Source organism: Ranitomeya variabilis, chromosome 3 (assembly GCF_051348905.1).
Source record: "Ranitomeya variabilis isolate aRanVar5 chromosome 3, aRanVar5.hap1, whole genome shotgun sequence".
Classification (NCBI taxonomy): Eukaryota; Metazoa; Chordata; class Amphibia; order Anura; family Dendrobatidae; genus Ranitomeya; species Ranitomeya variabilis.
The window spans coordinates 342,139,580-342,283,758 of NC_135234.1; the positions used below are offsets into that span (position 1 = coordinate 342,139,580).

The 144,179-nt window shown below is 44.3% G+C and overlaps 1 protein-coding gene across 1 annotated transcript; it reads left to right on the forward strand.

Annotated features, from left to right (window-relative positions):
• The first annotated feature begins 25,570 nt into the window (after positions 1-25,570).
• STK40 (serine/threonine kinase 40) lies at positions 25,571-80,958 on the forward strand. The gene is made up of 11 exons (XM_077295860.1): positions 25,571-25,753; positions 41,818-41,936; positions 42,906-42,991; positions 50,927-51,070; positions 55,256-55,483; positions 55,677-55,729; positions 63,599-63,714; positions 69,039-69,183; positions 72,143-72,262; positions 73,478-73,559; positions 76,936-80,958. The coding sequence occupies exons 2-11, from the start codon at positions 41,825-41,827 to the stop codon at positions 77,179-77,181; spliced, it is 1,332 nt and encodes a 443-aa protein (XP_077151975.1). The 5' UTR covers positions 25,571-25,753; positions 41,818-41,824; the 3' UTR covers positions 77,182-80,958.
• Positions 80,959-144,179: the final 63,221 nt, after the last annotated feature.

Consider the following 144,179-nt stretch of genomic DNA (forward strand, 5'->3'; position numbering starts at 1 on the left):
TCACGGAACATGTCATTCACAAATTCTTGGAATACCGCAGGGGCATTGCAAAGGCCGAAGGGCATGACCAAGTACTCATAGTGACCATCTCTGGTATTAAAAGTGGTTTTCCATTCATCTCCGTGACGTATTCGGATTAAATTGTAGGCGCCACGAAGATCCAGTTTAGTAAAGATTCGTGCTCCCCGTAGCCGATCAAAAAGTTCTGGGATGAGAGGAAGCGGATATTTGTTCTTAATCGTGATACTGTTAAGACCCCTGTAGTCGATACAGGGGCGGAGAGATCCATCCTTCTTCTTGACAAAAAAGAAACCTGCACCAGCTGGAGAAGAGGACTTCCGGATGAAACCCCTGGCCAAATTCTCCTGGATATAGTCAGTCATGGCTTGAGACTCGAGAGGATTTAAAGGGTAAATTCTACCTCTAGGTGGGGTTGAACCTGAGATGAGGTCGATAGGGCAGTCGTAAGGACGATGTGGTGGCAAGCTCTCCGCTTTCTTGTTGAAGACGTCTGCAAAGGAACAATAGGCCGGAGGTAGATCAGCAAGCACAGAAGTAGACCGGGAAGAAGTTAAAGGCTGGACGGCGAGCAGGCATGTAGACTGGCTTGAATGCCCCCAACGTGGGACATCACCAGAACGCCAATCCAAGACAGGTTCATGAATTCTTAACCACGGAAGGCCCAGAAGAAACTTATAGGACAACGATGGCAACACGTAGAAGGCGATCCTTTCCCGGTGCTAGGCGCCGATCTGTAGTTCCAACTCTTTGGTAACCAAGGTAACGGTCTCCCGCAAGGGTCTGCCGTCAACTGAAGCAATCTGCCGAGGAGACTCCAAGGACTTGACAGGCATTTGAAACCTTTTAAACGCTTCAAGCTGAATAAAATTCCACGCTGCTCCAGAGTTAATATATGCCACCTCAGAATAATGACTGGACCCTAAATTCAACAAAACAGAGAGAGAAAAGGGTTGAGAGGTATCACTGACACCTAGGGAGGCCTCTCTCACCTGTACTAGGCGGAGGCGTTTCCCGGCCTAACCGGACAAGAACGCAGAAGATGGGTAGCTCTGCCACAATAGAAGCAGAGACCCTGTGCGAGTCTCTCCTTGCGACGTAGTTCCGCTGGCTTGATTTGGTCCACTTGCATGGGCTCAGGAGCCGAAGCCGAAGAAGACGAGACATGTAACGGACGAGGAGGACTGCGAGTGGTAGAAGCTTGACGAGGAAGTTTTTTCTCTCTGGCAGATTCACAGATGTGCTCCTGGAAGCGCAAATCTATGCCAAAGTTGCCAAAGAAATAAGATCCTCCAAGGACGTTGGAGTATCTTGGCCCGCCAGCTCATCTTTGATGCGACCAGACAATCCACGTCAAAAAGCTCCTACTAAGGCCTCGTTGTTCCAACCTAATTCGGAGGACAACATACGGAAACGGACAGCGTACTGACCGACAGTAAGCGAGCCCTGATGAAGATTAAAAAGGGACTCGGTGGTAGAGGTGAGTCACCCAGGCTCATCGAAGACCCTCCGAAAGGTCTCTAGGAAAGTGGAAAGTCGGGAGATAAGGGGATCATCCCATTCCCAGAGAGGGTTAACCCAGGCTAGAGCCTCTCCCTCCAAATGAGACACCACAAAGGCCACCTTAGCTCAGTCTGTGGGATATTGGAGTGGCAGTAATTCGAAATGTAACTGACACTGATTCAGGAATCGCCGACAGCTTGGGATCACCAGCATAGCGCGGAGGTTTAGCCAGACGAGGCGGAGGGTGCAGAGTCGGAGTAGAGGCAGACGATTGCAGAGAAAGGAGACGATTATCCACCAAAGCCATATAATTAAGGATATGGCCCTGAGTATCGCATTGCTGGGCGAGTTCCTGCTGGAGGCCAGCCAACTGGGAGGCGTTCCCAGGGTCAGAAGGCTGAAGCACAGATATACGGGACTCCATAGATTTTAGGAAAGCCTTGATCCTGGTTTCATTCTCCCATAGGAACGCCAGTTCCTTTTGTGTGGAGGCTGAGGTACCAGCGGGGTCCATGGCCTGATTATACTGTTATACTGTTAGGACTGGAAAAGACTCCAAAGGATGAACCCACAGGACCGTGACAGTGAACCTCCCCAGGGCGAGTAGACCAGGTAGACCACCCCCAACACAGGGAGCTTTAGGAGCAGGCCTAGGGGAGACTACTGCTACGGCAGCTGGTACCCAAGAAAGGAAGAATGGTAAAGTGGAGAGACAAACCGTAATGCTAAGCGAGGATGCTGGAACATGGACGAGGTAAGACAGCGGACTGGAATGGCAGGAACTCAGATACACTGGAGGAACGGAGGTAATGGGTGACCAGGACGGAATGCTAGGCAAAAATACAGGAACACGGACGAGGGTAAAACAGCAGACTGGAACGGCAGGAACTCATGTATACTGGAGGGACGGAGGTAATGGATGACCAGGACTAAAAGAAAAACCAGAAGAGGGACATGGGTGAGGCACAAGACAATCCACAAGGTAGAACGGAGGGAAGACAGGAGAGTATGCTGGGAGACGAGAGGGCCAGAGACACTTGCAATGTACAAATGATAATCAGGCACCGCCAAGCAGAAGAGGCGGCCTGATAAGCAGAGCGGCAGCATACCTTCCGGATCAGAGTCCTCCAGGGGAATAGAGCAGAGCGGCATAAATCAAAGAGATGAGGGTGCGCGTGCGCCGTGAAATCCAGTGTGCGTGCGCACCCGACCAGAAGCAGAGGCCGGCTGCGCGAGCAGAAGAGAAGACGCCGAAGAAGGAGCGAGACCGCACCGGGGCGCCAGTGATGGTGTAACAATACGTCTCTGGCCCTCGCCCTGGCTCGCCTCCTCCTCTCTTCGGACCAGCCCAGGCCCTTGTGGAGATCAGACTGAAAGAATCCATTGTGTCTTTCTCCTGAGACATCTGGCTTATTTCAAGAAACTTAAGCAAAGTTGACATTTCCTTTTATGGACGCATTCCTTCTTGACTATTGTAACCTTTTACCTACATACCAGAAACTGAACCTTATCTCTAGTATAGACTGTTTTTGTAAAAGGATGTGAAATATGAGCGCTTGTGCGCATGTCTGTAAAATGTTTAACTTTTTGCTATAAAAAGGAGGGGGTAGAGCCCAGTGAGTCAGACGTGCTCCTGGGCTTCCCCTGTATATGATCACACAACCTTTTGTGCTGCGTGTCATTTCACTCGGATCCCTACCTCTAGTAAGCCAGGGACTGAGAAGGACTTAACACCCTGCAGATCAATCACTAGCGGCTGGATCCTGGCTCTTCCATCCTCTATCCTCAGGAACCCCAGTGGTGAAGGCCATGGCCTGCATTTGGGCCTAGGTGGCTCTGTCAAGTCAGCTGGTTCTGGACCACAGGCTCCTGCTCCCTCTGCTGCTGGTGTGAACAGCTCTGGTTCTCCCACTCCTTCGGTCGCACCCTCGGTGGTCTCGCTCAACTCCACTGTGGTCTCAGCCTGTCGTTCTCTTGCCGGTTCACTACTCATGAATGACATAGTCTCTTCCGGCATCTGGGGCCTATCATGGTTCCACCCTTTCTGGGGTGGAGCTACTACGTTCTCCATTGACTTGCTGCAGCGGGCGTGATTTCTTTTTCTTTTGTCACGCCCATTGTTAGCGGGTACTGTTCACCATGGGCTGGCCTCTATTGACAATCCTCTTCCTAGGCTGGATGGACTTTTGTGTGGTTCTTCTTCATGTACAACCATAATCGGTGGCTCCATCTACGCATTTCGCACCACTCACCACCATCTTGTCGTCGGTGTTCAGCGCCATCTTCGTTTTAGCTGTATATTTCCTCGCATCTTTCAAGTTTTCTTGATGCATGGACCGATTCTACCAACTACACCAAATGTAAAGCGATGCAGAGCGGTAGTTGTGACCGAGCTGCTGTCCGGTTGTGCTCTGGCACTTTACAGACAAGGGGTGTCCCAGTACCAGTGTGCTGTAGGGTGTAGGGTACATCAGACTCACATTTGGTCCATGCTACCCCTAACAACCCACCCCACCTGAACTCTCCTCCACACTTCATGGGTTGACACTGAACTCCGTCTAACCAGCACTAGTGCCCTCACACTGAGCTAATCCTAACCTTAAAGAAGTTGTCCACTACAATAAAAAAAATGTTTTATTAATAAATCTTTCTATTATGTGCCACTGAAAACATCCACTGTGTTTATTTTAGCAATATTACCTTTTATCATGCTGTAGCAGCACACCTTCAGTGCTGGATCCAGCTCTCATGGGGTTAGTCGACAACTTCCTTTCTCCTGAGTTATTTTGCTCTAATACTACAAGTTCCATGATGCATTGCACTGGCCACTAAGCCCGAACCTACCACACCCACTCCAAAACACACCCCAACCCCTCCCTCCTCTCCCCCCTCTATCTTCAAAAAGATTTGTGATGTCTTTTCTGTCCAACCTCCTCTTTTACATTTGTCCAACCCACACTCCATTACACTCAGATAGATGGATAGATAGATAGATAGATAGATAGATAGATAGATAGATAGATAGATAGATAGATAGATATCCATGTTTCTAAACCCCTTCACCCCTGGAGCTTTTTTCATTTATCGCTCCCCTTCTTTCCAGAGCCATAATTTTTCCGTCAATATGGCCATGTGAGGGCTTATCTTTTGCAGGACAAGTTCTACTTTTGAAGGACACCATTGGTTTTACCATGTCGTGTAGCAGAAAATGTGAAAAAAATGCAAAGTGCGATGAAATTGCAAAAAAAGTGCAATCCCACACTTGTTTTTTGCTTGGCTTTTTTCCTAGGTTCACTAAATGCTAAGGCTGTGTGCACACGTTGCGGATTTGATTGCAGATCCGCAGGGTTTTTTTGCTGCACAGAATTGCATCAAATCCGCAGTGTAGTGCACAACCAATGTAAGTCTATGGGAGCCGCAGACTTGTTGTGCACATGCTGCGGAAAAAGCCGCACTGAAACGCAGCTTTTTTTTTTCCACAGCATGTCACTTCTTTTGTGCTGAACTGCAGCGTTTCTGCACCCTTAGACTTTCATTGAGTCGGGCACATCCGCAGCAGAACCGCAGATGTAAAATAGATCTGTTTTGCTGCGGATGTGGGTCCAAGAAACGCTGCAGTTCGGGAGGGAAGTGTGTGGGCAGTGTGTGCGTGCATGTGTGTGCGGGGTCTGCGGGCTGTTCGGATGTGTGCGGCGCTGTGCGGGACTGTTCAGGTGTGTGCGCGGTCTGCGGGCTGTTCGGATGTGTGCGGGTGTGTGCGGGACTGTTCGGATGTGTTGCGGCGCTGTGCGGGACTGTTCGGGTGTGTGCGGGACTGTTTGGGTGTGTGTGGGGCTGTGCGGGTGTGTGCCTGGCTGTTCGAGTGTGTGCGGGGCTGTGCGGGTGTGTGCCTGGCTGTACGGGTGTGTGCGGGGCTGTGCGGGTGTGTGCCTGGCTGTTCGGGTGTGTGCGGGACTGTTCGGATGTGTGCGGCACTGTGCGGGGCTGTTCGGGTGTGTGCGGGACTGTTCGGGTGTGTGCGGGGGGTCTTTTGAGGTGTGTGCAGGCATCATCCGATGGGACTACAAGTACGCAGCATCCAATCTGCAGCTAATTCGGATGTAATCCGGACAGTGGACACGCAACCTACACTATCCATACATCTATCAATAGATATATCTTTCCAGATATATCTATAAATAGATATATGAATAGATAGATGTATGCATCTATATGAATAGATAGATGTATGCATCTATACACTATGTTCCAAATTATTATGCAAATGACATTATTCTCTGATTTTCCTAAATGGTTGGTGCAAATGACAGTCAGTCTAATGAAAGTAATCACCCGTTAGAGTATACATCGAATTTTATTGAATAAACCTCCCAATGATAACAGTATAATCTCCAAAATGAATAAAAACTTAAAATGCACTGTTCCAAATTATTAGGCACAGTAGAATTTCTAAACATTTGATATGTTTTAAAGAACTGAAAATGCTCATTTGTGGAATTTGCAGCATTAGGAGGTCACATTCACTGAACAAAAAGCTATTTAACTCCAAAACATCCTAACAGGCCAAGTTACATGTTACCATAGGAACCCTTCTTTGATATCACCTTCACAATTCCTGCATCCATTGAGTTTCTGCTTGTATTTCTTTGCATGAAGTCAGAATAGCCTCCCAGAGCTGCTGTTTTGATGTGAACTGCCTCCCACCCTCATAGATCTTTTTCTTGATGATACTCCAAAGGTTCTCTATAGGGTTGAGGTCAGGGGAAGATGGTGGCCACACCATGAGTTTATCTCCTTTTATGCCCATAGCAGCCAATGACTTAGAGGTTTTCTTTGCAGCATGAGATGGTGCATTGTCATGCATGAAGATGATTTTGCTCCTGAAGGCACGTTTCTGCTTTTTATACCATGGAGGAAAGTTGTCAGTCAGAAACTCTATATACTTTGCAGAGGTCATTTTCACACCTTCAGGAACCTTAAAGGGCACTATCAGCTGTTTCTCCATGATTCCGGCCCAAAACATGACTCCTCCACCTCCTTGCTGTTGTTGCAGCCTTGTTGGGACATGGTGGCCATACACCAACCATCCACTACTCCATCCATTTGGACCATCCAGGGTTGCTCAACACTTATCAGTAAACAAGAATGTTTGGAAATTAGTCTTCATGTATGTGTGGGCCCAATGCAACCATTTCTGCTTGTGAACACTGTTTAATGGTGGCCGAATAGTAGGTTTATGCACCACAGCAAGCCTTTGAAGGAGCCTACATCTTGAGGTTTGAGGGACTCCAGAGGCACCAGCAGCTTCAAATATCTGTTTGCTGCTTTGTAATGGCTTTTTAGCAGCTGCTCTCTTAGGGTACCGTTACACTAAACGATTTACCAACGATCACGACCAGCGATACAACCTGGCCGTGATCGTTGGTAAGTCGTTGTGTGGTCGCTGGGGAGCTGTCACACAGACAGCTCTTCAGCGACCAACGATGCCGAAGTCCCCGGGTAACCAGGGTAAACATTGGGTTACTAAGCGCAGGGCCGCGCTTAGTAACCCGATGTTTACCCTGGTTACCATCGTAAATGTAAAAAAAACAAACAGTACATACTCACATTCCAGTGTCCGTCAGGTCCCTCGCCGTCTGCTTCCCGCACTGACTGTGAGTGCCGGCCGTAAAGTAAAAGCAGAGCACAGTGGTGACGTCACCGCTGTGCCCTGCTTTTTACTAAGCGTTACTAACCCGATGTTTACCCTGGTTACAAGCGAATGCATCGCTGGATCGGTGTCACACACACCGATCCAGCGATGACAGCGGGAGATCCAGCGACTAAATAAAGTTCCAAATGATCTGCTACGACGTACGGTTCTCAGCGGGGTCCCTGATCGCTGCTGCGTGTCAGACACAGCGATATCGCATGGATATCACTGGAACGTCACGGATCGTGCCATCGTAGCGACCAAAGTGCCACTGTGAGACGGTACCCTTAATCTGATGAACTTGCCTGGCAGAAATCTTCCTCATTATGCCTTTATCAGCACAAACACATCTGTGCTCAGATACAGCCACAAATCTCTTAACAGCATGATGATCACGCTTAAGTTTTCGGGAAATTTCTAATGTTTTCATCCCTTCACCAAGGCATTGCACTATTTGATGCTTTTCAGCAGCAGAGAGATCCTTTTAATTTCCCATGTTACTTGAAAACTGTGACCTGCTTAATAATGTGGAACATAATTTTTAAGTAGTTTTCCTTTAATTAGAATCACCTGGAAAACCAATTATCACGTGTTTAAGATTGATTTCAGTGATCCATTGAGCCCTGAGATACAATACCATCCACGAGTTTATTTGAAAAACAAAACAATTAAATCTTTATCACACTTAAATCCAATTTGCATAATAATTTGGAACACAGTGTAGATCTATCTATATGTAGATCTGTCTATCCATTTCATCTATCATCTATAAGTCTATCTGTGTGTAATTGAGTGTGGGTTGGACAAATGTAATAGAGGAGGTTGGACAATAATGACATGACAAATCTTTTTCTTTTTGTTCAATAATACAACTTTATTTAGCTTACAAAAACACACAAAAACCGCACCCAAAAAAAATGCATCAAAACCGCGCAACAAATGCACCAAAAACGCATTAAAACTGCATCAAAACGCATCAAAACTGCACCAAAAACTGCATCAAAACCGCAGCAAAAACTGCATTAAAAATGCATGAAAACCACACCAAAAACTGCATCAAAACCGCACCAAAAACTGCATCAAAACTGCACTGAAAACGCATCAAAACTACATCAAAAACTGCATAAAAACGCATGAAAACCGCACCAAAAACTGCATCAAAACCGCACCAAGAACTGCATCAAAAACTGCATCAAACCCGCCCAAAAAGCTGCATCAAAACTGCACCAAAAACTGCATCAAAACCGCACCAAATACTGCATCAAAACCACACCAAAAATGCATCAAAACTGCAACAAAAACTGTATCAAAACTTCACCAAAAATTGCCTAAATAAGCATAAAAAACCTGAATCAAAACCACGCAAAAAAACGCACCACATACTGCAGCAAAAACTGAATAAAAACCGCGTAAAAAATGCATCAAAAACCGCAGAACTGCATCAAAATTGCACAAAAAACCCGCATCAAAACCACGCAAAAACCATGAAAAAATGCATAAAAAAACGCAGCTGCGTTTTTTGCAAGGAGATGCAGATTTTGTGCAGAAAATTCTGCACCCAAATCTGCAACGTGTGCACACAGCATAAAACTGACCTATCATTATGATTCTCCAGGTCATTACGAGTTCATAGACACCAAACACGTCTAGGTTATTTTTTAATCTAAGTGGTGAAAAAAAATTCCAAACTTTGCTAAAAAGAAATAAAATAATTGCGCCATTTTCCGATACGCGTAGCATCTATATTTTCTGAGATATTGGGTCGGGTGAGGGCTAATTTTATGCGTGCTGAGCTGACGTTTTTAATTATATCACTTTTGGGCAGATACGTTCTTTTGATCGCCCGTTATTGCATTTTAATGCAATGTTGCGGCGACCAAAAAAACATAATTTTGGCTTTTGATTTTTTTTTCTCGCTAAGCCGTTTAGCGATCATGTAAATTTTTTTTGTTGTATTGAAAACAGCTGATATGTTGCGGCTTTGAAGTTGGCTCACCACCAAAGCCCACCTCAAAGCGGGGGATACTGCTAGCTGACGTACTATTCCGTCAGCTGGCAGAAAGGGGTTAATGAACAATATGTTTCAGCTTAAAAAAATGAAAAAAAAAAAATGGTGTGGGCTCCCGTGCAATTTTCTGCGCCAGAGGGGAAAGCTGACATCCAGGGGGCCAATATTTGTAGCCTGGGAAGGGGGTAATACCCATGGCCCCTCCAAAGCTATGAATATCAGCCCGCAGCTGTCTGCGTAGCCTTTACTGGCTATTAAAATAGGGGGACCACCCCAAAAAATGACGTGGAGTCCCCATGGATATTGGCCCCCCTGGCTACAAATACCAGTCCGCAGCCGCCCCAGAAATGGCGCATCTGTGAGATGCGCCAATTCCGGCACTTAGCCCCTTTCTTCCCACTCCCGAGTAGTGGTGGGATATGGGGTAATAAGGGGTTAATGTCACCTTGCTATTGTAAGGTGACATTAAGCCGGGTTAATAATGGAGAGGCGTCAATATGACACCTATCCATTATTAATCCTACAGTAGTGAAAGAGTTAAAAAAATAAAAGACACAGCCAGAAAAAAGTATTTTAATATTCTTAATTTAACCATACTTACCATACTTCAGCGCCTGCAAAAAACGTAAAATAATAAACCGTATACTCACTTTCCGCCGTAGTCCAATTAATAACGAGGGTCCCACAACGATCTCCCCATAAAACAGTGACATCGGGTGATGTCACTGCTCTATAGGACCTTCAGTGACACACTGACAGGAGACAATGGCTCCTGCAGTGCATCACTGAGAGGTTACTATAGTTCACTGGTCTCACTATATGGCATTTGCTGCGTGGGAACTTTCTCACACAGCAATACCAAAAGTGAGACTAGGGACTATTTTCTGCGGATCAGGGAGTGTAGTGTTTGTTTATTATTTTAATATTTTTTACAGGTGACACTGGCTTCAGGGATCAAAGTGACAAGTGATGGTGAGTATGTAATCCATGTTATATGTACTGTATATCTATATGTATGTTGTATGTATGTACTGTATGTATGTACTGTATGTGGCATGTTGCATGTCGTATGATGCATGTCGCATGCTGCATGTCGCATGTCGTCGCATGTTGTCACATGTCGCATGCTGCATGTCGCATGTCATCACATGTCGTCACATGTTCCATGTCGCATGCTGTTGCATGTTGTCACTTTTTATGCTGCATGTCGCATGTCATCGCATATCACATGTTGCCGCATGTTGTCACATGTCGCATGTTGCACGTTGCATGTCACCACATGTCGCATGCTGCATGTCGCATGCTGCATGACATCGCATGTTGTCACGTCGCATGTTGTCACATGTCGCATGCTGCATGTCGTATGTCATCGCATGTCGTCGCATGTTGTCACATATTGCATGTCACATGTTGCATGTCGCATTTTGTCACATGTCGCATGCTGCATGTCATCGCATGTTGCATGTCGTCACATGTCGCATGCTGCATGTCACATGTTGCATGTCGCATGATGTCACATGTTGCATGCTGCATGTCGCATGCTGTCACATGTTGCATGTCGTCACATGTTGCATGTCGCATGTTACATGTAACATGGTGTATGTTGTATGTCTGTATGTACTGTATATGTGTTTTGTTTTATTTTACATTCAACACATTAGCCGGATAATGGGACTACTACTGTCCCATCATTGGCTAATGTGTCACTCACTCTCACTGTAGCAGGCATAGCTCGATGGGACTTGTAGTCCCATCGGACGATGCCTGCACACAGAGACACACACACACACCAATGACCCCCCCCCCCGCAGCAGACCCCAGCACGGTGAGCAGACCCACCGCACACACCCGCAGACCCCAGCACCGCCCGCACATCTCGGCGCCGGCACGCAGACACCCGGCAGAGAACACGGAGACCCCCAACACCGGCACATCCCGGCGCGGGCACACAGACCCCCGGCGCCCGCACATTCCGGCGCCAGCACGCAGACCCCCAGCTCCTGCACATCCCGGCACCAGCACGCAGACCCCCGGCGCTCGCACATCCCGGCGCCGGCACGCGGACCCCTGCGCCCGCCCATCCCAGCCCTGCCCACAGCCCCCAGCGCTGCCCACAGCCCAGTCACTCTTGATGAGTGACCGCTGTCTGTGGCGGCTGGTCACGCCTGCTCATGACGTCACGTCAATTTCCAGAGTCTGGAAGTTGACGTGATGACGGCGGAAATTAGCGGCAGCTGCAGCCTGGGGGTCACGTGACCCGGACTCAGCCGCCAGCATAGCGCCGCTCACAGACGAAAACGGCAACGGAAGGTATTTACACAATTCATTAGGGGCCCCGGGGAGATACATTGTGGGGTTAATTGAAAGTAGTGGACAACCCCTTTAACTATTTCTTATCTACATGCTATACCTGATCTATATCCTATGATGTCCTAATCTTATCCTTATGCTAAATTCACATTTTGCTCTAACACCTTATATACTGTACATCATCATAATACAGTATATCACATTACATTAGACACGCTATTTCACATATAAAACCACACAACGTATTCACACAGTGTGTCTGTTGTCTTCAAAGGCAGGAACAGGTTAAGACAGTCTGCATCCCTACATTGGCATACAGTGGTGTAAGTTGCCCATAGCTCTGCACCTCTATAAAACAGGTTATCCATGACTATATTAATTATTTACTGTGGGCCTCAGAACTAACAAGCAGTTAGTTGCTACCTACAGTGGTATGTAAAAGTTTGGGCACCCCTGGTCAAAATTACTGTTATTGTGAACAGTTAAGCAAGTTGAAAATGAACTGATCTCTAAAAGTCCTACAGTTAAAGATGACACATTTCCTTTGTATTTTAGATAAAAAATATATATATATATTTTCATCTTTTACATTTTAAAAATACAAAAAGGAAAATGGGCCAATGCAAAAGTTTGGGCACCCTGCATGGTTAGTACCTAGATATAAACATATACCTAATTGCATAAGAAATGTGGATAGTGCCACTGTCTATGGTCAGAGAAAATACTTCTTGTCATGCACCTTCAATACCGTGAACTACGTTCCTGTATTGAGGCCTGTGATTCAGAGACCAATTCACCACACCAGTGAGTAAAGCACGCTACTCAGTGCCATTCTCTTTCTCTTTTTTTAGTTTATGTACTGGTTCCTTGTTCGATATACGCCTGATCCGTAAACAGGTTTATATCGGACCAGAAACTAGCCCCAGTGGTGTGTAATTAGGCCGAGAAATGGATGTGTGGATTCATAGATCGAGATAAAAGAGCATCCCAAGGTTAAATTATATACTTAATTGCCTTGTAAAATTGTAAAAAGCCATTACCCTACAGATTTGAGGTTACTCTTTATTACTGACCTCGCACTGACCGACAACCGGATCACCATTAGAACCGTATCTTAGTCATATTTGGGGTTACTCTTTATTGCTGAGCTGGCACTGACTGACAACCTGATCACCATTAGAACCATATCTTAGTCAGATTTGGGGTTACTCTTTATTACTGAACTGGCACTGACTGACAGCTGGCTCACCATTAGAGCTGGCTGTTAGTCAGTGCTGGGGGTGCGGTTACAGCAACCAATCACTATTCATTGAGCGGTGACTCAAGGCACACCCCCTGCATCCTTATAACTGAAAGCCCAACCCTCCCGGGAGGAATAAAGATAATTTCCTCCAAGCAGTGGAGCTCTAAGTGCAGGCGCTGGGCAGCTTGAGAACATATTAATGGGGGTTAATCTGCAGGTTAATAGTGTATTTTTTATATGACAGGTACCCTTTAATCACCTGCGTGTCAACTGCGTATCCAGTGGAGAAGGAATGGCACACTAGGTGAGGGATCTCCGCTGGAAGAAATATGAGACTAAAATGGGGGTAGGTTACTTAGTGATTACTATTCAGTGGTTTTCAAGAAAAAAAACAATAGTATTATATTTCCAATTTACCAATATAAACAGAACCTGACTTCCAGCAGTATTTAATTCCACCCTGTGATTCATTTTGGGGTGGGAAGCACAATAAACTCTGCATAGTAATCATTTTATCTAGGACAACACAGATTTCATAATAGGCAGCTTTCTAATAAGAATATTGTATATCATTTCTAAGTTCTCTGTGATTCCCTCTATGTGCTACATAAAGATTATTATCACTTACCTGGCTTGCATATTATATGACCCCTTCATTGCTGATTTTTTGAAGGTTGCAACAACATATGGAACAAGTACACAAGGGTAAAAAGTAGACCCCTGAAGAACACCTCAGACTAAGGCCGGACTGGAAAAAAAGCAGCTCTGGCACACAAACATCAACATAATATAGCACCACCCATCGAGGCGCATGCAAGGTTCAGCGAATTTTGCTTTACTTGGTCATGTCCCTCCCCACTCCGGTAAACAGGTTGACTCAAATTTGGAAGTTTTTTGGTGAGGGTCCCAGCAGTCAGAACCTCTATGATAGGGAAGTTATCGCCTAGTCAAAGGATAGGGGATAACTTCCAAATTTGCAATAACCCCTTTAAATAGGTTGTATAGGATTAGATTAATTTTTATTTGTCCAGAGGCTTGATAATTTCTTGCTCAAAAACTGTTAACTAAGAGCCTTATGTTTTTTATGTTGTGAGGGGTTGACACGCTTAGCTGCTCCTCGGAGGTAGACACAGGCACACATGTGGTTAAAGTCTCTGGGTGGTTTATTGCATCATAAACCAAATAAAACCAAAATGGTAACAGAAAATCAGCCTTTCCGGGTCTAATGAAAATAAACAGTTCATACACCGTCCTGCCCAGGTCCTCTGGGACAACACATATGGCAGCTCTCGCAGGAGCTAGCAGTCAGGAGGCTTGCTTTCCTCCACACACATAGACACAGGAAATACAATTCAATGGACATTTAACTCCCTCCAGCCACACCCTGGAGGTGCAGATATGGTGGGTAGATGCCCCACCCATCTCTAACCTACCCACCAAAAAAGCCATGCCAGTGGCGTATCCAGGGGGGGGGGGCAGCCGGGGCATGTGCCCCGGGCGCAGCCGACAGGGGGGCACCAGCGGGCCGCCTGATGATGCGGCGGTCCAAGGAGGCTCCTCGTCGAGTCATACCCAGGGGTCGGGAGGGGGAGCGGGGGCTGTCTAATTATACTCACCTACTCCTGGCGCGGTCCCTGCAGGTCCCTGGCTTCCCTGGCGCCCCAGCTTCTTCCTGTACTGAGCGGTCACATGGTACCACTCATTACAGTAATGAATATGCGGCTCCACCTCCCATAGGGGTGGAGCCACATATTCCTTACTGTAATGAGCGGTAACGGTGACCGCTCAGTACAGGAAGAAGCTGCTGGGGAAGCAGGGACTGCACCGCTCCAGGAGCAGGTGAGTATAACGGGGAGGGGAGCGCAGCGCGATATTCACCTGCTCCTCGTTCCAGCCGCCGCTCTGTCTTCAGCGTCTTCTGCAGTGACGCTGAGGTCAGAGGGCGCGGTGATGTAATTAGTACGCGCCCTCTGCCTGAAAGTCAGTGCAGAAGACGCTGAAGATGGAGCAGCGGCTGGAACGAGGAGCAGGTGAATATAGAAAGTGCTGGGGGCCTGAGCGACGGAGAGGTGCGTATGTGAGTATGCAGCAACAGCAAATGGGGCAAGTGTCTGTATGGGGCATCTTATGGGACCATAACGTTTGTGCATCACTATAATGGGGCAAGTGTCTGTATAGAGCATCTTATGGGGCCATAACGTTTGTGCAGCACTATAATGGGGCAAGTGTCTGTATGGAGCATCTTATGGGGCCATAACGTTTGTGCAGCACTATATGGGGCAAGTGTCTGTATAGAGCATCTTATGGGGCCATAACGTTTGTGCAGCACTATATGGGGCAAGTGTCTGTATAGAGCATCTTATGGGGCCATAACGTTTGTGCAGCACTATAACTGGGCAAGTGTCTGTATGGAGCATCTTATGGGGCCATAACGTTTGTGCAGCACTATAATGGGGCAAGTGTCTGTATAGAGCATCTTATGGGGCCATAACGTTTGTGCAGCACTATAATGGGGCAAGTGTCTGTATGGAGCATCTTATGGGGCCATAACGTTTGTGCAGCACTATAACTGGGCAAGTGTCTGTATGGAGCATCTTATGGGGCCATAACGTTTGTGCAGCACTATAACTGGGCAAGTGTCTGTATAGAGCATCTTATGGGGCCATAACGTTTGTGCAGCACTATAATGGGGCAAGTGTCTGTATGGAGCATCTTATGGGGCCATAACGTTTGTGCAGCACTATATGGGGCAAGTGTCTGTATAGAGCATCTTATGGGGCCATAACGTTTGTGCAGCACTATATGGGGCAAGTGTCTGTATAGAGCATCTTATGGGGCCATAACGTTTGTGCAGCACTATAACTGGGCAAGTGTCTGTATGGAGCATCTTATGGGGCCATAACGTTTGTGCAGCACTATATGGGGCAAGTGTCTGTATGGGGCCATAATCAACGTTTGTGCAGCACTCTATGGGGCAAGTGTCTGTATGGAGTATCTTATGGGGCCATAATGTTTGTGCAGCATTATATGGGGCAAATATGTGCATGGAGCATCTTATGGGGCCATAATTAACGTATGTGCAGCACTATATGGGGCAAGTGTCTATATGGAGCATCTTATGGGGCCATAATTAACGTTTGTGCAGCACTATATGGGGCAAATATCTTTATGGAGCATCTTATGGGGCCATAATCAACGTTTCTGCAGCACTATATTGGGCAAATGTGTCTATGGAGCATCTTATAGGGCCATTATTAACCTTTATGCAGGTGTATATGGGGCTCCTGATTGAATATGGAAATTCAAAAGCACAACCTACTGATGTCTCAATTAATTTTACTTATATTGGTTTCTATTTTAACATTATGGGGATTCAGGAATGTACCTTGGCTTGGTCATACAGTTTCAATAGAGTTAAGGTTCAAATGGGGGAGGTTTGGGGGGGGGGGGGCAAACTGATCCTTTGCCCCGGGTGCAGGAAAGGCTAGATACATCTCTGAGCCATGCCCATATTGAATTGGATTGCTCTCGGCACATATCATGCTGCAGAAAACACTTATGGCTTTTACATCACACAGTAAAGCAGTCTTTGCGACACATATCTCCCCTAATATACGACACGAGTGACCCTGTCACAATGTGTATAACAATATTGGCGTTCATGCATTCATTAATCGCAGTTAGGTGACGCACAGTGTATTTACTAAATTCACTTATAAAGCTTTACAACCATCACAGTGTACGTACTGCATGTAACAACTCTGCTGGCATCACGGCATGGCCTCTCATCTCTCACACTCTTACCTACTGCTCCAGGTTCATGTTATGGTTTCCGTTTCTTGCCAGCTCTATATTCTGTGCCTCTGCTCTCTGCATGCTTCCTGGCTGTGTATAGGGGGGCGGCGCCTGAACTCTCTGGTTCTTATAGGAATCAGGTGCACCTGTCTAATCTGTTCCTGACCAATTGCCAAGAGGCCTCCAGTATTTAGTGCAGCTCCACCCAGTGGACTGGTCCTGTGCAGTGTGTTAACTCAGTGTTTTGCTTCTGAGCTGCCAGGCCTTGATCAGTGTTCCTCCTTCTCTGGAGGCTCTACTCTTAGCCTTGCCTTGATCTTGTTTGCCCTCCAGGAGGCTGTATATCCTGGTTTCAGTGTCTGTGTCCTTGCTTTGCCTTGTTTTGGTATGTCTGCCCTCCAGGAGGCAGAATATCCTGGTCCCTGTGTCTTTGTTCTGGTACCTTGTCTTGTCCCATTACCTTGTCTGAACTTTGTCCTACCTCTATCTCCTTGTATGTGGCTTTTTTCTCTGCTATGTCTTTCCTTGTGTCCTCTGTTTGCTTATGCTCCGCACTCTTGCAGGTCTTGTGGCTTTGCCTGTGCTCCGCTCTCTTGCAGCTTTACCTCTGCTCCACACTCCTGCGGTTCTACTCTGCTCTGCTCCAGTAATCTCTTGCTGCAGCTACTCTCCGCATTCCTTGCGGTTCCACTCTGCTTAGCTTTTGTTGCTGCGCTATCTCTTGCTGCTCTACCGCTCCTATCTGCAGCCTTGCAGTTCTCTTCCTGTGTGAACAGGTCCCAACCTGTTCCTTCATTCGCCTTTCCTTCTGGCTTGTTTCCGTACCTGCATCTCCTGTGTGAACAGGTCCCAACCTGTTCCTTCATACTTCATATCCGTACCTGCACCTCCTGTGTGAACAGGTCCCTACCTATTCCTTCATACACGACACCAACCTGCCCTGTCTCTGCCGTTCCTGCCAGCCCTGTGTCTCTGCCGTTCCTGCCAGCCCTGTGTCTCTGCCATTCCTGCCAGCCCTGTCTGCCGTTCCTGCCAGCCCTGTGTCTCTGCTGTTCCTGCCAGCCCTGTCTCTGTCTTGCCTGCCAGCCCTGTCTCAGCCGTGCCAGCCTACTCGTCGGAGTTTCATCCATGCTCATCTGCTAGTCCTGCCTGATGCCCGCACCTGTCCTGGTTTTCCTGTTCTCCAAGTGGGATCAGCAGCCACATCCAGACACCACCCTGGAGTAGCACCTGGCAGCTGCCTGCCGCACAAGCCTGACCTCACCATCAGAGGCTCCAGTGAAGACCAAGGCAGCTGTCATAGTCATGCCCCTTCCAGGGTAATCTGGTTCATGGCAGAGTGGGGCCACAACCCCCTTGGCTCACGCCCATCAGTTGGGGCGTGAGCGTGACACTGCATATGTTTGTATATTGGCACCAGTGTATTTGTGCACCTGTACATTTATTTTAAACTAAAGGTGTGCCAGCCCTTTTCATGTTTTTTTTTTTTACACAGAGACTCTGCTGTATAAATCACTGAGGATGCACTGAGACTCTACTGTATGCATCACAGAGGAAGCACTGAGAATCTGCTGTATACATCACAGGATGCACTGAAACTCTGCTGTATACATCACAGAACATGCACTAAAACTCTGCTATATACATCCGAGGATGCACTGAAACTGCTGTATACATCACAGATGATGCACTGAAACTGTTTTATACATCACAGAGGATGCACTGACTGCTGTACACATCACAGAGGATGAACTGACACCCTGCTGTATACATTACAAAGGTTGCACTGAAACTGCTGTATACATCACAAAGGTTGCACTGAAACTCTGCTGTACACATCAGAGGATGCACTGAGACTGCTATACACATCACAGAGGATGCAATGAAACTCTGCTGTATACATCTCAAAAAATGCACTGAAACTCTGCTGTATACATCAGAGGATACACTGAATCTCTTCCTTATACAGTACATAACAGAGGAAGCACTGAAAATCTGCTGTATATGTCACAGAGGACGGACTGAAACTCTGCTGTATACGTCACAGAGGACGCACTGAAACTCTGCTGTATACATCAGAGGATGCACTGAAACTCTGCTGTATAAGTCACAGAGGATGCACTAAAACTGCTGTATACATCACAGATACACAAACTCTGCTGTATACATAAAAGAACATGCACTGAAACTCTGCTCTATACATCACAGAACATGCACTGAAACGCTGCTATATATATCACATATGCACTGAAACTGCTGTATACATCGCAGATGATGCACTGAAACTCTGCTATATACACCGTGTTCCAAATTATTATGCAAATTGGATTTAAGTGTCATAAAGATTTAATTGTTTTGTTTTTCAAATAAACTCATGGATGGTATTGTGTCTCAGGGCTCAATGGATCACTGAAATCAATCTTAAATGCATGTGATAATTAGATAATTCGTTTTCCAGGTGATTCTAATTAAAGGGAACCTGTCACCCCCAAAATCGAAGGTGAGATAAGCCCACCAGCATCAGGGGCTTATCTACAGCATTCTGTAATACTGTAGATAAGCCCCCGATGTAACCTGAAAGATGAGAAAAAGAGGTTAGATTATACTCACCTGGGCGGGCGGTCCGATCCGATGGGCGTCGCGGTCCGGTCTGGGGCCTCCCATCTTCTTACGATGACGTCCTCTTCTTGTCTTCACGCTGCAGCTCTGGCGTACTTTGTCTGCCCTGTTGAGGGCAAAGTACTACAGTGCGCAGTTGCCGGGCCTCTGACCTTTCCTGGCACCTGTGCACTGCAGTACTTTGCTCTGCCCTCAACAGGGCAAACAAAGTATGCCTGCGCCGGAGCCGCAGCGTGAAGACAAGAAGAGGACGTAATCGTAAGAAGATGGGAGGCGCTGGACCGGACCGAGGTGGGACCGCCCCTGGGTGAGTATAATCTAACCTCTTTTTCTCATTTTTCAGGATACATCGGGGGCTTATCTACAGAATTCCATCTACAGCTGGCCGGTGAGCTTAGCTCACCTTTGATTTTGGGAGGTGACAGGTGTCCTTTAAAGGAAAACTGCTTAAAAATGATGTTCCACATTATTAAGCAGGCCACAGGTTTCAAGCAATATAGGAAATAAAAAGGATCTCTCTGCTGCTGAAAAGCTTTAAATACTTCAATGCCTTGGTCAAGGTATGAAAACATTAGATATTTCACAAAATCTTAAGAGTGATCATCATTCTGTGAAGAGATTTGTGACTGAAACAGAGCACAGAGTTCATGCAGATAAAGGCATAATGAGGACAGTTTCTGCCATATTCATTGTATTAAGAGAGCAGCTGCCAAAATACCATTACAAAGCAGCAGTTATTTGAAGCTGCTGGTGCCTCTGGAGTCCCTCGAATCTCAAGGTGTAGGATCCTTCAAAGGCTTGCTGTGGTTTATAAACCTACTATTCGGTCACCCCTAAACAGTATTCACAAGCAGAAACGGTTGCAATGGGCCCACACATACAAGAAGACTAATTTTCAAACAGTCTTGTTTATGAGTGTCGAGCAAACCTGGATGGTCCAGATGGATGGAGTAGTGGATGGTTGGCGGATGGCAACCATGTCCCAACAAGGCTGCGACGTCAGCAAGGATGTGGAGGAGTCATGTTTTGGGCCGGAATCATGGGGAAACAGCTGGTAGGGCCCTTTAAGGTTCCTGAAGGTGTGAAAATGACCTCTGCAAAGAATATAGAGTTTCTGACTGACAACTTTCTTCCATGGTATAAAAAGCAGAAACGTGCGTTCAGGAGCAAAATCATCTTCATGCATGACAATGCACCATCTCATGCTGCAAAGAAAACCTCTGAGTCATTGGCTGCTATGGGCATAAAAGGAGATAAACTCATGGTGTGGCCACCATCTTCCCCTGACCTCAACCCTATAGAGAACCTTTGGAGTATCATCAAGCAAAAGATCTATGAGGGTAGGAGGCCGTTCACATCAAAACAGCAGCTCTGGGAGGCTATTCTGACTTCATGCAAAGAAATACAAGCAGAAACTCTCCAAAAACTCACAAGTTCAGTGGATGCAGGAATTGTGAAGGTGATATCAATGAAGGGCTCCTATGTTAACATGTAACTTGGCCTGTTAGGATGTTTTGGAGTTAAATAGCTTTTTTGTTCAGTGAATGTGACCTCCTAATGCTGCAAATTCCACAAATGAGCATTTTCAGTTCTTTAAAACATATCAAATGTTTAGAAATTCTACTGTGCCTAATAATTTGGAACAGTGCATTTTGAGTGTTTATTCATTTTGGAGATTATACTGTTATCATTGGAAGGTTTCTTCAATAAAATTCGATGTATACTCTATCGGGTGATGACTTTTATTAGACTGACTGTCATTTGCACCGACCATTTAGGAAAATCCGAGAAACATATTACAGTATTTGCATAATAATTTGGTACATGATGTACATCACAGAGGATGCACTGAGTCTCTGCTGTATACATCACAGACAAAGCACTGAAACTCTGCTGTGTACAGCAGAGGATGCACAGAAACTGCTGTACACATAATAATATTTTTTATTTATATAGCGCCAACATATTCCGCAGCGCTTTACAAATTATAGAGGGGACTTGTACAGACAATAGACATTACAGCATAACAGAGATCACAGTTCAAAATAGATACCAGTAGGAATGAGGGCCCTGCTCGCAAGCTTACAAACTATGCGGAAAAGGGGAGACACGAGAGGTGGATGGTAACAATACACAGTATACCGTACAAATTGTCTTCTGTCACAACCAAGCACCTACTAACGGTTTTCTGCACCCCACTTTTGAAGTTGTCATGCACAGTTGAGTTCCTTGACTGTTTCCATGTCAATGGTATTGTTTTTTGGCACAAATTCTTCCATGAAGACCTCTTCTGGCCAGACTTCTCCAAACAATAAATGGGTGTAGCTGGATCCCACTAGTTGCTGCCAGTTCTGAGCTGATCACACTTCTGAACATTTTCCAATGTCTATGGCAAATTTTATCTGCTGCACTGATTTCAGTTCAGACTGATTGGCTAAAAATATACAATAGCGGTATGGGAGAGCATAGCGTGCTAACTGCCTACAAAGAACATCCTAACACTTGCATTGGCTAGTGTCAGATTTCAAGGAAAGTAGGATCAACCCATCTAAGCCATCTATATGGGCATGTAGATTATAGGAAGTTGAATAAAGTGATACCTTTAGGCTATGTGCACACGTTCAGGATTTTTGGTGTTTTTTTTCGGCCGTTTTCCGCGGAAAAAAAACGCTTAAATGCATACATAAGCATCCCATTTTTAATCCATGCTGCAATTTTTGTACACATGATGCGTTTTCCTCCGCGAAAAAAAACGCATTGTGGTAAAAAACGCAGCATGTTCATTCATTTTGCAGATTTTTTTGCCGCTATTTAATGCATTGGGAAACTCCGGAAAAAAACCGCACAAAAAAGCGCAAAAACCGCGAGAAAAACGCATGCGGCTTTCTTGCAGAAAATGTCCGGTTTTGTTGAGGAAATTTCTGCAAGAAATCCTGACGTGTACACATAGCCTTATATCTGCAGTCCATTTCATTCACGCCTAATTCACACATCAGTTTTTCTGGTCAGTCCTGGCATTTGAAATCACACAGGCCCATGCTGTCCCCGTCCCATGCTGTCCCCGTCCCAAGCACCAGATATTACCCTGGATGGAGGAAAGCAAGATTTACAAAAGACCAATATTTCTAATAATACCTGAGGCCTGCTGGAGTAAGTGATGGAGACAGCAACTTTGTGCTCCATCACAACTCTTAGGCTACGTTCACATTCGCGTTGTTGGGCGCAGTGTCGGCGACGCAACGCAAAACGCATGCACAACGCAGTGTTTTGTGACGCATGCGTCCGTTACATGAAATTGACACTTTTTTTTTTATCAAAAGACGCATGCGTCGAACAACGCAGGACGACGCAGGCACTTGCGCCCTATGCGTTTTCCATAGACCCTAATGGTTTTTTTTGGCGCATTTACGACGCAAGTGCGACACATGCGTTTTTAAAAAAAATTAGGACGCAGGAAAACTGCAACATGTAGCGTCCCCTGCGCCCTGTCTTGTGCGTCTGTGAACGTAGCCTTAAAAGTATGGGTGTCTTGAGAACACCGATTCTGTTAACAACGTAGCAGAGAAGGTGGCCCATGACCAGACAGGCCCTTCTGGCATTTGCCAGATGGCCAGTCCGGCCCTGCTGGTCAGTGTTTCATCAGTATTTTAAAGTGAAAACCAGGTGTTGCTTCAAAACACAAAACAGGTCAGGTCATATTCTTTCAACTATAGTTTTGTTTATTTTTCTCATAAGGTACCTTCACACGAAACGACATCGCTAGCGATCCGTGACGTTGCAGCGTCCTCGCTAGCGATATCGTTTCGTTTGACACGCAGCAGCGATCAGGATCCTGCTGTGATGTCGCTGGTCGCTGAATAAAGTCCAGAACTTTATTTGGTCGTCCAATCGCTGTGTATCGTTGTGTTTGAAAGCAAAAGCAACGATACCAGCGATGTTTTACACTGGTAACCAGGGTAAACATCGGGTTACCAAGCGCAGGGCCGCGCTTAGTAACCCGATGTTTACCCTGGTTACCAGCGTAAAAGTAAAAAAAACAAACAGCACATACTCACCTGCGCGTCCCCCAGCCTCTGCTTCCTGACACTTACTGAGCGCCGGCCCGAAAGTGAAAGCACAGCGGTGACGTCACCGCTGTGCTGTTAGGGCCGGAGCTCAGTCAGTGTCAGGAAGCAGACGCTGGGGGACGCGCAGGTGAGCATGTACTGTTTGTTTTTTTTACTTTTACGCTGGTAACCAGGGTAAACATCGGGTTACTAAGCGCGGCCCTGCGCTTAGCAACCCGATGTTTACCCTGGTTACCCGGGGGCCTCGGCATCGTTGGTCGCTGGAGAGCTGTCTGTGTGACAGCTCTCCAGCGATCAAACAGCGACGCTGCAGCGATCGGCATCGTTGTCGCTATCGCTGCAGCTTCGCTTCGTGTGAAGGTACCTTTAGGCTCTATTCCTGATTTTTGTTTACAAACACTGATGAAACCCTGACCAAAGTTAGGGCCGGACATAATCTCAACAGCTCATGTACAAATAAGAAAAATGTGAACTTCTCTGGAACACGATATTGTGTAATTCAGCTTCCTATGACCTACATGCCCATATAGATGGCTTAGGAGGGCTGATCCCACTGACATATTCCCTATAATTCGGCCTGGTGAGTGCCATGTTCACGGGTGAACGATGCATGTGTGTGTGCGCAGTGCTTAGTTGCATGAGAAGACCAGGTGCCCATTGGGTAAATAGCCAGTCTGCTGACAGTCTCCCTGCTAGCTGACCCTGGGGCACTTGCCCAGAACTTAGTTATGTCCCTGCTTTAACCTATTTTGTGTACAAAAGTGAATAATAATAATGGCAACTAATGGCCTCAGGAATATGCAGTTCCCCTCCATGCAGCCCCCACCATACAGCTCCCTCCGTGCAGCTTCCTCCATACACCTCCACCATACAGCTCCCTCCATGCAACCACCACCATACAGCTTCCCTCCATGAAGCCACCACCATACAACTCCCTCCATTCAGCTTCCTTCCATGCAGCTTCCCTCCATACAGCTCCCCTCAATGCAGCCCCCACCATGCAGCTCCCCTCCATACAGCCCTCCACTATACAGCTCCCTCCATGAAAGCCCCACCATACAGCTTCCCTCCATGCAGCCGCCACCGTACAGTTCCCCACCATGCAGCCCCCCTCCATACAGCCCCCACCGTACAGTTACCCACCATACAGCTGCCCTCCATGCAGCCCCCACTACACAGATCCCCTCCATGCTGCTCCCCTCCATACAGCTCCCTCCATGAAACCCCCACCATACAGCCCCTTCCTTGCAGCTCCCCTCTATACAGCCCCCACCATACAGCCCCCACCATGCAGCGCCCACCATGCAGCCCCCACCATACAGCCCCCACCATACAGCCCCCCTCCATGAAACCCCCGCTATACAGCTTCCCTCCATGCAGCCCCCACCATACAGCTTCCCTCCATGCAGCCCCCACCATACAGCTCCCTTCCAGGCAGCCCTCTCCATGCAGTCCCACCATACAACTTCCCTCCATTCAGCCCCCCACTATACAGCTTCCCTCCATGCAGCCCTCACCATACAGCTCCCCTCCATGCAGCCCCCCACTATACAGCTTCCCTCCATGCAGCCCCCACCATAAAGCTCCCCTCCATGCAGCCCCCATCATACAGCTCCCTCCATGAAACCCCGCCATAGAGCTTCCCTCCATGCAGCCTCCACCATACAGCTTCCCTCCATACAGCCCCTTCATTGCAGCTCCCTCCATACAGTTCCCCTCTATACAGCCCCCACCATACAGCTTCACTCTATGCAGCCCCCACCATACAGCACTCCTCTTTGCAGCTCCCCTCCATGCAGCCCCACCATACAACTTCCCTCCATGCAGCTCGCCTTCATACAGCCCCTTCCTTGTACTCCCTCCATGCAGCTCACACCATACAGCTTCACTCCATGCAGCCCGCCTCCACCATACAGCCCCTTCCTTGCAGCTCCCTTCATACAGCCTCCACCATACAACTCCCTCCATACAGCCCAAACCATTCAGCTCCCTACAGCTCCCCTCCATGCAGCCCCCATCATACAACTTCCCACCATACAACTCCCTCCATGCAGCCCGCCTCCACACAGCCCCTTCCTTGCACTCCCTCCATGCAGCTCACACCACACAGTTCCCCTTCATGCAGCCCCCTCTTTGCAGCTCTATACAGCTGCAGTAATAGTATGAGTTGTCAGCAGCCAATCACCGCCGCCTCCATTACAACGCCGCTACACGATGACGTCATCACACTGGAGAGTGTGTAGGTGTGTCTTACATTGGCAACAAACGGAATGCTTGTAACCAATAGGAGAAACTGTCCCTTGGCTATCCAGCTGACTGGAAGATCACACACTCAACGTGATTGGTTGGAGATAGGTGTGCGTCATTTCCGTTGTCAAGTGCGCAGCGATGGAAAGCCGGGCTTAATGGTCGGCGGCGGAGGCCTGCCTGTGTGTCGCTTTCTGTGCGAATCACTGGGCATGAGTCCGGAGTGAGGTGGGCCGAGTGCTGTGTACCAGGTGAGGGCAGAACGGTGCACACCACGTTTGGGCGGGGGTAACAGCGGCAGAGGAGCGCTGTGCCCCGGGTGTCCTACGCTCCAGCCTTGTGCATAGCAGTGCACGTCTGCGGAGCGCCAGGCAGCCAGGGCTGCAGTCAGTACTGTGCGCTGCCCGGAGCAGGGGGATTGCACAAATGGGCTCCTCACCTGCTGCCGGGGATCAGACATGTTGCATTTCGGCATGCCCAGTCTTTTGTTCCCACAACCGTCCCCCATGTTGTTTTCCCCTTCTGAAATACACATGCATGCCAAGCCAATGGCGGGTCTGCTGGGCACCTGCCACCTCTGTGCCAGCAGCCATCAGTGTGGCACATCACTAGGGTATGCCAGGTCAGGCAGACGCTGCAGAGCAGGGGCCCTCAGACGTGGCCCCTGTAGGGTTTTGCCCCCCACCCGCTGATCATTGATCCTCTGCATTGGTTGGTGTTTGCCCTAATCTTATACTGTAGTAATGGCCGCTGTGCAGCGCTGGGGTCCTGGGTCAGATCCCACCAAGGACAACATCTGCAAGGAGTTCATGTTCCTCCCACACTCCAGACCCAGTGAGGACTGTGCTAATATCTGTGGGATATGATGGTGGTAATAGAGGGGTCCTCCTGCTCAGGCTAGAACAAAGAGCCTGTCCCGCTGTGGGGGCTCGGGCTGCTCCTCATGTTACACTGCCATTAGCTGATTTTCGGAGCAGTTGTCTAGCATTGGGGGCTGCGTGAGTCACACAGTGTCTGCAGTGCTGGAGCAGTGAGTGCGGAGACCATGGGTCATATGGCCGCAGTGTCTGTGGTGCCAGTGTGCTGGAGCAGTGAGTGCGGAGACCATGGGTCATATGGCCGCAGTGTCTGTGATGCCAGTGTACTGGAGCAGTGAGTGCAGAGACCATGGGCCATATGGCCGCAGTGTCTGTGATGCCAGTGTGCTGGAGCAGTGAGTGCGGAGACCATGGGTCATATGGCCGCAGTGTCTGTGATGCCAGTGTGCTGGAGCAGTGAGTGCGGAGACCATGGGTCATATGGCCGCAGTGTCTGTGGTGCCAGTGTGCTGGAGCAGTGAGTGCGGAGACCATGGGTCATATGGCCACAGTGTCTGTGATGCCAGTGTGCTGGAGCAGTGAGTGCAGAGACCATGGGTCATATGGCCGCAGTGTCTGTGATGCCAGTGTGCTGGAGCAGTGAGTGCGGAGACCATGGGCCATATGGCCGCAGTGTCTGTGATGCCAGTGTGCTGGAGCAGTGAGTGCAGAGACCATGGGTCATATGGCCGCAGTGTCTGTGGTGCCAGTGTGCTGGAGCAGTGAGAGCAGAGACCATGGGTCATATGGCCGCAGTGTCTGTGGTGCCAGTGTGCTGGAGCAGTGAGTGCGGAGACCATGGGTCATATGGCCGCAGTGTCTGTGATGCCAGTGTGCTGGAGCAGTGAGAGCAGAGACCATGGGTCATATGGCCGCAGTGTCTGTGATGCCAGTGTGCTGGAGCAGTGAGTGCGGAGACCATGGGTCATATGGCCGCAGTGTCTGTGATGCCAGTGTGCTGGAGCAGTGAGAGCGGAGACCATGGGTCATATGGCCGCAGTGTCTGTGGTGCCAGTGTGCTGGAGCAGTGAGTGCGGAGACCATGGGTCATATGGCCACAGTGTCTGTGATGCCAGTGTGCTGGAGCAGTGAGAGCGGAGACCATGGGTCATATGGCCGCAGTGTCTGTGATGCCAGTGTGCTGGAGCAGTGAGAGCGGAGACCATGGGTCATATGGCCGCAGTGTCTGTGATGCCAGTGTGCTGGAGCAGTGAGTGCGGAGACCATGGGTCATATGGCCGCAGTGTCTGTGATGCCAGTGTGCTGGAGCAGTGAGAGCGGAGACCATGGGTCATATGGCCGCAGTGTCTGTGGTGCCAGTGTGCTGGAGCAGTGAGTGCGGAGACCATGGGTCATATGGCCACAGTGTCTGTGATGCCAGTGTGCTGGAGCAGTGAGAGCGGAGACCATGGGTCATATGGCCGCAGTGTCTGTGATGCCAGTGTGCTGCGGAATGCCCTACTAATAAGAAATAAGAAGCTTTTTATTTATAGAAAAATTGCAGAAATCCTATTTATCAGTTATTTCTCCTCATTGGAAAGTATGACGATATTGGTATTATAGTGTGGCTAACAACATCCCAAATACACGCGCACAGTTATGCAAATGGCATTACTCCCTGCAACCACAAGTGGCGCTGTTATACAATGTAAGTGTGGGCTATGAGCATCCTCATTAAAGGGAGGTCTTCTGTGTAAACCGCCTCTGTTCATTAGTTCTTTGCCTGTATTTGCAAATGGACATTATAGACGAGATCTCTTGACTTTGACCTGCTCCATCATCACAGCTTTTAACTACAGCTCGCTGCATTTCCTCCTGATGCCTAGTTTTGGAGAACCTGGACCTGCAGGGATCAGCAGATCACTACGTCAGGTTCATGTAATTATCTATAAGTGTTAAAGCCCAATGTACTCATATAGTGCAGAGCCTTCAATAAGGAGATCCATCTAGGATTGTGATTGTGAAGCCCCTGTTTGCGCTCTTCTGGTCCATGCAATGTGTGCACCCTGCCTCCATGCTAGGTGCTTTAGGGGGGATGGAATTGCTGCAGTAGGTTGCTCTCTAGATGCCCAGCTGTTCACCAGAGACAGTGCGGTTCTTGTGTCCTTGTACAGTGCTGTTTCCTCCATATAGTCATCTTCTGCATTTGGCTTTATACTGTTTGTTAAGCTTTATTTTTTTTTTTTTCATCTGAAGGATGTTCTTATATGTTTGAGAGCTTGAAAAAGTCGAATGATAGTCGTTGGGATTAACAGGGTTAACTTTGAGTAAACCATTCCTGCTCCTCTAGTTGTTAGTGAAGCTTTTGTGGAGACTCGTGATAATAATAATGGCTTATATGGGTTCAGGGTAGCTTGATGGGCAGCAGTGAGAGCTGTCACGGGCAACTTCATGCCGCCATGGCCTTTCATTTCAGCTGTCGGTGCATGTGGCTAGGAGCAGTGAAATGATCTGCCAGTGATGGCGCCTTAATCCTGTCTCCTACAGGGAACACCGGCCAAGGTAGCAGAGGAAATGCAGAAGGGCTTCACAAACTACATGAGTCGGTATCTTGGCAAAGAAGCGAGGGCTCCAGATCTTCATTACACAGACCTTGCCAGATCTGATATGTCTGCTTCAGTCATCCTCAGTGATGTTCTATTAGTGTGTAATTGCACAGTTGTGATGTCCATTCCTGGCATACATGCGCTGGTGTATGGAGGCTGCAGTGAGCTGCTACGGTATATAGTGGCAAGGGCATGTTTGCATATTAGGCTCGCGCTTGGGAAGCCACTGGCAAGGAATAGAAGTCATGAGAAGGGCTGTACTATAGACACCTGAAATCTGAGTAACCGTTTTCCATGTAGATTTGGAGCAGGTTTCACCTCTTTGCATTCTGAAGTCACTACTGTTCCCATGTCACACGAGCATATAAAATATCGTAGTTTCTTCCAGAAAAGTGGAGTTTTTTTTTTTAACCGTTTCTAGGACCAGTTACAGTGTTGTTACATAATTACAATGTATCTGTAAAAAATTGATGCTACACTGTGGTTTTGTATGGCATCCAATTTTCTTTTTCTCCTGCGTACACCCATAAATCTGGGCGCATTTCTTTTGATATTAAAGATACGCAGATTCAGTCAGTGTAATAATTCTCTCATCTGCACTGCCTCTTTGATTAACATTGGTCCAAGTCCGGTTTTTTTTTCGTGGACAGCGCATGGACCTAAAATACGTTTGAGAACGAGTCCTCACTATGACTGTGGGGTCTCAGAAACCTTGCGGAGTACATGCGTGACCAACAGTTTCCTTATGTGTATGCATGGCCTTATAATTACTTCACCTTTTAGACTAGGGCCACAAACCTACGGTGCGGTCTGCTCAGCCCTACATGGGGATTACAGTGTTATGCTCCGATGTAGCTATTCACTGTTATCAGATTGATGGAGACCCCCTGGACAGTTTGGCAGGGTTGGGGTTTTAGGGGTTTCTGCTAGAATCCCTTATGTGATTCTCCGCAGAGAGCACTGTATGTGGGTGACCCTAGACCCATATATATCTGATGACTGAGCCATTGTTACTAGTTGTGAACAGCTTCACTATATTGTGTAGTGAGGATCTGTGATGGCAATGGTGGCCGTCTGGGGGGAGGCACATGCATCCTTACGGCTGGGCAGTACCCTGTTTCTGTAGGGTAAGATTAGTGTCTGGGGGCATTGCAGTGTAACCAATCCGAGTATGTGATGAGTTGATCTGTACACAGTTTATTCTCATGGAAATCCATGACACATGTATTTATTAGTTGCTGACTTGGCTTGTGGTGACAGTCCAGCTTCCTATGTTTACTCATGGGTGCCATAAATATCGTGCTCTTAGTTTCGGTTTTACTCCAGAGCCCGTGGGAGTAGTAGGCCTGGCTCATGATCCGTTTGTCTTTTTATTTTTCTCTTCAACCTGCAAAATGAGAAATGTTTTATCAAGCTGCCAGTGTATTACGATATGTGGTAATCTGCTTGCATTGGTAGTAGTTTTATCTGCACTTACACATCTTGGGTATTTATATACTATAGCTATTTGTTTGTTTAAAAAAATAAAAAATCAGTCATGGGGCTGCAAAAACCAATCTGTAGAGGTTTAGTACCTGATTGAAAAGTGAACTCAAAGCTGTCTGGCTGCTCACGTGGACATACCGTGCACGGAAATAATCTGCACACAGCTGCAGTGCGGGAGTAAAGCACGAAAGCGAGGAAACCCAATCTGTTCTCAGTGTGGATCTGTTGCAAATGAGTGATGGCTTAAGGCTTCCTTCACACTTCCGTCTTGAGACTGCCGCCATGATGCGTCGGTGCGACACATTGACGGATGTCGGGAAAAGATTGGGAAACAGATGTAATGTGACTGATGCATCGGATGTGGTAGGATTTGAAATTCAATGCATAAAATTCTGGAGAGGGAGAGACTTTTTTTCCCTGACTTGAAAATACTTTTCAGGCATGCTCAGAGTGAAAAAACAGGATCCGTTGCTGGATTCCAGTGTGTGACGGTCAGCGACGGATCCTGCGTCCATAGGCTTCCATTATAGCCAACGACGGACAGCGCAGGACCCGTCGCTGAGCAATTTTCCGACGTGCAGAAAAAATGTTCCTCTGATCGTTTTCTACGCACGACGGACCGCTATTTTCCGACGGATCCAGTGCACGACGGATGAAACAGATGGCCATCCATCACGATCCGTCACTAATACAAGTCTATGGGAAAATACAGGATCCTGCAGAAAAATTTGCAGGATCCTGCATTCTCAAAACTCGACGGATTTCGACGTTGCATTTTCCCATAGACTTGTATTAGCGACGGATTGTGACAGATGGTCATCCATTTCATCCGTTGTGCACTGGATGCGTCGTGTCTTGGCGGACCGTCTGCACGAAAAAACATTCAAGGGAACGTTTTTTCGTATATCGGGTCCGCCATTTCCTACCGCGCATGCGCTGCCGGAACTCCGCCCCCTCCTCCCCGGGACTTTACAATGGGCAGCGGATGCGTTGAAAAACTGTATCCACTGCCCACGTTGTGCCAAATTTTCACAACGTGCGTCGGTACGTCGCGCCAACGCTTAGCGATGGACCCGTACCGACGCAAGTGTGAAAGTGGCCTAAGTGGTCACCTGTCCTTTCAGCAGAACACCATCGCTGTGGCTGCAGGCACAACCTGACTGGGGAGGGAGATGCTGCCACACACACCTCTGCTGCTTCCGACTGCATTTAACTCGACACTGTTTTTCCAAATAATATATAAAATGCCCATTCATATAGCTAATCAGTCAGACATTTGTAATATCGCTGATCTGTCTTTGGAAATCATAACTCTGTTCATAAAGCTGTACTTAAAGTGGTTGTGCAGTCACTTCAGGTGACTGCAGACTTGTGAATCCTCCCAGCGCAGGCTCTGTGAAGGAGTCGCCGGGAATGGCCGTCATGCATGCAATATGCGTACTCCCATACATTGGGTGCGACCTCCACACTCGCCAGACCCTGTGTGCGCTGGGAGGATTCACAAGTCTGCAGTCACACACACAGTGACTGCAGACTTTTCATTTTTGACAGATAAGAGCAGCGCTGGGCGACACTGGAGGAAGCCATTTTGGGGGAGTATGTTAATGTGCTCACTACCTTACTTGCGTGTACACAGTAACTGAATAAAAATTAGTGGGAGTGTTTCTTTAAAAATGTACAATTTTTTTTTTTTTTTTTTTCAAAGATGTGGTTATTTACTATAATTTTTTTATTTAGTGAAAATTAAACGGAACGTTCAGGAACCAAAAATGCGTTTTACCTGCCGATATAGTGTAATTCTGCAGGAAACCAACATGCAAATCCTGTGTACTTGGCTTACTTGAGCCGCAGCTACATTGACATAATGAAGTTTTCTTCTTCCTGCAGCCATGCAATGCCTATCCCTGTGGGCGGCACTTACATAGTCCTGGGCAGCCCACCTAATCTAATGTCATTGCTAGGCTATGTGTGGCTGGCAGCCTGTGCAAGCCTTACCTGTGAGCGTTTCTAACACTAGGCAACCGCCCCCTCCACAGATTGGTAGGTGCGTGAGGGGTTGCTTCCCCCTAGATCAAAGGAGCTGCTGCATCCTGTGGTGCATTAGTATTTTGACCTGTGTAGGTAAATACAGCCCATTTTTCTTGTTTTTTTAATTACCGGTAGATATTTTTTTTCTATAGTGAGCTATGACTGAAATCGTGCAATGCACACCAAATGAATCAAGGATATAAGTGCGTTTCCTCCCGGCAGCCGTGCTTTCAGTAATGCCATGTACCTGCAGATTTGACTGTGTGCTGGTAAATAGCATTTTCTCATTGTACTGGCTATACAGGATTTAAAAGCAATTTACCTGTAGCTTCTATCTGCGGGTAAATAACGTTTCTGGATTTGACATGTTGCCTTTAATTTGCAAAAAAAAAAAAAGCATGTGTCCAATTACCACATCTTTAAAATGTGAAGTGACTTTTGCAATTGCATTTTTTATATTTTTTTTCCAGCAAGCATTCTGCATGTTGTCCGCACCCTGTGAACCTAGGGGATTATGTTCTACTAATGTTTGTACCTGGGCTGTGGGGTCAGTAAGACAAACCTTCGACCCCACAGCCCTGCCTCACTACTGAGCATGTACGGTACATAAGGTGCAGCACCAGCCCAGCCTCACTACTGAGCATGTACAGTTGTGGCCAAAAGTATTGACACCCCTGCAATTCTGTCAGATAATACTCAGTTTCTTCCTGAAAATGATTGCAAACACAAATTCTTTGTTATTATTATCTTTGTTATTATTATTCTTTGTTATTATTATTAAGTTTAAAGCCCATGGCATTGTGGCTAACCTCCCTAGATGTGGACGGAAAAGAAAAATTGACAAGAGATTTCAACGCAAGATTGTGCGGATGTTGGATAAAGAACCTCGACTAACATCCAAACAAGTTCAAGCTGCCCTGCAGTCCGAGGGTACAGCAGTGTCAACCCGTACTATCCGTCGTCGTCTGAATGAAAAGGGACTGTATGGTAAAAGACCCAGGAAGACCCCACTTCTTACCCCGAGACATAAAAAAGCCAGGCTGGAGTTTGCCAAAACTTTCCTGAAAAAGCCTAAAATGTTTTGGAAGATTGTTCTCTGGTCAGATGAGACAAAAGTAGAGCTTTTTGGGCAAAGGCATCAACATAGAGTTTACAGGAGAAAAAAAGAGGCATTCAAAGAAAAGAACACTGTCCCTACAGTCAAACATGGCGGAGGTTCCCTGATGTTTTGGGGTTGCTTTGCTGCCTCTGGCACTGGACTGCTTGACCGTGTGCATGGCATTATGAGGTCTGAAGACTACCAACAAATTTTACAGCATAATGTAGGGCCCAGTGTGAGAAAGCTGGGTCTCCCTCAGAGGTCAAGGGTCTTCCAGCAGGACAATGACCCAAAACACACTTCAAAAAGCACTAGAAAATGGTTTAAGAGAAAGCTCTGGAGACTTCTAAGGTGGCCAGCAATGAGTCCAGACCTGAATCCCATAGAACACCTGTGGAGAGATCTAAAAATGGCAGTTTGGAGAAGGCACCCTTCAAATATCAGGGACCTGGAGCAGTTTGCCAAAGAAGAATGGTCTAAAATTCCAGCAGAGCATTGTAAGAAACTCATTGATGGTTTCCGGAAGCGGTTGGTCGCAGTTATTTTGGCTAAAGTTTGTGCAACCAAGTATTAGGCTGAGGGTGCCACTACTTTTGTCTGGCCCATTTTTGGAGTTTTGTGTTAAATGATCAATGTTTTGCTTTTTGCTTCATTCTCTTTTGTGTTTTTTCATTTAAGACAAATTAAATGAAGATAATAATACCAAAGAATTTGTGATTGCAATCATTTTCAGGAAGAAACTGAGTATTATCTGACAGAATTGCAGGGGTGTCAATACTTTTGGGCACACAACTGTACATAAAGTGCAGCACCAGCCCTGCCTCACTACTGAGCATGTACATAAGGTGCAGCACCAGCCCTGCCTCACTACTGAGCATGTATATAAAGTGCAGCACCAGCACTGCCTCACTACTGAGCATGTACATACAGTGCAGCACCAGCCCTGCCTCACTACTGAGCATGTACATAAGGTGCAGCACCAGCCCTGCCTCACTACTGAGCATGTATATTAAGTGCAGCACCAGCACTGCCTCACTACTGAGCATGTACATACAGTGCAGCACCAGCCCTGCCTCACTACTGAGCATGTACATAAGGTGCAGCACCAGGCCTGCCTCACTACTGAGCATGTACATAAGGTGCAGCACCAGCCCTGCCTCACTACTGAGCATGTACATACAGTGCAGCACCAGCTCTGCCTCACTACTGAGCATGTACATAAGGTGCAGCACCAGGCCTGCCTCACTACTGAGCATGTACATAAGGTGCAGCACTAGCCCTGCCTCACTACTGAGCATGTACATACAGTGCAGCACCAGCCCTGCCTCACTACTGAGCATGTACATACAGTGCAGCACCAGCCCTGCCTCACTACTGAGCCTGTACATAAGGTGCAGCACCAGGCCTGCCTCACTACTGAGCATGTACATAAGGTGCAGCACTAGCCCTGCCTCACTACTGAGCATGTACATACAGGGCAGCACCAGCCCTGCCTCACTACTGAGCATGTACATACAGTGCAGCACCAGCCCTGCCTCACTACTGAGCCTGTACATAAGGTGCAGCACCAGCCCTGCCTCACTACTGAGTATGTACATACAGTGCAGCACCAGCCTTGCCTCACTACTGAGCATGTACATAAAGAGCAGCACCAGCACTGCCTCACTACTGAGCATGTACATACAGTGCAGCACCAGCACTGCCTCACTACTGAGCATGTACATACAGTGCAGCACCAGCACTGCCTCACTACTGAGCATGTACATACAGTGCAGCACCAGCCCTGCCTCACTACTGAGTATGTACATACAGTGCAGCACCAGCCCTGCCTCACTACTGAGCATGTACATAAAGAGCAGCACCAGCACTGCCTCACTACTGAGCATGTACATACAGTGCAGCACCAGCACTGCCTCACTACTGAGCATGTACATACAGTGCAGCACCAGCACTGCCTCACTACTGAGCATGTACATACAGTGCAGCACCAGCACTGCCTCACTACTGAGCATGTACATACAGTGCAGCACCAGCCCTGCCTCACTACTGAGTATGTACATACAGTGCAGCACCAGCCCTGCCTCACTACTGAGCATGTACATAAGGTGCAGCACCAGCACTGCCTCACTACTGAGCATGTACATAAAGAGCAGCACCAGTCCTGCCTCACTACTGAGCATGTACATACAGTGCAGCACCAGCACTGCCTCACTACTGAGCATGTACATACAGTGCAGCACCAGCCCTGCCTCACTACTGAGCATGTACATAAGGTGCAGCACCAGCACTGCCTCACTACTGAGCATGTACATACAGTGCAGGACCGCTCCTGGCACATGGACCGCTCCTGGCACATTAATCCCGGAGCACTGCAATCAAACATGCTGCGTTCCGGCGGCATAGGGAAGCATCGCTCACAGATGCGTCGTGTTTTGGCGGACCGTCGGCACAAAAAACCGGTACATGTAACGTTTTTTTGTGCGTCGTGTCCGCCATTTCCGACTGCGCATGCGCGGCCGGAACTCCGCCCCCTCCTTCCCGGACATTACAATGGGACAGCGGATGCGTTGAAAAACTGCATCCGCTGCCCCCGTTGTGCTTTTATTTCACAGCATGCGCCTGTACGTCGGCCCGACGCACTGCGACGGGCCCGTACTGACGCTAGTGTGAAAGTAGCCTTACAGGGTTAATGGCAGCGTTAACGGACTGGGTTACACCGCATTATGCCACAGTGTAACGCAGTCTGTTTAACGGACTGCTAAAACGCTATGTGGGCGCTGACTGGAGGGGAGTAGGGAGGGGCCAATTGGCAGCCGGACTGTGCCTGTCGCTGATTGGTCGCGCCCAGCCGGCCGTGACCAATCAGCGACACGGGATTTCTGTGACAGTCAAATACAGACATACAGACGAAAGTGGACCTTAGACGAATATATATATATATATATATATATATATATATATATATATATATCTATATATCTATCACAGTCTGTGTTAATGTCTCTCTTATATCTTATGTCTGTCCATAGGTCTCTGATTATTTAAAGTCTTTTTAACCAGACACGTACTTTTAGATCTTTAGTGTGCAACATAGATTAGGAAAGTATTGTGGGCAGGCGGTTGAGTAATGGGAAAATCTGAGCCAGCTTTAGTGCGGTGTAGTCCTTTTGAAATTACCCTGTATCGTTTTTTTTTTTGTTTGTTTTTTTGATTAATGGGATTCTCTGATAAGATTCACCTTGACTTAACATAAACCCCCCCCCCCCCATAGAATTGTATCTATATTACTTATTGTGTTTTTTTATTTTACTTGCCACTCTGTGCATTTTAAAACTTCGGCCAATGGGTCATAGATCAGGATTTTCTTTTTTTATTGTTTTTTGCTCCTTACGCAAGCCAGCCCCCCCCCCCCCCCCGGGTTCAGCCTAACAGTTACAAAAAGTTCGGGTACCAGAACAGTACCCGAACCCCATTCAATTGAATGGGGGTCCAGAACATCCAGTGTTTGCCACGCTATCATGCAAACACGGCTTCTGATCGGCGGTGAAATCATTTCCAACTGGATAGAGACGCAGGTCCTACGCTGTCAAAAGACAACTTGAGCGCTGACACCAGTGACAGGAGGTAAACTTAATACCTCCGATCACAGCTCCTGTCACTGGTGTCAGCGGATGGGACTACAACTCCCATCAGCCGACACCTGCTGCCGCTAATAACAGCAAGAGCAGGAGCGGCGGATGGGATTATTCATCAGCTGCTCCTGTGCTGTAAATTAATTATAAAAAAAAACAAAAAACCTGCGTGGGTTCCCCGGTAGTTTTGATAACCAACAAGGCAAAACTCACAGCTGGGGGCTGCAACCCTCGGCTGTCAGCTTCAGCAAATCTGGTTATCAAGAATAGAGGGGTCCCCACACCGTATTTTTTAATTATTTAAATACATAATTTAAAAAAGCGGCATGGGGTCTCCCTCATTTTTTACAACCAGTCTTGCTAAATCAGACAGGTGGGGGCTGGTATTCTCAGGCTGGTAAGGGGCCATGGATATTGCTCCCCCCAGCCTAAAAATAGCATCCCACAGCTGCCCAGAAAAGGCACATCTATTAGATGCGCCAATTCTGGCACTTTGTCTGACCCTTCCCACTTGCCCTGTAACAGCAAGTGGGATTCATATTTATGGGGTTGATGTCACCTTTGTATTGTCAGGTGACATCAAGCCCATGGCTTAGTAATGGAGAGGCGTCTATAAGACACCTATCCATTATTTACCACATAAATATAGGATTAGTAAAGACATGAAATACTTTATTCTGGTTGTTTGAAATAAAACAAAACACACTTTTCCATTTTTACTTAAAAACAACAAATAAAATTATATTCACCTAACGCCTAATTCCACTGAATCCCTCGTCTCCTGTAATAAAATCAGAATAAAAAAAACCAATACCTTCACCTCTCCATCGTTCTGTCCCATGCCGTAATCCATGTCTGGGGGATAAATAGTTTTCCAGCTGGAGAGTGCCAAGATGCGACTGTCCAGGTTGAGAACCACTGGTGACTGAACTGCTGCGAGCGCCGTATCGGTGACCGGCGGTGACATCATCGTGGTTACCTCTGGCCACTGAGGCTGCATTGTAAGCCGAGCTGAACTGCCGTGACCTCGGTGAGATCCCTTCTAGCACCGTCAGAAAAACTCGGGATCCTTGAGATCCCAGCAATTGGGACATGAACGATTAGCAAATTAAACCCCATTCTTGGGGTAGGAGATGCATCTACTATGAAAAGTAGAATAGGCAGTATGTGTTTACACAGTAGCAGGTGTTCAAACAAAACAAAATGCACATTGGTACTGCCCAGTTTTTGGATTGCTCTCTGTAAAGTGAAGACTGCATGCTGTCCCTACACCAATCGCTTATATGCTCATCCATACACTTCTACATGAAGTAGAGATTGATGCCGTGTCTCGTTTTCCAAGAGTCCAGGATTTTCACTGTGCGTTTAGGTAGTGGATCTTCGGTGTATGTGGCTAGAAAATCAAGCACAACTATCTGAAGGACCAGATTTCTAAATACGCTAGATTTACCCCTTTATGTGTGTGCACACACTGCAATATTATATGTACATATAGACATGTAATTATATATGAGTGTTTGAAAAAATGGAAACAACATTCTCAAATCGTCTTGATTTGTTCAACATCAAGTTTGAGCGCAATGCGCAGAAATACACACTTGCTTACCTTGACATGTTATTAATGAATGTGTGAGGAATATTTTTGCACTTGGGAGTGGACAGCAGTGGATCTTGATGATTAGTATGCCCATGTGCAATTGTGAAACAATGATGTCCAGGAATGCTGCATATCATGGTAGCATGTTTAGACCATGCAAGCTGCTCACAGAAGCACAAGCAAAATACAAAGTTCTCATTTCTGAGAAACGGCTCCTTAGACACTTTGTAGAAATAGCCATACCACTGGTTCTACCACCAAAATCAAAGTAAGCTCGAACTATTAGTGTGCCTAGAATAAGAACTAGAGTGGTATGGCTACCATACATTATGCCACCCTGCACCATAATCCTGGGAGTAGGACCGTTATGACTTATCGCGTGAAGCCCTTGTCATGGCATTGGCCATGTGGTCTTATCAGATTTGAAGAATGACGTAAGGTGATTCTGTGCTACAAGTGAAATATCTCATACTAAGCCTAATGTGTAAGAGTGTCTACACAAACAGATGGTGATTGGGCTGTGAGCCAGGCGTCCAGCAGTAGGTGTTCTATTGACCTCACTCCACCGCTTTCAAAGACTATGGTGAAAAGCGAGACTTGTAATGGAGGTCTCTTCTCTTTAGCAATGAGTCCTGCTTTTGTGTTGGATTTGTAGACAGGCAGGGATTGGTCTGGAGACCACGTGGGCATTGCCATCACAAAGGAGCATGACCATGTCCCAGGAGCCATTTTTCAACACGACAACGCCAGGCTTCATGGTGCTTGTGCTTCCAACACCAGACCTCACATTACTTGTAAGCAGCCTATGCGGCCTCAATGTTCTGCTATGGACTGCAGTGTTTCCAGCCTGGTTCCCAAATGAGCACGTCTGGGATGTCATTGGTTTTCAATTACAAAGTGAGCTGCTAGCAACTGATTTTGATGACTTGCATGCCAAAGTACATTTAGCATGGCCGCACATTCCTCAGACCGCCATAAGTAATCTCATTTATGGTATGCCATGGTGTGTACGTGCGGGGAGTTTGGTTTGTGATGATCATACTAAGTACTGAATAAATTGTTTCCATATTATGAACATGTCTTATCAATCCTGTGATTTTTATAATTCCCTGACTTTTACTTCCTGGTGTTGCAATTTCATTGTAGAGGTGGGTGTAGTAAGCATTTAACACCACCAATATTCTGCGTATATATGTTTCTAACTGTGTTATTGGCATGAAATTCTCACCAGACGTCGGTAACAACCCATCCAATCCACACAGGGAATGAAATCAAACCACAGATGTCCATAAATTAATTTGTGTAATAAAGAGAAATGACCCAGGGAAAAAGTGTGGGACACACGAAGAAGAGAGGCGCAAAATCCACAGAAAAGTCATGACACCAGCTGAAATCTCTCAGTAATTAGCAAGCAATCCTGCCACCTAGTGACAAATATCAGCGGGTACAACTTCAACAGAAGAGAGGACAATGACTGGGTGAAGCATTTAATGCAGAGTCTGTCAGTAGGATCAACTCTCCTAAACAGTCTCTACGGGCATGCAAGTCATGGGAAGTTAAATAGAATGATGCCTTTATTTCTGCAATCTGATGTCTTATTCCAGAGAAGTCTTTTTTTTTTTTATATGTAAATTAGCTGTTAAGATCTATGGGCGGGACAGAGATCTGAGATTAGCTTATTTTGAGTAAACAGGGTCATTACCAGTGTGAGACTGACTAAGGTGCAGCTAGTGCCATAAACTTGTCAGAGATGTTTTCAACCACTAGAATATGGATTTTAATGTTATAACCAATAGGAATAAAGCTTGAAGATTACGGTATATTGTTTTTTTTTGTTGTTGTTGTTATTGTACCTATCCTTTTCTTATCTAGCAACATATAATGGCCGACTGTCTACTCTCCTTATCTACATGTCTCATACTGGTAATGTCCCCTTTCATTGAAAATAAGCTCTGGGGGTATATTCTTTAGGAAATCTATGTCCCACCCATAGCTTGTAGCAGCTCATTTACATATTAACTAAAAATGTGGGTTTCTCTGGCATAGGAGAACGGATCGCACATATCAATATATATTTTTTTTCAACTTTCTATTGACCTGCATGCTCAGGAGGGTTGATCCTGACAGAATCCCTTTACCATGATGACATGTTGTTTTCTCTGTTACCAGCTTGATGAGCAGCCTCGGGCCTCTTTCAGGTAGCATAAGAAAAGCAGATCTTAGCATGTAAATAACATCCCCGGCCTGATCCTGTGCCTTCAGACTGGAGCGAACACCATCTTAGATCCCTGTGACATCGTTAGTTCATTGTGAAACCCGAGGCTGGGCCTAGACTTGTGGCTGGACCTCAAATATTACAATGCCCATACATTGAAGCCATGAGGCCTTACAACAGGATGCCGTCATTTGTCTTTTTCATCTTTTGTAATCATGTCTAGAGTTACAGAATCTTGCTGTCTCCACTTGCCCAGAATAGAAGAAAGCCTTTGGGGACATGTAAGAATGTAGAAATGTCAGTTTCTCACTATTTGGTGTACTGCTCCTATGATGCAACCTGTGGGACCTGTGCTCCATCCTCTCGGTAACCTGATGATTTGCTGCGTTATGTAATGGTGTCATCATTTTCGCTGATGGGACGAGCATTTCTACTCTGCAGCATGGTCTGTAGTGATATTCAGCATCTACATGAAGATGATGGGGAAATGCGGCGAGTCCCCCACTGCAGTGTGTGTGTGTATGTATATTATAGGTTTCTACAGGGATGCTTTCCATTTTCAGGGAAGTGGCTAGTGAGGTTGTGACTTGGTTGCCCTGTGCAGTTCATTCATGAAGAATATTGCTAGCCAGATTTCGATGTCCCTGTTATTCTATTTGACCTATTTTATGTTTGTAGAAGTGGCTGACCTGTTCTTTTCTCAGTCTGTGAAGGCAGATGGAGATTTGTCTGCTCAGGAACTGACTGTAAAGTCAGTAGGTGGAGAAGCTCTGCAGGGAAAAAGGCATGCATATGAGTAAGTGAGCCAGCAGCCGTTCACCCCAGACATCCATCTCTTCACGCTTTTCTTCTGCAGATAGAGGATGAAGAGAAGGGCATCTGAAAGGGATTCTGGGGAGACCTCTGCCCGATCCAAGGCACTTTGCAGCAGTATCTCTGGAAGTAATGCCAAGAGGGCTGGGCCATTCATCCTGGGTGAGTACCAATGACTTTGGGCTTTAGAGCTTTCATGTATTTGGATGTATTTTGTAATCCAAGCAGTGTGATTCATGAATGGTTTTCTGAATGTATAGCATTTTACAAAATACTAAAGACATAATGTATAGTCAGGAGTAAAACTTTTCTCCCTGACAGGCTTTCATAAAGTTTTCTGCTTCAGTGTTTTTAAATCTTTTAGTCAGAAGTTTCTATGGTTACAGAACTACAATTATGAACTTTTCATGCATTTTAACAAGCTGACAGATACATCAATTTTATGTATAGACTCCATATTGACAAGTCTTGTGAAATTCGCTCTGGCAGCTGGGTATCGGCTTCTGGGCCAAGTCCTGACCGACGTCTCATTCTGGTCTAATCGGTGAGGTTTTGTTTCTCCACCCGCTTATTGAGGATTGACCAGAAGTTCTCAAAGGGATTGAGAACTAGGGAGTTTCCAGGTCATGGATCCAACATGTCAATAGTTTGTTCACCAAGGTTTTTAGCTCTCACTTCTGCCGTGTTTGTCACAAGTGCCCTATCTTGCTGGATAAAGCATTGTTCACCACCATGTTGCTCTTGGAGGATGTTTAGATACCACTCTTAATTCATTGCCTCATTAGTTCTTCTACAATCAATATTTTGCCTTTCAGTGTGTGCCTTCAGCACACTCACAGGCAGCGAATATGTCCCTTACTGTTTTTTTTTTTTTGTCCAACCTCAGGAATTCTTAACAGAAACATTGTTAAGAAAAAAAAAAACAAGTACTGTTGTTTATATACCGTTAAAGCGTAAAGAGAAGACCATATACGTGAAGCATATGGAAAATGAAAGACAATCCATCACATAAGTAAATTCACTTATAGATCAAGGTGGTCTTGTGTAGAGATTTTTTTCAATAAGTTATGAATATAATCAGCTTTATTTTATCCATTCCCTTTTATTTACTTTAATTTTATGTATATTAAGGTCCACGATTGGGCAACTCTCCTGTGCCCAGCATTGTGCAGTGCTTGGCACGGAAGGATGGCACAGATGATTTCTATCAGCTTAAGGTGAGTGCTTATTCCACTTTTGTTGGTACTTCTGCCCACCTTCTGAAATATCAAAATGGTTAACAAACTGATTGCTTGTGGTTACTTCCTGTTGTTCATACTTCACTGACATACTCCATAGCGATGTACGCAGATTGCCATGAATTCACATCAATCTAAAACCATGTTGATGCCTCTCTCTGCCAAAAATGCACATTAGGGCCTTCCATGGGAAGCCAAATAGCTTCACAATCACAATGGGTTTATTCGCAAACTGTACAAACTTTTTCTGCTGTTTGCAATAAACCAAATGAGCAATTTTTAGGTAACACAACTAATATAAGAAGTGACTTCTCCAAATTCATTGTAAAATTCACCTTTAGTGTCTCCTACTGCCTAAAATTTACCCCCCCCCCCCCCCTTAATGACGAACATCAGTAGTTAGTAGAGCTCCCTGTGGCTGTTATAACCTGCTGCTCTATGTCCTGCATAGGTGGACACCAGTTTCTGGCATGGTTCCCTGCATAGTTACACCAGTTTCTGGCATGGTTCCCTGCATAGTTACACCAGTTTCTGGCATGGTTCCCTGCATGGTTACACCAGTTTCTGGCATGGTTCCCTGCATGGTTACACCAGTTTCTGGCATGGTTCCCTGCATAGGTGGACACCAGTTTCTGGCATGGTTCCCTGCATAGGTGGACACCAGTTTCTGGCATGGTTCCCTGCATAGGTGGACACCAGTTTCTGGCATGGTTCCCTGCATAGTTACACCAGTTTCTGGCATGGTTCCCTGCATAGGTGGACACCAGTTTCTGGCATGGTTCCCTGCATAGTTACACCAGTTTCTGGCATGGTTCCCTGCATAGGTGGACACCAGTTTCTGGCATGGTTCCCTGCATGGTTACACCAGTTTCTGGCATGGTTCCCTGCATAGGTGGACACCAGTTTCTGGCATGGTTCCCTGCATAGGTGGACACCAGTTTCTGGCATGGTTCCCTGCATAGGTGGACACCAGTTTCTGGCATGGTTCCCTGCATAGTTACACCAGTTTCTGGCATGGTTCCCTGCATAGTTACACCAGTTTCTGGCATGGTTCCCTGCATAAGTGGACACCAGTTTCTGGCATGGTTCCCTGCATAAGTGGACACCAGTTTCTGGCATGGTTCCCTGCATAGGTGGACACCAGTTTCTGGCATGGTTCCCTGCATAGGTGGACACCAGTTTCTGGCATGGTTCCCTGCATAGGTGGACACCAGTTTCTGGCATGGTTCCCTGCATAGGTGGACACCAGTTTCTGGCATGGTTCCCTGCATAGGTGGACACCAGTTTCTGGCATGGTTCCCTGCATAGGTGGACACCAGTTTCTGGCATGGTTCCCTGCATAGGTGGACACCAGTTTCTGGCATGGTTCCCTGCATAGGTGGACACCAGTTTCTGGCATGGTTCCCTGCATAGGTGGACACCAGTTTCTGGCATGGTTCCCTGCATAGGTGGACACCAGTTTCTGGCATGGTTCCCTGCATAGGTGGACACCAGTTTCTGGCATGGTTCCCTGCATAGGTGGACACCAGTTTCTGGCATGGTTCCCTGCATAGGTGGACACCAGTTTCTGGCATGGTTCCCTGCATAGGTGGACACCAGTTTCTGGCAGTGGTCCTGTGGAATCTTGGCCCATTCCTCATAGGGAATGGCATTCAGTTTGCTAATATTTTGGATTTGCATGCTGCAACCGGTCTCATCTGACTGGATATGGAATATCCAATCAGATCTCAGACAGCGGGATTCCCCAAACCTACGTCACAGTGGGCGCAGCTCGCGAAACCAATAGCAAACCAGAGAGTGCGGTAGGATCACAATGAGCCCTCCTTTAAGAGTATGTTCTCCCAATTTACTTACCAAGTGGGAGAAAGAGGCTTTTGGAGGAAGGAAAAGAGTGAATGTCCTTTGTGAATAGAAGGGACACGCTAATACTGCTACTTGTGCATAAATATTGTTTTTATGGGCTTTAGTCTCCTTTCTAGTGGGATTATTCCAGTGTCTCCTTATGAGTTGTTATTAAGGCTATGTGCCCACGTTGCGGATTGTATGCGTTTTTGCCGCATTTTTTCGCCGTGAAAACGCATACACAAGACACCCCATTGAATTCAATGGGATTCCGCAATGCTGTGCTAATGCTGCGTATTTTTCCACAGCGGAATCGCATCGCGGAAAAATACGTAGCATGCTCATTCTTTGTGCGGAATCGCGGCGGTTCCACACACATAGGAATGCATTGATCCGCTTACTTCCCACATGGGGCTATGCCCACCATGTGCAAAGTTAAGTGGATCATGCGTGGATGGTACCCAGGGTGGAGGAGAGGAGACTCTCTCCTCCAGGCTCTTAAAAAATTAAAATTAAAAATAGTTGTATACTCACCTTCTGGCGGCCCCCGGACCCAGCCCAGGCCTTAGCGATGCTCCCGGCAGCTCCTGTTCCCAGGGATGCCTGGCGACAATGACCTTTGATGACGTAGAGGTCTCGCGTGATGCTACGTCATCTGGGGTCATTGTCGTGAGGCATCGCTGGGAGCGGGAACCAGAAGGTGAGAATATCACGATTATTTATTTATTTTTATTATTCTTAACATTATATCTTTTTACTATTGATGCTTCATAAGCGTTTTACAGGGAGTTGTGGAATTGATGCGGAAGTTTCCGCGGCAATTCAGCAACATGTGCACATAGCCTAAAGCGTTCAGATGAGATGGAGAGAGATTATATATGTGATGGGAAGAATTATCACATTAGGCTACTTTCACACATCAGGTTTTTGCCGTCAGGCACAATCCGGCTAGTTTTGAAAAAAACTGATCCTTTTTTTTTTCCGCTGGGTCCATGTTTTTTCTCATAGAGTTGTATTAGCGCCTGATGGCCACGCGTTTCATCCGTTTTTTGCCAGATCTGTCTAAAAACATTTTTCCGGCGGCCTGAGAAAACGTTCATAGGAACGTTTTTTCTGTCCGGCGAAAAAGCGCCAAGCGACGCTTCCAGCGATAAACGAATGAAAGTGAAATGATGAATCCTGCCTCCGAATCCGGTTTTCTATGCATTCTCCATACAATCATGCAAAATTTCTCGCCCTCTCTCGTTGGAGCCGACGTTTCTTGTGATTTGGGGTAGTAGAGGTGTGTATCTTGTAGGTCTTTTGCAGTCATTCAAGGGTTTTTGACCACCAGCCTCCTCCGGAATGTGCTCCCAGTATCTATGAACATTGAATGCCTATGCTAGCTTTTTGTACCCTCTTCCTTTTTGCCAAAAGCTGGGGTCTAGCAATCATGTTTGCAATAGGCTTCAACAGAAGTTGGGTTCTCTACTACTGGCTAAAGACACTTGTCATGAAGGGGTTGAATGATTCTGAGACTGAAGTAGTCATTAAAAATGACAATTTGTGTTGAATTTTGAGAAACCACTTATTTTAGTTTTCATAAGGTATTTATATTGCTATTGTTAGGTGGATTGGGAACAGCAGAAAGTTTGCTGATTAAAAATAACCTGCAATGGGGGAAATAGTTTTGATTGAAGTTGTGGAGTACTTGTAGGAAATAACACAAACTCCATCCAGAAGATATGTTACAGGGAATCTAGCTGTTGATTCATGCTGCATGGTGGCTGGCTCTTGCGTTTCTTACATGGATGTTTTGCTTTGTGCTGTTTGTATTTATGTATTGCTTATATAGCGCCATCATATTCCGCAGTGCTTTACAGACATTATCTTCACTGTCGTCAATGGGGCCCACAATTTAAATTCCCTATCAGTATGTCTTTGGAAGTTTAGGAAGGACAACCCATAGGAAACCCTCGCAAACACGGAGAGAACATATAAACTCTGTGCAGGTGGTGTTCTTGGTGAGATTTGAACCCAGGACCCGAGCACTGCCCATTTAGTTGTTTTACAAGATCACAGCTTCAGATAATTCAGCTCTATTGCAGAGACGTCGGGAGAATTTGAGCATATTTTGTGTATAGAGACTGATTGGAGAGAGCCGTGTGACTAGTACACCTTATTTCTAGCTTGGCAACCTGGACCTGTTGTACACCCATCTGGTTGTAGTGGCACATGTTGCCTATTTCTTGGAAGTTCTTGAACTTGTATATGATGTGTCAGAGTATTTGCAGTCTTATTCAGTGTTATATGTGACTAGCGTATCCTGGATTTGGTTTAATAGTTGAAAAAAACAAATTCTCCTTTAAAAGTTCTCCAACTTTTAAATCCCCACATCACAGTATAATTCCTAGAACAATGAGGGCTTTTGTGTGTCCCCGTTCAGCAGGTTTTTATAAAGTTTCCTTAAAAGAATTGACATGGATAGCTGACAATTTGAAGAAAAAAAAAACATACCGTTTTTTTTTTGACTATAAGACACAGCGGACCATAAGACTCACCTAGGTTTTAGAGGAGGAAATTAGAAAAAAAAACCTGAAGCAAAAAATGTGGTCAATTCTGTACTTAATATCCCCTGTCCTGGTAAATATTGTCCCCTCATCCCTATCCTGGTATGCATGGCTCCCTCATACCAATCCTGATATGCATGGCCTCCTCATCCCTATCCTGATATGCATGGCACATCATCCCTATCCTGATACGCATGGCCCTCATCGCCATCCTGGTATGCATGGCCCCCTCATCCCTATCCTGGTATGCATGGCCCCCTTATCCCTATGCTGGTATGCATGGCCCCCTCATCCCTATCCTGGTATGCATGGCCCCCTCATCCCTATCCTGGTATGCATGGCTCCCTCATCCCTTTCCTGATATGCATGGCTGCCTCATCCCTATCCTGATATTCATGGCCACTCATCCCTATCCTGATATGCATGGCCCCTAGTCCCTATCCTGATATGCATGGCCCCTAGTCCCTATCCTGATATGCATGACCACTCATCCATATGCTGATATGCATGGCCATTCATCCCTATCCTGATATGCATGGCCACTCATCCCTATGCTGATATGCATGGCCACTCATCCCTATGCTGATATGCATGGCCACTCATCCCTATGCTGATATGCATGACCACTCATCCCTATCCTGATATGCATGGCCCCTAGTCCCTATCCTGATATGCATGGCCCCTAGTCCCTATCCTGATATGCATGACCACTCATCCATATGCTGATATGCATGGCCACTCATCCCTATCCTGATATGCATGGCCACTCATCCCTATCCTGATATGCATGGCCACTCATCCCTATCCTGATATTCATGGCCCCTCGTCCCCTATCCTGATATGCATGGCCCCTAGTCCCTATCCTGATATGCATGACCACTCATCCATATGCTGATATGCATGGCCACTCATCCCTATCCTGATATTCATGGCCACTCATCCCTATCCTGATATGCATGGCCCCTCATCCCTATCCTGATATGCATGGCCCCTCATCCCTATCCTGATATGCATGGCCCCTCATCCCTATCCTGATATGCATGGCCACTCATCCCTATCCTGATATGCATGGCCACTCATCCCTATCCTGATATGCATGGCCACTCATCCCTATCCTGATATGCATGGCCACTCATCCCTATCCTGATATGCATGGCCACTCATCCCTATCCTGATATGCATGGCCACTCATCCCTATCCTGATATGCATGGCCACTCATCCCTATCCTGATATGCATGGCCACTCATCCCTATCCTGATATGCATGGCCACTCATCCCTATCCTGATATGCATGGCCACTCATCCCTATCCTGATATGCATGGCCTCCTCATCCCTATCCTGATATGCATGGCCTCCTCATCCCTATCCTGATATGCATGGCCTCCTCATCCCTATCCTGATATGCATGGCCTCCTCATCCCTATCCTGATATGCATGGCCTCCTCATCCCTATCCTGATATGCATGGCCTCCTCATCCCTATCCTGATATGCATGGCCTCCTCATCCCTATCCTGATATGCATGGCCTCCTCATCCCTATCCTGATATGCATGGCCTCCTCATCCCTATCCTGATATGCATGGCCTCCTCATCCCTATCCTGATATGCATGGCCTCCTCATCCCTATCCTGATATGCATGGCCTCCTCATCCCTATCCTGATATGCATGGCCTCCTCATCCCTATCCTGATATGCATGGCCTCCTCATCCCTATCCTGATATGCATGGCCTCCTCATCCCTACCCTGATATGCATGGCCTCCTCATCCCTATCCTGATATGCATGGCCTCCTCATCCCTATCCTGATATGCATGGCCTCCTCATCCCTATCCTGATATGCATGGCCTCCTCATCCCTATCCTGATATGCATGGCCTCCTCATCCCTATCCTGATATGCATGGCCACTCATCCCTATCCTGGCAGAAATGATTGCCCTCATCCTTATACTAGTATGCAGGGGCCCCGTACCAGTCCTGGTATGCATGGCCCCATCCTTATTCTGGTATTATTGGCCCCATCCCGGTCCTGGTATGCATGGCCCCATCCTTATTCTGGTATTATTGGCCCCATCCCGGTCCTGGTATGCATGGCCCTATCAGAAAAGATTAAAAAACCCAAACCATTACTTGCCTTCCTTCGCCTCCCTCGCACTGTCCTGCTCCGGTGCCAGCAGCTGCTTAATGCTTGTAAGCAGCGCATGACAGGGATGTAATTTGCTGCTCACAAGCAGAGGACAGCTGCCAGAATACTCACCGGGACTGTTCATCGCAGAGAGCAGTGAGTATTCGTTGCTCTTCAGTAGTGCGCACTGTCAGCCGCCTGCTTCCTGCTGCTGCCAGCAGTCACGTGTGCTGATACTTAAGAGAAATGACTAATCTGAATATTCATTTCTCTTAAGTATCGGCACACATGACCGCCATTAGCAGCAGCATGCCGGTACGTAAAAGCAATTCCTCAATAATCCAGTGTAAAGGCGCTGGCAATTCCCACCCTGTGTTTGGTTGCAGTGGTCACATGAGTCGCTTCTAAGCTGCCATCTCTAGCATCATGGCTTCCATTTTTGAGCGTTTGTAATATTATGTCTTCTGACCACTCAGACTTCTACACATTGGCTGTACAGTAATCATATACTTGTAAAAACAAACCAGGGAGACTGTGGGAGGGTCTGACTTTGCAAAGCATTGTCTTGTTTGTTTGTTTTTTTTTATAGCTAGAATAAAATTCAGGTAACCTCTTAGGCCATGTTCACACTTTGCGGCGTCCCTCTGCGGGTTCTCCCGCAGCAGATTTGATAAATCTGCAGGGCAAAACCGCTGCGGTTATCCCTGCAGATTTATTGCGGTTTGTTCCGCGGTTTCCGCTGCGGGAGAACCCGCCTATACTATTGATGCTGCATATGCAGCAATATGCAGCATCAATAGTAATGTTAAAAATTGGTTATACTCACCCTCTGATGTCCGGATCTCCTCGGCACTGCACGCGGCGGTCCGGTTCCAAAGATGCTGAGCGAGAAGGACCCTGTTCGCACAGCAACTCTGGCCGGCCGGCCGCGTGCAGCGCTGAGAGGTGAGTATAACATGATTTTTTTAATTTTTATTCTTTTTTTTTTTTTACCCCAAATATGGTTCCCAGGGCCTGGAGGAGAGTCTCCTCTCCTCCACCCCGGGTACCACCCGCACATTAGCCGCTTACTTCCCGCAACGTGGGCACGGCCCCATGCGGGAAGTAAGCGGATCAATGCATTCCTATGGGTGGAGAATCGCAGCGATTCTGCACAAAGAAGTGACATGCTGCGGGTTTTAAACCGCTGCGTTTCTGCACGGTTTTTCCCGCAGCATGTGCACAGCGGTTTGCGGTTTCCATAGGGTTTACATGTAAATGGAAACGCTATGGAAACTGCTGCGGACCCGCAGCATCAAAATCGCGGCGGTTCCGCGGTAAAAACCGCAAAGTGTGAACATGGCCTTATTATTGTCTTTCGACTTCTTCCCCCTTAAGTTCTATTTTTTGCATCATATAGATACTGAGTTTGGAAGAAAGACCGGACAAATCGGGAGAGACTCAGGAGGAGAGACAAGGCAAAATGTTACTACATACTGAATATTCCCTGCTATCTCTCCTGCACAACCAGGATGGAGTGGTCCATCACCATGGCCTCTTTCAGGTACTATAAATGAGAATAATGCTTTCCCTATTAATGTCGCCTGCTGATCAGCTGTGGCTCTTTTTTTCAGAAGAGACAACCCCTTCAGCCTTAAGTTGTAGAGTGGAAAAGATGCGCTTTTACTGTTCTGCCAAACTTGGTTGATAAACAGAAGACTTTATCATGCAACATAATTTCATGTCGGTCTGTGTTGCTTTAATCTTTTCCTGCAAAAGAAGACAAAATCTCCAGCAATACTCGGGTAAACTCCTGCTGGGACTGGAACTAGCTTCCATCACAGCCCTAAAACTCCTCATATGCCGATGCCAATATTGACAGACAGAGGGAGCTGTTAGCTCATTGCTCCCCCACAATGTGATAAGGATGCTGTTGGCTGCAGTCTAAGGCTATGTGCACAAGGTACACTTTTGCAGTGGGTTTTGCGCGCAGAAATGAGCCAAAACCGCTATGGAATCCTTATGCAAGCTAATTCGATGACAATCCTGAAGTGTTGTGCACATGAGCTGTAATTTTCCTCTTCGTGTTTGCAGTGCGTTTTTTTCTGCAGCATGTCAATTCTTTGTGCAAATTTGTTGCGTTTTACACACATTGACTTCAATTGAGTCCGCCAAATCCTCAGCAAAAACACAGGTATAAAAATGTTTGCGTATTTGCTGAGTTTCTGTTTGCAGTTTTACAGTCTTCCCATGGCGTTTCCCATGCTGTCACTGGCACGGTGGTTCTTATCGGCTGTAACGCTACCGCCGGTAAGACTGTCGGTCAGAGCGCTGCAGGGTCATGCTGTCAGATGTCAGTGTGACCCTGCAGCTGTAACTGTGACCCACAGTAAAATGCTTACCACAGGTCAGCAGGTGTGGGCTGATGAGAGACTACTCCTCCCATCAGCCTACGTCTGCTGTCACTGAGAACCGTGATGACAAGAGCCGCTAAAGGGAGACAACATCTCTCGTCAGCCGGCGCCTGTGCTCACACAAAAATAACGCTTAAAATAATGGCATACATATTAAAATATACACATTATACTCACCTAACACCCGACACCCTTGTATCCTAGAAAAAATGTAACCTAAAAAACAAACTCACCTTAACGCCCAATTCCTGATGCCCTTGTGTCCTATAAAAAAAAATAATAATAATAAACCACCATATACTCGCCTGTCCGCCATAGTCCACGTAATCCCGAGTGGCCCACGGCGATCTCGCGTGTAGCACAGTCACATCGGGAGATGTGACTGCTCTACTTTGCTGTTGGCGATATACTGACAGGAGGTAATCGCTCCTGCAGTGTATCACTGAGCTGCCGTGAGAGAGTTCACCGGAGTTCATCAGCTTATCAGCTCCGGTGCTCTCACTTACGGTACCACCGGTGCGTGAGAACTTTTGAGGTTAATGTAGAACTCTTTGGCTACAATGATGAAAGGTATGTGTGGAGAAAAAAGGGCACAGAATTTCAGGAAAAGAACGTTTCGCCAACCATTAAGCATGGGGGTAGCTCAATCATGATTTGGGGTTCAGTTGCAGCCAATGGCACAGGGAACATCGGTGGAGGGAAAAATGGATTCAATGAAATTTCAACACATTCTTGATGCAAACAGCACCGTGTGTGGTAAAAAGAAAAAAAAGCTAAAGTTGAAAGGAGGATGGCTTCTACAAATGGATAATGATTCTAAATACACGTCGTAATCCACAATAGACTACCTCAAAAGGCACAAGCTGAAGGTTTTACAATGGCCCTCACAGTCCCCTGATCTGAACATCATTGAAAATCTTTTGCTAGACCTCAAAATAGCGGTGCATGCAAGACGACCCAGGAATCTCACAGAAGTAGAAGAATTTTCCTAAGGAGAATGGATGACAATCTCTGAAACAAGAATTTAGACACTTGTCTGGCTTCAAAAAGCATTTACAAGCTGTAATGCTTTCAAAAGGGACTGCTACTAGGTGCTACCCATATAGGGTGCCCAAACGTTTGCATCAGCCCATTTTCCGTTTTGTAATTTTTAAAATGTAAAAGATGAAGAAAAAAATATATATTTTTTTTGCCTAGAATACAAAGGAAATGTGTCATCTTTAACTTTAGGCCTTTTAGAGATCATTTCAGCTTTAGCTTGTTTACCCCTTATTGAAGCCACTGACCAATACAACTCACCCCCCCCCCCCCCCCGAAAAAAAAAAAAAGCAAAAATCCCCCACATGACTGTAGAAGAAAAACTATGTGAAAGGTTATGATTCCTTGAATGTCACACTAAAGAGAAAAAAAAAAAGGAAAAATGTCTTGCTTTAAAACAAATAGACAAAGAGAGAACCAGCACATCTCAGCTAGTTTGAATAGGCACCAGCCAAAGAAAGCATATTCGTCAAAAAGATTAAGGTTTGCACCATAACTTACCAAGAATGATTACTCTAGAACCTAGTAACAAGAAAAAATTGAAAAAAGCGCTATATAGTGTATATATGAAATATGCATCTGCAAAGATTGCTATAAAAAAAGGAAAGTTCTTTGTGCATACATTGGCCAATATATGTGTGCCCAGTTGCCACGTCAAGGCGTCTTTCGGAAATTGGGTCCCTATCCTTTAAAAGCCAAAACCGGCTCTCAGTAAGTTAAAGTAGTAGGGTTTTATGCCTGAAAATGGGGGGGAAAAACGGAATATGTGTAGAGATATATAGATGGGCCTTTCTTGAATTACAAGATGTGATGCCAGGAAGCTGGATGCATGACATCACTTTTTCAGAAGGTTTAGAAACAAATCCGCAAATCCGTTACAATTGGCATTACCTAATAACCACAGCCCTCTTTCTGCTCATTCCACAGAGTGCAATTACAGCGCTCCTGGGGAAGCGACAAAATCCCCTGCCTAGTGGTGTCTACGCGGCCATGTCTCCTGAATTGGAAAATGGAGCTTGGGTGTTTCTTCTGTACTTGCTTGTACTGTGGTTTTAAGAGCTTTTCCCTTTGGAGCATTGTGGCACTAATAGTAGTCCTTAGCACAGTCTGCCATTCATTGCAGTCAGGCTCCTGGAAACCAGTGAGCTGAACAAAACAGCAAGGTTTTTAGCCCTAGAGCTGATGCAGAAGCATCCTACAATCATTGACCCACTTCTGCCAAATGGTTTTGTGTGTGTATATACAGTATACGTGTGTGTGTACGTGTATGTGTGTGTAATACCCTTTTAATCGCTTAATAGATGGTGGGGTTAGTCACTCCCTCCGTAACAACCTTATCAGTGAGTGATCACAAGACCCCTCTCGGCACATTTCACCATTTTATAGGTATAGTTTATGTGCACTCTGTCTCGAAATGAGTGTAATGATTTGTGTAGTATCTGGGACTGTTGGGAAGTGTGTGCAGTTTGCTGCTGTCCTAATATATCATTGTACCCCTGATACCCAGTTATCGGCCAAGCTTGGTTGTGATGTGTTAAGTTGTGTCCGACATGTCAGTTAGTACAAAGTCTGTGCTCTAAAAATGGAGTTTACAGGATGATTAAAAATGGATGGTGGGAAAGTTGAGCCTCGGTATTCATAATGGAAAGAACATGATACACATTTTTAACATGGAAGGACATGTTATCCAAGTTTCATGTATGCACTCCAAATATTCAAAGTGGTTTTCGTTGCAGACACCACAGATGAATAGGTGGTACTCTAGATCTGTACAGACCTCTGCCATATCCTCAGACTCCTGTTTCAGTGGTCTCACCAGTGTTTCCCTGGCCTTCAGAATCACCAGATCTTGCACCCTGCGACTTCTTTCTGTGGTTCTACATCAAGGACTCGGTGAATCTGTCCCCTTAACCTTCGCGTCTGAACGACCTGAGACAATATATCACTGAAACTGTGGAATCTGGGGATATGCTGGCCATTGCCTGGACAACACTGGACTACTAGTCGCCGGTCATGTCACCAATGGAAATCACTTTGAACATTTGTTGTGCATAGATAAAGCTTGGATATACAGATGATGTTTCTTTAGGTTGGTGCATTTGTGTTCTGTTTTCTCGATTATGAATACAGTCGCTACAATTTTGCACCATCCTATTTGAATCGCTTGTATTTTATTTGGTGGTTCTCACGTGAGGTTACCATTTTGGGGGACAATGCAGAAACCATACTTTCTTAGATCTGAATCCAGTCAAGTAGTCACAATATACTTCACTATCTTTGCACATTTCTCTCCATAGGATCGAACATGTGAAATTGCTGAAGACATGGATGCCAACAAGCTAGTAAGGAAGATGCGGAAGCGAATATGCCTTGTCCTCGATTGTCTTTGTGCCCACGATTTTAGCGACAAGACTGCGGACTTAATTAATTTACAGCATTACGTAATTAAGGAGAAAAGGCTGGGGGAGAGAGAAACTGTTGTCATATTCTACGATGTTGTCCGAGTCGTGGAGGCTTTGCACAAGGTATGTTTGACCTGAGACCATTTTGCATAAATGTCTGATTTTCTTCTGACTTTAAATTTCCAGACTTGAGGAGGAGTAATAGTAGTAGCAGTAAAGTCCCCACGTTTATGCCAGCCATGTCACTTGTGTGGCTGTATTCTGTACAATTTTATGTCTTGTGGGCAATAACCAAAAGAATCTTTTACTTCTGCAGAAGAACATTGTGCACAGAGACTTAAAGCTGGGTAACATGGTGCTGAACAAAAGGTAAGACTGGACAACAAGAAAACTGTATTGATCTTTTTCAGAAAAAGGCTTTATTTATTTTTTTAAACTTGATAACCAGATACTTTCTTTGTTATACCCTATGCCCATCTCTAATGTAAAAGGTCTGTATATGCGGGAGCTTATGGGCAGTTAAAGAAATATATATACAGTACAGACCAAAAATTTGGACACACCTTCTCATTTAAAGATTTTTCTGTATTTTCATGACTATGAAAATTTGTAAATTCACACTGAAGGCATCAAAACTATGATGTGAAACAACTGAAACTATGTCTTATATTCTAGGTTCTTCAAAGTAGCCACCTTTTGCTTTGATGACTGCTTTGCACACTCTTGGCATTCTCTTGATGAGCTTCAAGAGGTACTTTTTTGTTAAGTATATAATTCCACATGTGTTTATTCATAGTTTTGATGCCTTCAGTGTGAATGTACAATTTTCATGGTCATGAAAATACAGAAAAATCTTTAAATGAGAAGGTGTGTCCAAACTTTTGGTCTGTACTGTATATTACTCGGTAACCTTCTATATTAATCAAAACGTTTTTTAGGATTAAAAAAAGCGCTTTTGCTATCTTATGTATATTTTGTTTAATAAAAAAGCCTACTGAGGAATATATATAATGCTTTGGACATTTGTTGTCTCCGGCTCTGCAGCTCCCACTGTTATAGACTATGTTCTCATCTACCTTTATGCCCTCTTTTAGGGAATCCAATAATCTTAAAAGAGCTTTCTGTTCTTTAAACATTGGAAGTATAAAGGGATTCTTATGAAAAGGGGGGAAAAAAAAGAGCATGCCTTCTTACCCCCCCAAAAACACTCTCCACTTCAGCACTGGTGATAGTCATGACGACCCCTGACCAATTACGCCACGGATTGGTGGCCATGTCGTCATCTTTTGCAACCCTGCGAAGACTGTTGGGGCCGCAGCACTCGGGAGGCAAGGGACTTACTGGCAAAATGGTGGAGGGTTGCTCCAAGGCTTCACGAAGCTGAAACAGTGGTGCACAGGAATCTTCTACAGAAGGAGACACTTATACTGATAGTCTTAGTAACTGTTTTATCTTAAGCCTATGACCTCATTTAGACTTTTGCGACTAACTTGTTTTGTGTTTTTCGTTGCCCATTTTAGTCTATGGGACTTAGTTTTTTTTGTTTTTGGTTTTTTAACGGAGTCACGGATTAAAATGACCCATACAAGTCTAGGGGTTCATGAAAATCAGACAGCCACAGTGTGATTTTTCTAGTGCTGTACATGCTTTTTCATAGCAAAGAATAGGAGAAGCTTTAAAACGTACCAAATTTACCCTATTTTTGGACTATAAGACGCACTTGACCATAAGATGCAGTTATGTTTTTGCTGGAAGAAAAATTATTATTTTTTAACTGAATGGTATGCTACAATGCTTGATAGTGGCTGACTCACTATAATGGGAGATCTGTGCATGATACATTGGTATGGAAACCTGAAGCTTGCATGCTATTATTGGGGGATCTATGTATGATGCCCTGTTATGGCAGGGTATGTGGATGACCTTGGTATGGGCTGACATGCTAAGAGTATATTCATATTACGGAGGCATGGGGAAGAGGATATTTCTACTTCAATAGAATAAGACACCTTTTCTCTCCTGATATGTAGCTTACCTGTCTAATAATAATAAATAATAATTGTACTGTAATGTTTTATCCATTGTTATTTAGACAGGCAGGGTGACCAGTTAGAGAAAGTGGTGGTGGAAGAACAGTGTAAGGTGTTTTTCCCGTCTCCCATGACAGCACACCTGAGAGAGAGGGATCCGCCCAGTCAGGACAGGAAACCTACTGAAATAAAAGGGCGGTACCTCTCCCTCGCTTCAGTTGGGTTTCTTGTCCTGATGGGAACCCCTTGTGCTGAAGAACGGCGGTTCATTTCTGTTGATAGAAGATCCACTTACCCGCTCCTGTCCCGGCACTGGAAGCACAGGCAGGGCGCCTGTATGTCGGCCTTCAGGAGCGGTAGCGCCGTTCGCAGATCCCATAGGGCTCTTGCGCACGTGCGGGCGTCGGTTCGGCACAGTCCGGACTCCTGGGGCCGGTCTCTGTCCGCCACGCCGCTCTCTCCCCCTCGGGTAATCTGCCCTCGGCTTCTAAAAGACGGTACCCCTTTGAGGAAAAAGATTCAGAGACTTGGGATAAAGTGCCTAAAATTGATGGCGCAGTAGCAAAATCTTCTAAAAAGCTATCCCTTCCCTTAGAGGACTCTGGGGTATTAAGGAACCCCTTAGATAAAAAGGCGGACGGGTTCTTAAGACACACTTGGGAAGCAACCGCAGGCGCTCTGAAACCTGCAATTGCAGGAACCTGTGTGTCTCGTTCCCTTATTGTTTGGTTACAGCAAATAGAGGAGCAGTTGACATCTAAAGCTCCAAGAGACGAAATTTTATCTAATGTGACTATGGCTAAAGGGGCGGCCGCCTTTATAGCAGACTCATCAGCAGATTCCGTAAGGCTGGCGGCCAGAGCTGCAGGTTTATCCAATGCAGCTAGGCGTGCTCTCTGGTTAAAGGGGTGCCCGGGAGACCTGCCCTCAAAAAATAGACTCTGTTCTATACCATGTGATGGCCATTTCCTCTTCGGTAAAAAGTTGGAGGACATTCTGGAAAAAGCCGGTGACAGGAAAAAGGGTTTTCCTCGCTTTCCAGTGGACTTTAGAAGGCCTTATTTTCGGAGGGGCAAATTTAGTAGGGGCCGCCCCCCGGGAGACAGAAGGGGCTGGGACTCCAGAGACAAAAGGGGATCTGGATATATGTTTAAAGGTCCCTCAACTTCAACTAAAAAGCCCTCCCAATGACGCCAGGCCAGTAGGGGGGAGGCTTTCATCTTTTTTCCCAGCCTGGGTAAACATCTCCCCCTCTCATTGGGCTCTGATGGTGGTCAAAGACGGCCTAAAAATAGATTTTGTTTATCTACCGCGACGGACTTTTATTTCAACACCCCAAAGAAAAACCCCGGAAGAGCAGCTAACCTTGGAAACAGAGGTACTAGAGCTGGTTTCAAAACGTGTTTTGATAGAAGTCCCGCGGAAGGAGCAGGGAAAAGGTTTTTATTCCCCTCTTTTTTTGATAAGAAAACCAGACGGGTCACTAAGAACTATCGTCAATCTAAAAAACCTCAATCAATCGGTGGTAAACTGTTCCTTCAAAATGGAGTCTGTAAATACAGCGATAAAACTCTTATTCCCACAGTGCTTCATGGCAGCTATCGATTTAAAAGACGCCTATTATCACGTCCCAATTCATCAAGATTTTCAAAAATTCCTAAGGGTAGCGGTTTATGTCCAAGGTTGTCTCAGGCACTATCAGTACGCTGCCCTCCCGTTCGGCCTGTCAATAGCGCCAAGAATTTTTACCAAGCTGATGTCAGAGGTCATGTCCTTCCTCCGCTCACGGGACGTGGTAATAGTTCCATATCTGGACGACTTCCTGATAATAGGGAACTCAGCGGCACACTGCCTGTCACAAATAGAAGAGGTTATGACGACACTAGAATTGCTGGGGTGGAAAATAAATCTTGCCAAATCAAGGTTGACGCCGGAGCCGGTTCAGTCCTTTCTAGGCCTGGTTCTGGACTCCGGGCGTCAGCTTTGTCTCCTACCAGAAAACAAGCTGGTCAAAATCCAAAATCTTGTGGAAACAGCAATTCAACACCCTGTAATGACTTTGAGAAAAGCAATGTCCTTGCTGGGCTCTCTGACGTCCTGTATACCCGCAGTAAGATGGGCTCAGTTCCATCTAAGATTGTTGCAGTGGGAGGTCCTGTCGGCGCAAAAACTGTTAAAAGGGCGTTTAGAGGGCAAGCTGTGTCTTTCATTGGGGGTAACGGATTCCCTAAAATGGTGGACCATAAGAAATCATTTAACATCTGGGGTCCAGTGGGTAACTCCGATAGAACAGGTCATCACCACAGACGCAAGCGGTACAGGATGGGGAGCTCATTTAGGGACTCTCTCAGTTCAGGGATCTTGGTCCCATATGCAGTCACAACAGGCGTCAAATTTAAGGGAATTATGGGCCGTAGAAAGAGCTGTGAAACACTTCCTTCCCATCATTCAGGGCCACCATACCAGGGTCATGTCGGACAATCGCGCAGTGGTGGCATATATCAACCACCAAGGGGGGACGAGATCCCCTTCCCTAATGAAGTCAGCTTCTGTCCTCCTACAAATAGCAGAGCACCACCTGCTATCCCTCTCTGCTCTTCACATAAGGGGAATCGAGAATTCGAGAGCAGACTACCTAAGTCGCAAGACACTAAGGCAGGGGGAGTGGTCTTTAAATCCCCGGGTCTTTCAAAAGATAGTGCAGGCCTGGGGCTTACCTGTGATAGATTTGTTTGCCACTCTAACCAACAGGAAAGTAGACAGGTTCTGTTCACTAGACCCGAGGGAGAATCCCTTCGCAGTAGATGCCCTGCAGATTCATTGGGATTTCAGTCTCGCTTATGTGTTTCCACCAATAGCAATGATTCCAGCAGTAGTGAGGAAAATCAGAATGGAACAAGCGAGAGTAATCTTAATTGCTCCATTTTGGCCGAAAAGACCTTGGTTCTCCCTCCTGAGACAAATGTCTATAACCGATCCGTGGATCCTACCAGAGATTCCGGACCTACTAACCCAGGGCCCAGTATGCCACTCTCAGGTGAAGGGCTTCCATCTTGCAGCCTGGAATTTGAGAGGGCATTACTGAGTAGGCGGGGGTTTTCGCCGGGGTTAGTTTCCACCTTATTAAAAAGTAGAAAACCAGTAACATCTAGAATTTATGGTAGAACGTGGAAAAAGTTTCTGGATTTTTCGGGGCAACCTTTGGGGGACAAGGCTCCTGTGGGTACCATCTTAGAATTTTTACAAGCGGGTTTACAACTGGGGTTGGCAACCAATACACTCAAGGTCCAGGTGTCGGCATTAGGTGCTTTATATAATTGCAATCTTGCCTCCAATAGATGGGTATCCCGCTTTATTAAATCCTGTAGTAGGTCTAGACCGATAAAAATTCAGAGACTTCCCCCGTGGGATTTAAATCTGGTTTTAAATGCTCTAACCAATAGTCCATTTGAACCCCTGCAGGAATCATCATTAAAGATACTCACTCTTAAAACGGTACTCCTGGTTGCGTTAACATCAGCCCGTAGGGTGAGTGACTTACAGGCCCTGTCCGTCTCCCCTCCTTACACGCAAATTTTTGATGACAGGGTAGTACTCAGACCAGATCCGGCATACCTTCCAAAAGTTGTACTTAAATTTCATAGAAGTCAAGAGATTGTGTTGCCCTCCTTTTGTAATAATCCTAGGAACCCAGGGGAGGCAAAATTTCATACACTGGATGTGAGGAGGGCTATTGTGCAGTACATATCCTTGACTAATCAGTGGAGAAAAGATCAATCCCTTTTCGTAGCCTTCCAGGGTAGTAGGAAAGGATATGGGGTATCCAAGGGAACTATTGCTAGGTGGATTAGGGAGGCTATTTCATTATCCTATGCTTCCTGTGGCGCCCCGATCCCTGATGGCATCAAGGCTCACTCCACCAGGGCCGTGTCTACTTCCTGGGCTGAAAAAGCAGAGGTATCGATAGATCAAATTTGTAAAGCCGCTACCTGGTCCTCTCCGTCTACCTTCTTTAGACACTACCGGCTAGATCTATCCTCCTCGTCTGACCTTACCTTTGGTAGAAGGGTGCTACAAGCGGTGGTCCCTCCCTAAGGTGGTTCTTTCTCCAAAAATCTCTCAGGTGTGCTGTCATGGGAGACGGGAAAACACCAAGGTTACTTACCGGTAGCCGGTTTTTCCGGAGCCCATGACAGCACCTGTATATTCCCTCCCTTCTCTTTTTCACCCTTTGGTGCGCACTTTTTAGCTGGGTGTATTTTGTTATATTTATAATGTGGTGATGGATTACCATGTACTAACCAAAAGGGCCTCTCATGCTCTGAAAACCAACTGAAGCGAGGGAGAGGTACCGCCCTTTTATTTCAGTAGGTTTCCTGTCCTGACTGGGCGGATCCCTCTCTCTCAGGTGTGCTGTCATGGGCTCCGGAAAAACCGGCTACCGGTAAGTAACCTTGGTGTTTCTTGACAAAAGCAGAGCTTCTCTCCACCTACTGCACAGTAAGCTTCCTGAACCGCAGTGTCCCATCCCAGGCAGTCCTCTCACTCCAAGGCACGGTGGTGATGGTTCCTGTCCCCACTACTCCCCCTGCCTTCTTGCTGCCGGGAGACTGTAGAAGTGTGTGGCAGCTGATTTCAACCCGACTGACTAAAAACTCTTTGATGTTGTAAATCTCCTGCACTTTGTGAAACTCATCCAGCAGCCTTACAAAAAAAACAAACGCTATGTTAATACACACTGAAATTTTAGCCTCTTTTTCTGCATCTAAAAAAGTGTGTTGGAGTCACAAAAATATGGTCTTTATAAAAAATTAAGCACAATATTTTTCTGACTACAAGACACTTTTTTAGATCCAGAAAATGAGGCTAAAATTTCAGTGATTTTTACTGATCAAAAAAACATTCCATCGGTGAAAATCGCTGACATAGCATTGGTGGTGAAAACGGACTAAATGCTGATGAAACTGTGATCCAAAATACTGATGAAGAATGATCCATGTTTTTACTAGTCAGACAAATTGTGGACGTGTGAATGAGACCTAATGCTGTATTTACAGCTACACTGCTCAGTTTTGCTGAATGTCCATGCTTCTTCTCAGTGTTGGGAACATTATCTTCTCTGGTCTGTCTGCTGTGTATGAAACCCCACTTGTTATTATGGGGCAAGCCTTACTTGGCACCCACAAAGCTTATCTTTTGCCTGTGCTGTAGAAGTTTCTTTTTATCTGCCCTTGTTGAGTGACATGCTTTTTCCTCAATGTGTTTTCTTTAATGCTCAGTATTTTTTTATATTTTTCACTTGAAGTGGAAATCTGAAAAGCATTGAAAAAGAGCGTGTTTGTGGCACAGTGATGTGTTCTCCCCCCGCGTAGATTAGCGTGGGCTTATGTATAAAACGATCAGGCTAATGAGGATGATTCATCTCCGAGAGTACAGCCTGTTCAGTCTCAGATAATAGAGATTCCTGTGTGTATAGAATACACAGTCCGGTACATCACCCCCATATATGTACACAGAAGGGTTCAGTAAAAATGCATTTAGCAGAATCGCGTTCAATAATATTTCTGCCAGCTTTATTCTTGTGGCTTCAACGTCATGTAATAGAAATATCATATATTGATACGATTAGCAGTCACCGGAACGCTGCAGGGATTATCAGTGTACATTGCTTTGTTACTAGCCATCTGGGCACTAAATTCTATTAGCTATGGAAAACTCACTGCACAGAATCTGAGGATGCAGTACAGCCAAATAAAGGAAAACTAAAGGTGCACTTTAATCAAATATTTTGTGTAGCTTCATAAAAAATCTCCCTCCTTTCCTTTTGCCTGGCCGTGAGACAACTGGCTGCAGCGTGATCCTCCCCCATTGCTCATAAATGGTGAACTATACTCTCCAGATCAGCAGATTAGCTCCTGTATGCTATGGAAGCGAGCTTATGTGCTTACTTCTCTAATTTCTATAGCGACTTGGCAATAATATGCAGTCAGATGTGCATATGTGGGAGAAGCCACCTTTATACCGTATACATTTTCTTGAAGATGGCTGTGTGTTTTGGCTACTCTGCTTTGTGCGGATTGTTTCAATCAAACAATTCAACTTTGTCAGTTTCAATCCGCTAATTTGACAGAGCTGTGGTTTCGGTCTTCAGCGCTATTTGTTTGTTCATCTGTTGTCTACATTCATGCTCTGCATTTCTCTTTTACAGGACACACAGAATAACAATCACCAACTTTTGCCTGGGTAAGCACTTAGTGAGTGAAGATGATTTGTTGAAGGATCAGCGAGGAAGTCCAGCTTATATCAGTCCTGATGTTCTTAGTGGTGAGTGGGCAATATTTTCTGGGGAAACTGCAGGGATACACACCACTCTTGATTTTCCAATACAAGCAGCATACAAACTAATGAGGCTGGTGTGCTCACGTTGAAAATCCATGTCATCTTTCTTGCAGCAGGAGTCGAGTAGTTTCAGTTGAAGGGCCCGATTGGTCATTCTTGGATTTTCAAGTTCCTTTTCCTCTTGTCTTGTGTTATTCATTGACCTTTCATGCTAAGTTATTCAAAATGTCATGAATTTTTAAGCAAAATAAATGTTTGTTTATTTTTGGTTAACCTAAGTCACATGCACCATTACAATGTCACACGCAGCTCTAGCAATTGCGCAAAAACTTCCTTTACACACACACACTTTTTTTTTTTTTGTAAATAGCAATCTGTGAAACTGAAATAAAAAATCACACCCACAATAGTGAACATTAAAAAAAAAATAAAATGCAGACACGCATAAAACAGACTGGCTAACACGGTACCAAAATATATTTCTTTCCTGTACTTAAAAAGAAAAAATTAAAAGCACTTGGTGCAAATCAAAAATGGTCTTAAATGGAATCTGTCAGGCAATTCATGCTGCCCAAACTGTGGGCAGCATGACACAGCCTGGCTACACAATTGCAGACAGGTATTTTATTTTCTGAAATTCTCCGGTATTTCAGAGATAATATACTCTCAAAATCTGCCTGGTGACCATAGCTGTAGCCCAGACCAATTCCCTGCCAGCTCTTCCTAGCACTGCTAGAAGTGAGAATCATGCTGCCCGTGGTTAGGGCAGCACACGTTGCCTGAAAGGTTCCCCTTAACACTTGATAAAAATCAGGCGCAAACATAATATCGCATCAGACCCTAACTATGTATGCATGAGTTAGACTTAAACTAGCATCTTCTGACCTGAACCAACATTTTCAATTATGCCGGTGAAGCAGTAATGTTGGGTCAGGTTAGTCCCTACCAATCATGCCACTTATTATGATCTGAGTGCAGACTGTATATCATGAACGTGTTACGCCGGCCTTGGTGTGCTCCTGCCATACTATCTGGACTCCTCACAAGGCAGGCAAACGTTCAAAAAAGGATTATCAGCTGTTCTGACTTGGATTTTCAGTGAAAGTATGCTGGCCTCATAACCTCCAAGAGATCTATTTAATAATGTATACAGTTATTGTGAAATCTTCTGACTGATCCGCCTTAACCTGGCCATATGAGTAATTTAAATGTCATTCACAAAGCTGATTTGTAATGGAAAACAGTCATTTATTATGCCTACTAAGCACCGATCTCGCTGCATAGATCCATGGTGACTGCAATAGTCTTCATCCCGGCGCACATTTCTCAAATCTGACTAGAAATATTAGCATATACATCTGACCTTTCATGTAAATCAGTGATTGCCAAGCTCCAGTCCTCATGGCGCCCAACAGATCATGTTTTCTGGATTTCCTTAGTATTGCACAGATGAGAGAACTTGCGACAATTTCTGATGCTTTTGATTAAAATTCAATCACCTGTACAATACTAGGGAAATTCTGAAAACCTGATCTATTATGGGCCGTGAGGACTGGAGCTTGGGAAACACTAATATGCCATATATACTCGATTATAAGTCGAACCGAGTATAAGCCGAGGCACCTAATTTTACCACAAAAAACTGGGAAAACGTATTGACTCGTGTATAAGCCGGGTATGCATTGTCCCCCCCATTGCATTCATGGCTCTTCACCTCTATCCTTGCATTCATGGCTCTTCATCCCTATCCTTAGCATGCATGGCTTTTCATCCCTATCCTTAGCATGCATGGCTCTTCATCCCTATCCTTAGCATGCATGGCTCTTCATCCCTATCCTTAGCATGCATGGCTCTTCATCCCTATCCTTAGCATGCATGGTACTTCATCCCTATCCTTAGCATGCATGGCTTTTCATCCCTATCCTTAGCATGCATGGCTCTTCATCCCTATCCTTAGCATGCATGGCTCTTCATCCCTATCCTTAGCATGCATGGCTCTTCATCCCTATCCTTAGCATGCATGGCTCTTCATCCCTATCCTTAGCATGCATGGCTCTTCATCCCTATCCTTAGCATGCATGGCTCTTCATCCCTATCCTTAGCATGCATGGCTCTTCATCCCTATCCTTAGCATGCATGGCTCTTCATCCCTATCCTTAGCATGCATGGCTCTTCATCCCTATCCTTAGCATGCATGGCTCTTCATCCCTATCCTTAGCATGCATGGCTCTTCATCCCTATCCTTAGCATGCATGGCTCTTTATCCCTTTCCTTAGCATGCATGGCTCTTTATCCCTTTCCTTAGCATGCATGGCTCTTCATTCCTTTCCTTAGCATGCATGGCTCTTCATCCCTTTCCTTAGCATGCATGGCTCTTCATCCCTTTCCTTAGCATGCATGGCTCTTCATCCCTTTCCTTAGCATGCATGGCTTTTCATCCCTATCCTTAGCATGCATGGCTCTTCATCCCTATCCTTGTATGCATGGCCCCAATAGAAAAACATAAAAAAATCCTACTTATAGGCCCTGCGTTTCCTCGCAGTGTCATGTGCCAGCAGCTGATTTATGCTTGTAAGCAGCGCATGGCAGTGACGTCATGCGCTACTTAAAAGCAGAGGACAGCTGCTGGAATACTCGCTGCTCGCCACGCCGGGACGATGTGCGCGGAGAGCAGTGAGCATTCATTGCTATTTAGTAGAGCGTATAGTGTCAGCCGCAGCGGCCGGTCTTTCATGCTTGCTTCTACTAAAGGGAATGCATATTCATTGCCCTCCATACCCATGGGAGTGGAGAGCAGTGAGTATTCATTTCTCTTAAATAGAGGGCGCACGTGATCTCCCGGCTGCTGCAGGAAGCCTGCGGCTGCGACCACTGTGCCTGCTATTACAGAGAAATGAATATTCACTGCGAGTGCAGTGAATATTCATTTCTCTTTAGCAGCGGGCACAGACTTCAGCCACAGCAGCCGGTTCCTGCCTCCTGTGACCCGCTGCTCCACCGCTGCCGATCCCCTTCCATCTCCTGGGACCCTCACTCTACTATAAGCTAAGGAGGGTCTTTTCAGCACAAAGAAAGTACTGAAAACCTCATCTTATACTCAAGTATATACAGTAAATGAAATTTGAACAGGTCTTTTTGAATATTTAAAGGGAGGAATATTGTAAATGGCAATATGTAATGTAAAGTTCTCATTTCTAAGTGGTTACAGTGGTTGTCCATCAAAACCTAGAAGTCTGCAGTCACTGGGTGACTGTAGACTTATGAATCCCCCCCGCACAGTCAAGTATATGGAGAGCAAGGCCTCGCCCAGTGGCCAGGAGTATGTATAATGCATACATACCCACCGATCCTGGGTCTGAAAAAAAGTGATTGCAGACTTATCAGTTTTGACCCGACAACCCCTTTAAGGTCACTTTCACAGATGTATTTGCATTAGCTGTCGATCTGTCTATTATAATTGTCTTCATTTTCAACTACTGCAAAGTACAGACCAAAACCTGATAGTGTGAGAATGACGTAAAGATGACCTGTCATGACGGATACCACTGTTAACTTGAAGATATAGGGTCATTCTTCAGGTTCATAGTGTTAAAAAGGCGCGGCTGCTGTACTGAGAGTGCTGCTACTTAAAGGAAATTAACTTTATTCCTCTCTGGGAGCTGCCAGCTTTCTATCATGCAGGCATGCCAGAAGGACTACAGTCACCGGACAGCACATGGCAAGCTGCGGCTGAAAGCACGCCCCAGCACTTTAACAGACAACCGGCTCTGCACAGATGCACCTTAAAGCCGGCTATTATGCTAGCTTCACACTAGCGTCGGGAGGGCTGCGGATGGCAGCCTTCTTCCTCCGTGAAGCCCCGCCCACTGCTCCTCCTCTTCCTTCAGCTCCGCCTACGTCTGCATGTATTCTGCGTACCCTATGTTTAACATTGGGTGCGTAGGCCATGCGGATGCCTCCGCATGCGTCAACATTGAAGCTGCGCCGACCGCAAAAAAATCCTAACATGTTGAGTTTGATTTAGGTCAGCGCAGCATCAAGACGACGCATGCGGAGGCATCCGCATGGCTTTCATCCGCAGCCCTGCCGAACGCTAGTGTGAAGCCTGCCTTAGTCAGTGCCGTGAGGGGTGACTAGCTGATCCGGGTACGTCTGTATGTCTGAAAACCAGTGGCATCCCGAAGGAGAAACTTTGTTAATTTCCTCCCAGTAGCCATGCTTCTAGGGCAGTGACCGGCATCTTTCTAGCACTTAATTTCCTCCCAGTAGCCATGCTTCTAGGACAGTGACCGGCACCTTTCTAGCACTTAATTTCCTCCCAGTAGCCATGCTTCTAGGGCAGTGACCGGCATCTTTCTAGCACTTAATTTCCTCCCAGTAGCCATGCTTCTAGGACAGTGACCGGCACCTTTCTAGCACTTAATTTCCTCCCAGTAGCCATGCTTCTAGGACAGTGACCGGCACCTTTCTAGCACTTAATTTCCTCCCAGTAGCCATGCTTCTAGGACAGTGACCGGCACCTTTCTAGCACTTAATTTCCTCCCAGTAGCCATGCTTCTAGGACAGTGACCGGCATCTTTCTAGCACTTAATTTCCTCCCAGTAGCCATGCTTCTAGGGCAGTGACCGGCATCTTTCTAGCACTTAATTTCCTCCCAGTAGCCATGCTTCTAGGACAGTGACCGGCACCTTTCTAGCACTTAATTTCCTCCCAGTAGCCATGCTTCTAGGACAGTGACCGGCATCTTTCTAGCACTTAATTTCCTCCCAGTAGCCATGCTTCTAGGACAGTGACTGGCATCTTTCTAGCACTTAATTTCCTCCCAGTAGCCAAGCTTCTAGGACAGTGACTGGCACCTTTCTAGCACTTAATTTCCTCCCAGTAGCCATGCTTCTAGGACAGTGACTGGCACCTTTCTAGCACTTAATTTCCTCCCAGTAGCCATGCTTCTAGGACAGTGACCGGCATCTTTCTAGCACTTAATTTCCTCCCAGTAGCCAAGCTTCTAGGACAGTGACTGGCATCTTTCTAGCACTTAATTTCCTCCCAGTAGCCAAGCTTCTAGGACAGTGACTGGCACCTTTCTAGCACTTAATTTCCTCCCAGTAGCCATGCTTCTAGGACAGTGACTGGCATCTTTCTAGCGCTTAACCTGCAGATTAACCCTATATCTTCAAGTCAATAGCGTTTTCTAACAAGAGGTTTCCTTTGAATCAACAAATTTTCCAAGCCTCTGAGTGTGCTAGACCTGAAGAGTTCGATCTGCAATTCTGTACTTCAATGTAACTGCTCTTTCCACTTCTATGAAGGTCGTCCTTACCGTGGAAAACCAAGTGACATGTGGGCTCTTGGGGTGGTTCTTTTTACTATGCTGTACGGCCAGTTCCCCTTCTATGACAGCATACCTCAGGAACTTTTTCGCAAAATTAAGGCTGCAGAATATTCTATCCCAGAGTGAGTGACTACAATCTTACCCATTTTTATTTCAACTGACCTCAAAATTCATGTAAAGCCATTTTACACTTATCTGTTTATGTGCTTTTTTCTTTCTGTTTTGTATCATGTCATCTGCTCAATATTTCACAGTAGGTTTTCTGGTGGTAATTTGGACACAAGTATTCTGAAAAGTTTATTCTGGGATATATTACTTTAGGGAGCCTGGTGATCATGTTCCATATTTTGGTAACATAATGTGCAGGTTACTGTGGTTTGAGATCTTATGTATGTTGTACACTTTTGGGCTATATTATGGCTAACCAGTCGCGGCGTGTCTTTCAACGGCCTTTTTTGCTCATGTAAATATGTGTTGCGATGCAGTTAGAGCTACCGTTCCCTCACTCCCGGATTTTTCTTGCCATTTCTATGTACATGACAATCATTGCTGATTGCAGTTATGAGAAGGTTAAATAAAGGCGAGTTTTCTTTGATAGTAGTAGTGCATCGGCTGTTGGCTGCTTCATTCTTTCCACTGATCACTTGGCCACGGCGGCAAGATTGCTGGTGTTATCAGTTACGAATGTGTTTTTTTAAGGAAACAATTGTAAATATACCAGTAATGGGGAGGTGCATCCCGCCTCCATTGCTTCACTACGGCACGATGGAATCTAGAGTAGCCATCAGCGGCACATGGCCAAAGGGCCTCATGTCTTCTCAGATACTGTTTAGGGACCATTCTACTATGCTATAGTCACTAGATGTAGAAAATCTTAGTGAACCTTAAAGGGAGCATGCCGCTTGATTCATGCTACCCAAACCATGAGGAGCATGAATCGGAGCCTAGCCAGGTATGTTATTTTTCTCTGAAACCCATAAATGCTTTGGCATTTCAGAGAAAGTAGAGTTTGAAGCGAAAGCTAGGAGAGACAAGTCCACTACGGCTTCTCCCCTGCTGTAGGTGATGGACAACTCTCTTGTGTGCATAAATTTGGAGAGACTTGACCATCACCTGGAGTGGGGCAGGGAGATGCCGCAGTGCCTTCTCTCGGCTGTCTTCATCTCTAATGCTTTGGCATTTCAGAGGAGAAAAATATTTGGTTGCAATCAAGCAAAAAGGCTTTAATTTATGTTGATCATGGTTTGGGCTGCAGATATCAAGTGACCGGTTCTCTTTAAAGGGAACGTGTCACCAGAAAAAATGCTATTAACCTGAAGATATGCTGTTAATCTGCAGGTTAGTAGCGCTACTAACCTGCTTAACGCTGCGGGGAGAAAATGAACTTCATTCTCTCCCCCGGCAGCGATCAGGTGGCAGTCATGGAGCCGGCACAGGTTCAGTCATCGCCAGCACTCTACTATACAGAGCGGCGTCTGTAACCACACCCCCATCCCTGACTGGAACTGGCTCTGCATTGAGGCTGGCTGTTAGTCAGTTTCAGGGGCATGGCTACAGCCGCCGTTCTGTATACTTAGAGCCGTGACTGAACCAGCGCCGCCCCTGTGACTGAAACCGCATCGTCATCCCTGACTGACACTCCCTCTGCATTGGGGCCAGTGCCAGTCAGGGACATGGTTACAGCCGCTGCTCTGTATTCTCAGAGCAGTGACTAAACCGGTGATGCCCCCATGACTGAAACCAGAACGCTGCTTTGGGGGAATAAAGTTAATTTTCTCCCCTCAGCATTCAGCTAGGTGCAATCACTGGGCAGGTTAGGAACACTATTAACCTCATATCTGCAGGTTAATAGTATTTTTTCTGGTGACCGCTTCCCTTTAATCCCTGTTTGAGCTTTGATTCATTTGTTTTCATTAATAATCGAAGTCTAATGATGCATACATGTCCGAGCTGTGTGGGCTTATTGAATATGGATGCTTCCCCTCAATTCAGTTCCTTCATAATGGTTAAGGTACCGTCACACTCAACGACGCTGCGGCGATCTAGACAACGAGCCGACCTAAACTAGATCGCTGGAGCGTCGCTGTTTAGGTCGCTGTAGAGATGCCAAACACAGCAACTCCAGAACGATGCAGGAGCGATCCTGTGACGTAACGGTGACTCACTTCTCGTTCTCGCTGGTTGTTAGCTCCATGTCAAACATTGTTAGCATCATTGCTTTTGATGTCAAACATGACGATACACGCCGACCTAGCAACGAAATAAAGTTCTGGCCTTCTAGCTCCGAGCAGCAATGGCACAGCGGGATCCAGATCGCTGCTGCGTGTCAAACACAATGAGATCGCTATCCAGGACGCTGCAACGTCACGGATTGTTGTCGTTCTCGTTGTAAAGTTGCTGAGTGTGACGGTACCTCTAGTGTGTGAATTCATTAGGCGGAAGGCTTTAACTAACTTTATAATACATGTGGATAATCATTAGACGCTTGCAATATTGTACAAGGGGTCCATTTAATGTAAAAGATCCTCCTATTAGGCAGTGACTCTTGTCGTTAATTGCCAACGTCACAGCCAGTTTTTTTTACGGTGACTTAAGACATGAAGTATTTTTTATTTTTAAGGAAGTTGTTTAGCAGTAAAATCCTTTGGGGGTTGTTTGTGTGTACAGTAAATATATATTTATAACATTTATATTTGCATGTGGGGGATTTAAGTGCTGGGATCTGCACAAGCACTTCTTCTATCACATAAAGCAGGGGCTCTTCCGGCTATTGCTGAGGATGGCATGGGCACAACTCCTTGCCATAGTTGAGACGTAACTGCAAGTGGTTTCCTGCAATCAGACACACAATATGGGTGTACCATTGCGTTCATTTGCAGCAATGGTTAATATAATAATCTCTAAATTCTGCAAAGTTCATCCTGTTCTTCTACTGGAAGCTGGCGAATATTTACACTGTGCAGTATTGGCACATTTGTCTGAAAAACGTCACACCACCATCCAAGCCAAGTTACAGTTACAAATCTAAATGACATCCTTGTATAATGTAGTAATGAAAGTGTGTTCTATTTTCAATGACAGAGATGGCAGGGTGTCTGAGAGCACCGTGTGCCTCATTAGAAAGTTGTTGGTTTTGGATCCACAACATCGTCTGACGGCATCCGAAGTTCTGGAGTCTCTTGGCGGCATTATATCTTCATGGTTAGTTTCTCCAGCTCTGCTATTACTAAAGCTCTGTTAGCCTCATACATCAAACATATTCATGGGGTTAAATACTTCCTAATCTATGTGCCAGGGGTGGGCAATTAATTTCCCCAAGGGGCCACTTAAGACTGTTGTAGAGGGCATAATCAATGGGTTGGGTTTAATGCTGCTGATAGTTCATATTGAGCAGAATTGTATAATAGTAATATAATATGAATAAAGTCTGACTAGCTAGTTATGAAAATTTGCTAATACTAGGGTATGATTTTATTATTTTTGTCAGTAAAATTGCCATTAAATTAAGCAATGTTAATGTTAAATTGCCATTGTAGTAGGCTTATCTGTAATAATTTTATTCATTGAGAGATTGTTTATGTAAATATATTTTGTTTTAATTAGAAAGGACACATTTCTGTAATATGTGTATTAAATATTCTCCCAACCTTTTTAGGTTTCAGTACAGTTTACCTCTGCACAGTAGAATGGTTGGTTTATTCCATCACTTTCTTCCTATGTAACACTCCACTAGCCAACTGAATAGAACAAAACATGACTTCTGTCCCCACAGTGAATCACATTTTATCAAGTTGTTTGACAGGTTTTTTTTTTCATAATATAGTAACCCCTATAAAGTTGCAATTTGTGGACAGAGCTCGGCGAGAGATTGTGATCAACAACTTTTAGATGAATTAAGTAGTATTTATTCCAGAAAATGTTGCAAAGTTTGGTTTTAATTTGTACTTGCACCTGCCCCTCCTCACTTTTTTCTTCTTTATTAGCATTATTTCACAGTTCATTGTTTACACCCTACAGTGAGAAAACGTGATGGTTGGGCATTTAAATAAAAAATCTTGTGGTTTTCACTGTCTCATGGGCCTGTTTAAGACTCACACTTACCATTATTTCACAAAGACTTCAGGAGTCTATTAGCAGAGTATAAATTTGTTACCCATCACTGTAATCCTTACTGATGATAAAGGACCCACCATTAACCTGCTCCATTCACAATGACCTTTTGTACACACACATTAGATGTTTTCTTGGTTGAATCAATCATCCATATACTCATAAGTGTAAATTTCTATTGTTTGGACAGCAGGCTGAAACCTGTGTGTAAACCCATCTATAGCTTCTATTTCCAAGCTCTTCCATCTGGGTCTTTCCAGTAATCATATGAAATTCCCAACTAACAACGTGTATTCTTGTCTCCAGGCAATCTATGTCCTCTCTGAGCGGCCCGCTGCAAGTAGTGCCTGACATTGATCATGTTACCAGTCCGGAGAACTCACAAGAGGTAAGAACGAACGGCGCATTCATCCTGTGCTTGTGTTGGCTGGTAACCTGAATATACAGTGCCTTGCGAAAGTATTCGGCCCCTTGAACTTTTCCACCTTTTCCCACATATCATGCGTCAAACATAAAGATACCAAATGTAAATTTTTGGTGAAGAATCAACAACTAGTGGAACACAATTGTGAAGTTGAACGAAATTTATTGCTTATTTAAAATTTTTGTGGAAATTCAAAAACTGAATAGTGGGGTGTGCAATATTATTCGGCCCCTTTAGTCTCAGTGCTGCAAACTCACTCCAGAAGTTCATTGTGGATCTCTGAATGATCCAATGTTGTCCTAAATGCCTAATGGTGATAAATAATAATCCACCTGTGTGTAATCAAGTCTCCGTATAAATGCACCTGCTCTGTGAGTCTCGGGGTTCTGCTTGAAGCACAGAGAGCATCATGAAGACCAAGGAATACAACAGGCAGGTCCGTGATACTGTTGTGGAGAAGTTTAAAGCCAGATTTGGGGACAAAATGATTTCCTAAACTTTAAACATCCCAAGGAATACTGTGCAAGCGATCATATTGAAATGGAAGGAGTATCATACCACTGCAAATCTACCAAGACCCGGCCGTCCCTCTAAACTTTCATCTCAAACAAGGAGAAGACTGATCAGAGATGCAGCCAAGAGACCCATGATCACTCTGGATGAACTGCAGAGATCTACAGCTGAGGTGGGACAGTCTGTCCATAGGACAACAATCAGTCTTACACTGCACAAATCTGGCCTTTATGGAAGAGTGGCAAGAAGAAAGCCATTTCTCAAAGATATCCATAAAAAGTGTTGTTTAAAGTTTGCAACAAGCCACCTGGTAGACACATCCAACATGTGGAAAAAGGTTCTCTGGTCTGATGAAACCAAAATTGAACTTTTGGGCAACAATGCCAAACGATATGTTTGGCATAAAGGCAACACAGCTCCTCACCCTGAATACACCATCCCCACTGTCAGACATGGTGGTGGCAGCATCATGGTTTGGGCCTGCTTTTCTTCAATAGGGACAGGGAAGATGGTTAAAATTGATGGGAAGAAGGATGGAGCCAAATACAGGACCATTCTTGAAGAAACCCTGTTGAAGTCTGCAAAAGACCCGAGACTGGGACGGAGATTTGTCTTCCAATAAGACAATGATCCCAAACATAAAGCAAAATCTACACTGGAATGGTTCACAAATAAATGTATCCTGGTGTTAGAATGGCCAAGTCAAAGTCCAGACCTCAATCCAAATTGAGAATCTGTGGAAAGAGCTGAAAACTGCTGTTCACAAACGATCTCCATCAAACCTCACTGAGCTCGATCTGTTTGCCAAGGAAGAATGGGCAAGAATTTCAGTCTCTCGATGTACAAAACTAATAGAGACATACCCCAAACGACCTGCAGCTGTAATCGCAGCAAAAGGTGGCGCAACAAAGTATTAAGATAAAGGGGCCGAATAATATTGCACGCCTCATTTTTCAGTTTTTGAATTTCCACAAAAATGTCAAATAACCAATAAATTTCGTTCAACTTCACAATTGTGTTCCACTTGTTGTTGACTCTTCACCAAAAATTTACATTTGGTATTTTTGTTAGAAGCATGATGTGTGGGAAAAGGTTGAAAACTTCCAGGGGGCCGAATACTTTTGCAAGGTGCTGTATAAATGTGGTTTCAGTTTATAGATCCGGTGTCACTTTCTTCTAGATTGATGCTCTTGAATGAGTTCCTACCATGTTACAGCAGATAGTGAATACATACCGTATATTCTTGTGCTGTAGTGCTATAAAGCTAAGAATGTAGATTTGTTGCAGCTGAATTTAGTTATTAGAGCTGATATCAGCACACCGTTTGTAGTGAAAAGGAGCTAGTCAGCCCAGAAAGCGATGCTTCGGCATGCGCGTGTGTGTGTGTGTGTGTGTGTGTGTGTGTGTGTGTGTGTGTGTGTGTGTGTATATATATATAGATAGATAGATAGATAGATAGATAGATAGATAGAGAGATATATATATATATATATATATATATATATATATATATATATAGATATATATAGATAGAGATATATATATATATATATATATATATATATATATATATATATATATAGATATATATATATATATAGATATATATATATAGATATATATATATAGATATATATATAATTTTTTATTTTTTTCATTAATTTTTTTTTTTTTTTTTGAAAAATTTCAAGTATTTCAATTTTTTAATTTCAATTGGTGAAAAACACTGCGAGACGCTGAACGTGAGAGGGAAAAAAAAAGCACACTTATTTTATGCAGCATTTTCCCCTGCCAACACTTTGGTTTTTCAGCAGGAAAATCTGCTGTAAATACCGTGTGTGCATCCAACTAATGGTTCCACAAAATAGTCAATTATAAAAAAAAAAAGAATGTAAAAGTATACATAGAATAAAAGTAATCTTTTATCATTGTTCTGTTTGTTTCATTATATTGCAATGTAACATCTGCAGCACAGAGTAAGCTTACACAAGCTTATAGACTCCTGTTCACATTAAAGGGGTGGTCCAGCTTTAAATAAGAATGTGTGTAAAAGATATGGTTTATAAAATGTACAAATGTGTATTTAAGGGAAACTGCCATCGGTTTCATGCTGCCTGAACCATTGGCAGCATTAATCAGTCTCTGACTATGCGATTGCAGGAAGGTTTAAGAAGTCTAAGGCTATATGGTAACAATTCTCTGTAAAGTAAAAGAAAAAAAAAAAAAGCATCTGTGCAACTTGTTTGTTTGCTGTCGCATAGCAATTTTAGAGATGTAATTTTGTTATATATAAAAAAAAAAGTTGCAGATAAGTTGCGAAGTCAGTGGAGTGCAATTTGAGACCGACAGAAAATCCAGCAAACTTGGAAACCTTTGCGATCTGTCGCAGGACACCATGTAATACCATATGAAATCATTAGATGCATTGTTACAAAGCACACATCATGTGTAGCCCTAGCCTTATTCTGAAGCGCTGCTGTTCTTAGGTTTGGAGGATTGTATTTGAGGGGGCATCACTGTGCCACTGAGCCCTTGGGCATGCTAAGGGTGCACTGAGATCCCTTTATTTACATATGTCATAAAAGGTTTCACTACCGGTAATTATATTAAAAAATAGATATATATTGTGCTAGTGTGAAATTTTTTTTTTTTTTTTTTTTTATGTAGGGGCTAAACCCTCCAAATGAATGTGGATATAATTTGAGTGTTGGGGCGCACACTCCCTTTTAAACTTATACGTCTGCTATCTAATGCTGTCAGCATTTTAGCAGGGTAAAATCTGATGGCAAATGTTTTCTTTCATTTCTTCCAACTTTATCACCCTTAGGCGAAGGTAACGGAGGAGTCGTCACAGTATGAGTTTGAAAACTACATGCGACAACAGCTTCTATTGGCAGAAGAAAAAAACACAATCCATGAAGCCAAGAACTTTCCTCAAAAACGTCAGTTTGGAAATTTCCCCCCAATAAGGAGACTGGGGTACGATGCCCAGGCAATGAGCCCTTTGGACGCTGCAATTTTGGCCCAGCGATACCTCCCTCCCCCGCACCTGTCTCTTCCCAATGCTCACTAACCATTTTTTTTTTCTCTCACCTGGATCTGATTCTTTGGAAAAAATCATGGACTTACAAGTGGATGAAACCTTTCAGTAGTGAGAGGCCACATGGTGCTAACCCCCTTTTCTTCTTTTACTTTTGCTCCCCTTATTTCAGTTTGAGAAATATCATTGCACATATGCCCTGTAATTATTCCCACCCCATAATCCTATAGCAATACAATTTGCAGCACAGGAAATGTCAACTAATGTAGCAATCTTCTGTTTGACAGGGTTTCTTATTTTGGGATGTTCTTGGCTGCATACATAGCAGGTTCTGCACTGCAGCATTAATTATCAATAACTGTATATTCGTCTTGCCCTGGTATGTTTTACCCCTTCTGCATCCTCCCAGATTGTAGAAAGATTTTTTTGCAATCGGCCTTTTTATACATATATATACATATAGATCTATACATGGACATTAAATCTACCTCTTTTTATTTTTTATTTTAGTAGGATTCCACAAAGTTGAGAATATGCAGCATTAGGAGGAGTTTGCTGTGGAACAGATGTCTTTTATTTGCTATTTGTTCAGAAAGTCATCCCCCTTCTAAGTAATGGGGCCGTATAATCTAAATATTGAGTGTACATATATAAATATATATATATATCCTTATATAGAGATATATATTTGATATTGAATATCTGCTGGATTGCAAGATCCGTGTTGGAAGAATAAGCTGTGTTATAACCACCAGGCTTATAACGTCCCATATTCTCTACGCCTGCAAGCAGACGTATGTGGTTTTGTTTTTTTTATTTTATTTTTATTTTTTTATTCCCTTTTGGTGTTCATATTTATTGGTGTGTTTTCCATATTTGCCACAGTTCCATTGTAAAGCACGTTAGGATTTGTCCTGCGTTCTTATCTTGTGTGACAAACTGGAAGGATGAAGATGAGCAGATGTGTCCGGTATGCATAACACGTATGGGATCTAGCTATACTCTATGGAACAACAAGATCATGCTTTAGGAGCCTATACTAACACGAGTCCAGTAGATTTGGACCAAATATCTGCAGATTTCTTTGTTTTTTTTGTTGTTTTTTTTAAACCTACTTTCCACAACGGTATACAGCAAACATTTTCAGCAATCACATGGCTACGCCGTGGACCTTTTTAATAGCTGCAGTCAATGTAGGCAGTAGACCAGTGGGCAGAATTGGGGACTCTGATGGATTGGCAGGGATAAAATGGGTGGTTATATGCTACGTACTTATTTTAGCAATGTTACTGCTTGTTTGAAAGGTTAAATTAATTGGAGAATCCCTTTTAATTGCTAATTGCTGACCATTAATTGTGCATCACCTTATGCGGACTTAAACCTTTGCCCTTCTCTGGTTAGTGCAGCTTTCCTCACAAACTAACCAGCACTTTGTCCATAAAATGGCTGTTGGTGGAGGAGCATGTGACCTAATCAGTCAATCTGCCTCTTACAATTGAAAAACTTGTCTCGGAAGAAAGCTGCTTTTCTTTTGAAGGAGGCTGAAGGTCAGATCTGGTCACGTGCTTCTCCATCAGGAGCCATTATAAGGACAAGAGGAAGTGATCAACCCCTATAATTTGTCTGGTAAAGAGGTTCACAAATAGCCAATTTTTGTTTTTCCTTTCCTTCAAATATTTTTTTCTGCATAGGTGATAAATGTATGATGGCTGAGAACCCACCGAACACTATCATAGAGGTCCAGAGCCCTCCATTCGTTTAAAGTTTCTTATCATTCTGGTGGTCTAGTTAGAAGGAAGTGGTGGTTCATGCTCCCTGCACTGCTCCATTTAGTGTGTATGGGCATGTGGAAACAGATGAGTGTTGGGCTTGGCTGTTTTTGTCAGCCCTGTAGACTTAAAATGAAGTGGTGGCCACACATTCACCCTCGTAATCCATTCAATCATCTCCTTACTGTAGTCAAGCAGTGGTGATGAATGAGATTATCACAGTTATCGGTGGACCTTCCCAGCAATTGTACTTCTGTTATAGTTCCGATGCCGGTAATTACCATATTAATAAGTTATACGTCTGCCTTGTATATTGCTACCTCTTTATGATGCATGCTGGGCGCGTACTGGCGAAAAGTGATGGGTAGGATCCCTACTTCCGCAATGCTTCGTTCTCATGTGCTGATAGAGATGCCTATAAAAAGTAACCTACGCGTTTGTCAGAACCACATATGGAGGCCTCTGAACCAAGGTGATAGTAGTAACTTGTATTTTCTGCCTCTTTCACAACCTCTTTATTTCATGAAGGTGTTGATTTCAACTACAGTCGTGAAGGTCAGAAATGAGGATGAAGTTTCTCCATAACTGAGCCATCACCAATGCCGTTTTCTTGCCACCACATATTCCCAGTCCCAGATGTGCTTTTATTTCTATCCCTTTGCATATGTGACTGGACAGTGGCACATGAGTGCTAGGTTTTGCCCTCCTAACTATGAATTTTGTATATTACCTTTTTTTTAGTCTAACATTTCATTGTGTGGTGTGTGTGTATATCATTTGCTGAGTAGTTTACTGGGTTATGCTAACATGCACCTTTAGTCGCTAGAAGGTTTAATGTTTTTTATTTTTTCCATTCTGTGAGTATTAATAATGTCATGATATGTTAGTGCAGGAAAAAGTCCGGTTAAGTTACTACATTGTGATTCCAAAGCAATATCTCGTACACAGGCATCTTCTGAAAGTCACTGCTTGATCACTAGAAGGTTCCCACAAGAGACTCTAATTGTAAGACACAGAGCCGCCACATGTGCATCACGTATGGCTATGAAGACCTGACTAGCAATGGATGACCCATTTTATTAGGTCCGGTGTTCATCTTCTTGCCACAATCATTCTCCATACATTGAACTCCATCATAAAGTGGGTTAAAAACAACAATGGCATTACAGTTAGGGATGGAAATGCTGGAGCCATGACAGTGAGGGCATATCATGATGTTTGTACAGTCATTTTTGTAATTTCTTTTTAGGATTTTTTTTTATGTTGATGTATTGAGCAATAGTGGCAAGCGACTGCATTAAACTTTTGTTATATAAGAATATGTACAGTGTTTAGAGTTCTAGATACTGAAAAGGCGCACCATCACTGTAAAAAGATGATCATGTAATTTTATGGCTTGCATGCCTATTTCTGCCTGTGTACAATATAAAGACCTTGACACCATAGTCATATGATGGTATATTGTTTTATGTGGGAAGATTTGCAATACAAAATGCCTTGAAATGTTCTGATTGATGTGCTTCTTTTTAAAGTCTGTGGAATTAAGCTAAAAGCTAATTTGTCTGCAAATGTCCCCACCAGGCCATAGCTCCTGGGGTGCTCATTACACATTCTAAGAAAACTAAAGCTAAAATAGAAGTTTAAGGTATAAAAGATATGTATTTTTCATACTGACATTAGATACAAAGATATTTATATTCACGTTGCACTGTCTTTATCTCGGGTCTCTGTAGCTAGTGCAGTGTTAGAATTATTCATCTTCACCCAGTCAAAGTGCCTAGTCATGGAGGGACTCGTAGTAGTCCCTACCCTTCCACCATGACAAATTTGAAATGGCAATCTGGACATTTTGCTGGCTGGGACATTGAAGTTTTGCTGAAATACATGGTAAATTTTGGGAATATGAGACGGGTGCTTGACTTTTTTAGTTTTTCTTTTGTATTTCCTTTTAGTTCTGTTTTTATCTGTGTAATTATTTCTGGGGTGGAATTTTTCTTTCAGTGAATATAGCTGTTTAGAAATAAAAAGGTATTAAAATGCTCATGTAAATCTTATTTCTATTGTGCTGAGTTCTCTAGTTCTCTAGTTGCTTTGGTCATAAATGGAGATGGATAGATCCTTGGATGTACATGTCTGCTTTGGCCAAACTTTATGAAAAAAAAAAAAAAGCTTCAGTACCCGAACCCCAATCAATTGATTGTGGGAACCGAACATCCGACGGTTCACACAGATGAGAGCACAGGAAACGCCGGCTCTGACCGGCGGTTACAGTTGCTGGTTATCGCGGACCGCTGTAGGTTCCCACGCTCTCAAACAGAGGACAAGTGTGTGAGCCAGCAGCTGTGACCGGCGGTGACAAGGTTACCGCCGATTAGGCGATGCTGATGAGTATTCAAGAAAAAAAACAAAACAAAAAAAAACGTTTGAATGATAATCCAAAATTAGTATTAAACAAGAAACTAAACCAAAATCTAATTTGTAATTAACTTTATTTCAAATATAGGAATAACAAACCAACACAACCCCTAAAAAACCTTTCTGTATAAGAATAGGTTTAAAACTGGCCTATTTGTTCATGGGCAAAAAACAGGAGGGCAGGGGGTACCCGACTATACTCTGATTTCTACGCGTCCCTAGGGCACTCCCTGCCTGTCTGCGGAGGTTGGCACCCTCTTGGATGCAATGTGGCGCCCCCGCTCCTCGGCGACTGTCCCTGGATGCCCTGCGGGTCCCTAGTAATTGGATATTAAGGACACACCACAATTGCCCACACCTAGGGCAGACCTATATATGAACAAATAAAAATGCCAAATGATCTTCCACTATAGTGCCTCAACAATAAAGATAGACAAAGTGCCTCAAAAGACTCGATGAAGCAACCTGTGGCACCCCTACCCGTGTGCTCTAAGCCTCCTTCACTGGCTAATAGGCCCTTAAACCTCCCTACCCGGACTGCCCTGCCTGACAGCGGAGGTCCGCAGACAGGCAGGGAGTGCCCTAGGGACGCGTAGAAATCCGAGTATAGTCGGGTACCCCCTGCTCTCCTGTTTTTTGCCCATGAACAAATAGGCCAGTTTTAAACCTATTCTTATACAGAAAGGTTTTTTAGGGGTTGTGTTGGTTTGTTATTCCTATATTTGAAATAATTATGAGTATTCACCAGCCAGTGCTTGTGCATAGTGAGAAATGTCAGTGAGATATATAATTGGTGCAGTGCGTGTGTAGCTTACTGTAAATGTATTTAGCGAATAAAGAAATAAAGGAGAAAAATGGCATGGGGTCCCCCTTATTTTTAATAACCAGGTGAGGGAAAGCAGACAGCTGGGGGCTGGTGATGTTGTTCTGGGAAATTACCAATATCCATGAAGCTTCCCATGCTATTTAATATCAGCTCACAGCTGTCCTCATAGCTTTTGCTGGTTATGAATAACCAAAGGCTAAGAAGATAGCTTCAGGCTGATATTAATAGGCTGGGAAGGGGCCCCGCTTGCCAACGTTAACAAGCCAAGCGTAAAAAGCCAGGCAAAGGGCTAGAATTGGTTCATTTAATGGATGCACCGTTTCTGGGACGGCTATGGGCTGCTATTTCTAGGCTGTGGAGGCCAAATATCCATGAACCTTCTCAGCATGAGAATACCAGCTGTTTGCTTTACCTTAGCTTGTTGGCTATCAAAAATATAGGGGGCCACATGCAGTTTTTATTCATTTTTTGTAAAATAACTAACCCTTCTATTTTTTGAAAACCAGCCAAGATAAACCAGACAGCTGAGGGCTGCGCTCCCGCTGCTGTCTGTTTTACCTGCCCTCCCGCTGCTGTCTGTTTTACCTGCGCTTGTTATCAAAAATAATAGACCCCACTTTTTTTTTAATTTACCTATTGTGCTAGCAAATCACAGCCATGCCAATATTTGGCATGGCTGTGATGGAGCTGGAAGTACCCACAGCGGAAAAGCTCATTGATTGGCTGCGCTGTAGCCTTTCAATAAGCTTTGTTCAGGCTGCCAAACCCTAACAGTATCATCTGTGAGAAGTCTCTGTTCAGGGTCCGTACACGGAACCCGAAATTTACTGTTCGGATTCACCCATCCCTAGTCCTAAAAAGTACTGCACCCATGTAAACCATTATGTCTTTATTCTGCTAAGTGATACTTGTCTCATCATGCTGCTGTCAAAATAATCCGTTTCAGTTTTATAGATAAAAGGGTTAAAACTGCACATGCTATGTGTAAATTGCTCAGCTAGAGTCATCTGGCTGATGTCTGTTTAGTAAAGTCACATAGTTCTGATCCATTCTGTTTTGATTTACAGCTAGCTGGATTTGTGATTTTGATTACTCTGCTGTTTGCAACTCTTGGTGAGCAGTTTACATGTAACACGTGCTGTTACAACTTTTTCATACATAAAACTGAAATGGACTATTTTTGACAGCAGCATATTTAGGAAGGCATTAGGAACTGTTTACATCTCAATCCAGGAATCTGACAAGGATGTATATGTCTGGAAGTCACAAAAGATTGTTCAGAGGTACCGCTCGGTCGAGTAAAAAATCAGACGTGGTTCCACTGTGCTTCCATATCGCCAAACTTTTGAGGGTTTTTTTTTTTTATTAAATGTATGAATAAACAAAATACCATGCTTTTCTACACTTCTGAAAAAATATACCTTTCAAAAAGATGGCCAATCTGAAGCTTCGTTTAAAGCGGGTGTCCACTACTAGGCCGACCCCTTCTTGATCTGAATGTTTGGAATTGATAAAATGACACCTATACTCACCTCCTGTGCCAGTGCGATTCCAGCGGTGTTGGCATTCGCGATCCTGGCACTCTTGTGTAATTATTGTGACAAGTGAGCGCTTCGCCTGGTCAGCACCGGTAGCACGGTCTCCTCCTTCGGACATATTGAACATCAACAGGAAGCCAGGGTTGCTGCTGTGCTCTCACTTCATCTTGCGTTGTCCGAAGGTGGGGTCACTGAAGCCAGCGCTGATTGGGAAATGGGCTCATACAGTTATATGAAAAAGTTTGGGCACCCCTATTAATCTTAAGCTTAATGTTTTATAAAAATTGTTTTTTTTTGCAACAGCTATTTCAGTTTCATATATCTAATAACTGTTGGACACAGTAATGTTTCTGCCTTGAAATGAGGTTTATTGTGCTAACAGAAAATGTGCAATCTGCATTCAAACAAAATTTGACAGGTGCATAAGTATGGGCACCCTTATCATTTTCTTGTTTAAAATACCCCTGCCTACTTTTTACTGACTTACTAAAGCACTTTTTTTGGTTTTGCATCCTCATTGAGAACCGATGCACAGTGACACCATCTGCAGCAAGTTGATGCTGCAGCTCTCTGGAGGTGGTCTGAGGATTGTCCTTGACTGATCTCACCATTCTTCTTCTCTGCCTTTCTGATGTTTTTCTTGGCCTGCCACTTCTGGCCTTAACAAGAACTGTACCTGTGTTCTTCCATTTCCTTACTATGTTCCTCACAGTGGAAATTGACAGGTTAAATCTCTGAGACAGCTTTTTGTATCCTTCCCCTGAACAGCTACGTTGAATAATCTTTGTTTTCAGATCATTTGACAGTTGTTTTGAGGAGCCCATGATGCCACTCTTCAGAGGAGATTCAAACAGGAGAACAACTTGCAAGTGGCCACTTTAAGTAGCTTTTCTCATGATTGCATACACCTGGCTATGAAGTTCAAAGCTCAATGAGGTTACAAAACCAAAAAAAGTGCTTTAGTAAGTCAGTAAAAAGTAGGTAGGAGTATTTACAACAAGAAAATGATAAGGGTGCCCATACTTATGCACCTGTCAAATTTTGTATGAATGCAGATTGCACATTTTCTGTTAGTACAATAAACCTCATTTCAAGGCAGAAACATTACTGTGTCCAACAGTTATTAGATATATGAAACTGAAATAGCTGTTGCAAAAAAAAACAACAATTTTTATAAAACATTAAGCTTAAGATTAATAGGGGTGCCCAAACTTTTTCATATAACTGTATATCGTAACTGCATGAGAGCCCCAGGAACGTGAGTGCTGACACTGCTGAAAGGGAGCTGGCATGGGAGGTGAGTATAAGAGTTTTTATTTTATCAGCGCCAAATATTCCAATCAAGAAGGGGTTGTCCTGGTCGTGCGCAACCCCTTGAACTAGATCTAGCTTTGTCTCCACTTAGCAATAAAATCTAATTCTTTTTTTCTTGTGCTTTTTCAAACGTATTTTAAAGCTGTTTAATAGTCATAGACTCACAATAGTGAGGTCTTGAAGATAACCTGTCATTTGATTCATGTAGTCCAAGATATGGGCAGCATATATTGTATCATACACTGGCAGCGTTATTGATTTGGGCAGCTTGAATCAGATGACATCTCACTTTTATCTCATAAAATTGGTTCCCCTCAGACATATGAGCCTTATGACAGCCGTCTTGATTTACAGCCTATAGAAGACATCTGGCCATAGGTTTACAACCAGCTCCTTCTATGGCACATAGGAGTGCACTTATGCAGACAGGTACAGACTTGAGTCCCCATTGATAGGAGAGCGTGTAGGAGTAAGATTCCTCTGATTCATTAAGAGATGCCTGACTAATGGCATGCGCCAGGATAAATAGAATACACCGCGCTCTCTGATTAATCTATATTGCAGTGATAATGAAAATTTATATTACATTAAACATAGAATTCCACAATGCAGAAAGCGACCAGAAGTTAAACTGATGTTTGACTCCTCCCGAGTCTTAATCATATGATCGCTGGAATAAAAGAAAAGTAAGCGGAAATACATACTACAAACCTTGTATAAATATACGTGGCAGAATCGAAGATACGAAATAAAGAATATAAAATGAAATGGAGCAATGCCCCCGTATAAATATGATAAAGAACGATATCCATAGAAGACAATAGGCACCAATCGTATAACCAAAAAATAGGACAAAAAATTAAGAGACATAATATGGAAAATTAAGTAATGAAGAGGGCAGGACCAGAATGTCCTATGTCTTCTATTCACTAATCCCCCGGGGAGGCCCATTGTGGCCTCAACCGAGTCTGTCTTGTTACCCCTTTCCATCTTTTTGGAAAAAATTTTGACTCCATTAACAAAAGACACAAGGTCTTTCCTACTGGACACCAGTCAATTTCTGGAGACCATCAAACAAATTCAGTGTGTACCCACACATAGTTTGCTTGTGACACTGGATGTAAATAGCCTATACACGTCTATATCCCACGAGAAAGGTATTCTCGCCACTAAAGGACCTTCTGGAAAAATCAGATATGTCCCTTAACTCCATCAACTTATGTCTTGACCTATGGAGGGTAGTCCTATATGAGAACTTATTTCTCTACGAGGACACTTATTATGTACAGGCATGCGGGACCGCTATGGGCTCGAATGTAGCCCTGGCCTACGCCAATGCGTACATGAACTTTTTTGAAGAACATCATGTCTATAACAATGAGCTTTTTTTACAGTACGCCACCAACTATCATCGCTATATAGATTATATTTTTCTTAGCTGGACAGGTACAACGGATTCGTTAACATCATTATTTTCACATCTAAATTCAATCTTTCAGGAATTACAATTCACCATTCATTTCAATGGGACCCAGATTGCCTTCCTGGACACCATGGTATTAAAGGATGATTGTGGACATCTCACAACTGATCTTCATATAAAACCCACCGACTGCCATAGTCTATTACTCTACTCCAGCTGTCATCCTAAATCCACCAAAAATAGTCTACCACGTTCTCAATTCAAGAGGGCCTCCCGTATAGTGACCGATCCTGAGATACATCACACCAGGCTAAACCTAATGGCACAGAAATTCAAAGATAGGGAATACCCCCCTACACTTTTGGAACAAGAAATGACAAGGTCTTTGAATCCTCCATCCACTTCCATTTTTAAGCAGTCACAAGAAAGGATACCGTTTGTCCACACACATCATCCTTTTATGCCTAGAGTCTATTTAGTGATCAAGAAACATTGGCCACGTCTAAGTAGGGCCTACCCTGATGGGACATTTTTCCAGGCACCAGCACTAATGAGCACCAGGAGACCTTGAAACATAAGGGATCAAATAGTCAAAGCTGATATGGGTAGCACACGTTCGGAGTACACTGAGAGATTACTCAGTACACGCCGCCATGGCACCTTTCCCTGCCTTAACTGCGTTGCGTGCTCTAACGTTATCAAATCGGACAATGTCACACATCCCAGAACTGGAAAATCTTTCCCCATCTGCGGCTACTACACGTGTGAATCTAGCTTTGTCATTTACGTGATTAAATGCCCCTGTGGTCTCCTCTATGTTGGAGAGACCACCCAATACGTGAGGAACCGTATAGCCAGCCACAAATCCACAATAAGGTGTGGAAAAACATGGCTTCCACTTCCAGACCATTTTATCACTGCTAGGCATTCCGTGGCGCAGCTTAAATTCCAGGTCATTGAGCATGTACCTCGCCCTAGGCGAGGGGGTAACCATATTAAACGTCATAAATCTAGGGATACCTATTGGATATATACATTAGATACCCTCTCACCAAGGGGCCTCAATAGGGAAATGGATTGACTGCTTTTATCATCTGATTGTATTTTCTCCCCTTCTATTCCAGACTATGATCAAATGCATCATATTCTCAAAATTCCTCTGTATCCTGTATTCTTCTGCTAGTGTTTACTTGATTTGTCAAGCTGTGCAATAGCACATAATCGCTGTGGCCAAGTCCGTACACTTTAGTGGTGGGAACTAGAGAATTATTTCAATAATTGTTTTTCATTGTGTTGTCTCTTTTATTAGTTCAGAGGCCCAGAAAACGCCCATGTAGTTATTTTGTTTTTGTTTTTTTATCTGTCAGATGAATTGCAGACCCATCTATAATGCTAATACACAATAGTACATCTGGCTTGAACTGTTTATACTGTACAGTTGCTACTGAACCACTCTTGAGAGGGCATTAGAATATCCTTGACCACTAAGAATCTTTGAATAGGGTGGAAGATGGATATAGACATTTTTTACATTATCATCTTTTACACTTTTTTTAATGCAAGCAATAAGATGAAATGTTTTAAAACCTGTCTAATAATTGTGGAATAATTTTAAGTACCACCTCATTTCGATTTAAAAACAAAACAAAAACCTGCAAGTTAGGACTTTTGTATGTAGAAATGTTCAGTCTGGTTGATGAGCCATTATTTCTTTCTTGGAAAGGTATTATTGTTGCACGCTGCATAAAGTGGCAGATATTCAAGGCTCCCATATTTGAGGTGGGAGTCTTTTTATGTATGCCGCTTAAAGTTCTCTTAGGCCCCTTTCACACATCAGTTTTTTGCCATCAGTCGCAGTCTGTCGAATTTTGAAAAAAACTAATACAGCGACTGATGCCGCCGGATGTGTTTTTTTTCTCATAGACTTGTATTTGCGACGGATTGCGATGGATGACCTCACGTTTCATCCATCGTTCGCAGGATCCGTTGAAAATTGTCTGGCGGCCGGAGACAATGGGCAAAGTAACGTTTTTTGTGTCCGTCAAAAACACGGACAGTGACGGATCCGGTGCCGTCTGTCGTTTGCTAGAATGGAAGCCTATGGCGCCGGATCCGTGAAATGATGGAATCCGGCGACGGATTCCATTTTTTTTAGCTGAGCATGCTCCGATCCAATTAGCCAGATCCGCTAGTCGGATCCGTCCAAAAAACAAATCTGTCGCATCCGATTTTCACAACGGATTGTGACTGATGGCAAAAATCTGATGTGTGAAAGTGGCCTTAGCTCGGCATATGGCATGGAGCTTTATGATCCCACTGCTATATCTATCTATAAATTGAATTATGGTTGGTTGACCATTTTAAAGGGAACCTGTCACCCCCAAAATCGAAGATGAGCTAAGCCCACCAGCATCAGGGGCTTATCTACAGCATTCTGTAATGCTGTAGATAAGCCCCCGATGTACCCTGAAAGATGAGAAAAAGAGGTTAGATTATACTCACCTGGGTGAGCGGTCCCATCCGATGGGTGGTGCAGTCCGGTCCGGGGCCTCCCATCTTCTTACGATGACGTCCTCTTGTCTTCACGCTTCGGCTCCGGTGCAGGCGTACTTTGCCTCTCTGACCTCTCTGACCTTTCCCGGCGCCTGCGCACTGCAGTACTTTGCTCTGCCCTCAACAGCCGCAGCGTGAATACAAGAAGAGGACGTCATCGTAAGAAGATGGGAGGCCCCGGACCGCGACGCCCATCGGACGAGACCGCCCCTGGTTGAGTATAATCTAACCTCTTTTTTTTTTCCTCATCTTTCAGGATACATCGGGGGCTTATCTACAGCATTCCAGAATGCTGTAGATAAGCCCCAGATGCTGGTGGGCTTAGCTCATCTTCGATTTTGGGGGTGACAGGTTCCCTTTAAGATATAATTTAGTCTGTTCTAGCTTGCTTGACTCATTGCACTTTTCAGAAGCTATTTTTATATTTGTACAAATACAGAATATCTTGTGTATGTCTTGTTATAGCTATAGTATCAGTTACTTGACTTCCATTGTAAATCCCAAGATGGAAGGTGCCTACAACGTGCCAAGATTGAAAAATTACTTTGATTTTGTTACCACCTTCTTCAATAATCATACAATAAACTGGCACGAATATCTACAAATCAAATGGAGTATTGGTTCTTTTTTTTATGTAATTTTTTTTTAAAGTATTTTTTTTTTTTGTAGTTAGACCCAATTATGTATGAAATTCTAGCTGTTTAAATCTGTCAGCCACCAAAGCTTAAGAGTCGCAACTACTAGTGTTGAGGTTTAACTTCAGTAATTCCATGGGGCTGGTTCTATCTTGTGTGGTTTAACAAATATTGTTTGCATTTAGCAAATGAAAAAATAACATCTGCTGCTCCAAGCAGAACATTGTCTTCTTCTTTATCATCAGTCTAGGACAGAGGTCTCTAATGTTTCACTGGTTACAAGACACCTTCTACCATGACAAATATGATTGAGCCATGTGGGGAAAAAAAGGAAAATAAACGTAAATGACATTTAAGCTGTTGTTGCCTATCAGTGAAATGGTTTAATTCATATGACCAAGTTCTTGGAATGCTAAAACATTCCTGGTTACACCAATACTTAGAGGTATCTGCAGGTGCTAACGGCTGGGGGGCCACATCTGCGAAGGGAACACTGCTTCAGGCAATCCTCTGGTTTTTCTTGCCCTGGATACCAGATGGATATATCTTAAGTTGACACATTGTATCATATCTTCAGGTGATGGCATGTCCAGATGTCCATTTACATTGCAATTATATCGGTAACGAGTATTCTAAGAAACTCTCGTTTCAAGAAAATCATGCAGTGTATACAGGCTGCTGATCAAATAATGAATGAACAAAACGTTTGTTGCATGAATTGATTTTCTGTTTTGCACAAAAAATACCTTTTCTTGGCAGTGCATCCTGTGTAAACAGGACCCTTCATGTGAGTTAAGTATGTGCAGTGAATGATCTGTATTAAGTGTAGTCTTTATTAAATCCAGCTGCTGGTTAGTCATTTAATACTGCCAGTTAGGTACTGTTTTCAATCTTTGATTTTTTTATGTCCTTAAACAGATAAACACCAGATTATACCACACAAAATAGTTAAAGGGAATCGGTCACCCCAAAATTCGCGTATAAGCTAAGGCCACCAGCATCAAGTGCTTATCTACAGCATTCTGAAATACTGTAGATAAGCCTCCGATGTAACCTGAAAGAGAAGAAAAACAAGTTAGATTATACTCACCCAGGGACAGTCCCGCTGCGGTCCGGTCCGATGGGTGTATCGGTACGGGTTCAGCGCCTCCCATGTTCATATGATGACTTCCTCTTCTTTGCTTCTTGCCGCGGCGTACTTTATCTGCCCTGTTGAGGGCAGAGCAAAGTACTGCAGTGTGCAGGCGCCGGGCCTCTCTGACCTTTCCTGACGTTACAGAATGCTGTAGATAAGCCCTTGATGCCGGTGGCCTTAGCTTATATGCGAATTTGGGGGTGACAGATTCCCTTTAATGAATAACGTCTACCACATATCTGCTTTACATCAGCGTAATTTATAAACTGTGGAGAGACCCCCGGTGCCCCGGTCCGCTAGACAAAATCGCATTGACCAGGGATCATCCCTCCGAATGCCCGCTCTTCCTTTGACGTGGACGTAGCGCTAGTCTGACACGCACACACACAGGTGGTAATGACAAACGTAGGGAGATGAGTCTATTCAAGTACAAGGCCTGTTGACACGAGACAACCTGGCTTCTCTAAACATCTCCATGAGGCCACGTGACCGGAGGGTCCCAATCCTGGCTTTCCCCAAATGTATCCATGGTTCAGCGATGGTCAATGTAGCAGAGCTGTATTTTTCCAACCGTGGCCGAAAACCCCTAGGTTGTTTCCTTTAGAATGATAGATCTGTGTCTCTTGTGATGGAGCCATGATGTAGTGCTGCTGTCCTGTCTTTGGTCCTTTTGGATGTATGGATGTCTTGGCAGAATCTCAGGCTGATTATCTCTGTCTCTGACTCTTTATACAGAGGTATGTAACCTATTTTTAGATTTAACAATGCTTCAGTCCAGCATCATAGATAAGGGTAAGAATGATGATGAGATCAAGTAGCATCACTATATATAATTTTTTTTCCCCACAAAACTAGTCGCAATCTATGTATGGTCTACCTTACCTGAAATTCTAGAAGTCAAATCTTTTTTGGCAGTATCATAATCGAGTTATTCAATCCAAAACACATGATCCATATCAATAAATCAGATTGATCTCACCCAAATTGTCGATTTTTACTCCGGATTATGTTCAAGGCACCGGAGCATCATAAAATTGACATACCGGTGATGAGATGAGAATCCACCTAACACGTTGATTCAAGGGGTTCAAGCCTGGTGTTCCCTCCCTTTTGTAGACTGTAAATCTGTGTGTGCACCCTGTGGTGCTTTGCCATGGCTTATATATTTTAATTCTGTACTGGTCACTCTTGCTGGGCAAGTATTGTCAAAATTGTAGTCTCACTTTGAAATGAACCAGAGATTCATCTATATCAATGTCCCTTTGGGGGTTGTACGCCTCAGCAAATTTTCTGCTCAAGTGGCCAATTTTTATAGACGATCAAAACTGTGATTGTCTTGCGGAGGACACTGCGCATTATTACTATAATGGAAAAATGTTAAGATTGCTTCAAATCGTGTCCTTGTCAAGGCCATATGGAAAACTAGTGGTGCTGAATGTCAGTATTCCAGTATTGCCTAAGCTGTTTTTTTTTTTTTTTTTACACTATGCCCATATGAAACACTATGCCCATATGAAGCACAATGCCCCAAAATGTCACAATTTCTGCTGCATTTACAAGGGTCCATCTGGCGTATGTTAATGTAGGATTTGGGGGTGAAAAATTGATTGGCATATATAATACTGTATATACATGTCTGGACCACCATAAGATTTACTATATCCTCAATGAAGAAGACTTTGAAAGTCAAATTTAGTAAGGCTAGTTTCACACTAGCGTTTTGAGGAGCTGCAGACTTCCTACGTGAAGCCCTACCCTTGGCCGCACCTCTGCCGCTAGCTCTGCCTACTTCTGCATGCGGCCTGCGTACCTAGCTTTAACATTAGGTACGCAGGTCGTGCCGCTGTATGCGGAAGCTTCCGCATGCGTCGTTTTGACGATGCGGAGAAAAAAGAAATTGCTACCAGCTGCATCCTACGCTGCTCGCTGCATCGTCAAAACGACGCATGCAGAAACATCCGCATACAGCGGCACGACCTGCGTACCTAATGTTAAAGATAGGTACACAGGCCGCATGCAGAAGTAGGCGGAGCTAGCGGCAGAGGTGCGGCTGAGGGTGGGGCTTCACGGAGGAAGTCCGCAGCTCCTCAAAACACTAATGTGAAACCGGCCTAAGGCGTCAAATTGGATTCTTTAGATGCCCCTGAAATCCAGAATAAGAGGCTGATAATTTTCGGAGGCCGGAGTTCATATGGGATCGATTGCTGCAGGAGGTGCCTCTGTCCACTACTCTACAATATGGGATCGATTGCAGCAGGAGTTGCCTCTGTCCACTACGCTACAATATGGGATCGATTGCAGCAGGAGTTGCCTCTGTCCACTACTCTACAATATGGGATCGATTCCAGCAGGAGTTGCCTCTGTCCACTACTCTACAATATGGGATCGATTCCAGCAGGAGTTGCCTCTGTCCACTACGCTACAATATGGGATCGATTGCAGCAGGAGTTGCCTCTGTCCACTACGCTACAATATGGGATCGATTGCAGCAGGAGTTGCCTCTGTCCACTACGCTACAATATGGGATCGATTGCAGCAGGAGTTGCCTCTGTCCACTACTCTACTTTACAGGGGAAAAAGGTCCCTTGGCACAGACTGATCAGGAATACTGATCTGAGCACTGTGGCCGCAGAAAGTGCACACATAAATGTCACAAAAAAAGCGCACCAACAATTGAGCAGCGACGCTCGGAGCAGGATGCAGTTAGGTGGGGGCTCAGACTCTCATCATTTGCTGGGAATCTTGTGGTTGTGGCAGTGGATAAAACCAGTACCCAAGGTTAGAGATAGATCTCAACATGAGCAATTTATATACAAGCTGACCATTCATAATTTTGATTGTAGTGGCTATGACCCATTATGTGACCAATTTTCATTTCTACTTAAAAACTCCTTATTTCCTTGGTAGTTCATGAAGATCTTCAGAGCATGATCATGACTTCCTTGCATACAGAGCAGAACTGAGAATAGAATAGTTGAGCTGTGCTAAAACACGACTGTCAGGGCAATGAGGAAACCAAGAATGGGGAATGCATTTGTCATTCATGAATTTTGGTAATTAGGAGCAAGTGCTGCTGGTATCAGTGGGATCTTCAATATACTGTGTATTGTGCTCAAAAGTTTATATAACCCGGCAGAATTTTTGCTTTATTGGCCTTTTTTCAGAGAATATGAATGATAACACCAAAACTTGTTCTCCACTCATGGTTAAGTGGTTGGGTGAAGCCATTTATTGTAAGAGTACTGTGTCTTCTTTTAAAATCATAATGACAACCCAAACATACAAATGACACTGATCAAAAGTTTACATACCGCATTTCCTAATACCGTGTATTGCCCCCTCTAACATCAATGAAAGCTTGAAGTCTTTTTGTGGTAGTTGTGGATGAGGTTCTTTATTTTCTCAGATGGTAAAGCTGCCCACTCTTCTTGGCAAACAGCCTCCAATTCCTATAAATTCCTGGGCTGTCTAGCATGAACTGTGCGCTTGAGATCTCCCCAGAGTGGCTCAATGATATGGGGTCAGGAGACTGAGATGGCCACTCCAGAACCTTCACTTTGTTCTGCTGTAGCCAATGACCTTTTGACTTGGCCTTGTGTTTTGGATCGCTGTCATGTTGGGATGTCCAAGTACATCCAATGCGCAGCAGTATTTGCTGATAACGTGCTGCTTTCATCTTTCATTCAACATTGACCAATTTTCCTGTACCTTTGTAGCTCACACATCCCCAAAACATCAGCGATCCACCTCCGTGCTTTACCGTAGGAATGGTGTTCCTTTCATCATAGGCCTCGTTGGCCTCTCTCCAAATGTAACGTTTATGGTTGGGGCCAAAAAGTTCAATCACTCCAAATTACCTTGTTCCAGAAGATTTGAGGCTTGTCTCTGTGCTGTTTTGCGTATTGTAGGTGAGATACTTTGTGGGATTTGCACAATATTGGCTTTCTTCTGGCGACTCAACCATGTAGCCCATTTTTCTTCACGTGCATCCTTATTGTGCATCTTGAAACAGCCACACCGCTAGTTTTCAGAGAGTCCTGTCGTTCAGCTGATGATGTTTGTGTTTTTTTTCTTCACATTCCAAACTATTTTCCTGGCAGTTGTGAATGACATTTTTGTTGGTCTACCTGACTGTGGTTTTCTTTTTACAGAGCCCCTGATTTTCCATTTGTTAATCACAGTTTGAACGTTGCTGACTGCGTTCAAACTGCAAATTACTTTATCTTTTTGTATCCCTTTCCTGTTTTATACAGTTCAACTACCTTGCACCCTTAGATCCATTGACAAGTCTTTTGTTTTCTTCATGACTCACAATCCAGAATAGTCAATGGCTGGATGAAAGATGCAAGAGTCTGTCTGGATCCCAGAAACTCACTCAGCTTTTATGCACACACAATAATTACAAGGAAACAGGTCACAGGTGAGGATGTTACCTTTAGTAGCCATTCAAACCCATTTATGTCAACTTCTGTGCATGTTATCAGGCCCAAATCACCAGGGTATATAAACTTTTGATCAGGGTCATTTGGATGTTTTGGGTTGTCATTATGATTTAGAGAGATAAAACAGTAATTTGACAATAAATGGTTTCACCCAACCACTAACCATGAGTAGAGAAAAAGTTTTGGTGTTATCATTCATATTCTCTGAAAAAAGGCCAAGAAAGCAAAAATTCTGCTGGGGTATGTAAACTTTTGAGCACAACTGTAGCTGAGCCGTCGGATGTTTTACTAAGGTCATTAGGTGCATCTGAATATGCTTGACCCAAAACAGAATTGGATGACAGATCTGGACAACTAGGCTAGAAGATGCTTATATGCATCTTATACCCATCTACATCAGAATGATAAGTAACTTCTTTCTTCACCTACCACCCAGCATCACGTTCCCACTTCTAGCCTAGTCTATTGTCTGGTCTAGGATCCCTGCATATATATTAGCACAGGGCCTGCAGGGTAAGTGAGGGACGGCCGCCGTGGAGCTGGGGCACACTATCGCATTTTCGGGTGCCAACCTCCGCTGGCAGGTAGGAATGATAGTGAACACGTAAGGCTTCCTAGGCCGTTGTGGTTGTACCTGGGATTCTTCCAATAGAGTCAATCTAGCCCGTTTGTCCCCCCTGCCTTTAAATAAAACCTCCTATCTCTGGTCTGGTTCAAGGAGACCACACAGTGGCTCTCTCTTGGAACATATACAGGTCCTTCTCAAAAAAATAGCATATAGTGTTAAATTTCATTATTTACCATAATGTAATGATTACAATTAAACTTTCATATATTATAGATTCATTATCCACCAACTGAAATTTGTCAGGTCTTTTATTGTTTTAATACTGATGATTTTGGCCTACAACTCCTGATAACCCCAAAAACCTGTCTCAATAAATTAGCATATCAAGAAAAGGTTCTCTAAACGACCTATTACCCTAATCTTCTGAATCAACTAATTAACTCTAAACACATGCAAAAGATACCTGAGGCTTTTAAAAATTCCCTGCCTGGTTCATTACTCAAAACCCCCATCATGGGTAAGACTAGCGACCTGACAGATGTCAAGAAGGCCATCATTGACACCCTCAAGCAAGAGGGTAAGACCCAGAAAGAAATTTCTCAACAAATAGGCTGTTCCCAGAGTGCTGTATCAAGGCACCTCAATGGTAAGTCTGTTGGAAGGAAACAATGTGGCAGAAAACGCTGTACAACGAGAAGAGGTGACCGGACCCTGAGGAAGATTGTGGAGAAGGACCGATTCCAGACCTTGGGGAACCTGAGGAAGCAGTGGACTGAGTCTGGTGTGGAAACATCCAGAGCCACCGTGCACAGGCGTGTGCAGGAAATGGGCTACAGGTGCCGCATTCCCCAGGTAAAGCCACTTTTGAACCATAAACAGCGGCAGAAGCGCCTGACCTGGGCTACAGAGAAGCAGCACTGGACTGTTGCTAAGTGGTCCCAAGTACTTTTTTCTGATGAAAGCAAATTTTGCATGTCATTCGGAAATCAAGGTGCCAGAGTCTGGAGGAAGACTGGGGAGAAGGAAATGCCAAAATGCCTGAAGTCCAGTGTCAAGTACCCAGTCAGTGATGGTGTGGGGTGCCATGTCAGCTGCTGGTGTTGGTCCACTGTGTTTCATCAAGGGCAGGGTCAATGCAGCTAGCTATCAGGAGATTTTGGAGCACTTCATGCTTCCATCGGCTGAAATGCTTTATGGAGATGAAGATTTCTTTTTTCAGCACGACCTGGCACCTGCTCACAGTGCCAAAACCACTGGTAAATGGTTTACTGACCATGGTATTACTGTGCTCAATTGGCCTGCCAACTCTCCTGACCTGAACCCCATAGAGAATCTGTGGGATATTGTGAAGAGAAAGTTGAGAGACGCAAGACCCAACACTCTGGATGAGCTTAAGGCCGCTATTGAAGCATCCTGGGCCTCCATAACATCTCAGCAGTGTCACAGGCTGATTGCCTCCATGCCACGCCGCATTTAAGCAGTCATTTCTGCCAAAGGATTCCCGACCAAGTATTGAGTACATAACTGAACATTATTATTTGATGGTTTTTTTGTTTGTTATTAAAAAACACTTTTATTTGATTGGACGGTTGAAATATGCTAATTTATTGAGACAGGTTTTTTGGGTTATCAGGAGTTGTAGGCCAAAATCATCAGTATTAAAACAATAAAAGACCTGACAAATTTCAGTTGGTGGATAATGAATCTATAATATATGAAAGTTTAATTGTAATCATTACATTATGGTAAATAATGAAATTTAACACTATATGCTAATTTTTTGAGAAGGACCTGTATTTGACTGTTGAAAGAATATGGTGTATGAAAACTGTCACATATGAAACATATTGTGCGTATTATCAGTGAGTATCACGTTTTTTGTGCACTTTGTTTTTTTTTGTGGTGTTGTTTTTATATTTATTCTTATAAACGTACTTTTTAAAGGTTATATATGTTCACACTTGCAATTCCTTAACCCCTTAATCCCGTATGACGTACTATCCCGTCAAGGTGACCTGGGACTTAATTCCCGGTGACGGGATAGTACGTCATACGCGATCGGCCGCGCTCACGGGGGGAGCGCGGCCGATCGCGGCCGGGTGTCGGCTGCATATCGCAGCTGACATCCGGCACTATGTGCCAGGAGCGGTCACGGACCGCCCCCGGCACATTAACCCCCGGCACACCGCGATCAAACATGATCGCGGTGTACCGGCGGTACAGGGAAGCATCGCGCAGGGAGGGGGCTCCCTGCGGGCTTCCCTGAGACGATCGGTACAAGGTGATGTACTCACCTCGTACCGAACGTCTTCTCCCTGCAGGCCCCGGATCCAAAATGGCAGAGGGGCTGTATCCGGGTCCTGCAGGGAGCACTTCCGGGTCGGAGCAGGCTGCAGATGAAAGCTGCAGCCAGCTCCGATGAAAGTATGATCACGGATCTGATAGAGTGCTGTGCACACTATCAGATCTGCGATCTGTGATGTCCCCCCCTGGGACAAAGTAAAAAACTAAAAAAAAAAATTTCCACATGTGTAAAAAAAAAAAAAATTCCTAAATAAATAATAATAAAAAAAAAAATATTATTCCCATAAATACATTTCTTTATCTAAAAAAAACAAACAAAAACAATAAAAGTACACATATTTAGTATCGCCGCGTCCGTAACGACCCAACCTATAAAACTGGCCCACTAGTTAACCCCTTCAGTAAACACCGTAAGAAAAAAAAAAAAAAAAACGAGGCAAAAAACAACGCTTTATTACCATACCGCCGGACAAAAAGTGGAATAACACGCGATCAAAAAGACGGATATAAATAACCATGTTACCGCTGAAAACGTCATCTTGTCCCGCAAAAAACGAGCCGCCATACAGCATCATCAGCAAAAAAATAAAAAAGTTATAGTCCTCAGAATAAAGCGATGCCAAAATAATTATTTTTTCTATAAAATAGTTTTTATCGTATAAAAGCGTCAAAACATAAAAAAATGATATAAATGAGGTATCGCTGTAATCGTACTGACCCGACGAATAAAACTGCTTTATCAATTTTACCAAGCGCAGAACGGTATAAACGCCTCCCCCAAAAGAAATTCATGAATAGCTGGTTTTTGGTTATTCTGCCTCACAAAAATCGGAATAAAAAGTGATAAAAAATGGTCACGTGTCCGAAAATGTTACCAATAAAAACGTCAACTCGTCCCGCAAAAAACAAGACCTCACATGACTCTGTGGACCAAAATGTGGAAAAATTATAGGTCTCAAAATGTGGAGACGCAAAAACTTTTTTGCTATAAAAAGCGTCTTTTAGTCTGGTTTCACACTTGCGTTTTTATCTGCATGCGTTTTTTAAAAAAACCGCATGTGTGAAAAAATGCATGTAAACGCGGTAAAACGCATGCGTTTTTATAGAAAAACACAAGAAAACAAGAAAAAAACAAAAAACCCTAACCCTACCCCTAACCCTACCCCAACCTGAAATACGTGGCACTGAAATACGTGGCACTGAAATATACGTTTATATACGTATATAAGTGCCACGATATTTCAGTGGCCACGTATATAAGTGCCACGTATTTAAGTGCCACGTATTTAAGTGCCACGTATTTAAGTGCCACGTATTTAAGTGCCACATATTTAAGTGCCACGTATTTAAGTGCCACGTATTTAAGTGCCACGTATTTACGTGCCACGTATTTACGTGCCACGTATTTACCAGTGCCTGAAATACGTGGCACTGAAATACGTGGCACTGAAATATCGTGGCACTGAAGTATTTACGTGCCATGTATTTTTCAGTGCCTGAAATACGTGGCACTGAAATACGTGGCACTGAAATACGTGGCACTGAAATATCGTGGCACTGAAATATCGTGGCACTGAAATATCGTGGCACTGAAATATCGTGGCACTGAAATACGTGGCACTTAAATACGTGGCTCTTAAATACGTGGCACTTATATACGTGGCACTTATATACGTGGCACTTATATACGTGGCACTTATGACTGTCAGAAAATGTTCAGTAAACGGTTAGGGGTGAGGTTAGGGGTAGGGTTTCAGGTAGAATTGGGGAGTTTCCACTGTTCAGGCACATCAGGGGCTCTCCAAACGCGACATGGCGTCCAATCTCAATTCCAGCCAATTCTGCGTTGAAAAAGTAAAACAGTGCTCCTTCCCTTCCGAGCTCTCCCGTGCGTCCAAAAAGGGGTTTACCCCAACATATGGGGTATCAGCGTACTAGGGACAAATTGAACAACAACTTCTGGGGTCCAAGTTCTCTTGTTATCCTTGGGAAAATAAAAATTTGGGGGGCTAAAAATCATTTTTGTGGGAAAAAAAATATGTTTTATTTTCACGGCTCTGCGTTGTAAACTGTAGTGAAACACTTGGGGGTTCAAAGTTCTCACAACACATCTAGATAAGTTCCTTGGGAGGTCTAGTTTCCAATATGGGGTCACTTGTGGGGGGTTTGTACTATTTGGGTACATCAGGGGCTCTGCAAATGCAACGTGACGCCTGCAGACCAATCCATTTAAGTCTGCATTCCAAATGGCGCTCCTTCCCTTCCGAGCTCTGTCATGCGCCCAAACAGTGGTTCCCCCCCACATAGGGGGTATCAGCGTACTCAGGACAAATTGGACAACAACTTTTAGGGTCCAATTTATCCTGATACCCTTGTGAAAATACAAAACTGGGGGCTAAAAAATCATTTTTGTGAAAAAGAAAAATAATTTTTATTTTCACGGCTCTGCGTTATAAACTGTAGTGAAACACTTGGGGGTTCAAAGTTCTCACAACACATCTAGATAAGTTCCTTGGGGGGTCTAGTTTCCAATATGGGGTCACTTGTGGGGGGTTTGTACTGTTTGGGTACATCAGGGGCTCTGCAAATGCAACGTGACGCCTGCAGACCAATCCATTTAAGTCTGCATTCCAAATGGCGCTCCTTCCCTTCCGAGCTCTGTCATGCGCCCAAACAGTAGTCCCTCCCCACAAATGGGGTATCAGCGTACTCCAGACAAATTGGACAACAACTTTTGGGGTCCAATTTATCCTGATACCCTTGTGAAAATACAAAACTGGGGGCTAAAAAATCATTTTTGTGAAAAAAAAAAATAATTTTTATTTTCACGGCTCTGCGTTATAAACTGTAGTGAAACACTTGGGGGTTCAAAGCTCTCAAAACACATCTAGATAAGTTCCTTAGGGGGTCTACTTTCCAAAATGGTGTCACTTGTGGGGTTTTTTAATGTTTAGGCACATCAGGGGCTCTCCAAATGCAACATGGCATCCCATCTTAATTCCAGTCAATTTTGCATTGAAAAGTCAAATAGCGCTCCTTCCCTTCCGAGCTCTGCTATGCACCCAAACAGTGGTTTACCCCCACATATGGGGTATCGTCGTACTCAGGACAAATTGCACAACAACTTTTGTGGTCTAATTTCTTCTCTTACCCTTGGGGAAATAAAAAAATGGGGGTGAAAAGATCATTTTTGTGAAAAAATATGATTTTTTATTTTTACGGCTCTGCATTATAAACTTCTGTGAAGCACTTGTTGGGTCAAAGTGCTCAACACACATCTAGATAAGTTCCTTAAGGGGTCTACTTTCCAAAATGGTGTCACTCGTGGGGGGTTTCAATGTTTAGGCACATTAGGGGCTCTCCAAATGCAACATGGCGTCCCATCTCAATTCCAGTCAATTTTGCATTGAAAAGTCAAATGGCGCTCCTTCCCTTCTGAGCTCTGCCCTGCGCCCAAACAATGGTTTACACCCACATATGGGGTATCAGTGTACTCAGGACAAACTGCACAACAATTTTTGGGGTCCAATTTCTTCTCTTACCCTTGGGAAAATAAAAAATTGGGGGTGAAAAGATCATTTTTGTGAAAAAATATGATTTTTTATTTTTACGGCTCTGCATTATAAACTTCTGTAAAGCACTTGTTGGGTCAAAGTGCTCACCACACATCTAGATAAGTTCCTTAGGGGGTCTACTTTCCAAAATGGTGTCACTTGTTAGGGGTTTCAATGTTTAGGCACATCAAGGGCTCTCTAAATGCAACATGGCGTCCCATCTCAATTCCAGTCAATTTTGCATTGAAAAGTCAAATGGCGCTCCTTCCCTTCCGAGCTCTGCCCTGCGCCCAAACAATGGTTTACCCCCACATATGGGGTATCAGCGTACTCAGGACAAATTGTACAACAACTTTTGGGGTCTATTTTCTCCTGTTACCCTTGGTAAAATAAAACAAATTGGAGCTGAAATAAATTTTGTGTGAAAAAAAGTTAAATGTTCATTTTTATTTAAACATTCCAAAAATTCCTGTGAAACACCTGAAGGGTTAATAAACTTCTTGAAAGTGGTTTTGAGTACCTTGAGGGGTGCAGTTTTTAGAATGGTGTCACACTTGGGTATTTTCTATCATATAGACCCGTCAAAATGACTTCAAATGAGATGTGGTCCCTAAAAAAAAATGGTGTTGTAAAAATGAGAAATTGCTGGTCAACTTTTAACCCTTATAACTCCGTCACAAAAAAAAAAATTTGGTTCCAAAATTGTGCTGATGTAAAGTAGACATGTGGGAAATGTTATTTATTAAGCATTTTGTGTGACATATGTCTGTGATTTAAGGGCATAAAAATTCAAAGTTGGAAAATTGCGAAATTTTCAAAATTTTCGCCAAATATTCGTTTTTTTCACAAATAAACGCAAGTTATATCAAAGAAATTTTACCACTATCATGAAGTACAATATGTCACAAGAAAACAATGTCAGAATCGCCAAGATCCGTTGAAGCGTTCCAGAGTTATAACCTCATAAAGGGACAGTGGTCAGAATTGTAAAAATTGGCCCGGTCATTAACGTGCAAACCACCCTCGGGGCTTAAGGGGTTAATATTATTTATATACCTCTTAGCATTATGGTAAAACATGCCATCATGATAACTCAAAGGATCGTTTTAGTGGTTAAAAACCATCTTGGAGTGAGAGAAAAACTGTGCCATAACCCCTTTCCGATGTTCGGCGTAATAGTACACCCACGTCAGAATCCCTCCCTTTGATGTGGCCTGCGGTGCTGAGCCCACATCTTTACCGGCACATGTCAGCTGTTTTGAACAGCTGACATGTGCCTCTAACAGCCGTGGGTGGAATCGCGATCCATCAGTGGCTATTAACCTGCTAAATGCCGCTGTCAATCTATGACAGCGGCTTTTAACCCGCGCTTCTGGTAAGCGCGGCAGAAATCCCAGCCATCGGTGACCCTGTCACGTGATCGCGGGTACCTGATGTGTTGGCATGAGAACCAGAGGTCTCCAGCAGACCTCTATGGTTGTCATAGCCAGATTGCTATGAGAGCCGCCCGGTGGTCAGCGCTCATATCAAGTGAGCATTTCTGCTACATACAGGCGATTTGATCATCGCCTGTGTGTCAATCAGACAACTGCAGACTATTGAAGCATGCAAAAAGTATTTGCCCCCCCCTTTCTCCCCATTCAAAATAAACAAAAAAAAATCAAACACACACATTTGGTATTGCCGCATTCAGAATCGCCCTATCTAGCAATATAAAATTATTAACCCAATCAGTAAATGGTGCAACGAGAGAAAATTCAAAACACCAGAATTACATTTTTTTGTTTGTCACTACATTGCAATAACAGGTGATCTAAAGATCGTGTCTACACCAAAATGGTATAATTAAAAAACGCCAGCTCGGCGCACAATAATAAAACCTCACTCAGCCCCAAATAACGAAAAATGACACTTTTTTTTTGTGCTAAAGTTTGGATTGTTTTTTCACCACTTAAATAAAAAAGAACCTAGACATGTTTGGTGTCTATGAACTCGTAATCACCTGGAGAATCATAATGGCAGGTCATTTTTAGCATTTAGTGAACATGTTCAAAAAAACAAAAAACTATGGAATTTCATTTTTTTGCAGTTTCACCGCACTTGGAATTTTTTCCCTCTTTTCCAGTACACAATATGTGAAAGCCAATTGTGTCATTCAAATGCACAACTTGTCCTGCAAAAAACAAGCCCTCACATGGCCATTTTGACCGGAAAATAAAAAAAGTTATGTCTCTGGGAAGAAGAGAAACGAAAACGCAAAAACAAAATACCTCTGGTCATGAAGGGGTTAATGTTATAATTTAGCCTTAGCATCTAAATTGACTGTTTGTTGGCTAATTCACTATGATGTTGGAATATTGTGAAACTGTTCTTGGGTCCGCATAGAATTGAAACTGACCAACTACCTGAATGATAAAGAAGCAAGACCGAAGGAAAATAACCCCCCTTGAAATGTGGTGCTGGAGAAGGATGCTATCAATATCATGGATCTCAAGAAGAACAAAAAAATCAATTTTGGAACAAATCAAGCCAGACATGTCACTCGAAGCAAGAATCATCAAGCTACGACTTGCCTACTTTACTGCCTTCATATGATGTGTTCAATCACTGGAGAAGGACATCATGGTCGGAATAGAAGGAACAAGGCGAAGAAGAAGACCAGCAAACCGATGTCTTTCCTCATGTGCAGTCATTGCAGGACCTTTTAGGTATCCATTGATACGACCACTGATATAGTAACAGTTACCTAGTTGCTAGTGGTCGTAACCATGGATACCTAAGGTCCTGCAATGCCTGCACATGAGGAAAAAGACATAGAAATGTATAGTTTTTGGATTCGCTAATTAGGTACTTGCTAATATTATAATATTTATTATTACATCTACTACATATTGGGATAGGATCTTGGAGATGGGAATACCGCTTTAATAATAACTATCAATACACAAAAAAAATCGCATTCCCTAAAGTCAATTCCATTTTTTTTACCCCACAATGTGGGATGGGGTCTTGACAAACCCCATTTACTTACAAAGCTGGTCCATATGAATATCTTTTAATCTTTTGATATCCATCAATGCTGAAGAATTTTATTAAGCTCTAAAGGACGGTGAAATGATGATTTATTTATTTTTTTTACATTTTTTTTGAATGATGCTTTTGGCCGTTTGCTCATGCAGATTGTCTAATGGTTTCAGCTGTTGATGCAAAAGGGTATTTCAATATATTGTAAGCACGATTTCAAATTACGAAAGGACAAGTCTTGGGCAGATGACATGCAGTGTTGTAGCCCTTTTTCAAGCCACTAGGGGGCATCAGTCACTCTTAATAATTTCTGGTTATTGATTACAATATACTGACAGAAATGTTTTGTGTTTTGTTCTCTGTGAAATGTATGTCTTCTAAAACAATCTTCTGCATTGGAGGGGTGTATGTATGCATGTACGGTATATATGTGTATATATAATAAAAATCGCCATTTAAAATATTCACAATGCTTTCGATATTATGAACTGCTTCTTCTTTTGGCTGTTCTGCATGAATTGTATAGGATTGCTGGCATCTGTGATGCATAAGCGGTTTGCATCTGGAATATCAGTCATTTCCATTTTCAAAATACTGGCAATGACTATAGAAATACTAATACAAATGTTGGCTTTTTTCTGAGTATCACATTCTCTTTGCTGAACCACTTCCATCAAAAATGTAAGTAATCTCTCCGCCAAGTCAATGGTATTCTTGCCACATTACAGAGAAGATAATTTAGTTGTATTGTCTAATATTCTAGTTTTGTCAACCAATACAGTCAGGTGCAGACATTTTTGGACAGTGCCCGATTCTTTGTGATTTGGGCTCTGCATGCCACTCTTTTTTAATTTAAAATGAAACAACTGAGATGCAGTTGAAGTTTAGACTTTCAGGCTTAATTAAAGGAGTGAACAAAAAATATTCTGTGAAACGTTTAGGAATTGCAACCATTTTTCTACAAAGCCTCCTCATTTCAGGGGCACAAAAGTAACTGGACAAATTAACTTTATAATATTAAAAATGAACATTTTATTTATTGTAAAGAATCCTTTGCAGGCAATGGCTGCATGAAGCCTGAAAGCCATGAAGTCACCAAACACTGGGTTTCTTACATTGTGAATCTTTACCAGGCCCTTAGTGCAGCTGACTTCAGTTGTTGCTTGTGTGTGTGTCTTATTGCCTTAAAGGGAACCTGTCACGCCCAAAATCGAGCATGAGCTAAGCCCACCAGCATCAGGGGCTTATCTACAGCATTCTGGAATGCTGTAAATAAGCCCCCGATGTATCCTGAAAGATGAGAAAAAGAGGTTAGATTACAGTTGTGGCCAAAAGTACTGACACCCCTGCAATTCTGTCAGGTAATACTCAGTTTCTTCCTGAAAATTATTGCAAACACAAATTCTTTGTTATTATCTTCATTTAATTTGTCTTAAATGAAAAAACACAAAAAGAATTGCCCTAAAGCCAAATTGGATATAACTCCACACCAAACATAAAAAAGGGGGTGGACAAAAGTATTGACACTGTTCGAAAAATCATGTGATGCTTCTCTAATTTGTGTAATTAACAGCACCTGTAACTTACCTGTGGCACCTAACAGGTGTTGGCAATAACTAAATCACACTTGCAGCCAGTTGACATGGATTAAAGTTGACTCAACCTCTGTCCTGTGTCCTTGTGTGTACCACATTAAGCATGGAGAAAAGAAAGAAGACCAAAGAACTGGCTGAGGACTTGAGAAACCAAATTGTGAGGAAGCATGAGCAATCTCAAGGCTACAAGTCCATCTCCAAAGACCTGAATGTTCCTGTGTCTACCGTGCGCAGTGTCATCAAGAAGTTTAAAGCCCATGGCACTGTGGCTAACCTCCCTAGATGTTGATGGAAAAGAAAAATTGACAAGAGATTTCAACGCAAGATTGTGCGGATGTTGGATAAAGAACCTCGACTAACATCCAAACAAGTTCAAGCTGCCCTGCAGTCTGAGGGTACAACAGTGTCAACCCGTACTATCCGTCAGCGTCTGAATGAAAAGGGACTGTATGGTAGGAGACACAGGAAGACCCCACGTCTTACCCCGAGACATAAAAAAGCCAGGCCGGAGTTTGCCAAAACTTACCTGAAAAAGCCTAAAACATTTTGGAAGAATGTTCTATGGTCAGATGAGACAAAAGTAGAGCTTTTTGGGCAAAGACATCAACATAGAATTTACAGGAGAAAAAAAGAGGCATTCAAAGAAAAGAACACGGTCCCTACAGTCAAACATGGCGAAGGTTCCCTGATGTTTTGGGGTTGCTTTGCTGCCTCTGGCACTGGAATGCTTGACCGTGTGCATGGCATTATGAAGTCTGAAGACTACCAACAAATTTTGCAGCATAATGTAGGGCCCAGTGTGAGAAAGCTGGGTCTCCCTCAGAGGTCAAGGGTCTTCCAGCAGGACAATGACCCAAAACACACTTCAAAAAGCACTAGAAAATGGTTTGAGAGAAAGCACTGGAGACTTCTAAGGTGGCCAGCAATGAGTCCAGACCTGAATCCCATAGAACACCTGTGGAGAGATCTAAAAATGGCAGTTTGAAGAAGGCAGCATTCAAATATCAGGGACCTGGAGCAGTTTGCCAAAGAAGAATGGTCTAAAATTCCAGCAGAGCATTGTAAGAAACTCATTGATGGTTACCGGAAGCGGTTGGTCGCAGTTATTTTGGCTAAAGGTTGTGCAAGCAAGTATTAGGCTGAGGGTGCCAATACTTTTCTGGCCCATTTTTGGAGTTTTGTGTGAAATGATCAATGTTTTGCTTTTTGCTTCATTCTCTTTTGTGTTTTTTCATTTAAGACAAATTAAATGAAGATAATAATACCAAAGAATTTGTGATTGCAATCATTTTCAGGAAGAAACTGAGTATTATCTGACAGAATTGCAGGGGTGTCAATACTTTTGGCCACAACTGTATACTCACCCAGGGGCGTTCCTGCTGCGGTCCGGTCCGATGGGCGTCGCGGTCCGGGGCCTCCCATCTTCTTACGATGACGTCCTCTTCTTGTCTTCACATTGAGGCTCCGGCGCATGCGGGTCTCTCTGACCTTTCCCGGCGCCTGCGCACTGCAGTACTTTGCTCTGCCCTCAACAGGGCAGACAAAGTACGCCTGCGCCAGAGCCGCAGCATGAAGACAAGAAGAGGATGTCATCATAAGAAGATGGGAGGCCCCGGACCGGTCCCAGACGCCCACCGCAGCGGGGACCGCCCCTGGGTGAGTATAATTTAACTTATTTTTCTTATCTTTCAGGATACATTCCAGAATGCTGTAGATAAGCCCCTGATGCTGGTTGGCTTAGCTCATCGTCGATTTTGGGGGCGACAGGTTCCCTTTAAGTTTTGTCTTAAGCATGTGAAATGCTGCTGGGGTTGAGATCAGGTGAGCAACTCAGCCATTGCAGAATATTCCACTTGTTTGCCTTAAACTCCTAGGTTGCTTTCACAGGATGTCTGCGACGTGCGGGCCAATCAACCTTGCTGTATTTGGTTGAATCTGAGCAAAAAGTATAGCCCTGTACACTTCAGAATTCATCTGGATGCTTGTCTTCAGTCATCAATAAACATTAGTGACCTAGTGTCATTGGAAGTGCCTGCTGTTGTGAGCAGGCTGCGGGATGCAGTAACTGATAGGAGGCAAAGCAAGGGTTAAAATTAACTTTACTATAACATGGGTCTACTCCACGCCAGAGGTGTATCTAGGTTTTCTGGTACCCGGGGCAAGAATTCAGTTTGGCACGAGCACACCTCCCCCCTAGCACACATGCGATTTGCACACTAAGTCATGTACCACGAGACGCTCTCCCTAATGCACTCAATGTTCAGTGAAAAACAGAGAATCTTGTTGTCACAGGACCATACAGTAAGTATGAAAGTCGCACATGAGTGAAGTGTCCATGTGATGACTACTGAAACCTGCAGAGCCGAATCCTGACATTGCAGGCTTCTGAATTCTCACAACTAATGCACTGCACACTTTTAGTATTCTCTCTTGCCCATGGACAGTCATGTCAGCACAAGCATGTGATTTGTATACTTCTGACCACATTCCGACTAGACGTGCCCAGTAGGGTTGAGCGAAACGGGTCGGCCATTTTCAGAAGTCGCCGACTTTTGGCAAAGTCGGGTTTCATGAAACCCGACCCGACCCCTGTGTGGGGTCGGCCATGAGGTTGGCGATCTTCTGAATCTGGTATCGGAATTCCGATACCGAGTTCCGATATGTTTGCGATATCGGAAATCGGTATCGGAATCCATATTTAAGTGTAAAATATAGAATGAAAATAAAAAATATTGATATACTCACCCTCGGACGCGCCCTGGTACTAACTGGCAGCCTTCCTTCCTAAGAATGAGCGCGTGAATGACCTGCGGTGACGTTGCGGCTTGTGATTGGTCGCCTGAGCGGTCACATGGGCGGCCGCGACCAATCACAAGCCGTGACGTCATCTAAGGCCCTTCACACGCTCATACTTAGGAAGGAAGGCTGCCGGAAAGAAGCCGAGGGTGAGTATATTCCTATTAGGTATATACTCACCCTCGGACGCGCCCTGCTTCTTTCCGGCAGCCTTCCTTCTTAAGAATGAGCGCGTGAAGGGCCTTAGATGACATCACGGCTTGTGATTGGTCGCGGCCGCCCATGTGACCGCTCACGCGACCAATCACAAGCCGTGACGTCACCGCAGGTCATTCACGCGCTCATTCTTAGGAAGGAAGGCTGCCAGTTAGTACCAGGGCGCGTCCGAGGGTGAGTATATCAATATTTTTTATTTTGATTCTTTATTTTACACTTAAATATGGATCCCAGGGCCTGAAGGAGAGTTTCTTCTCCTTCAGACCCTGGGAACCATAGTATCCCATTGCACTGCATTGGGTTTCGTGTTTCGGCCGACCCCGACTTTTTTATAGGATCGGCCGATTTCACTCGACCCGACTTTTGAGAAAGTCGGGTTTCGTGAAACCCGACCTGATCCTATGAAAATAAAAGTCGCTCAACCCTAGTGCCCAGCATCGTTCAGTTCATTTTCATTGAGTGAGGCCACACATGTCTAGTCGGCATGTGACCGCATGTATGTAAATCGCCTGCACGAGAGAATCCTGACAGCATGCAGTGCGCACTGTGAGAAGTCAGAAGTCTGCAATCACAAAGAATGACTGCAGACTCATTACAAACCTCTTTAATGCTCCCAACAAAAATAAAAACATGAGAATTAGTTAGTATCACAAATAACATTTACATCCAGGTACCTTATAGATGACGTCGTCTCTGGAGTCGTTCTTCTTTTCTTCATCTTGTCCAGACCCCATGATGAGTTTTCTCATCCACAGCTAGTCTCTGCAGACTTCCATCTTCTCTCTTTTGCAGAAAATCTCCACATGATGCCCTTAAAGATAGAAGTGTCATTGTAATGCTCCTGAATAAAAAAAATTGCCCCTCACTATATAGTCTACACAAAATATTACTCCCAAATTGTCCCTCTTATGGTACATGCTCTTTACACTGACCTCTCCTTTCCATACCGACCCCCTCTTCACACTGTTCTCTCATACTGTGTCCCCCCTATAGGGTCCAGTATTTATACTGTACTCTCCTCATGCTCCGCCCTCCCCAGTATACTGTCCCCTCCTGGCTGTTCCCTTACACTGTCCCTTCCTGCTACACATGCACACATCCCCCTCACTCCCCGTACTCTGTCCACATACATTTTTCACATGGCTACACATACTATGTCCGCATACATTCCCCCGTTTGCTCCCCATACTGTCTGCACCCATCCCCCATAAGGTTTCCTCATACATGCCCCCCCATTCCCCTGTACTGTTTCCTCATACATGCACCCATTCTCCTGTACTGTTTCTTCATACATGCCCCCATTACCCTGTACTGTTTCCTCATACATGCCCCCATTACCCCGTACTGTTTCCTCATATATGCCCCCCATACTGTTTCCTCATACAGTCCCCCATACTGTTTCCTCGTACATGCCCCCATTCCCCCACAGAGAACAGCTGACTCTCAGTCCAGGGGCAGCAGAATGCAGCCGCCTGGGGAGACACTGCGGACCACCGCATTAGGTGGCTCGACTGCTCCCCCTGCCAGCTGCGCCCGGGGCACATGCCCCGACTGCCCCCCCTAGATACGCCTCTGCTCCACGCAGGGAGGAGAGAAGGTATAGACAGGTGGTAATAACACTTTCGTTACACCGACAGAGGGAGGTAAGGGCAAAGGGTATAAACAATGTTCAATAGTAGTAAACTCATCGGTCCGGCGGCTTCAGCAGTCCTGTGCACTGCCAGAGCTGGACAGAGCCTGACAGAAGTAAGTGGGTGACAAAGGGTAAAGTTCTTGATAAATCATCTGATTTCTTTTAGGCGGCACATGCGCGTTATGCGGTGGCCCGCGACGCATAGTTACTTGAGTGGGGGCCAATGGGTGGAAAATGGTTCTCCGGTCTCATTCTTTGTAGGGAGCAGCCGGAACAATGTAGCACGGTCCTGCGCTGCCACGATGCTCAGAGGACAGAGCACCTAAATCCCCCTGCTGCATGCTGCATCTTCCCACCAAGTCTGCCTGCTGTTTTGCGCACTCTGCCCTTTTTAGCCTCACTCCATCCCCTGCTGTCAAGTGCAAAGGTCGGTCCGGGTCTCTAAGCTTTCACCTAGGCAACAAAGGTGAAAAAGGTACCTCCGATCCGGGCTCTCTTCTTACACTCCCTCTCCCTTTACTCGCCATTCCACTGGCGAGAGTTTTGGTAGTTTGCATTGACAGCCTGCTGGACCTTAGACAACTTATTGCCAAATAAATTGGTCCTGATTGTATCTATTGGGGGGTATCCTGGCTGTGGGCCGCTCGGAGCGCCTTAAGTCAGAAGGGGTAGTTGAGTAAGGTTGAGTAGTCGAGTCGGTATGAATAGACGAGGGCGGAGACGCTCCCATATCCACAGGAACTATCTTTTTGGGAGCCTCAAAAGCTTCATGAATCTGTCCCACTTCCGAATCTTCAGGCGAATCTTCATCTTCGCAATCAGGCGGAGGGGGTATTTCAGGAGCATTTTTCTCCTCTTCAATTTGGTCGTGATCTCTGGACATTCAAGGACGTAGCATATTTTGATGGACTACTCGAGTAGGGGCATCTTTTTCTCCTTTAGGTTGGATTTCATAGACGGGTCCTTCTGAGCTGATTCTTCGCTTTACTCGATACTAGGTATTTTCCCACTGGTATTCCAGTTTCTCCTTTGGACGCTTGTCTTGAATCAACACTCGGTCTCCACTGGAGAACTGTTCCTTGCAGAGGAGCTGTCTCTGGATGTTCGAGTTCCTGGAACCTGGTCTGCACCAAACGATGCAGTGTCTGCAGCTGATGATGATGTTCTCAGACCCAGGTGGACACCCCTGTCCATGGGTCCAGTTCTAGCTTGGTGATCTCTCTTCCCAGCTGGCCAAACAGTAGGAAATAGGGCGTGTATCCAATGGTGCGGTGTACTCGGTTGTTATATCTAGTGTTCTTAACATTTCTATAAGAGTTCGATTGAACCACTCACAGGCTCCATTTCCCTGAGGGTGATATGATGTCGTCCACTTTTTTTGATCTGGTACAGACGGTGCAGTTCTTCCATTACTCGCCCTAGGAAACGAGCACCTTGATCAGAATGGATTCTCTTCGGGCAGCCGTACACTTGGATGAAATTTTTACAGATGGCATGTGCTGCGGACTCGGCAGTTTGGTCACATGTCAGGGTCACAACGACAAACTTAGTGAAATGGTCCGACATTACTAGACAATGTTCGTATCCCCGGTGGGCCGGACCTGTAGTAAGATAATCTATCATCAAAACTTGCAGAGGTGCGGAAGTCATGATGGTTTGTGTAGGAGCTCTTTGCTCCAGAGGCTTAGCTAATTCATAGTTTCTGCATTGCCGACAAGCCTCTTCCACGGCAGCTTTTAAACGAGGATGGTAAACCAGCTTTTGTAACCACAGAAAGGTCTTCCCTTGACCGAAGTGAGCTCCTCTTTTGTGTGCTTCCTTAGCTATCTTGGGCAACTGCGTTTCGGGGATGACCACCTGCCAGGTGACTCCCAGTTCCCGTTGTAACTTGATCTTCTGGTATAATAGCCCATTCTTCAATTGAAGTCTTTCCCAGTGTCGTATGATTTGCAGAGCCCCTGGGGACAGGGCGTCCCTCTCTCTTTGGCTGGGTAATTGTTTTAGAGTCACCCACTGTCTCATTTGAGCAAGCTCCTCATCTTCTTGTTGTATCCAGACCCACTCATCGCGAGACCGCCCAAGAATGCTTTCCCGAGTAGCTGCCTGAACCTGATCCTGCATAGCTGCCAACGTCCTGGTAGAATCCCGTAACTCAGAAACCTCTTGTGCCTTCAACTCCTCATCACGGTTGGGCCCAGGTCTTTTATGAGACACTCTGGATAGGGCGTCAGTGTGAGTATTCTCAGCTCCCCTCTTGTAGGTGATATTATATCAGAATTTCGCCATCCGAGCCATCTAGGTCTACTCCAGGGCTCAGAGTTTAGCGTTTTCTAGGTGGGCCGAAGGGTTATCGGTGAGTACTAAGACGTCAGAGCCGTACAAGTGTTCCACAAACTTCTCAGTCATGGCCCACACTAATGCCAACAGCTCCAGTTTGAACGAAATGTAGTTATTTGGAATCCTTTTTGAAGTTGTGCAAGGATCTACTCACGTAAGCGATCACACACTCTTTTCCGTGTTGAATTTGAGATAACATAACTCTGAGTTCATGCAGGCTTCCATCAGTGTGGAGGATAAATGGCTGGGAGAAATCTGCATAGGCTAACACTGGCGCTTTGGTTAAAGCCACCTTCAGTGCTCCAAATGCTTTCTCTTGTCGTTCTCCCCACTGGATAGTTTTATTCTTTGCGCCAGACGGCACCCCTTTCAGCAGTTCCACCAGCGGATTCACAATGCGATTAAAGTTCTTCATGAATCGCCGATAATATCCAGTGAAGCCCAGGAAGACCCGAACATCTTGAATGGTCTTTGGGATGGGCCAATCTTGCACTGCGGCAACTTTCTCATGTGATGGTCTCACCCCGTCTGCAGAGACGACATGTCCCAAGTACTCAAACTGGGTGCGGAATGAATGACATTTCTGAGGCTTTATTTTCAACCCGTGTCTTTGAAGACGACTCAGCACTTGTTCTAGTCTTTGCAGATGTTCCTCGAACATGGAAGCATACATGATGATATCATCTAGATAGATGAGAGTGGCCTCAAAGTTCAAATCACCTAGGCACCTCTCCATGAGTCGTTGGAAAGTACCAAGAGCATTCGCCAGCCTGAACGGCATCCGGTTGAATTCATACATGCCCATAGGGAGTATGAAGGCCGTTTTCACTCGGTCCTGCTCAGACATAGATCTCACCAGTGGTTATTGGCAAGTATCTAGGGAGAAGAATTTCATGCTCCCCAGCACAGACAACGATTCCTCTATCCTGGGTAAGGGGTAGGAGTCTCTTAGAGTGCAGGCATTCAGTTTGCGGTAGTCCACACACAAACATTAAGTTCCATCTTTCTTTTGCACCAGCATGATTGGAGCAGCCCACGGGCTCCGACTCTCTCGAATGACACCATTTTGCAACATATGTGTTAGCATCCCCTTCACCTCTTCGTACATTTGTGGTGGGATTTGTCAGTATCGTTCTCTGATGGGTGCAGCATTACCGGTCGGAATCTCATGGGTGATTGCCAAAGTCATCCTCATGACGTGCAAACACATCTTGGTATCGCCCTAATAGAGCTTCTACTTGTTGGACCTGCTGTGGTGTGAGTTCTGTTAGTTCAGCTCGCATGTGTTCCAGAATACGGCGTCCCTCTCGCAGGTGCTGAGGTTCTGGTGTCATAGACGTGTCTACCGTCACGGTCCAAGGATTACTGTCAACTGAACGGCTTGTGGTGGTATCAGTTCTTCGGGCATGCCCAGAACTTGTGCAACTTCACTCCGGGGTGAGAGCATGAGATTGTCTTCTCTTACATTTACACATTGCACCAGGACTGTCCCGTCGTGCACAGTGGCTAATGTCCACGTAACAAGGAGCCCTGGAGGTAATTGCTCCATAGAAGATGCCTCTACTCCTTCCAGAGGGGTGCAGGCTCGAACAGGCAGGGTAAGCACGGTCTGTCCTGGAGGTAGAACCAGTTTGTCCCAGCCGCAGCCAATCACTCTCCCCAGCATCTTCCCGTCACCAGAGGTTTCTTGAGCTTGAGCCGTCCGGATGAGCTGTTGGAACATCCTCCTTTGAGGAGTGTGAGGACTCCATTGTTTTAGGAACACTTCTGGAGACTCATTCATGAGAAGACTTCCGAATTCCGTCAATATGTTCATCCCTAAAGTGACAGCATGTCCGTTACTGGCGTCTCCGGCAGTTAGCACCACTCCCTTTCGGCCCAGATCTTTACCACAGATGGTGATTTGAATCCATACCACCCCTGCATCCGGGATGGGTATGTGATTGACAGCCATCAACTTTATTACCAGGCCCCATTCGGGCCACATCGCTTCAGGAAAATGATGACAGAAGTACGCTTCAGCATCGTGGTCACCTGTGAGCCGGTGTCAACCAGACATCGGACGGCCCGACCATCCATCTCAGCCCAGATGAGAGGGCACATTACTGTTCAGGCTCCGGGCGGCGTCCCCCAGCCTCAGAGCCCACTAGTTTAACTGACAGCGCTGCTGGGGTTGACTTTGTCGTTTACAGCCCCCTGCCAAATGTCCCAGTTCAGCACAGTTGTAGCATGCAGGGGATTCTGCTCTGTGAGACATCCTAACTTCACGACGAGGTTCAAAGACAGTTCTACCCCCAGGCGGGTTGGATGCGGCTACTTTGTTCTGGGAATCAGGCATATCTCCTGGATTTCTTTTTGCAATTCTTCCACCCATCTTGGTTCAGTGACCGTTATCACAGATACCTCCCAGCTCTGAATATTCCCTGCTGGGACTGTCACCCCCTGCTCCTGCTCTCGCATGCGTGCTTCACTCCCCACTTCAGAGAAGGTCATGTGTGGATTTACACGTAAGCGCTGCTTCAGCAGTACGTCTCGCAAGCCTGTCACCAACTGGTCCCGCAGCACTATGTCTGTAGAGTGTCCCGTTCTTGGGTGGGCCATAGCATGACTGAGTCCCTCGTCTCTCCATCTAAAGCCATCATGGTGACCTCCACCTCTAATGCAGGCATCATGGGGTGCATCCTCATCATTCCTCGGATCCGCTTAGTCCAGCTCCATAACATGGTGTTATTTCCAGTAAACTTCGGTAGGTTACTTTACATGGCTCCTAGAGATGTGCTGGACCTTGGCCCCCCCACCGCTTGGTCTGCTGCCTCCATGCTGTTGGACTGCATCCTGCCGACTACGCCAAGTGTGAGCAGATTGCGGGATGCAGTAACGGATAGGAGGCAGAGCAAGAGTTACAATTAACTTTACTATAACACGGGTATACTCCACGCAGGGAGGAGAGAAGGTATAGCCAGGTGGTATTAACACTTTTGCTACACTGACGAATTGAGTGAGGGCAAAGGGTATAAACAATGTTCAACAGTGGTAAACTTATCGGTCCGCCGGCTTCAGAGTGATGAGTCTCAGATGAGCACGGTGGTGCCGACATGGTCAGCACGTGATGGAAACGATGCAGGCCTGTAGGCGTCGATGGATCGATTCCTGGTGATGACTGTGAGTCCTTGATGACTGTCCCAGGGTCTTGTGTAGCAGGGAGAAGAGCAGTCCTGTGCACTGCAGAACTGGACAGAGCCTGACAGAAGTAAGAGGGTGAGTAAGGGTAAAGTTCTTGATAAGTCACCTGGTTTCTTTTAGGTGGCATATGCTTTATACGGTGGCCTGTGAAGTAGAGTTACTTGAGCAGTGGGGCAAAAAGCAGTTCTCTAGGTCACAGTCTTTGTAGGGAGCAGCCGGAACAATGTGCGTGGTCTTGCGCTGTCATGGTGCTCAGAGGACAGAGCACCTAAGTTCCCCTGCTGCGCGCTGCATCTTGCCACCAAGTCTGCCTGCCATTTTGCGTGCTCTGCCCTTTTTATCCACACTCTGCCCCCTGCTGTCAAGTGCAAAGGTCAGTCCGGGACTCTAAGCTTTCCCCCAGACAACAAAAGTGACAGTCCCGGCCCTGGCGTGAAAAAGGTTCCCCTGATCCGGGCACTCTTCTTACACTAAAACACTGCCTCCACCACATTTTACAGAAGATGTGGTGTGCTTCGGATAATGAGTCGTTCCAAGCCTTCTCCATACTTTCTTCTTTCCATCATTCTAGTACAGGTTGATCTTAGTTTCAATATTTGAATGAACCCCCCCCAAATTAATAAGGGTATGTGCACAAATCCACAGTATAGTGCACAAGCAATGTTAGTCAATATGAAATTGAGAATTGTTGTGCACATGCTGCAGAAAAAAATGATCTATCTATCTATCATCTATCTTATCTACCTATTATCTATCTATCTGTCTATTACACAGGTCTGCGACTAAAAAGCTGTTTGATTATTTTCATCTAATTTCCATGTATTTTGGTGTGCTGAAAACGAAAATAATATTGAAAAAAATCCTGGACGTCAGGATTTGCCACAAAATGCAAAATTCTCTTTAAATTTAGTATATTTTTCTAAATTTTTGGTATTTTTTTTTATCTTAGGGTTTTGAAAGTCAAAATTACTATTAATTCACATCAATGCATTGAAGATATACAGTGGCAAAAAAATATAACTTTCTAAGAAAGGAACTTTCAGAGTGAGCTAATGAAACCAGCATCAACATGTTGCAAGCTGAATGAGCAGGCTCTGACATGCTCGGGCTTGATTCAATTGTTTTATCTTGGTTCTCGCCTGTTCACACTTTTTCATCTCCATTCGTGTTAGCTCGTCATATTCAACCGTGCTTCCCAAAATTAGCATTATGGCTCAGCGGAAGTGTATTAATTCGCCTGACAGTTTGTTACATTTGTGGTGAATATACAGTGGTGAAGCAACAGTTGAATATTACAAACTTTGTGAAAAAAGCAGGTACGGACTGGGGCTGAAATTCAGTTCTGGCATTTGAAATCACACAGGCCCATGCTGTGCCCGTCCCCATGAACCAGATGGGATATATTACTAATATTACCCTGGATGGAGGAAAGGTAGATTTTCTACAAGACCAATATTTCTAATGATACCCGTGGCCTGCTGGAGTAAGTGACGGAGTCAGCAACTTTGTGCTCTGTCAAAACTCTTAACAGTATGGGTATCTTGAGAACACAAAGTCTGTTAATAACGTAGCAGACAAGGCAGCCCATGACCAGACAGGCCCTTCTGGCATTTGCCAGAATTGCCAGATGGCCAGTCCAGCCCTGGAAAAAAGTATACTTTGCTTATTTTGGACTAAAGGCACCGTCACACACAGCGACGCTGCAGCGATACAGACAACGATGCTGATCGCTGCAGTGTCGCTGTTTCGTCGCTGTGTGGTCGCTGGGGAGCTGTCACACAAACCGCTCTCCAGCGACCAACGATGCCGAGGTCCCCGGGTAACCAGGGTAAACATCGGGTTACTAAGCGCAGGGCCGCGCTTAGTAACCCGATGTTTACCCTGGTTACCAGCGTAAAAGTAAAAAAAAAAAAAACGTACATACTCACATTCCGGTGTCCTTCAGGTCCCTTGCCATCTGCTTCCCGCTCTGACTGAGTGCCGCCGTAAAGTGAAAGCAGATCACAGCGGTGACGTCACCGCTGTGCTCTGCTCTTACTTTCCGGCCGGCAGTCAGTCAGAGCGGGAAGCAGACTGCAAGGGACCTGAAGGACACCGGAATGTGAGTATGTACGTTTTTTTTTTTTTAACTTTTATGCTGGTAACCACGGTAAACATCGGGTTACTAAGCGCGGCCCTGCGCTTAGTAACCCGATGTTTACCCTGGTTACCAGTGAAGACATCGCTGAATCCGTGTCACACACACCGATTCAGCGATGTCAGCGGGGACCTCAACGACCAAAAAAAGGTCCAGGCCATTCCGACACGACCAGCGATCTCACAGCAGGGGCCTGGTCGCTGGTACGTGTCACACATAGCGAGATCGCTACTGAGGTCGCTGTTGCGTCACAAAACTTGTGACTCAGCAGCGATCTCGCTAGCGATCTCGCTATGTGAGACGGGGCCTTAAAGCTTGGAGATCAAGATAAAGCTTGGGCACCTCATAAAGTGTGCAAACAGTGTGTTGAGGACCTCCAAAATTGGCTCAAGGGTAAGAAAAAAGCTTTCCGTTATGGGATTCCTATGGTATGGCGAGAGCAAAAGAACCATAGTGATGATTGTTACTTTTGTTCATGCGATGTGATTTCATACCCCAATATTCACTCAGCAATTCGTCCCATCCCCCATGGCACAGATATACCAGTACCCAAGGCCCCTGCTACCTTGGAAGAGATAACTAGCTCCGATGAAGGTGGAGTCATACCTGAACCAGATAATGAATCAAGTTCTGACTTTGAAGATGATACAAGACCAAAATTGTTTTCCCAGGAGGAGATGAATGATTTGGTAAGAGACTTGGATCTTCCCAAAGATGCCACTGAGTTACTCGGATCAAGGCTCAAAAGCAAGAATTTATTGTTTCCAGGAGTGTCTTTTTCATGGTTCAGACATTGTGAGAACGAGTTTGTTCCTTACTTTGCCCAGGAAGATAAGTTGGTTTATTGCATCTATGTCGAAGGTTTGATGGGTCAATTCAAAATCCAATATGATTCAGCGCAATGGCGTCTTTTTATACGGTAGATTCTTCAAAAAGAAGTCTCAAAGCAGTTTTACTCCACAACGGCAGTTTTTATGCTTCCATCCCTGTAGGTCATTCTGTACACCTCAAGGAAACCTACGAGAACTTGGAATTGGTTCTTCGTAAACTTAAATATGAAGACCACGGTTGGCAAGTGTGCGGGGATTTGAAAGTCTTGTGCATGCTGCTCGGGCAACAAGCTGGGTATACCAAATACCCTTGTTTTCTGTGTCTATGGGACAGTCGAGACCGACAAAATCACTGGACCAAGAAGAGTTGGCAGCCGGGGGTGCTCACAGTTGTTGGAAAAAATGTCCTCTGAGAAACTTTGGTTCCTCCCTATAAAGTTCTTCTACCACCTCTCCACATAAAATTGGGATTGATGAAGCAATTCGTAAAATCACTTCCAAAAGATGGAGAATGCTTCAAATATTTGGTCATTACCTCATAAAGGGACAGTGGTCAGAATTGTAAAAAACTGGAATGGTCATTAATGTGCAATCTATCCTCGGGGGTAAAGGGGTTAAAAAGAGGCAGAAATATTTTATAGACTCGTAATTTCTAACCCTTACTCCAATTAGAATGTAAATACCCTCAAATAAAAGTTGAGAATCTCCACTTAAAGTTGTATAATGAATATGACCTTCATCTTGAATATTCTTTAGTAAACAGCTAAAATGCCAAGACTTGTGTTACTGTCCAACTATTTCTGAACCTAACTGTATTTTTACAGATTAAGAGTTTCTCACATAATACGTAAAAAATTGTCAAAATTGAGAGACCTGAATAAAGATGAGCGACTATTTCAATATTCGGTTCGGATTACGATTGCCGTTTTGCAATATTCACCGAACGCCATTGGAGTCAATGGGAGTACAGATGAGTGAATATGTTCGGAAACGATTATCAAACATAAATTCGGCATGAATATAGTACAAATATGGCACATTCAGATTCAGTGATTGTTTTCTGAACATATTCACTCATCTCTAGTCCTGGGTAGTTGATACCTTTTACAGCCTAACTGAAAAAGGGATGGTAAACATAAGTTTATGAGAATGCTCAGGTCTCTTCATCGGGCAGAGTACAATACAATCTGAGGCCACATATTCATACACAAAACGACAAATAATAATGCATTAAATAAGACAAGTAACATGAAGCAGAACTATTAATATGGGAAGGGGAGAAACATTTGTTGCAGTATATATTGAAGTAGTTCCTAGATAAGGAGTGTGAAAGTTTTATTGTCCACAGAATGAGGTCTGGTCCATGGTTGTGATGCCCCATGAGGTCAGGGGCCACATTACTTAATTGATGTGGAAACATCTGAATCCATATTCATCCCTGCTTGGAGTGTCAATATTTGTCATTAATTTGTATTCCTACATTTTCCATTCTCTCTGGGATTTGAAGTTAGCTTTCAGAACTAGTATTTTAATGTTCATGATGATCAAGGCTATAAAATACCTTGCCTCGTGTAGAACTGCCCTTTTTTTTTCTTTGATTATGTGGTGATGTGATGAGAATTCATCGTTTATTCTAAGCTTTTGTCCTGTTCCCCCTACACATAGAACCCCAATCAGACATTTGGTACATATAACTAAGTAGACAATATTAGGTGTGTAAACTATGTCATATGCACCACTGTGGACTTTCAATTTTGAATATTTTTTCCATCTACTTACAGATGCAAAGTATACGGTACAAAGCTTAGCTATATTACTATTATACATAAGCTATATTACTACTGTAATACTATGTTAACACAGTACAAAGTTATTGTTCATATTCAATGTAAAACTTAAACTGCTGTTCCTATATTTCCTATATCTGCTTTTATCTTCTATTGCTTTTCAACTATTCTTTTAATGAAATAAGGAAAAAGAACCAAACAAGTGTGAAGATTGAAGCAAAACCTTAGTACTCCATTCTCTTAAATAATCGACATTAGTTTAGGTAACTTAGGTCACAAAACACCTTAAAAATGCCCTCAAAAAATCCTTTTACGATGCTGTGTTACCCAATTCAGAATTTCTAAAACCAATGCACAAGTCTATGATTCCCATTGGAGCATTGTGAGCAGGACTGCACCTCTTTCCATATGTGGTTGTCTTTTCCTAGTGCTCACGTATTTGGGAGAGACATTAAGACCTTTTTGTACTCCTTTACCTCACATCAACAAACTGGATCCTGGTTTAGATTACCGTTTTCTCAGTACTTGGTCAATTTGTTAGCATTTCTTGTCCATCTATACTGATCGAATTGGTTTTCCGCTTCAACGTGTATGCATCTCACAAGCACAATTCCATTTTATTTTTAAAGACTAGTTTCCTTAGACTGTCTACAATGTAATGTTCTCATCCTAAAAATATTTATTCTGTACAAAATGTCATGATTTATTTTTTAACTTAAATTGGTTGCAGATGTTAAAAAGTGATTCTTTACAATAGTCATTACAAATGATTCCTTAATTGAATTCTCCTCTTTACGTCGACAAGAAACAGAAACAAAATAAGATGCATCTAATCTGTCATCTATATAATTCTAATTGAATATTATGATAGATGCAAATGCTTTTCTATTTTAGCCTATTTTAGTGTATTATAGTTTCTACAATACAGTGTAAGTTTGTTTTGCGGTGTTGTTTTTTATTGCATCATTATTTTTTTGTATTGAATTTTACGTTTAAATCAGAAAAATCAAAGTGCTGCTAAAGTTTGGTTTGTTATATTCTAGATTCTCAGCACTGTTGATTGGTGGAGGTCTAGGTCTTGAGACCCAACAAGATCACATAAAGCATTGGTCAGAAGTGCTCCGCTTGTCCACCAGCATGAGCACAGTTTTGTAGAGATCCACAGACTTTCTATGCATATGTATAAGCTGAGTGCTTCTGACCTGTGATTTGACAGATTGTGTAATAATATTTGTACCCCAGATGATCAGCCGTGATTCAGAGAGGATCCAATATTTAATAGTTTAATTACTCTTTAAAGAAAAATACTAATTTCCATAACATGTCCACTGCTTTTAACCTTTTCATATCCATCTCTGTGATAATCTCCCCACACAATATTTCCAATCTTGATAGCACCTTATTCTATACCAGTGTTTCCAAAACTCAAGTCTTCATGACCCCCAACAGATTGTGTTTCCAGATTTCCTTAGTATTGCACAAGTGAGAGAACCTGAGGCCATATATGATGTCTTGATAATAATTCCATCAACTGTACAATACTAGGGAAATTATGAAAACATGACCTGTTGGGGGCCATGAGTTTGCAAATTACTTTTCTATACCATCCTCATCTGTTTCTCCTATAATCTTCTTCAAGATTTCTCGGATTCATTCTCCAATCCTCAGGAACTCTCTATTGTCAGACTGTGAACATATCAGACACCTACCATCCAAACCTTGAAGTATCACCTTTAAACAGCATCTTATTATTAATCCTTATGAATATATAGGAGATTGTTTTATTTTGTTAGGCAGAGTTAAAGGGGGCATGTCATGTGGAAAACCGCTCTCTAACTGCAGACATAGGATTAAGCTGAAGATGAATAGCATTAAAAGGCTGCCTAACCACCTTACTGAAAGCACCTCTATTGGCAAGAAATTACCTTGGATATCCTCCTGAAAACCATTTGCTCTGTCAAAGTGATTAGTCATAAGTTGCAATACAGTGAGTGACCGCTATAAACACTCCCTGACACTTTGACAGCACATGCTGCACACACATGCTGCAGTCCAGGCTGTCAATCAAAGTGTTGGGGAGTGGTTACAGTTGCTTCTCGCAGCATGGTGACTGTAATCACTCTGTGCACACCTTCATGACTGAAAGTGGGCAGCTCCCAGAAGGGTAACCTTGCAGCTAGACAGCATTTTCAAGCTGTTTACCTGTAGCTTGACCCTATATAATCTCTAAGTAATTCATGTTTTTGCACATGACAGGTTCTTATTAAGTATTTCAAATGCCATTTAGAAATAGTGGATGTGTTCTTAACTAGTACCAAGATGCACCTACATTTTAAGAAACAATTAGGAGAGTCTTCAGATTGTATGAAAGATTCCACAGAGCACACTATCTGTCAAGTTTTACATTAAAAATGATAGTTTGCCGTCACCTATTCGCGTTGTGCACTTAGACACAACTCTGGTAAAAGCAGGTGCAATAGTATTGATCTGGAGTAGAAAATGCTAATGTACAAAAAAGGAAAATCGCATCAACGGTAGCATGGCTGGAACTGAAGGTGAAGGATCAAGACCTTTATTGTAATTAATTTTATTCTATTTACTATAATTCTTTTTTTGTACATTGATTTTTTTTTGTGACAATCAAGATAGTGTGATATATTGGGCTCTTAAACAGTGTACAGTTAGCTATGGCCACAACTGTGCCACTATTCTGTGATGTTCAGATCTACAGTATCCAGCAGATTAGGCAAAATACCAAGTACAGCGTGAAAACAATCTTGGGAAGAGGCATTAATTTCTGATACTTTTCAGATATATGTATGCATATGTTTCATCTGCTGTGATTCGTGGAGCATTATTGGTATGTGGTATGTTTATAACATACATAAGGAATGCAATGTCTGGATTTTGTCCGAGTAAAATATATAGAACATTTTTAGTGCTATAAATGCTAACATGAGTGGAGGATTGTCTCTGCTACAGCCTGATGCTTGACTATCAGAACTAGGCATTTAACACTAAAATTAAAGGAATGTTTCCAGCTGAATGTATAAACTGTTATGGTTCATGAGCTCATCAGAGGCAAAGGCAGTTCATGTGTCATTGTATTATGAAGATATTTTCCTCCAAAAGGTAAAACCTTTACCTCTAAATACGCCTCTACTACAGCATCATTTGGCGAACTTATTAAAGTCTATTGAAAAAAGCAAAAGGAAACAAAGTTCGGTCCCATTGAGACCACGATCATCCTATCATGGTCCTACTTAGTCATGGGCATGAGCCTTTATGCCTATTGAAGAACCTTAGTAGCTAATATATGACTTTTGCCCTGTTACACCAAGCCACCACCATGTGGAGTTTTTGCAGCTCACCTGCTCAGAGCAGATGTACTCTTGCTGAAGATAGGTACTGTTCTTCCATAACTGTGCCACACAAGTAGAATTTAACACCTGACCAGCCTATTGCATGGTTACTACACTCTAAACCAGTGTTTCCCAAACTCCAGTCCTCATGGACACCACGGGTCATGTTTTCAGGATTTCCATAGTGTTGCACAGGTGAGAAAATTCCTGATGCCTTGATGATACTTCCACTACTTGAGCAATACTAAGGAAATCCTGAAAACATGACCCGTGGGGTCCATGAGGACTGGAGTTTGGGAAACACTGCTCTAAACATACTCATCTACATGGGTGCCCAACCTTGATTTAACTGGAGAGCCTCCAAACAGAGTAGTAGTAGAGCAGGGCCTTTTGGCAGTCACCATGACTCTAAACTGGGGGGAATAAGAAGACCATGGGAAGAAGAGAGTAGAATGATCTCTGTAATTCAAAGATATTGCTCACCTGGATTTAATTTTGGTTTTGTGTTGTAATGGGATTGTCTGATGACCCACATCTGACCACATCACTTGGCATAATTTCTCTGAGGAGCAATTAAAATTTATGTGATGGGCTGGAGGTTATGCAAGGGAGGGAGAGAGTGATACAGTGGGGGAAATAAGTAACTGATCACTTGCTGATTTTGTAAGTTTGCCCACTGACAATCTTGCTTTAAATAAATCTAACAAGATTCACTATAAGTTGAGTGCCGGGTTTCTTTATATTTACATATGGTGTGGGATCCTACCCGGGCACCCTCACGGGATAGTGCATACGGTCTCCTCCTTTGCCCACTGACAAGGACATGAACAGTCTATAATTTTAAGGGTAGGTTAATTTTATCATTGACAGAATATCAAAAATAAAATCCAGAAAATCACATTGTATAAATCTAAATTTATTTGCATTTTTCAGTGAGAAATAAGTATTTGAACGCCTAACAAGCATTAAGAGTTCTGGCTCCTACAGACCAGTTAGACGCTTCAATCAACTCTTTACCTGCATTAAAGACAGCTGTCGTACATAGTCACCTTTGTAAAAGACTCCTGTCCACAGACTCAATTAATCAGTCAGACTCTAACCTCTACAACATGGACAAGACCAAAGCGCTTTATAAGGATGTGAGGGACAAGATCATAGACCGGCACAAAGCTGGAATGGGGTACAAAACCATAAGTAAGACACTGGGTGAGAAGGAGACAACTGTTGGTGCAATAGTAAGAAAATGGAAGAAATACAACATGACTGTCAATCGACATCAATTTGGGGCAACATGCAAAAATCTCACCTCATGGGGTATCCTTGATCATGAAGATGGTTAGCAATCAGCCTAAAACTTCATGGGGGGAACTTGTTAGTGATCTCAAGGCAGCTGGGACCACAGTCACCAAGAAAACCATTGGTAGCACATTACGCCGTAAAGGTTTAAAATCTTGCAGTGCCCACAAGGTCCCCCTGCTCAAGAAGCCACATGTGCAGGCCCATCTGAAGTTTGCCAATGAACACCTGGATAATTCTGTGAGTGATTGGGAGAAGGTGATGTGGTCAGATGAGACAAAAATTGAGCTCTTTGGCATTAACTAAACTCGCCGTGTTTGGAGGAAGAAAAATGCTGCCTATCACCCAAAGAACACTGTCTCGACCACTGTCAAGAATGGAGGTGGAAACAGTATATTTTGGCAGTGTTTCTCTGCAAAGGGCACAGGATTACTTCACCGTACCAATGGGAGAATGAATGGAGCCATGTGCCATAAAATCCTGAGTGACTGACAACTCCTTTCCTCCACCAGGACATTAAAAATGGGTCGTGGCTGGGTCTTCCAGTAAGACAATAACCCAAAACATACAGCCATGGCAACAAAGGAGTGGCTCAAAAAGAAGCACATTAATGGCATTGATTGGAAAAGAGAAATAGTATATTAATCCAAAATCCCAAAAATATAATTGGACACCAGGAAGGAATGCATAGTAGAGCATATTAAATGGGACAATCAATCAACATGAACGTCTTACCCACATAATGTATAAGGGATTATATATAAGAATAAGTAAGATTACTAGAAAATGTATACAATCCCCATATATAAAAGAAAGAATACAAATACTTCATATGAATGCCAGGAGATTGTATTCCTTGTTCAAACCTTTTGGAGCCAGGGCGATTAATTTGTGGATCCAAAAGGCTTCCCTACATCTAAGTAAGCATATGCGGTCGCCTCCACGTCTGGGTGGAGGAAAATTTTCAATAACCTGAAATTTCAATTGGGAGACATTGTGCCCTGCTGATACAAAATGATGAGGTAGAGATAGTAGGAGATTTTTACATCTAATGGTAGACTTGTGTTTGCATATTCGATCTTTAATACGTTATGTAGTCTCACTATGTAGTCTTTTATATATAGAAGTCCACACAGACATTTAATAAGGTAAACGGTATACAATGAGTTGCAGGTGTAATAATCTGATAGTATATTTTTTACCTATCTATGGTTGATGTATTAAGTTGCCTCATACTGCATTGGTGGCACTGAAGGCATGAACATGTGCCAGGTTTAGGAGTCTGCAGGAGCCTTTGTCTCTTCAAAGCCCATGCTGTACCAAAGTCCGCATGTGCTAGGGTATCTTTAATGTTGGGTGCACTTTTATAGCATGGCAGAAAAGGTTGTTGAAATTCTCTCATGGAAGGATATGATCTTTGAAGTATCTTCTAAGTATGTTCTAATGTTTCCTGGATAGTTTTGTGTAGAATGCAGGTGAACTGGTGGTAATTATGCACGGATGGAATACAGTCACCTACAGAAGGTTGGGAGGAAGGAGTAGATGGAGTGGATTCAGAAGTTTTTTGTAATTCCAATACCTCACCCATTGGAATTGTGACTTGGAGATAGACTGAATCATAGTTAAATGATTAAGACTTTGGTAGTATAAAAAAGTTCCGATCTGTGGATTTAATCTGTAGGTCCTTCATCAAATGCCTTGAGGTGCCCTTAAGAACGATGGTGTCCAAAAAATGAATTTGATGTGTGTCATAAGGCATAGTAAATTTCATACTGCTACAAGAGGAGTTCGAAATCTCAAAGAAGGCGTTAGGAGATTCAAGGGGGCCCTCCCATATGCAGAAAATATCATCAATATATTGTTTCCATAGTATGAAATATGGTCAAAACAAAATATTTGGTAGACTATCAATTCCTCAAAGGAAGCCATATTACAATTTGAGTCCATGGCTGTGCCTTCCATTTGTAACTAGAAGGTGTCCTGAAGTAGGAAATAATTTATAGTGAGTCCCACAGTTAGTAGTTCTATACAGGAATCAGTTATTTCTGGAGAGGTCTGTGACTGTAGTAGAAGATCATGAACCGATTTGATACTTAAAGTGCGGGGAATCGAGGTATAAAGATTTTTAATGTCAACAGTGACTAAGAAGGCCTACGGATGACCTTGTTTCTTGTCCTTAATTTTAAAAAAGCATCCTGTATCCAATAGGATTGAGGGACTATTTTTAATAAGAGGAGGCAGGATTTTTTTTGGAGAAAAATAGATAACGGCGAGACTACAGTAAATAGAGTCAGTAGAAGCAGCAATAGGATGGCCTGGAGGATGTTCTAGGCTTTTATGAATTTTGGGTAGTATATACAGGGTGGAGCGCGGTAATTTGCTGATTTGGGAATGAAATAAAAAAATTATGATCATTAGAAAAATTTATTTTATATTTTAATTATACTGAACAGTAATGGAATTTTTAAATTACATGGTTTTAAATAGTGTATCTGGCAAATGTCAACCTTCGCTATCCACACACTGCTGCATATGTTTTCTGAAGTTTTCATGAACTCTAACAAGCATGTCCACTGGTATTCTGCCAATTTCAGCTTCAATATTGTTCCTTAGGTCTTCCAAGGTGTTGGGACGGTTGATATACACCTTAGACTTCAGGTAACCCCAAAGGAAAAAATCGCATGGGGCTAAATCTGGTGAGCGTGCTGGCCAGTTCACATCTCCCCTCAAAGAGATAAGCCGTCCAGGAAACATTTGCCTCAAACAATTCATGGTAACCCTCGCTGTGTGTGCAGTGGCACCATCCTGTTGGAACCATGTATCCTCTAGTTCCATTGCCTCAAGAGCCGGCTGAAAATAATCCTGTATCATAGACAAGTACCGTTCGGAGTTCACAGTTATGGCACGACCGTTATCCTGAAAAAAGTAAAGACCAATGATGCCTACTCGTGATATGGAGCACCACACAGTGACGCGGTCCGAATGCAGAGGTCTCTCGTGAACTTCTCTGGGGTTTGTTTCACTCCAGTAACGCATATTTTGTTTGTTTACACACCCACTGAGGTGAAAATGTGCCTCATCAGAAAAAAACACAATTGCGTCACGGGGTATCGTTGCTAACATGTCTTCACAAGAGGTCCGCCGTGTCAAATAGTCCCGTGCTGACAATTGTTGGACCACGCACATTTTATACGGGTGAAAATTCAGTTCATCATGAAGAATCCGGTGGAGAGAACGTCTTGAAATGCCAAGAGCAAATGATTGCTTCCGAGCAGAGCGTTTCGGAGATTGCAGTACTGCTGCTCTAACTCTCTCGATGTTTTGTGGTGTTGTAATCCTTCTCTCAGGTCCCCTTCGTACACATGACACATTCCCTGCTGTTCTGAATGCATTCACCCAATTTACAATTGATTGCCGTCCAGGAACACGTCCGCGTGGAGGAACAGCGAATTGTAAACGAAAAGCACGCTGCACTGCAATGATCGAGTGGGCATTTGAAAAATACGCTTCAACACAAAATGACCTCTCCTCACGTGTCCACTGCATGATGGCAACTGAAAGGCGGAGGAATACAAATCTCCCATCAGCCACTGTAAGCCACACCCACTCTCCCCTCTCTTCGACCGACAGTGCCGCCACAGCATGCAGTGCAAAAAAGCAAATTACCGCGCTCCACCCTGTAGAACAGAGGTGTTATGGGGTGGTTTGTGAATAAACTAATCACGGGTTTACTGATCAATAACTCCATTGGCTAGATATTTATCTAAAATCTCTGTGATCAATAAACTGAGTTGATGTCTGGGATCATGCGAGACGGCCTGATAGACAGTACTGTCATTCAACTCTCTCTGGACTTCCTGAAACTCAACCTCTCCAAAACTGAACTTCTTCTGCTCAAACCGTCTACTAACCTCCCTAAACCTGACATTTTCCTCTCTCCGTGGGTGGCACCATAATAACAGCAGGCGCGCTGTTTGGGTGTTACGTTTGACTCTGATCTCTCCTTCACATCCCATATACAATCTCTTGCCCGCTAGTGCCGCTTACACCTAAAGAACATCTCTAGAATCCTCCTTTTTCTTACCATGGAAACAACAAAATCCTCACTGTCGCATTGATCCACTCTTGCCTGGACTACTGTAATGCTCTATAAATTGGCCTCCCCTCACTTGACTTTCCCCTCTCCAGTCTATCCTTAATGAAGCAGCCACGGTCATCTACCTGTCTAATCGGTATTCAGATGCAGCTGCTCTTCGCCAGTCATTACACTGGCTGCCCATTCATTATAGGATCCAATTCAAAGTACTTGTTCTCACCCACAAAGCTCTTCACAGTGCAGCACCCCCTTACATCTCCTCTCTCATTTCTGTCTATCGGCCTAGCCGACCGCTGCGCTCTGCAAATTACTTTTGACTAACCTCTGCTCTAATCCGTACCTCCCACTCCCCTCTCCAAGACTTCTCCCGCGCTGCGCCAATCCTCTGGAATGCTCTACCGCAAGAAATTAGGACCATCCACAATTTACATAGTTTTAGGCGTGCCCTCAAAACATATTTGTTCAGAGCGGACTCTCACGTTCCCTAATCAGTAATTTTCTGTGTAAGGGTGCACGTGTAGCCCATTCACTATCTCCATCTATCCCCCACTGCCTCAAGATGTCTGGACCTTCACTGTAAATACATCATTGTAAATAAGCTCCTGTACTTTGTATCTCCCCCACCTCATTGTAGATTGCAAGCTCTCACGAGCAGGGTCGTCTTATTGTGCTTTAATTATTGTGTTATTATGGTGCTTGAACCCTCTAGGTTCAAGCAACATATTGTAATCCGATTTCTTATACAGTACAGTTGTGGCCAAAAGTATTGACACCCCTGCAATTCTGTCAGATAATACTCAGTTTCTTCCTGAAAATGATTGCAAACACAAACTCTTTGGTATTATTATCTTCATTTAATTTGTCTTAAATGAAAAAACACAAAAAGAATTGTCCTAAAGTCAAATTGGATATAATTCCACACCAAACATAAAAAAGGGGGTGGACAAAAGTATTGGCACTGTTCGAAAAATCATGTGATGCTTCTCTAATTTGTGTAATTAACAGCACCTGTAACTTACCTGTGGCACCTAACAGGTGTTGGCAATAACTAAATCACACTTGCAGCCAGTTGACATGGATTAAAGTTAACTCAACCTCTGTCCTGTGTCCTTGTGTGTACCACATTGAGCATGGAGAAAAGAAAGAAGACCAAAGAACTGTCTGAGGACTTGAGAAACCAAATTGTGAGGAAGCATGAGCAATCTCAAGGCTACAAGTCCATCTCCAAGGACCTGAATGTTCCTGTGTCTACCGTGCGCAGTGTCATCAAGAAGTTTAAAGCCCATGGCACTGTGGCTAACCTCCCTAGATGTGGACGGAAAAGAAATATTGACAAGAGATTTCAACGCAAGATTGTGCGGATGTTGGATAAAGAACCTCGACTAGAATCCAAACAAGTTCAAGCTGCCCTGCAGTCCGAGGGTACAACAGTGTCAACCCGTACTATCCATCGGCGTCTGAATGAAAAGGGACTGTATGGTAGGAGACCCAGGAACACCCCACTTCTTACCCCGAGACATAAAAAAGCCAGGCTGGAGTTTGCCAAAACTCACCTGAAAAAGCCTAAAATGTTTTGGAAGAATGTTCTCTGGTCAGATGAGACAAAAGTAGAGCTTTTGGGGCAAAGGCATCAACATAGAGTTTACAGGAGAAAAAGAGAGGCATTCAAAGAAAAGAACACGGTCCCTACAGTCAAACATGGAGGAGGTTCCCTGATGTTTTGGGGTTGCTTTGCTGCCTCTGGCATTGGACTGCTTGACCGTGTGCATGGCATTATGAAGTCTGAAGACTACCAACAAATTTTGCAGCATAATGTAGGGACCAGTGTGAGAAAGCTGGGTCTCCCTCAGAGGTCAAGGGTCTTCCAGCAGGACAATGACCCAAAACACACTTCAAAAAGCACTAGAAAATGGTTTGAGAGAAAGCACTGGAGACTTCTAAGGTGGCCAGCAATGAGTCCAGACCTGAATCCCATAGAACACCTGTGGAGAGATCTAAAAATGGTAGTTTGGAAAAGGCACCCTTCAAATATCAGGGACCTGGAGCAGTTTGCCAAAGAAGAATGGTCTAAAATTCCAGCAGAGCATTGTAAGAAACTCATTGATGGTTACCGGAAGCGGTTGGTCGCAGTTATTTTGGCTAAAGGTTGTGCAACCAAGTATTAGGCTGAGGGTGCCAATACTTTTGTCTGGCCCATTTTTGGAGTTTTGTGTGAAATGATCAATGTTTTGCTTTTTGCTTCATTCTCTTTTGTGTTTTTTCATTTAAGACAAATTAAATGAAGATAATAATACCAAAGAATTTGTGATTGCAATCATTTTCAGGAAGAAACTGAGTATTATCTGACAGAATTGCAGGGGTTCAACAAATTCTCAATATGAGAATATAAGAGTATTCTGGTATTATTCTGACCTTAAAATCTCCGCCTGATGGACAAATATGGTAATTTCAATAAAATACAAAAACTTGCAGACCTATGACAGTCAAAAATATGTGAAATAACAGCAAAAAGCAATTACATTGAATGAGGTAGAGAAATAATCTAGAGTCCAAGTTATGAAAAAATGTACAAAAAGTCGCAAAAAAAGTGCTACCAGAATACTCTTATTGTTCAGATGCTATGCAGTAGCTTTATTTTTAATTTCTTGCCCATTGCTGCTTGTTTTTAATTGCGTTTTCCATTGTATTGATTTAATCCGTTGGTCAATCAAATTTTATGTAAAAAAAAATTTTTTCTAATAAAATATTGGACTTTTTAGTATCTTATGGATGCCTCGGTTTTTCTCGTTCCCATATTGAGAATTTGTTGAATTTATGTTGTTATTGAGGTTAATATACACCTGTGTTGGATATTGGTAATTTAGAATTGCAGGGGTGTCAATACTTTTGGCCACAACTGTAATGCTTAACTAATAAGCTGCAGAGGGAATACCTGGAGCGCTCCAGCTGATCAGCTGTCCGGTGCTGCAGCAGCAGCTTGTGTCACGACTGTGTGACAATCACGACACATGCATGGAGAGCCCAACAAACATGTGTTGTGACTAGTGATGAACGAGTATACTCATTGCTCGGGTTTTCCCGAGCACGCTCGGGTGATCTCCGAGTATTTGTTAGTGTTCGGAGATTAAGTTTTCATTGCCTCAGCTGAATGATTTACAGCTATTAGCCAGGCTGAGTACATGTGGGGGTTGCCTGGTTGCTAGGGAATCATCACATGTAATCAAGCTGGCTAATGGCTGTAAATCATTCAACTGCAGCGATGAAAACTTAATCTCCGAACATTAACAAATACTCAGAGATCACCCGAGAGTGCTCGGGAAAACCCGAGCAACGAGTACACTCGCTCATCACTATTTGTGACATGTAGTCATACAAATTCATGAGCTCTGAATAACCACAGCCACACCATTGATTTGTCAGCTTTCAGTGTACAGTAATTGACATATTGTTGGAATAAGAGTATGTGAATCTACATCATGCTGCTCTCAGATGTGGTAGCAAATACCTGGTAACATATTCCCTACTTATCTATAGGGAAAACTCTGGATTTTCCAGCTGATGGCCTTCTAATGTCTGGGGAACTAGGACCTATAGTCAAAGAATCTTGCTCAAGATCTAATTCTTGGTTTAAAGGTCTATTAATCTATTTAGATGAGAGCTATTGAACAGAACAAATTCAGGTTCTGACTTGCACCACAAATTCTATGTTCACATTGGCTTACAAGAGCAGACATATGGCAATTGGCAATACGGTCATGGATGTTTTGCAATCATCTTTCCTCCATCCCACAGATCTTCCTTACCTGACCTATCTATCGCAATCAATGACATAATGCTTTCCCCCGTACCAGAAGTCCGCTGCCTCGGAGTAACCTTCGACTCTGCCCTGTCCTTCAAACCGCACATCCAAGCTCTTTCCACCTCCTGTCGCCTCCAGCTCAAAAATATCTCCAGAATCCGTCCTTTCCTCAACCTTCAATCTACTAAAATGCTTGTGCATGCCCTCATCATCTCCCGTCTTGACTACTGCAACATCCTTTTCTGCTGCCTCCCTGCTAACACCCTTGCACCTCTCCAGTCCATCCTTAACTTTGCTGCCCGACTAATCCTTCTCTGTCCTCGCTACTCCTCCGCTTCCCCCCTCTGCAAATCTCTTCACTGGCTCCTATTCCCTCAGCGTATCCAGTTCAAATTACTAATACTGGAATAAAAAACGTATATACACTGGCGCTTATTCACCTGGAAGGATGAGGTAGGAAGCCACGGAAGCTGCAGGTGGTTAAAACAGGTTCTCTGCAAAACTCTGTTAAAAATTAAACCAGTTGATTAATAATACTATTAACCACCGCGCTAAACCGAAACTGGAATATCAATGTACTTACTTTTGATATGGCTATTACTATGTTGTCTGGGGTCCCTTGTGAGTGAAGGGTTACACCTGGTTACAGTGGTTTGCTGAAAGGTAAAGTGTACAGCAGAGTGATATATTATTTGATTTGGACCGTACAAATGAATTTATCAAAAGTGTTGGTTACATACACTTACTCTTTTTATGAGGCTGTATAGGTTGCACCTGTGGTGTTTCAATGTGGGGTTAATAGTTTCTCTTTCCACAGTGTAGTGAACCGATACTGGAAGGCAAAGTGTGTAAAACCTCGGTATATTGTTTATATTGTACACACAAAGTATCAATGGTATTAGCTGGGTGCACTTACTCCTTATATAAGGTTGTACAGTTTACACTTGGGATGTTCTTATGTGAGGTTTTGGTATTTGTCTTTCCACGGTGTGCTAAACTGATGCTGGTGAGTAAACAAAGTAGAGAATGAAGTGATTTGCAAGCAATACACTAGAATATTAGGAAGTTACTGGCCACAATGATTGCAGTGGTATTAATAGAAATTAGTTGGCACTCACCACATGTTTGCTTATGAAGGTACCCGTGGTGAGGTAGGCAAGGTAGTCCACTGGATACGGTGCCGATAAAGTAACCCGCTGAGCTGGGCGGGTTAGAGTCCGGTGTGCGTGCCAGAGGCCGCGGTTCCTGGACGAGAACGTACCGGCGAGTGGTGAGGAGGTACCAGTGCCTCGCGTGCCCCGGCCGGAAGCAACGCTGAGGACGCGGTGCCGAGATGGGGCAGAGCTAGTGTGACATCACAGAAAGCAGGGACGGGTGCGCGAGAGAGACAAGCTGCCAACTAGTTTCGAGAGGTAACTCCCCTCTTCGTCAGGGCTATGTCTCTGCCTGTGGATACCCGTCTTTAAATAGCCTCATCATTACTTCGCCGATTAGTTACACCCAGGAACCATTAATTGCTACTTGGCCGTTTGTGAATAGGACTCAGATTGCCAGGTTATAATTGTTTCTGTTTCTGGCTGCTTGGCTTGTAGGATGAATTATGGAGCAAGCCACAATGCAGCGCCAATATATACTCTAAATGAGCAAAATGCTGATAATAGTGAAATTAAAACTTTAATGCTTCAGTTGTTTGTTTTTTTTTCCCTCAGTGTGCTAGTCTTAATTTAAGGTTTTGTGGTGTAACCCCTTTGAATATCTCCGCAGAAAGACTTTATTTGGGCTGGAATAAGTGAATAAATGAATTAATTAATGAATTAGGGATGTTTCGTGAGCCAGTTTTTATATATTAACGAATTAAAAAAAATGGATCAAAATAGAACATTTTGTCGATAATAAAACCATCTTTTATTAATGAATAAGTTAAAAACGTTGTACTAGGAGTGTGAATTAAAATACAATTATTCTACATTCCCTATGTTTTCATTTATTAAAAACTGTACTACTGAAAGAATATGGGAGATAGGAAAATTCTTTCAACAGGTGTAAACATAGAGGATAGAATGGGGGAATGATTTAAAAAAAAAAAAAAAACAACTAACCTATCCAGATATGTGGACACCCATCTACAGAAGTGTATGCCATTACTACCTGCATATCTTAATGACACTACCCACACATTACAAATTTTAGAATCAATAGAATGGAACAATGGCTTCATTCTAGGAACCTTGGACATTAAGTCTCTTTATACTGTTATTGACCCGCAGAAGGGCTGCCAATCAGCAGAATTCTTTCTTAAAAGCTTAGGCACCTATAATAACACAGATTCAATTCATAGTTGATAGTATCGATTTCATTTTAAAGCACAATTATTTTTTATATGAGAAGCAGTACTACCTACAAACGCACGGGACCGCTATGGGTACTCGCTTTGCGCCAAGTTTTGCAAATTTGTACGTAGGAAGGTGGGAGCTTGACCATATTTATGAAAATAACCATCTTCGGAAAGGCCTGAAAATATGGCATCGCTTTATAGATGATATCCTCTTTATTTGGAGTGGCCCATTAGCAGACCTACAAACATTCATTTCTGGTCTTAACTCCAACAATTATGGCCTGGAATTCACGCCTACTCATAGTTATTCTAGCGTGAATTTTTTGGATCTAACAATTTGCGTGGATCAGAACAAATTAATAACAAAAGGCTTCCACAAACAAGTGGATTCAAATAGCTACATCCACATTATCAGCTGTCATTTGCCAGTTTGGCTATCTAATATCCCCAAAAGCCAGTTTTTGAGAATTAGGAGAAATTGCACAGATATTGAGGACTACCGCAAGGAGAGTGATTGTTTATTGGCACAATTTAAGGAGAAAGGCTATAATACATCCACCCTAAACAAAACAAGAACGGAGGTGGAAATCATACCGAGAGAATCCCTGATTCATAAAACTAAAGGCATCCATAACCCCCCCACTATTCAAGAACAAATCCGTCAAGTTCCAATAGTAACCCAATTTCATTCCGATTATAAATGTTTTAAAAAAATTATTCATAAACACTGGCCCATTTTAAAAGGGGACAAGTGTATTGGGGATTTGTTACCCCCATATCCCAAGTTTGTCTACACAAAAGCGCAGAACTTGGGTCTCCTGCTCGCGCCAACTACCAAACCAGTGATTCCCAACAATAACAAAAAACAAACATATCTAACTAACACCAAAGTACAACCATCAGGCTTCACTCCTTGCGGAAAATGCTCAAGCTGCATACGAGTTTCAGCGAAAAAGGAGATCCGTACAAGCTTTAAGGATGCTAATAAAGCAAATGAGTACTTTATTAAGGATCACATCACCTGTCAAACCACAGGGGTTATCTATGCACTAAAGTGTCCATGTGACAAGATCTACGTGGGTCGCACTAAAAGACGATTAACAGATAGGATTAAGGAGCACCTCAATAATATAAGCAAGGGGTTCACGGGACACCCATTATCTCGTCACTTTTTGGACAAACATAATTGTTCCTTCCGCGGGGTCTCTTTTTGGGGCATCCAGGTGGTCCAAGGTAATTCCAGGGGAGGAGATTATTTAAAAGCAATGTCCAGGGTGGAGTCCAGATGGATATTCACCCTGGACAGCTTAGCCCCGAGTGGTCTAAATCAAGAAATAGAATTATATGCATTTTAGCCACCAACCACCTCTCCCCCCCCCCTTCCTTTTTCTGCAATAGCACTCCGGAACACTAGTGGAGAGCAGTGACTATACACACAGAGACCACCATATTCATAATGGTCAATATGGGAAGGTGACCCGCGAAGGGGCATAGGCGCAATACGTGCGTATGCGTGTGTGTACATACATCTACAGATATATACACTCACCGGCCACTTTATTAGGTACACCATGCTAGTAACGGGTTGGACCCCCTTCTGCCTTCAGAACTGCCTCAATTCTTCGTGGCATAGATTCAACAAGGTGCTGGAAGCATTCCTCAGAGATTTTGGTCCATATTGACATGATGGCATCACACAGTTGCCGCAGATTTGTCGGCTGCACATCCCAAAGATGCTCCATACAAGGCAGGATGGATCCATGCTTTCATGTTGTTTACGCCAAATTCTGACCCTACCATCCGAATGTCGCAGCAGAAATCGAGACTCATCAGACCAAGCAACGTTTTTCCAATCTTCTACTGTCCAATTTCGATGAGCTTGTACAAATTGTAGCCTCAGTTTCCTGTTCTTAGCTGAAAGGAGTGGTACCCGGTGTGGTCTTCTGCTGCTGTAGCCCATCTGCCTCAAAGTTCGACGCACTGTGCGTTCAGAGATGCTCTTAGGCCTACCTTGGTTGTAACGGGTGGCGATTTGAGTCACTGTTGCCTTTCTATCAGCTCGAACCAGTCTGCCCATTCTCCTCTGACCTCTGGCATCAACAAGGCATTTCCGCCCACAGAACTGCCGCTCACTGGATTTTTTTTCTTTTTCGGACCATTCTCTGTAAACCCTAGAGATGGTTGTGCGTGAAAATCCCAGTAGATCAGCAGTTTCTGAAATACTCAGACCAGCCCTTCTGGCACCAACAACCATGCCACGTTCAAAGGCACTCAAATCACCTTTCTTCCCCATACTGATGCTCGGTTTGAACTGCAGGAGATTGTCTTGACCATGTCTACATGCCTAAATGCACTGAGTTGCCGCCATGTGATTGGCTGATTAGAAATTAAGTGTTAACAAGAAGTTGGACAGGTGTACCTAATAAAGTGGCCAGTGAGTGTATATGTATATGTTTGGAAGCTCAACCTTCCAGAAATAAATGGGGTATTTTAAGTAATTGACAAATAAGTAGAGCAACGCGAATAATTTTGTATACAGTTCTCCCCATTCGCCGTGCGGGCTATTTATCTGGATGATTCCGTTCTGGAACATTCCCTTTTTTTATGTATTTATTTTATGTATTTTTTTATTTTTAATTATTTTGTGTATTCAACATTTTTTTTTTTTTTAAATCATTCCCCCATTCTATCCTCTATGTTTACACCTGTTGAAAGAATTTTCCTATCTCCCATATTCTTTCAGTAGTACAGTTTTTAATAAATGAAAACATAGGGACAGATGTAGAATAATTGTATTTTAATTCACACTCCTAGTACAACATTTTTAACTTATTCATTAATAAAAGATGGTTTTATTATCGACAAAATGTTCTATTTTGATCCATTTTTTTAATTCGTTAATATATAAAAACTGGCTCACGAAACATCCCTAATTAATTAATTAATTCATTTATTCACTTATTCCAGCCCAAATAAAGTCTTTCTGCGGAGATATTCAAAGGGGTTACACCACAAAACCTTAAATTAAGACTAGCACACTGAGGGAAAAAAAAAAAAACAACTGAAGCATTAACGTTTTCATTTCACTATTATCAGCATTTTGCTCATTTAGAGTATATATTGGCGCTGCATTGTGGCTTGCTCTCTAATTCATCTTACAAGCCAAGCAGCCAGAAACAGAAACAATTATAACCTGGCAATCTGAGTCCTATTCACAAACGGCCAAGTAGCAATTAATGGTTCCTGGGTGTAACTAATCAGCGAAGTAATGATGAGGCTATTTAAAGACGGGTATCCACAGGCAGAGACATAGCCCTGACGAAGAGGGGAGTTGCCTCTCGAAACTAGTTGGCAGCTTGTCTCTCTCGCGCACCCGTCCCTGCTTTCTGTGACGTCACACTAGCTCTGCCCCATCTCGGCACCGCGTCCTCAGCGTTGCTTCCGGCCGGGGCACGCGAGGCACTGGTACCTCCTCACCACTCGCCGGTACGTTCTCGTCCAGGAACCGCGGCCTCTGGCACGCACACCGGACTCTAACCCGCCCAGCTCAACGGGTTACTTTATCGGCACCGTATCCAGTGGACTACCTTGCCTACCTCACCACGGGTACCTTCATAAGCAAACATGTGGTGAGTGCCAACTAATTCCTATTAATACCACTGCAATCATTGTGGCCAGTAACTTCCTAATATTCTAGTGTATTGCTTGCAAATCACTTCATTCTCTACTTTGTTTACTCACCAGCATCAGTTTAGCACACCGTGGAAAGACAAATACCAAAACCTCACATAAGAACATCCCAAGTGTAAACTGTACAACCTTATATAAGGAGTAAGTGCACCCAGCTAATACCCTTGATACTTTGTGTGTACAATATAAACAATATACCGAGGTTTTACACACTTTGCCTTCCAGTATCGGTTCACTACACTGTGGAAAGAGAAACTATTAACCCCACATTGAAACACCACAGGTGCAACCTATACAGCCTCATAAAAAGAGTAAGTGTATGTAACCAACACTTTTGATAAATTCATTTGTACGGTCCAAATCAAATAATATATCACTCTGCTGTACACTTTACCTTTCAGCAAACCACTGTAACCAGGTGTAACCCTTCACTCACAAGGGACCCCAGACAACATAGTAATAGCCATATGTCACGATTCCCACCGTGACTGTCAAGATCCCTTAGCCGCTGCCCACAATATGTCACGGATTGGGGTTACTTTAGACCAACAGACGGCTATCACATGTGCAGGGGGCTTATCCTAGTTATCCCTCCACTGCCACAATGTGATGAAAAAAAACACACACGAGGCTATTGACCTCTTGTTTACAGCAGGGGCTTATTTTAGGTATCCCACTGCTCTTCAGTATACCATGAACTGCAGGGATTTGTGTATATCCCGCTTACAGTTCCACTTAAACCTTGCAGCTCTCTGGCGCCCCCCTTACTGTCAGGTCAGATTAGGTACTGCACCTAGGGTGATTATTCGCCAGAAAGGCTGCCTGCTATGTACTGGCTATTGGGCGCGCTGCAGCGACGCGATAACTACTCCCGCTCAGGCAGGAACAATAATTTATCAAGCCGCAGTCGCTGCAATGTCACACAAAGGCCTGCACACGGTAGTGCCGCCACCAGCTCCGATTAAATGGGTCCGGAGCTAACCCAAAACAGTAGCGTAATTCCCTTCAAAGACAGGGTATGTTTTTAGAGCATGGAGAAATAACTGGCATGAAATAATATACCCATAAAGTTTATGCAGTGTTTATCAAAATATTTTACAAAGATGTTATAAATGAGACAATTGCAAATATGTACAAGGTAATTATGAAAATAAAAGGATTAAAGGAAGAAAAGATAACTCACATGTTCTTAGTTCATATCAGTTCAGGCAAACACCATGCTAGGGGGAGGGGCTCCCAAAAATCCCAATGCATGAGGTACAGCTCTTCAGGTCAGACCCACATGTTCTTCCAGCAACAGACTCACTGCTGGAGTCCGGCCAAAACAGTTATAGCTTAACCTGGTGACATCACCAAAAAGGCTGGCTATCCCAGTCCCTCCTCTCTCTGCATTCTGACTAAGTATAAGCTAAATCTTTCTAAGACTTGTAATTCCGCTGCTGAACCTATCATAGTCCTAACATAACCAGCATTCATCTCGGAGTAACGTGGGCTTTCTAATAAGATCAAATATGCCCTGTCTGGGATACATATTTACAGAGAAATCCCTACTTCTTCACCAGATGGAGTTAGACGCCCGTAGTTAGAGTGATGCGTAGATCCTCCGATTGTGATTATGACGATATATTTTGGTGTTCGTATTTTAAATCGTTCGCCTAATATCTTACAAAAATGGAACAAAGAACTTCCATGTGTTCTAGACGTTTCCATTCCAGTGATGCTGGACAAGAGCTTACCCGGCAGGAAATGCCGGTCGTAAATTCCTTTCTTCAATAAAACTTCCCTCTCACATACATTGGCACGGCAAGCTCAACTCTGAAGTAAAAGACGAGGGGGGTTTCTTAGCCCACATCCTGGGCTGACCAGAGAAACTAAACTTATGATATTTCATACCATATCGTGACACCTCCCCCTTTTGGCGTGCGCTACGGTGGCAGAACCTCTCGGTATGCTTCCATGCGCACCTCCGTGGGTTCACCCTGGTGGGAGAGTCCATCTGCATTCCCATGCTCCTTGCCCGCTTTGTGTTTAATGCTGAAGTCAAATTGCTGAAGGGCAAGGCTCCAGCGTAGCAACCTGCCATTGGTTCCACACATGGTGCTTAGCCAGCACAGAGGGTTGTGGTCGGTCACCACCGTGAAGGTGCGACCGTACAAGTAGGGCTGCAAGCGCTGCAGGGCCCAGACTATGGCCAGGCACTCCTTCTCAATGGTGGAGTAGGCCACTTCCCTCGGCAAAAGTTTCCGGCTCAGATACAACACGGGGTGCTCTTGGTCCTCCGAGTCAACCTGGCTGAGCACAGCACCAAGGCCAAACTCGCTGGCGTCGGTCTGTACCAAGAACGGTCGACTGCTGTCGACTGCTTTCAACACAGGGGCGTTGCACAGTGCTGTCTTCAACGCCTGGAAGGCCCCCTCACAGCCATCTGTCCAGTTGACGATGTGGGGTAGCTTCTTCCTGGTGAGGTCCGTCAAAGGTTTTGCCAGGCTACTATAGTGCTGCACGAAGCGCCTATAGTACCCTGCAGTGCCCAGGAAGGACATCACCTGTTTCTTGTTCCTGGGAGTGGGCCAGTTCACGATCACGCCCACTTTGTCAGGCTCTGGCTTTAGGGTGTTTCCACCTACCCGGTGCCCCAGGTAGTGAACCTCCCTCCTGCCCATCTGGCACTTTCCTGGCTTGATAGTCAGTCCTGCTCGGTGAATTCGCCCGAGCACCTCCTCGAGATGCTGCAGGTGTTCATCCCAGGAGGGACTGAAGATGGCAATGTCATCTAAGTACGCCACAGCGTACTTCTCCAGTCCCTGAAGCAGGAGATTGACCATCCGCTGGAAAGTGGCAGGGGCATTCTTCATGCCGAAGGGCATGACCGTGGACTCGTACAGTCCAAAGGGTGTGATAAAGGCGGACTTCTCCTGTGCCTTGGGGCTCAGGGGAATCTGCCAGTATCCGCGACTCAGATCCATTATTGTCAGGTATTTTGCGCCAGCTAACTTTTCAAGCAGCTCCTCGATGCGCAGCATTGGGTGCGCATCAGAGGCTGTAATGGCGTTGAGCCCCCTGTAGTCCACGCAGAACCGGGTGGTCCGGTCCTTCTTTGGCACGAGAACTACAGGTGAGGCCCACGCGCTCTTTGACCGTCGAATCACCCCCAGCTGTAACATCTCATCGATCTCCTGGCGCATAATCTGCTGCACCTGGTCAGAGATTCGATAGGGTGTTCGCCGTAGTGGGGCGTGATTCCCGGTGTTCACCTCGTGGACGGCTAACTCAGTCCTTCCAGGCCGGTTGGAGAACACGACCCGGAAGGGTTCCAGTGTGGTTTGCAACTGCAACCGCTGTGGTTCATCTAGCGAGGCGCTTACCTCCACGTCCTCAATGGACCCACGGGCCTTGGCTTGGGCCAGCATGTCCAGGAGGGCGTCTTCCTCCCCGTCTTCGGGTGCGCTGCAGACCGGTAGGACGAAAGGTTCATGTTCGTGATGAGCCTTCATCATGTTGACGTGAAAGGCCTTTCGCCTACCCCGAGTGTGGTCAAGCGTGACCACATAGGTGACCGGGTCGAGCTGTTGGTGGACGACGTATGGGCCCTCCCAGGCTGCCTGAAGCTTATCCGTTGGTACAGGAACCAGCACCCACACCTTTTGACCCACGTGGTAGGTCTGCTCCCGGGCGTTCTGGTCGTACCAGTGCTTCTGATCAGCCTGAGCCTGCATCATGACATACTCCACTATGGACACTTCAGAAGGGTTCGGCTCCTCTTCCCAGGATTCTCTTACCAACCCAAGGGGTCCCCGGACTCGCCTGCCGTACAGGAGCTCGAAGGGGGAGAACCCCGTCGAGGCCTGCGGAACCTCTCGGTAAGCGAATAGCAGGTGTGGGAGGTACCGCTCCCAGTCGCGCCCTTGTGTCTCAACCAGCATGCGTAGCATCTGTTTGAGGGTACCATTGAAGCGTTCACACAAGCCATTGGTCTGTGGGTGATACGCACTCGATACCAGGTGCTTCACCTGCATTTTCTTACAGAGAGTCTCCATTAGGTGAGACATAAATTGGGTCCCTCGATCAGTAAGCATTTCCCTGGGAAATCCTACCCGTGAAAAGATGGCCAACAGGGCATCCGCCACCTTATCTGCCCTAGTTGACGACAGAGCTACTGCCTCTGGGTACCGGGTAGCGTAGTCTACCACAGTAAGAATATATTGCTTTCCAGAGCTACTGGGGACGGCCAGCGGGCCCACAATGTCCACCGCAATCCTCTGGAAAGGCTCCTCTATCACTGGCAAAGGGATCAGGGGAGCCTTAAGAGCAGGCCCCGCCTTCCCAACTCTTTGACAGGTGACACAGGAGCGGCAGTAGTTTGACACATCTGTCCCCATCTTAGGCCAATAGAAGTGTTGAGACAGCCGGGCCTTAGTTTTGCTGATCCCCAAGTGTCC

Coding starts and splice junctions, on each gene's coding strand:
- STK40 (XM_077295860.1), top strand. CDS start 41,825: ATGAAGAGAAGGGCATCTGAAAGGGATTCTGGGGAGACCTCTGCCCGA. Junction 42,992..50,926: donor ATGATTTCTATCAGCTTAAG/GTGAGTGCTTAT, acceptor TGCATCATATAG/ATACTGAGTTTGGAAGAAAG. Junction 73,560..76,935: donor GTCCGGAGAACTCACAAGAG/GTAAGAACGAAC, acceptor TATCACCCTTAG/GCGAAGGTAACGGAGGAGTC.